A 116821-nucleotide genomic window follows, 5' to 3' on the forward strand; every position below is an offset into this window, starting at 1 on the left:
AGGAGATTTTGCCATTTTTGCTTCAACACAAATTTCACATTTTTGGTGTTGATTGAAAGACATCTTTGGCAATAAGTCTAAATTTACTAAACGACGTAGTGTGTTTAGATTTGCATGTCCTAATCTATCATGTCATAAATTAGGAGACTCAACCAAGTAAGTAACTTTTTCCTTTATTGCATTATCACGTACAAGTACAGGGATAGCATTAAGCTTGAAAAGGCCATTATCTAGGTAGCCTTTTCCTATATAGTGACCATTCTTGGTCATTACAACTTTGCCTGCTTCAAATACTAGTCTAAATCCAGCGTTGCACAAAGCGGATCCTGAGATCAAGTTCTTGCGAATGTCGGGAACATGCAACACCTTCTGTAGGGTTATCTTGAGTTCCGACGTCATCTTAAGCACAATGGTTCCAACTCCAATGATAGAGGATGCGGTAGAATTCCCCATATATAGTTTTCTATCGCCGGAGAGAGCTTCATACGAGGAGAACATTGTTTTGTCGGCGCAGATATGCCGGGTAGCACCGGTGTCGATCCACCATCCTTTTGGACTGCCGACCATGTTGACCTCGTCTACGACGGCACACAAGTCAAGTTCGCCTAAGTCGAGGGGCACAGACTTTGTCTCCGTCACGTGGGCTTGATGGTGACCATTGTGCTTGTCTTTCTTCGGTTTGCGACAATCTTTTGCCATGTGACCGGGTTTGCCGCAGTTGAAGCAATCTCCTTTGATCCTCTTCTGACCTTTTGAGTCTGGATTTTTGCCTTTGAACTTGCGTTTCTTCTTGTTGCTAGACTCGGCTAGATTTGCTTTTGCCTCCATGGAAGTTTTGTTCGTCTTGTTTTCGGAGATTCTATTGTCCTCTTCGATTCTCAAGCGAACGATCAAGTCTTCAAGTCCCATCTCCTTGCGTTTGTGCTTGAGATAGTTCTTGAAGTCCTTCCAATGTGGTGGTAATTTCTCTATCACCGCGGCCACCTGAAAAGATTCAGACAATTCCATACCTTCGGCAAGAATGTCGTGCAGGATCAGTTGAAATTCTTGCACTTGCTCCACAACGGTTTTGCTATCAACCATTTTGAAGTCTAGAAAACGACCGACTATGAACTTCTTCAAGCCAGCATCTTCTGCCTTGTACTTCGTCTCCAAGGAGTCCCATAGTTCCTTGGACGTCTTGGCGCTAGAGTAGACATTATAGAGAGTGTTGTCTAGCCCATTCAGAATATAGTTGCGACACAGAAAGTCGCTATGATGCCATGCATCATATGCTATCCGCAGTTGCGAATCAGTCTCGTCTTCCCCCACAGTTGGAGGAGATTCATTCACAAAACGAGCCATATTCAAGGTAGTAAGATAAAACAGCATCTTAGACTGCCAACGTTTAAATTCAGAACCTGCGAATTTTTCCGGCTTTTCGGCAGCAGCAGGTGCTGGAGCATGTGGAACGTTGGTCGGAACTGGTGGAGCATTGTTGTTGGGCGGTGGAACATTGTTGATTGGTGGTGTCGTCATCTTCTACACGAATTTTGTCTTACGATTGTTATTGACGGGTGTAGAAATGCGGACAGAGTAACGATGTGTATGTAGGAACCGAGGCAAGAGTTGGACTCTTTCTCCGTAAGACAAAATTGCCCCGCACAGTACACACGGTTCGATGGCAAATGTCCCCAAGATACAACGGTTTGAATGAGTACGAGACCTTGTACTAGGAACTCGAACTTCCGGCGAACTACAGAATACTCGGGACTTGAGTATGAACTAGAAGACAGAATGAACGAATTAATTATCTGAATTAATTGTTGGTGTGTTTTAATCTCATTCTGGAGGGCCCTATTTATAGTTTTCCAGGGATTTCCTTGAACGGACATGACTTTCCAATCCGAAGAGGTGCACCCTTTTTTGTTTGAAGAGATGTGTCTCTTCTGTCCGAAGGGGTGTATTGTTTGGCCAACATGTGGTCCAAACCATCGTGTCTCTTCGGTCCTTAACCGCTTCCAACCGCACTGTTTGGATAAATATGTCCGAACCATCGTGTCTCTTCGGTCTTAAACCGTCTCCATATTTTTGGCATTAATTACTCATTCAATTCTTTATAGATTTAAATAAGTAAATATACCAATTTAATCTACTCAACATGTAGATTCAAAAATATCATTTAATTCCATTAATTACCAAAGTAATTATGACATTAAATAAGATATTTATTCCAACAAATTGAACTATATAACATATATATTGATAATTAAAACTTTAAGGAAAAGTTTTAACATGTTATAGATGTGTAGCTTGCTCACATAGCCTCTTGGTTTTGATTGATTGATGTATGAACTTGGCATTCTGAGGTCGTTTGAAGCAATGAAATTTATTTACACATCAGAAAAAAGAAAAAGTTGGCATTGTTCACTATTTCTGCAAGTTTATGTTATTCTAATTAAGTCACTGAAGAAGAAGAAGATGTTCTATTAATTTTAACAATAAAACAATATAATTTCAGTTTTCAGATTGTCAAGAAAAATGTTAATTTTCATGATTAAGCTTTAGATATAAAATCATTTTTATTTATTTATATATATATAAATTAATTATGACGCATGGTTGTGTAGCTGGTTTTGGACATGAAGGAAAGTAGTTCCACTATGTCTGTTGTTAGCTGCAGATTACATCGTCAAACAGTTTCATACATGTTCGTTGCTTGCCTTCACACACTTTGCTTTCCAACTTGCAAGCAACGATTTCCACGTGTAATATTTATTGCATCATTTGTTGTCTTTTTCCCATAATATTAATAAATATGTAACACACGCCTGAATGTTAAATCATAAAATAGTTTTTTGGAATTACATATAGTTTATATTATGTGTATGACGATAATTAAGTTACTCCCTCTGTTCCATTAGTAGTGTCCATTTTTTTTTTGGGTTGTCTCATTATAGTGTCTCATTCTCTTTATGGCAATATTCTTTTTCTCTATACTTAATATTTAAATAATTTTTACCAACCTACTTTATCTACTTTCCACACACTCCTTAATCTCCGTGCTCAAAAGAAATGAGACACTACTAATGAGACGGAGGGAGTATTATATGCACGCCGCCGATATATAAAAAATTATTTTGAATAAGAGAGTTAGTATATATGCAAGGGTGAGGAATTGGACGAATAAAACATACATATAAATCAATCGTAAAAAAAATGAATATTATCAAGTCGAATTTCGGATAATTTGAAAGTTGTATATCATGTTATTGAAGCATCCTTTTTCATATATATATATATATATATATATATATAGGGGCCGCTCCAATGAGACCCCCTAATTTTAGTGAGATCTAGGACACGATTTGATGCGTTTATTTTATCAATCCTATGATTGATATTGTATCTGGAGGGTGATTTTTTTTCGCAGGGTTCGAATCCTGGAGGGAGCAGAATATTTTAAATTTTGTTACTCATTAGTATATACTGCATTGTTCATCAGTATATACGACACTGTTCATCAGTATATATGTCTTATTCATTACGAATTTTTAAAATTTTATTTTTCATCGTTATATTTTTTTTTTGATCAGGAAAGGGAATTAAATTAATGATAAGAAGTCAAACTTTGGTACCAGAGGTACCTTTTGCTCGAACAAGAAGTACAGCCCCTATATATATATATATATATATATATATAGGATGACTAAAATAAGTACACTTCTTAAGTTATAAAATAAGAATCATTTTCAGCCCTTAGATCATCAAGATCTACGGTTGATTCATCATCCTGTTGGATGAATTCATGGTCCTGAGTTCGAATCCCAAAGGTAGCAAAAATTTATTTTTCGCAATTCATACCCTTTATACAACGAATTCATATGTGTTCTACGTAAAATTCATACACTTTTCCTAATTCTTATTTCTTATTTTAAGAGGTGCTCTCACGGTAGCCCTCCCATATATATATATATATATATATATATATATATATATATATATATATGGTTGAGTTCAACAGAGAATTATCTTTTTATTCATCATGAACAAATATATATTTTACGAACAAATCAACATAACTAATGAACAGACGTATTTAGTAAAAATATAGAAAAACTCGCCATCAACAGGATTCAAACCCGGGTCAAATTATTGTTCATGCGGTACATTCATCTGTTCATTAAAATTAAGATTTGTTCGTTTTTATTTTACGAATTATCTATTCTCCACAATATATATATATATATATATATATATATATATATATATATATATATATAGGCCAAGGTTCAATGAAGAAGACCTAAATGTAAGAAAGAAGAGAAAAGTAATCTCATCCGTTGATCTTATCTAATCTAACGGACATGATTTATTCACGCCATGTTCAACGAATTTTTTCGTTGAACATATGGGGGTCGAAACCCAACCCCCAAAAAAATTGTATATGTTCACAAATGTTCAATGAAAAAACCGTTGAACATGGCGTGAATAAATCATGTCTGTTAGATTAGATAAGATCAACGGATGAGATTACTTCTCTCTTCTTTCTTATATTTAGGCCTTTTTTATTGAACTCCATATATATATATATATATATATATATATATATATATATATGGAGAGGTTCAAATAAGAACCACTAATAAAATAAGAGCGGAGAACCATTTTAAGTCATTCGATCATCAAGATCTACGGTGGATGCATCATCTTGGTGGATGGATGCAGGTGCTGGGTTCGAATCCTGAAGGGAGCAAAAAAATTATTTTTTTCGGATGCATTAAATATAATAGCGGATGCATTAATTTGTATAACAGATGCAGTAATTTTATTGGTTCTTATGTTCTCACGATAATTGTGGTTCTCACTATAACCGCACCATATATATATATATATATATATATATATGACATTTAATTTGGTTTGGAAATGAAGATAGGATGCCATGAAGTGAGTAGTGGAGTTTCCACGATTTCCATTATTACTTCACTGCAAAATGCATTATAATTTGTGGGGTAGTTTTGGATTTGACAATTTCATTATTACATTAATTTTCGTTGGTTGAATTCATAAAATTTACCTAATTGGGTGCTTGTGGCTGACAATGGTGGATGTTGACTCACTACCCCACGGACACGTGGTGCTACAGTTTAACCGACACGTGGTTGTCACACATTTCCACAATTGTCAATATACTTTATTGCCTTGGTTATCCTTCTGGGGTTCATGTGCTCTTGTCCTAATCAATTTCTATGGAAAATACATTGAATTAGTGGCTTCATGTGTTCATATATTAAATATACAAGTTTCTATATTTCAAAGTTTTTTGAGAGTTTATTAAAAGAGATTTCAAAGTTTTTTGTTGTAGAATTTTCATATCTACATGTTTTTGTTTTCCCTATATAGCTCGACACTATGATCTTCCCTTTCTGCTCGATATTTATATCAACATTTTTTTTATATCTTTGCAATTTTAATATCTTATTTTTGCATTTGTTTGACGAGCATTTTGATAAATTTGTTAAATCTGCAATTTGCTCTTCAAAAGTAAAAGACAAATTTTGGTACTTAATTGATGAAATTTGTGAAAAAGAAAAAAATAGAGGTGGAGGATGGGATGATCCTAGTGGGCACACCAAATTTAATAAATTCAAATATTAGTATTTTATTTAGTAAAATACAAAATCGCATATACATTCAAGATTTGTGTAATCTGATTCATCTTTTCCGGTTAAAAATGATCTTTAAATATTCCTTGAGATATATTTATGTCAAGAGGGAAAGAATTTTCTAACTTTGTAACTCAATTTTGATAAATTTGTTCTGTAATAATCGAAACTCAATAGAACATATATTACGAACCGCTGCAGTTTGATTCCACTACATATATGGTGTCATAATTAGGACAACATTGAGGTGCATCTCTTACATTCTAAGTCTCCTTCAAACTACAACAATATTAATATACAAAGGTTGAAAATGCAAGCTTAATTAAGACATGAATAAGCCAATGTCTTTTCCTCCATCAACTCTTTTGCAGTGATGTCCATCATCTTCCTCGAAAATTCATCGATTTTGAGACCTGCAAGTACTTAAAATCTCAGCTCTCGAAAATAAGAGTTCTCATTTAAACGTCCTCCGATTCTATATACACGTGAGTGACGTTCTGACCTTGTACGATAGACCATTGTCCGTTGTGACAAGTAACGGGAAAAGAATAGATGAGGCCAGGTGGCACTCCATATGATCCATCAGAACACACCCCCATGGACACCCAACTTCCCTACAAATTAAATCACACATGATATTGAGATTGAGAGTGATAAATTAAAGTAAGCATGAGATGAGAGTGGAAATTAAACCTTAGGAGTTCCAAGAAGCCAATCACGCATATGATCACAAGCAGAGCTCGCTGCAGAAAGCGCACTAGACATCTTCCGCGCTTTCATGATCGCCGCACCCCTCTGCTGCACCCTCTCCACCAACTCCCCTCTTAGCCTGCATCAAATCAAAATCCATTATGCTTAATTAATTACTAATTAATTGAATTAATGATAGCTTTTACCACAACCAGAATCTGGCCGAACACCGACGGAATATTCCGTCGGTAAGCATCAAATTTCCGTCGGTAAATGGAGATACTGACGGATTACCGACGGATTTCACCCGTCGTTGAAACGCTCGTCGGTAAATGATTTACCGACGGATTTTTTCTGTCCGTCGGTGGGTACCGACGGATTACCGACGGACATCGCCGTCGGTAAGTCTCCGACGCCGGCGTTGGCCGTGGTAGTGGCGCGTTTACCGACGGATTACCGACGGAATTTTCCGTCGGTAAATTAATTATTATTTTTAATTATTAATTTTCGTTTTTTTTTTTTTTAATCAACCTATCTTCGTATCCTACAAGTATTTCGTATTTCTAATGTATTTTGAATTTAATTGCATATGATTTGGCCAACTTCCCAGTGGGTCACCCATCTTACTAGTGCTCTGAGTCAAGCACGCTTAACCTTCAAGTTTCTTTCGAGTGGTCGCCAGTAGAGAACACGCGTATTATTGATATAACTAGCACCTATTAATTCATTTAAACTCTATTTCAATATACAATATCATTTATTCATAACCTTAGAATATGTCGAGATGATATCTAAGACTTGTGGTGCCGGCGAAAGAATAACGGTAAATATATGATCGAATTTAAGATAATAAAAAAAATTAATATTATCGTTTATTAAAAGGAGAAAATATTATTGCTAAAAATTAGTATCAATTTTAAAATATTTGCAATAATTTAAAAATAATAATAATATAGAAAATTAATTAAAAATAATTTAAAATAAAAAAAAATAAAAAATAAAAATAAAAAATAAATAATAAAAAGTAAAAATAATAAAATAATAAAAAAATAATTTACCGACGGACTTTATCCGTCGGTACTAATTTTAAAAATAATTTAAAATAAAAAAAATAAAAAAATAAAAAAAAATAAAAAAAAATAAAAATAATAATATTTATTGAAATTACCGACGGAATATTCCGTCGGTAATCCGTCGGTAAAATATAAAAATAATTATTAAATTCAAAATTACCCAATTTTCCGACGGAGTTTAATCCGTCGGTAGATTTTCCGTCGGTATTCCGTCGGTAAAAAATAAAAAAACTATGAAAACTACCTATTTTGAGTTTGAAATGCCTTATTCAAATCACAAACTTTGCTCAAATTGCAAACTTTATTCGATAGCTCGAGCAAATGGAGCATTAGTGGTGAATGCTCCACCACTGTGAGTCGAGCATTAGTGTATTTGTGGTAAAAACATTAATGTTCGACATGCTCAACCTCTGCGAGTCGAGCATTAGTGGTAAATACACCAATGTTCGACATGCTCGACCTCTACGAATCAAGCATTAGTGATAAATACACCAATGCTCGACCTATATGCAAGTCGAACAATCATGCATGCATTCTTAAAAAATGCACTGATGCTCGACATACTCGACCATTGCGAGTCGAGCATAAGTGCAAAAAAGAAAATCATAAATGGATATAATTTATATATCTTGTGAAAGACGAATATTTTTTAAGTTTTGTCTTTTAGAACGGGTATATCTTTATGCACTAATTTATATATACCATTTGTCATCAGCAACGAGTTCTCTCACAGATCTCTCTCCGGCGATGGTTTTGACGGCGGCGTGGGTGGCGTCAGGGTATTGGGAAGAGGAGTGATTCCCCCATACGATCACATTCTTCACGTCGCCCACCTCCACCTCCAGCCTCTCCGCAATCTGCGCCACCGCGCGGTTGTGATCCAGTCTCGTGAGGCAGCTGATGTTCTTCTCTGGGATCGAAGGAGCAAATTCTTTCAAGATGAGCGCGTTTGTGTTGGCCGGATTCGCCACCACCAACACCTGCACGCACCATCCATAACTATTTCACTAATCCCCAATTAACATTCGCTAATCACCAATCACAACATCTAATCACTTACTTTGCAATCGGGAGCCGCGTGTTGCTCGAGAGCGGAGGCGTGAGCCTTGTAGATGGAGACGTTTCTCGACATCACGTCCTTCCTCTCCATGCCTTCCTTCCGGGGGGAGCCGCCGACCAAAACGGCGACGTTCACACCGCTGCATGCCTCCGCGACGTTCGTCGTCGCCACCACACCTACACTTCAAATCGTTTTCTAAGAGAAACATTTTTTTTTAATTTTTTTTTAAATGTGTGACGATGGACTCGAATCTGAACCTCTGAGAAGGGGGAGAGCAGAGTCGATGAGTTCCATTTTGACGGCGTTGAGAGACTCGGCGTTGATGTCGAGCATGTGGATGATCACAGGTTGTTGAGGACCTAGCATTTCTCCTCTTGCTATCATCGGAACTAGAGCATAACCTATCTGACCTGTCATCGGGGGCGGACGCAGAAAAACAATTTGAAAAAATTCCGACGATTAAATAATAATAAAAAAAATCAAAAAATAAATTAAGACAAGAAACATATTTTCTTCATATGATCAAGAAAATGAATCAAGAATTTGAAATTGAAATTCTTAATTAAATTCACAAAATAACATGCCTGCAGCGCCAGTAACAAGAACAGTGAGAGGTTCTCTCCCAACATCCAAAAAACTCCAAATGTGTCTCACAATTTTCCAAGACAAGAGCACACAGCCCATAACAACAAGAGGGGTTTCTAATGACAAAATTTGTTCCATTTTTAATTTCCTCTCGAATTAGAAATAGGATAAATAAAAATACACTTTTTTCAATTTTGCAGCAATTCTCCAACAGTATATAAATAGGAAATTTAAGGACCCAAAAACTGGATGGTGGGCTTGGAATATATTTTTTTTGAGATGAATTAGGTTGTAGTTGCAAACAATGTAAAAGAAAGAAAGAAAGAGGAAGACGAAATCCAGAAGGCATGTAATAGTATAGCTTCTCTTCTTACCAAAGAAAAGAACATTATATCGTATTTTAGAGTAGAATGCATGTCAAAATTAATTAATCATAAAAACATGCAAAGGAATGCATACAAATAAATCAATCTTACTAGTATTTATTTATGTGCTAAAGATATAATCATAAAATTATATAGGTATTCAAAATTATGATACATAAAAAGATATTCAACAGAAAATTATACTCCCTCCGTCCCGCTAAAGTTGGCAACATTCGTTTCGGCACGGAGATTAAGAAATTGAGTGTTATATGTTTTAATAAAGTGTGGCCTACAATTGTTGACCAAATTAGTGAGTAATTGTTGACTTAATTAAAGTAATTTTGACATTTTTAGAAAGTGGCCTACAATTGTTGACCAAATTAGTGAGTAATTGTTGACTTAATTAAAGTAAACTTTTGCCATTTTTAGAAAGTGGCCAACTTTAGTGGGACACCCAAAATAGAAATGTTGCCAACTTTAATGGGACGGAGGGAGTATTATCTTAAATTATGATTTATTAATTCTTATTGAATATTGAATATTTATAATTATAATTTAATTAGGATGAATGATCGTGCATCCGAATGTATCGGAACGTGCCTCTCTTCACATAAAAAGGATATCACATGCTATAGCCTCATCGCATGAGTTGTTAACAACACTTCATCGATTAATATAGACAGGAATTGACAAATTAAATTTTGTTACAACGGTAAGAAATATCAAAACAAAATATATCATAATTTGATTTTACCTAAGATTCGATTTTTTTATAAAAATAAATAAATTAATGAATTAATAATTAAAATGTATATAATATATATATATATATATATATATATATATATATTAAATAAATTATTAAATAATCTCGAAATTTTTCTAAAAATGATAACTGAAACCGAACCGATAACCAAAAAATTCGGTTATTGGATACCCAAACCCGAAAATTTCGATTCGGTTAACGAAATATCCAAAACCCGATAACCAATTAGACAGTCCTATTAATAGGCATATTAGACAATGATTTTTGGTGTCCGTCTCGTCTAAATTCTCAATCACAGCTAGACAATGGCTACGCTAAAAACTGTTATCTATTAGCATACAGACAACCATTTTTGAAGCCTATTATCTATATTATGTTATCTATTTGCGAATTTCTTGTAGTGAGCTCATGATTCATCGCATAATTAACGGTTCGTGATAAACCACACTTTCCAATCTCATTCAATATACGGTGTAAATGAATCCAATTTAGTCGAGTATTGACAAGGTATCAAAATTGACTCGCTTGTTATTACTTTGAAATAACAATATTGAATAATGAAAAAAAAATGTTTGACAAACCTTAACAAGCTTAAAGATATTTATTTAATGAACATATATGTATGTATAATAAGTTTAATTGATAGCAATTATTTGAAGTAGAATAATTATATATGTAATGAGTATATACAATATAATAGGTGGAATATAATTCTAACAATTGTTTTATTTTTTTTAAATCATCAAGTTCGTAATCAAACTACAAGTAAAATGTCCATATGATCAATTAATGTCTCAATATATCTATCTATTAATATAATCTCTACAAATTAATTAGTTTCGTATCAAGTTAGCTCACAAAACTACAAGTCGGGTCCAGAGCTATCAAATGGGCCATATCAGTCAAGCCTGGTCTAATTTATATATATAGAGAGAGAGTGGTTCCGTTCAGAATGCTAAATGTATTGAGAATTGAGAATGCGCCTTAACTCTGTCGAATAAGTCAACAATTTTGATAAATAAGTCAATAATTTTTATGAACAAGTATTTTAGTATGGGTTTGAATCTTGGAAGAAGCGAGACTTTCACTATATTTTAATAGATACACATGTTCATCAGTTTAATTGATTTATTCAAAAAAATTATTGATTTGTTTCATTATTCTCAATTCTCAACACATTTAAAATTCTCAATAGAACCACATCTTATTGAGTTAGGTTTTATTAAAAATACTATTTTTCATAAGAAATAAGAATATTGTATAAGTCAGTATATAGTGTTGCATAAACTGTCTGTAATGACTGAATAACGTGATTCAATTAATTGATAATTTTTTTGATCCCTCTAGGATTCTAACCCATGTAATTTTTTGCCCCCCTCTTAGTAAATTAATATCAGTCATAGACTCGCAGGATTTGAAAATCTAACATTATAAATTCATTCTCATTTCTCACCACATTTTTTCATCTTCATTTGATCTCTCTCTCTCTCTCTCTCTCTCTCTATATATATATATATATATATATATATATATATATATATAGATTGGGGTGGGCTAAAATAAAAGCACCTCTTAAAATATAAAATAAAAACCATTTTTAGCCCTTAGATAATCAAGATCTACGATTGATTCATCACCTTGTTGAATGAATTCATGATTCGGAGTTTGAATCTCATACCTTTATACAGCGAATTCATACTTATTATACATAAAATTCATATATTGTCGGTTCTCATTTTTTATTTTAAGAGTTGTTTTTACCGTAGTCCCTCCCTATATTTACATTATATACATACATATATATATATATATAGAACTATACTTAGAAATTATAAAAACAAGTAAGATATTATAGGTAGTTCTTCAAAAAAAAAAATTATAGGTAGATTAATTTTTTTAAGAATACGTAATTTTAGTATTTAGTATTAACAATTGATATACAAGGGATATTATTTTATATTGCTATTATAAAATAGATCAAGGTATAGATATAGATATAGACATAGATGAGTAGTAGTACATGATTATGATTAAACAAGAAGCCAATTGTGATTAATTTAGGCGGCTGGCGCCGGTGAGGAGTTATGACTAATATCAACAAAGCCGCATGGTTATGTTTCACATGAGTTGACTAATAGAAAAGATGATTATGTATTTATGTTTCACATGTTTCCCAACTTCTCAAATAGAGCTTCATCACATAACATAATGCATTACTCTTTTCGTCTCTAAAATATGTACTTGTATTTTTTCTTATCTATTTTTAAAATAAGTACTCAGTTTTTTTTTATAAGTATATAGTTTTGTTCACACATTCAATCAATTTATTAAAATTTAGATCATTCTTAAATGAGTACTAATTTTAGAGACGAAGAGAGTAATATTTATAGAGCATCCGCATTGAGCTTACTTGATAGCCTACTTGATAACTTACTTGATAGGAGGGGACCACAATGAGTAAGGAGGCCACATTGAAATTACTTGATAGCTTACTTGATTTTTTTAGTTTTGATTTTTATGTTTTTTATTTAATTTTAATTGCTCAAATTTAAATAACACAATTTACTAATAATTAAAATTTCATTGATTTAAAGATCCTAAAAATTACATAAAAAAAACCTAAAGACATAAATTTAAAATTACTTAAATCCTAAAAAATGATGGCCACCAAGAATTAAAATATAATTAAAATCCCATAGATGAGCTCTGGTATCTATAATTAAAGAATTACACAAAATAGATGACACTGCCAATTAAAAAATCCCATAAATGAAAAGGAAGATACTAATATATATATTTTTAATTATGGCAAAAAAAGAGATCGGGGTTACCCGTTCTATCGGGTAACCCTCGAGTAGATGTTACCTGCATTGGGCTACTTGATCTTGGGGCAATTCAAGTAGGGGCGATCGAGTAGCCCCAATGCGGATGCTCTTAGTGGATGATAGTCTCACCCAACCATGCCACAAACATGCATGCAATTTTTGTACGAGAAAACAACATATTAAATATATTCTTTTGAGTTTAAATATGAGTTATTTGCTGGTTACAGTCAAATTTCTATACGATAATTACTATATATAAAAGGGGTTTTAATTCAGATTTTGTGGTTGGAGATGGCCTTAACTCTATATATAACAATTTCTAAAATGACTATTTACATACTACTACTTTGTAAATATTTTAATTTGGTGAAGTTATGACTGATATCAACACCAACAAACATTAAATGCCTATTTACACACTACTGTTATATTTATATATTTTTTATCATATAGTAAATTACTAGTGTGGCTGCCACTTGTGTCCAAAACTATTTATAGAGTTGCGTGGTTCAGATCATACAGCTTCAAGAAATCAATTAAACTTTCTAATATATGTTTACAAAAGATTGATATTCTAGAGAGAGAGAGAGAGAGAGAGATGGTAATTTGTAAGCCTGCATTGTTTGGTCATCGCTGTTGGTCTGTGAAGAAGCATAGAACTTATAGCTACCGATGCCTCAACAATCGATTTAATGATTTATTAGTTAGTCCAAAATCAAATCTTACCATCTCATATATATATAAATTACTATATATTATTATTATATATAACGATGTTTGGTGAAAGCTCAGGTTGTTGAAAAGAATGGTGGTTCAAGAACAGCACTCATCAACTCACCCTCTTCACTCAATGCAATTAACAACTCAATGGTTAGTTTTTTTTTTTTAACAACTTCATTTCCCAATGCAATTTCGTCTCAAGTTGTTTCTTTCTAATAATCCATGTTTCCTTCAATTGTATCAATATATTCATTTATGAAATTAAGCAGAGAGCTATTACGAAAATTGATTACCCAATTCATCCCCGCGCGGCTTTGTTGAGATATACTCCCTCCGTCCCACGAATTTTGACACGTTTGGTTTCGGCACGAGAATTAAGGAGTTGTAGATTAGTGTTTTAAGTGTATATATAGTTAATAAAGAAGGTAAGGTAATAATTACCTTATTTGGAAATGTGTCAAGATTCGTGGGACGGCCCAAAAAGGAAAACATGTCAAAATTCGTGGGACGGAGGGAGTAGTTTGATGAAGATTGAGGAACAATTAATAGTGTATATTTGGAGAAGATTTATTACATCCTTAATTATATTAATTACTTGAAAGTTGAAATGAAACGTAGGTTGTGAAGCTGCAAAAGATGTATAGAGAGTGGGAGGATGATCCCGACGTTGGGTTCGTAATCTTGAAGGTATTAATTAAGTAATATGTTTAACACATAAATCTCTTTAATTATCTCGAAAATTTTAAACATATTTATTAATGGATTTGGAAATCATGAAGGGGAGAGGCAGGGCATTTTCTGCTGGTGGAGATCTCCGTTCTATTTTTAATATGATGAAACAAGGTCTCTCTCTCTCTTTTAGGTTAAAAAAATGAATATATTTGTGCATGCGTTGGCCTAGTGGTAGTTAAGTAGTTAATGTCCAATTTAGAGTTATTGGATTTGAGTTCGTTATTGTGCGATCTTTAAATTTCTTTATTTATTTATTTGTTAATAAAAAAAAATTGACCATATTTAGAGATTTATTTATGGTTGAATCGACACAGGCAAGCTAGAGGAGTGCAAACAGTTTTTCAGGAATGCATATGGTCTTATACACATGATTGCTACGTATTCGAAGCCACATGTAAGAAATTACTATGCTTTCAATATGCAAACCAAGTGTAATACATAAACAAAAAATGAGAAGTATTTTCTCAATTAAAAGTGCTCGTTTGGTTCAAGTAGAGGAATGGAAAGGGAATGAAATCAAATAAAGGAGTGGAATGATAACAATAACCATTAATTACTTTTATTGAGTGTTTGGTTAAACAATGAAAATGAATCATTAGTAAGGGATTCCCTTTCTTTTGGTTCCCCTCTATTTTGAGGGGAAATAAATTGGGTAATTGGGTTACCCTCAAGTAAGGATAATGGTTAACCCATTACTCAAACCAAACAACAAGTAATGGATTCAATTAATTGAATCCCTTTCCAACCTCTAAAAACACCCAACCAAACGTGGGCTTAAGCTCGTATTAGTTGCAAAACTGAGCTAAACAACAACATCAACGTTACATAATGATTAGACAAGCATCCAAAGCAACACCTTATGATAAGATCATAAGCAAAAATGAAGATTGACAAGAGGATTTTTCTTTATTAAAATCTTGCGTTAGTCGGATCGGATAATTGAGCTCACGTCTTAAAAATTTTCGAATCTAATCCTCCTTTGTTTCGAGCTATTCTGTGAATCCCTCGATATTGACATCCAAAATAACTTATGTGAGACAATAAAAATCAAGATTCAAACTCATATCCAAGAGGTGTAATGGTTACTATTACAGGTTGCCATCTTAAATGGGATCACAATGGGTGGTGGGGCTGGAATTTCAGTCCTTGGAACATTTCGCGTTGCGACTCAACAAACTGTAACACTCTCTTATTTTTCATTATCTTTTCTCCTATATTTTTTCTCTATTTTTTTTAACCTTAGAAAATGGACATAATTAGATGTAAAAAAATTGCAGGTATTTGCTACTCCTGAGACATTGATCGGTTTCCATCCAGATGGCGCCGCATCCTTTTACCTCTCCCGTCTGCCTTACCATTTGGGTAACCATGATACTATTTGGACAAAATATATCCGAACACAAAAATGATTTAATATTTTTAAAAATTAATTTTATTTAATAATTGTTTTAATTTTTATTATTATTTTAAAAATTGCAATGTGAAAAAAATAATACTAGAAACTAACTAGATTCTTTTAAAATTTGAAGCAAAATTTTTAAATAAATCAAGATTTTAAAGTATTTATTCTTTTTTTGTGCGAACATATTTTGTCCAAATAACACTATTCTTTTAGTAAACTATGTTATATTTTGGAAATGTTAAATTTGAAAATGAACATCAATTTTAGTATATAATTAAAACTTTGATGATTTATATTGGTTTGCAGGCGAGTATCTAGGCCTCATAGGGGACACACTCAATGGGGCAGAGATGTTGTCGTGTGGACTAGCTACACACTACACACATTCCACAGTAACTTTTTTTTTTATATATGTTTGAGATTCTTCATTTTCAATTTTATAAATTATTAATAGTAATAATATTCACTTTGTTGGTGAGCAGAATCTTCCCTTGGTTGATAAAGTAGTAGCAAACTTGGTGACGGCTAGTGCTGATCCCTCTCCCATTGCAACTTGTTTACAAAAATTTCAAGATTCAGTTCTTCACCATCACACTAGCCTATTTCACAGGTGAAATCACCGCCTCCATATCTCACCTACTAAACTACATTCAGACCACACATGACTGGTTTCGACGTCGGTTTAGGCTGCAAATCATCGACACGTGTTTCAGGCACAACACGATCGAGGAAATCGTTCAGTCTCTGGTAACAACACACAGTCAATATTCACACATCACACAACCCTGCAACTAACCAACTCCTTTCAGGAGGATGAGGCTGCCAGAGAGAACGATGCATGGTGTAGATCGACTATCAAGAAGCTCAAAGGGATCGCTCCTCTGAGCTTGAAGGTCGCCTTAGCTTCTGTAAGTCTGTGCTAGTGTGTGCTCTACAATTATCTGCAAATTGTTGGTGTGTTTATATTGAGCTATTGATCAGACTAGTATCACTCTCGTGCGATGCACGACGATATCTACTTAATTAAAATAGTAAAAAAATTATAGTGTGTTTTAGAATACTATATTTTAAAAAATTATAGTATGTTTTAGAATATTATATAAAATAGCTGTAATAGAGATAGTATCGGTTAAAACGAAGATAACACTGTTTCATCTTATAATTGGAAGCGTATCAAATGAATGATCAAGATCTTGACAAAACTTTTTTATCTAATAATTATTATTATCTTTTTAAAATTTCCACCAAAATATCTAGATATATTTCTTTTAAATTTTCGATTACTCTTGAAAGAGATTTTGAAACTTATAATTACATTTTACTGATTTGCATTTCACAACATATTTTTTTAAGGCGTTAATTGACTGTAAATCCACAAACTATTAGTGAATTTTGGTATTTTTTTCAACTATATAAAGTTGTAATATAAATATATAAACTTTAGCTCATTCTAAAATTTGCCCAAAATTTTAATTTCGTTCAAATCTATATTAAAGATGATATATATTATATTAAAATAATATACAAAATTTCTACTGAAATATATACATATGTATACATAGGGTTAGGTTCAATTTAGATTTCTAAATATTTTGCGAAATTGCGAAACATTAAACTAATCAATAATTATGATGAACACGAGTTCGAATCCTGGAATGAACATATTAAATAAAATATGTCGCGTTCATCAAAATTATATACATGTTCATCAAAAGAATTCCGCGAAATTGATAGCAATTAGATTACATAAAATAGATGGATGACATCTAATCTCAATTCTACAAATATTTATGTTACACGAAAATTATGGGGTCTCATTGGAGCGGCCCCTATATATATATATATATATATATATATATATATAGGGTATGTGGAAGGCTAAAATAAGAACGCTTCTTAAAATATAAATTAGGAACCATTTTCAGCCCTTAGATCATCAAGATCTACGGTTGATTCATCACCTTGTTGGATAAATTCATGGTCCTGAGTTCGAATCCCAAAGGTAGCAAAAAATTATTTTTCGCAATTCATGCCTATATACAGTTTATTCATGCGTGTTATACATAAAATTCATGCATTGTTGCTGGTTCGTAATTCTTAAAATAAGGGTGATTTATTGAATAACCGCCCCCTATAGGGTATATATATATAGGGAGGTTTAGGAAAGAACCATAAATAAAAAAAGAACAGAGAACCATTTTCAGTCATTCGATCATCAAGATCTACGGTGGATGCATCATCTTGTTGGATGAATGCAGATCCTGGGTTCGAATCCTGAAGGGAGCAATTTTTTTTATTTTTTTTAGTGCATTAATTTTAACAGCGAATGCATTAGATTTGATGGTTCTCACGTTCTCACAAATAATGTAGTTCTCTCTAGAACCACACACACACACACACATATATATATATATATATATATATATATATATATGTGTGTGTGTGTGTGTGTGTGTTAATATATTATATCTATATATACTTTTTTTTACATTTAATGAATATATAGTTTAATTTTAAAATTTATATTTTGATAAAATAATAACAAATACAACCAAGCAACAATTATCCTAAAATAGATGATCAAGGATCATGACATTTTAAATATTTTTTTATGCATTAAATGAATAAATTAATTCGATCAAATTCGGCCAACAAACAATTAAACTTTTCAATCGAAATTATAAGTGATTTTGTAAAAAAAAATGGTGCGATTATAAGTCATATTATAGAAATAAAAAATTAAATAATACTATAAATTATAGTACCATGATTATATTATAATTAATTTGGTGCGATTATTATTTTGATACACAACTATAGTGACTTGATTAATCTTAAATGTTCATTTATTTTATACTTGCTAACTGAATGTTCATAAAAGAAAGAATAAATAAATAAATAAATATCGTATATACATTAACTGAGATGATGATTTTAGACAAAAATATGTGATTACATATTTTATTAAATAAACGTGTAACTGAATATTATATATACGCTCTGAAAATATTTTATGATCATTTTAGAAAAAATATGTGATTACATGTTTCATTAAATATACATGTAACTAAATATTGTATATACATTAACTGAATATTTTATGATCATTTTAGACAAAAATATGTTGCGACATATTTCATTAAATAAACATGCAATACTGGTCATATAAGATAGTGTTAAGCTACAATTCCCTTTTATATAAGAACCACACGGTAAAAGCTATGAAAATGTGATAAATTGTATCAATAGAAAAAATTAAAATAAAAAAAATACATGTATAATCTAGTGCAGACGAAATGAAAAAAATAATAGAAACAAAAAAATTATTTCTAATAATAGGACGGAGGGAGTATTTTTTAAAGTGATTGAGCTTTTATATATATATATATAGATACGGCTAGGAAGGTCCCAGACACTCGAGCAATGCCTCGTTCGAGAATACACAATGACTGTGCAAGCACTGTCCAAACAGATTTCAACTGACTTCTATGAGGTATATAAACACAGTGTTTTCTGGAAAAATGTTGTTTGCTCTCTTCATCCACTTATGCCCTTGCCCCGTTTCTCAGGGCATTCGAGCAAAACTAGTAGATAAAGACTATTCTCCCAAGGTAAAACTAGAATCAATTTCTTGAGAGATTTTTGTTTCACTTCTTTCTCATTCACTGCAATTCTATGCAGTGGGATCCTCCAAGACTGGAGCAGGTGTCTCAAGACATGGTTGATCGCTACTTTTCGCCTCTATCCCCATTCGAGCCCCAACTCGAGCTACCCAAACATGAAAATACGGTGTCCTAAACACAGGTTTATGAAATACAGAATCCTATGTATTATCAGAACACAAAAGAAGCTTGTCATAATGGTTGTTGTGCATCTGCATCAGATACAATTGACAAATTCAATGCAATTTGACATGCTATAGACAAGATCATTTTGTTTCAGTACTGTTCATCAACTTCCAACAAATTCTACCAGCATCTACTGATCACTCAAAAAATTCACTAACCAGTTCAAGATTATAGGCAAAACATCTCGTTGAGTAGCTTACTTGTCCAATGTACAGCCCGAGCAAAAGGAGATATCTAATCAGTTTCCAAGGATGTCGCATCTTTTTGCACCATCTGCCAAGAAAAATGCTAGTGTCTTGTCAGTAATGCAGCAGAGAAATCTTCACAAACATTAACTGGACCACAGTCGTTAAAAAAGGAAACTCATTTCTTATAAATTTCTGGTTATGGCAACAAATTGGACACAGGCCAGCAACACAGAACATGATTATTAACATGTCCAAAAACACACATAGATATAGAGACAATTACAGATAAAGCCATTGCATTAGCACACTCATACATAGCTTGTCACAAGCAGGTTATTCAGAATATTGTGCATCATAATTTCGTAGCTGCTTGAATCAAATTAATTATTTTCTCGTATGACCATAGAAATAACATATTTTCACTGTATCATAATTGAAACCAAATCATGCAATGCCCCAAAGAAGGATTGGAATTACCTTGCCAGAATAAAACAAACAATAAAAAACATGAAATATATGCACAACAAAATAAGGCAATAAATTTACTATACTTTACCTGAACTACATAGTCTTTGATTTTGTCGTAGATAGGCGCATCTAGAGCTCTCTCAGCAAGCTCATAATACACTGTGTTGCCTTCGGGACCAGTAACTTTTTCTTTCTGCAAATATCTGCAACATAATACCAAGATTAGATATTGAGGCCAACCAAAGTCTGTAAGAATGTACTAACAATCACCTTTGCTGGACAAGAGCTTCTAACGCCAGTTTGGTACTTGAAAAAAGAGGATGGTTTTCCTCATTTTCATGCAATCCCAAGCGCTTTAGATGATGCCAAAGATTTTCTTCAAGAGTTGCAAAGAAAACAAATCTTTGTATGTTAACCGAAAAATTATAAACAACAAATGAATGGAAAGTAAGTATAATTGTCACACAAATTGATCCAGGAAGCAGCCACACCTTCAGTAATTCTGCCTCCCGCTAGATGAATTATCCCAATTACAACAAAAGTTAAACCTGACATATGTGCTGAACTCTTATCTTCTACATGTTTTCCATAGACATCAGAAGGCAGCTTACTTATGATTATATACGATTTTGCGTCACCAACAGCTGCAACAAAGAAAAAATGAGCCATCAGAGTAGAAAGTGTACGAAACTCTACGAGTTAATTATAGAGCTCTTAATCGTAGCCCTTGATGACTAGCTCCTTATTGCAAACCAGGAACCGTATAAAGGGGAATGATATAACTCTACGCATTAGTGTATACATGTGTGTGTTGTTCGACTGGACTTCTCCAATAGTAACAGAAATATGACTACAGAGCACTGCAGAAGAAGAAAAACCACATCTTTGTCAACATAAGGCTATGGAAATCATACAAAGCCCCTCAATTTTCACGTGTTTCTTTCAACTCAGAGAGTTCAGCAGTGGAGAGTCATTAACCCTCTCTTCACCCGGAAAGACGTTGCGAGAAGGAAACTTACTTCTTTTAAAAAAAAATGTAATATTTTCAACCTAAAAGCTAGACTAATTCTTATACAGCTACTATTAAAGCACATTATTACTCATGTTTGATTCCTTTACTTTAAGTTCAAAAGTTAACATTTATAATCCTTCACAGATTCAAGACCTCCTAAACACATCTGCACAGCAAAATGACCAAGCAAACAATCAAACACGTGCCAGACATTTTTCATTGAATGAACCAAAATAAACAAATAAATTAACGAAACTCACACTGTTGTGATTGCGAAGCACGGCCTGGATTGGCTGCCGCCGAAGGCCGAGAACGCTGAAGTTCTCTCATTTCGTACCCGAAGATTGAAGAGAGTTTCACTTTGGCCTCATCGATTACAAAAGAAGGAAAATTTTTCATCTTATACCCTTTACCCGTAATCAACTGAGTCAGTTCCTCCCTTCTAATCGGGCAGCCTGAATTTTGCTCGGTTTTGAACAGGATGTAACGGATCACTTCCCCTACCAATTTATCCTTTTCCTGCGCCCAAAACAGAAGACACGCGCACATTATTAGCCACGACAGAGCTCGATTGTAACCTTCACCAATATCACTGAAGCAAACACAACAATGGCGGAAATAAAGGGAACCTACATGCTGTGATATGTCAAACTGAGGAGAGCTTTCAGGATTGGAAGACATTCTGCAGAAGCTGAGTGAATCAAAAACCCTAATTTCGAGCCTCCCAAGCAAAATTGAAATTCGCGCGTGCTGATACTGGGCGGATCATAGGGATAAGTCACCTTCACTCTCTCTCTCTCTCTTTTTGTGAGTAAAATATTAAAAAATTGAAGACACTCTGTAATTGGGCGGGCGCCAAAAATATTTTACTGCTAACCGTGGTAGGTTTTTTACTTCCAATTGGGGAAAATACAATTTAACCCTAATGATTACACACACTATTTCAATATTATTACTTATTAGTGTAAATATAGATTTAAATGATGCCCAGCCCTTCAATTATGCAGTTCTAAGGTGAGTATATCACTTAGATTCAAATTCATGAGGGAAAAAAATAACATTTTTTATTATCATTATTTATACGGTGAATGCAATGACTTCATATATTTAATGGAGCGTTTCAGGAAAAACATAATTTCACGATAACCGACACGTAAATGTGTCTAGAAATGCCAATTGGGTGGGATCGATCCAATCTAGCTCAACCCAAGCCTAATTATTTAATAGAGTAAGTAGGCTTTGGGCCAGCCCACTCAAAATGGGCTTCATATAGGCTACCGTGAAACCTAAGTTAAGGCCCATCTCAGATCCACTCGAGGCGTAACTATTTTGAAATTTGTACTGTGTTCTATGTTAATTACTGTTTTATGCTTTATAGTGAAAACACGTAAGCTTAAAAAGAATCTAAATTCTATGTGAAAATCATTTTAAAATTGAAGAATTGCAGTTTGTTTATATTTAAATACTGTTTGTTTTGGTTAGCATAATTAATAAATTAATTAATTTTAAACTTGTTTGATCATCTAATCTTTCATATTTTAAATCATATATTTTATCAATTTCATCTATCACACAAAGTAAACACAGCCCAAGAATATAAGCAAGACAATCAAATCTCATCTGCTATCTTAATATCACGATCAACCAACAAAGGAATTTGACAATAATAAGACATGCTTTCTGTTTGATTGTTCTAAAAGTTCACCAATATAAAATAACAAGAAAAAAAAAGTATTATCTTCCATATCCAGAATTCAGTATGTAAACGAACAACATAGTAAACGAACAACATAGTCTAATCTCTGCGGACAAAGTAGAGCTTGCCCACGACGTGAAGTATAGCAACAAAAGCTATGAAACCGATGCTCATCACAAGAACGACGTTGGGAGAAATTTTAAGCCCTGGGGCATCATCGGTATAGAATTGGAGCATGGTTCCACTAGTTCCACCAGCAGCTCCACCTCCACCTCCACCTGTTCTTCTCCTACGAAGATTAGCCGCAGCAGCTGCAGCAGTTCCTCGTTCAGGCGCAGCTCCACCTGCCATTTCTGCACCCAAAATCTCAACCTTCAGAACCAAACACGGGCAAAGTTCAAACAAGAACCGATAAGACCATTCAAGAATTGATGCCATGAAGAGGAGGAAATATAGAGTATGTAAATGAGATAAACGAAAAACAATGATGTGCCAAGGAATATTTAAAGTATCAAGCAAGCAGACGCATTAGATGCATTTTTGGGCACTGCCTAGAACATACGCCAATGAAGTGGAGCATACACAAAATTGTAAAAGTTACATCACTATACACAGAAGCAAATTGCATATCTTCGAAAACATTTTGAAAACCCAAGAACTGAACAAAGCATGACACCAAATGCATCATGAGAAATTCTGTCTATTGAGAGAGGTATGTCAAGAAGTACACACATATGATCATTGTTCGTTGCTTGGTTGTTGTAACTGCTTATAAATTCTCTTGTGACGAGAAGGATCGACCTAACGGATAAAAGAACCTAAATTAAAAACACCTAGATGTTTGATAAATCCCAGATCAAGCTTCATTAGTATTTAATAGGGACCCAAATGACTACACAAGGACACATATAAACAAGACAACATTAACATGCTTCAACACTGCCATTAAAGATTTTATTCACAGAAATTCATGGTTTCCTACAAAGAACAAAATCAATACAATTATCATGTTTGTGAAGCTGAATTGGGCTTCCTGTCTCATTCTCATGAATGGTGGCCTAAAAAACTACTTCTAAGGAATGTATATTATATAGATTCTGAGACGAATTGAAAGGAGGAAACCAGTGTTCAACTATTTGACATGAAAAAACTAAAAGATCAATCACATCACCAAATAATGGTGTAAAGTAAAGGCAACAAATTCAACACGGATTTACCATTAAATACCAGAATCCCAACTTCAGAGTTGAGAAACAAATTATATAGATCGATGCAGTTCAACAATCTTTAAATAAAAAAACAGATCTAACAAAAGTATATCATCAGAAAAACCAGATAGATGAATTGCTGAATTGTATCCAGTCAATAATTTAAAATCCACAGCACGGAACAATATTTCAACGAATATTGTTGTAAGATAAAACAAGATCTGCGCAAGGAATTCTTAAGAGCTGACCTTTTGCAAGTTGAAGACGAAGAAATAGTCGAATTGGGGGTTTTCTCTCTAGGGTTTGCGAATTTCAGATCGGAAATTGTAGGAGTGCATGTGAATATTCAACCGCTATATATAGGGCCCTTATTGTCGGAAATTATTCGAATCTGAAAAGAATGTAATAGAAAATATTTTCAATTAAATCGAGCGAAAGTGAAAACTATGAAATTTCAAAATTAAAGTGACTTAAATTCATGTAATTTTATTTAAATCATAAGAAGAGGGAAAAAAAAAGGGGGGAATAATTACCTGGCGATTTTGATGCTAAATTTTGGTTATTTGATAACAAGATGAAAAAGTTTTCAAGATTCAAGTAGTATTTATAAGGGAGTCTTGATTCTAAATCCTACTAGGAAACTTACATTGTTTTCGAAAAATATTAGGAAACTAATTATAATGGTTACTATTATGAAGGTGCAAAAACAAAAAGTATGAAACATCTTTAATACTCCCTCCGTCCCACTCCAATAGGCTCACTTCATTTGGGCACGGAGATTAAGAAAACTTACTTTTTAGTAGAAAAGTGGTAGTAAAGTGGTGTGGTCCACACCAATTAAGTACAATTTTTTTACCTAAAAAGGAAATTGAGCCTATTGGAGTGGGACAACCCAAAAAGAAAACTGAGCCTATTGGAGTGGGACGGAGGGAGTAACAATTAAAATATGTGAAAAAAGGGCTTAATTGACTACAATTTATGTAAAAAATCAAATCTTTATTATTATTATTATTATTATTATTATTATTATTATTATTATTATTATTATTATTATTATTATTATTATTATTATTATCTTTTGGGGGAAGGCTATTTTTAATCAAGAGTAGTTGAGAAGAACTTATTGATGGAATCAAATATAAGTATTTTTTTTACTTTTCCTTCATAAACAATTTCAACACTCCACATACCTTTTCTAAACTGATAATATTGTGACATCTTTATACTGAAAAACCACCAAAGTTTATCATCTACTGGCTATTATTTAAAATGAGACACCACAGAAATCAAGATTTGCAAGAGACACTGTCTAATAATTACACATGGGATCAAGAATCACATCTTGGCAACAACAAAACAATGACTATTATTCATCTATAGACTATAAGAAGACTTCATAATAATACAGCTTGAATAGCAAATTGCTGTGTAACAAATACAAGAAGCTCTGCCACCACAACTGTTTTCATGGACTATGCTTCTAAAGTTTGTGTCTGCATCTAAAGTCATCACTAAAACTGCAGCTTCTCCACACCTACACTATCAATGAGAAAATACATCATAAGGGGTAGAAGCTGTATAAGATTAAAGAGGCTAAACAAGTTTACAGAGAGAATGTTTGACAGCCCAAAATCGTCGACTCCACCTGAAAAAGCTGTATCCGATACACTCAAACAAAATGGGATACAAGCACATATGTGTGGAGTCATGGTTTGGATCAGCATCGCTTGTCGTCACTTCCATCTCAGAGATCTACTGCCTTTCTGCCCAATACCTGTACCAGCGAGGCTAGCAGACAGCATTGACCGGGAATCCGGCTGCCACTTCAACTCTTTGAGAATGGAAAATAAGGTTGCTAGTTCTGCAGTTATTTCGCTGTCTTTAATATTGTTACACGAAACTACTCTAAGCCTATCGAGCTCCTTCCAAGAAAGAACTACTGATTCTAGTCCTTGTGTTGTCAGTAACGAGCATCCTTCCAGCGAGAGAGATCTTATGCTCCTGCTGTTAGAAATTAGAATGAGAATGCATTAAACATTCACATTTCAGTCAATTACCAACTGTTTCAGTAAAAAGAGTATTTTTCCACAAAGTATCTTCTTCGAAGGTAACTCTATCATCACCGACACAATTTTGGGTTAGACCTTCCTCAATTTTGACTTGGTGAAATGCAATGTTTAACTCCTAACTTCATTACGGAAAAAATCAATTATGCAGTCACTGGCTCACTGCAAATGTTTTTCATTAGATGGCTAAGATAAATTCACAGTGTGTCTATATGCATAAGATGAGCACGCTCCGTAGAAGCTGTCATTAATTGCTAATTAGTATTAATCAGCAAGTGATGCTTTTAGTAGAAGAATGGTTAAGTTTTAGGAAGTTTTGCTAGACAATAAGTTTCTTACTATATCCTGACAAGCATATTATGATTTCAGAATAATGTAGGATATATCCTTATCCTGTTAAACTCAAAGGAATATCAATTGACAAAATTCAGTTCAAGCTGCATGTCGCGACAAATTGTCACCAAAAGCATGCATATTTCATAAGCAAATTCAATTTCGCCCAACTGGACATTCAGAAAAGGATGAGCAATAAAGTAAAATTCCATCACTTCTCTGTTTCTTCAATGCAGGCAGATATTGAATTCTAGTTATTTTGTCCATAGCAGTTTGCAAGCCAAAATGTCTGAAGATAGTAAATGCCATTACTAAATATATGAATAAAGCGCAATATAAAGCAATTCCCCAACATAACAATTGCAGGAACAAGCACATTCAACCTTAGGAAAGAAAAGCAAGAGTTAGTTTTATACCTAAAAGTAGTGGCAGCAGCAAAGATACTGTCGTCCAATCCCCAACAGTCCTCAAGAACCAGCTCTCTGATCCTTCGACACACTACAAACAACGCCTTTACACCCTTCTTGTCTCGCATTTGACACTTCCTCAAATGCAACTCCTCGAGCATCATACATGATCCTAAATGCTCATCTAGTCCAGGATGTTCGTCAATATTCTTACACGACTGGAAACTCAAACTCTTCAAGTTCCGACAGTATGACAAGGCCGACAACCACCCCCCTTCAATCCTATGATTACATATTGTTAACTCCTCTAACATCTGGCAACACTGCCCGATCGCCTTAATACCATCATAACTCCCCTCACATCCCACTAACTCGAGCTTCACTAGCCGGCTGCAACCCTGTGCCAGTATAGTCAGTCCAATATCAGAAACCACAGAATCATAAACACCATTTATGTTTCCATTCAATTTCAAAATCTGCAAATTCTTGCAATTATAGATCCCCCTCAACGCCAAATCACCACAATTGTGCAACTCCATCTCCTGCAACAACTCACACTCCTTGGCCAAGCAATTTAGCCCTTCTTCAGTGACATTCATCAACACTACTCTCCTCAAATTCTTGCAACCTTCAGCTAATATCGCCACCCCTCCATCGATTGCCTTGGACTCAAAAACATCCCCTTTCCTAATGAACAACCCTTCCCCATTTTCCAAAACCCCCGAACTCAAACGAACCTCAATTAACTTATTACTAAGCAAAATCCCGGAATTTCTCGCAGATTTGACGCATGCCGGAACTAAATTAACATCTTCTAAATTTGGAAACCGAAAGCTCAACCTACCTGACTCCAAGAACTCCCAATCAATTAACCTAATGCACTTAACCAGCTTCCCGCACAGCACGCACCACCTCCTGCAAACCAACGAATTCGTAATATGCTGCTTCCTGTCAAGAATCTTATCCAACACTTTCAGCAACAGCTCATCCGACAGCAAAGCGGTGCAGTCGGCGGCGGCGGGGAGTGGGTTAGGGTTTGACGCGTCGGAGTCGGGTTCGGACCCGGAGTAAGGCGAGGTGGACCCGGATTGCGAAACGGGGCGCGGGCGCAATTTGAGGAGGGCATGTTTCAATGCCTCGTCCGGGTCAACCCGAATGTTGGGATGCGGGTCGTGCATCTTGTTGCCGGGGCCGGAATTAGGGTTAAAGATTGGGTCTTTTCGAGGTGAGGATGACATTTTCAAGAGTTAGGGTTTCGGCGCCGCCAAAATTGAAGCGCATCGCCGGTAAATCAGCTGAAATTATGGTTACTCCGACGACGTCGTTGCTATGCAGCAGCCTATGCGGCCGGATTTACATACATATCCGTGTATGTATAGGCGAGTGTGCTTTGCGCTTGTGCTGGTGCGTGTGTGCGTGTGTGAAGCTGAGCTCTTGACTTCTCTTTCTTAGTTCTTTGTTGCTCTCTTCTGAGGAAATTGAAGAGTTAAATTTTTTGCGGTAATTAATGACTCATGGGTCTATTATTATTTAATACTACTACTTATTTTATATTTATTTTTTTATTTTTTAATTTTTTAGATGAGTTATGACTTTTGAGACTATTATTACACGTGAGTAGATTAGATTTGTGGGACGCAAAATGCTTTTGCTGCTTCGAGGAACCCTCTGTAATTATCTCGATTTTCGAGTCTAGTTTTATTTTATATTATTTTTATTTATTTTTCCAATATATGGATTATTGAACTTAAGTACATGATTTTTTACATATTTTTTTGTTTCACTTAAATTATAAATGCACTTTCAAATATACGAACTTTAATTTTATTTTATTTTTTGATTTTGCACGCAATAAGCACTTTCAAATGCACTTGTGAACTCACTGTTTTTTAAGATCTAAACTGTGAAAAAAAATGCCTTAAATGATCATCCAAAATTTTGGGACCTATTTATGATGAAACAACAATGTTTTATTACTAGTCCGATTATGTTGTTTAATTAGATTTCTATTGAACCCATGTACACAAAAATTCGTGTATTATATACTACTCTTTCCGTCCCAATAGTAATGTCTCACTTTGTTTTCTTGGACATCCCAATTAGGGCTGAGCATCGGTTCAAAACCGAACCGACCCGACCTATTTTGGAAAAACCGAAACCGAACCGACATAGGTAGTAGACGGACCGAACCGAACCGCCTGGAGCCTGAAAACCGACCATAACCGAACCGGCGGAAACCGATCGGTTTCGGTCGGTTACCGAACCGACCGATACTATTTTTCTTCAAAAAACACAGTAACTCTGCCAAATTCGTAGGAGGGGAGAAAAGTGGTGGGGGAGGTTTGCGTCAGGCTTCAGCGGCGGTCCAACGGAGGAGAAGCCGATCTGGAGTCCTGGACAGCGGATCTGGGCCGTCTGGCTCGTGCTGGAGACGTCAGACGCAGCCCGCGGGAGGCTGCCGGCGGGTCTGCTCGCGCTGCCGTGCTGGTCTGCTCCGCTGCTCGCGCTGCCGTGCTGGTCTGCTCCGCTGCTCGTGCTGCCGTGCGCGAAGAATGGAGGCGACGCGGGTGGTCGCCGGTCAGAGAATGGAGGAGCGGCTGCCGGCTGGGAGGGAGGGAGGGAGGGAGGAGATAGTAGGGTTTCAAAATGGAGAAGAGGGCGCAGGCTGCGCCGCAGAGCATGTTTTGAAATTGGGGGGGATTTGATACTCTAGGGTTTTAGTTTTACATTTAGTAAATGCAATATAAAAATATAGAATAAATAATATATATCATGTATCGGTTCGGTTCGGTTCATAACCGAACCAAAATCCCAAAACCGAAACCGAACCGATACATGGTCGGTTTTTCACTCTAAAAACCGAACCGAAAACCGAACCGAACCAAAAATGATCGGTTCGGTCGGTTTTTTCGGTCCGGTTCGGTTTATGCTCAGCCCTAATCCCAATAGCAATGTCACGTTTCATTTTTGGCAATATATTCTCTCAGCTCTCTATACCTAATATTTAAATAATTTCTATCAATTCACTTTATCTATTTTTTTACACATTTCTTAATCTCCGTGCCCAAAAGTTATAAGACACTATTGTTGGGACGGAGAGAGTATTAATATATTTTTTTATATTTCTTAAAAATCACATTAGGTCATGTTGCAACTACAACATCAACATATGCCCACATTTTTATAGCGAATTCATTTATCCACGACCATTTTTTTTTAGTATGACAACGTTGTTTATTTATCATTCTCCTATAAAGGAATTGTACGGATTTTATTAAAAATGATTAATTGTATTGTGAATGGAGATGAAATGTTATTTTATTAATTAATTTTATTGTCAGTGGATAAAGAGGCTCATATATAATAAAATAGGTAAATAAATTGATATATTAAGGATAATAAGTTGATATATTAAGGATTTAATACAAATAGACTAGTTTTTATGGCAATATCAAAATGATAAATAGTGATCATTTATAGATTGATAAATAGTGACTATTTTTTATAAACAGATTAAGTATTCAATTCATTTTTTATAAAGTTTATCGGGGAAAAAAAAAATCAACACATTGTGATCACAAAATCGTTAAAGATCACATTGTAATTAATACTATTCACCGTGAATTAATTTGAGAATAAACAAATCCAAAAGTCCTCGTCTAAAATGAAATCCATCCTCCAATTCCAATCTAAGGGGGAAAAAATCAATAATTTTTTGTATATGAACTTTTAGATTTAGTTCCATTAATCAAACAAACTTTTTTGGACACGATAAAATAGTTATCGCGAATTCTCATAAATTCAAAGAAAAGATTAATACAATAAAACATATCTTCAAATACTTGATATTACATAATCTAATAATCCCATTTCCCAAAAAAGCAAAAAGTTACTTATAAAACGAAATCTATTCTTCGAAATTCGCATTTATAACATGAAAGACAAAGTCCACTAATAAAATACAAAAAGAGTTTACGTGAAAGTAATTGACAACTTATCATGTTTTTGGGCAAAGCATTATTCTCGGCAAGAAAAAAAGGTACTCAAATTTTGTAACTATCTTTATGTCTCTTGTTGCCTTGCACAAACTTGATAGTTGTATTATTTATTCGTACCGTTTTAATTGGCCCACTTATATCATAATGTTTGTTATTAAAGTTTACAATCTGAAAAATCGATTCAAATTGAATTGCACAGACTAAAACTTTCAATTCATTTAATTACAATAAATTTACATAAATAGATACATAAATGTTAATATCTAATAAAAAAATAAATGAATTACAATGTGAAGCCAAAAAATAGTTCAACGCGATGTTGGGTTGGGCCCCATTATTCTTGTAAATGCTGATTTATGCGTATCCACGAATGTAGGTTCTTTTTTTTCAATAAAATTTGTTTTTTTTAAATAATAAAAACATATTATTGGTTAACCAAATAAATAGCATAATAGTATACCAACAATAAGTTGTTGCTTTGTTTTTCTTTTGTGAAAGAGAAGTCGTTAACCAAATAAATAGCATAATATACCAACAAGAAGTTGTTGCTTTGTTTTTCTTTTGTGAAAGAGAAGTCGTTACTTTTGATAGGGAAGAAGACCTTTTTATTTTTCTTATAGAATAAATACTACTTCATTCGTTCCATAAGAGTGTATCACATATGGGACGATGCGGATTTTTAAGAAAAAGTTGGTAATTAATACTCCCTCCATCCCCAAAATAAGTTCCTCTTTGAGGACGACACGTGTTTTAAGAAAAAATGGTAAAGTGTATTGATAGTGGAGAAAAATATGTTATAATTAGTATTGAGAGTGGTGAAAAGGTGAAAAAGTGTTATACTAGTTAGTATTGAGAATAGTGAAAAAGTGAAAAGTAAGAATAAATAAATTATTATTAGTGGTGGGGTAGTTGTCCAAAAAATGAAAAGAAAGAAAGATAAACACTACAACAAAAAATGGCTTTCCAGACACCAAAAAGTGCCCCAATATGTGCTCTATTGGGGCACTTCTTATTTTCGGGGCACTTAGTACATGTGCCTCCAAGTATCGTGTCCCAATAGGGTTGGGGGCACTTTTTATGTGCCCCGATATCAATAGCTTACCCGACAATTTAATATGCCCCGAGATTGATTTGTAGAGGCACATAAAAGTGTCCTTTAAAATATTTCGAATCCTATTGTTAAGTTTATAGGGATATTTATTTGTGCCTTCAAAAGAAATATTGGGGCACTTATTTGTATATTGGGGCACTTAATTGTGTCCTTTGCTTAAGTATCGGGACACAAAATGTGTATCTTAAAGTTCATTTTATGTCCCCAAATTAATGTTATGGGACACTTATTTGTGTCTTTTGCTTAAGTATCGGGACACAAAATGTGCACCGTCAAAATTAATTTTATGTCCCTAGATTAATATTATAGGGCACTTATATGTGTCTTTTGATCAAGTATCGTGACAAAAAATGTGTAGGCTCAAAATTTATTTTATGTCCCCAAAAAATGTTACGGGGCACTTATTTGTGTCTTTTGCTTAAATATTGGGACACAAGATATAGCCTTATAATTTATTTTATGCCTCGAGATTAATATTATAGGACACTTATATGTGTCTTAAGATGAACACATCAGATACTTATTTTGACAATCAAAATAAATTAGAGACACTATTATCTATAATTTAAAATATAAAAGCACTTACTGTACAAATACAATCATAATATATTCTTTTGATATATCAATAAATAGTATCATCCACATTTCAATAACTAAACAATCCAAATGACAACTCGATATAACTAAAAAATCCTATTATTCATGTCCAACATCAACAAGAAAAATTAAATAGTCACAAAGTTTACTATCTTCTATAAGAAAACAAAATGCAAAAATAACACCTCCATGAAGGTCCTCCGATCTTGTTCCTGCATCAATTTTCATCTTCATCCAAAGCTATCTGAATAGAGAAAATAGTATAATAAGTTATAGTCAGAATTTTACTCGTTGAAACAAATATATATAGCAGTCTCCACAACTATCGCCATAATGTATTCATTCATCAATCCAACACAGGCATAAACATAGCAAAATTACAAAAGAAGACTAAATCAGTGACTAAGAGCGAAATAAAGCTTATAATAAATTTTCTACTAACAACTAAGAAAGTAGTAGATTACATATCAAAACCTCAATAAAATGGAAAGTGAGCAAAAGCAAAGAATAAAAATTTAGCCACTTGAAAAGGAAAAGGATATATGAAGTTAAGCCATGTAATAAAGAATACTACTCTATTTTAATTTGCAAACTTCAAGAAACTTAAAAGTATCTGAAAAAGATTAGACATAACATAATATATAATCCTGAAGCAGAGATCTTTTTTGCAAAACAAACAAATTTGATACTAGAAAGATCCCCTGATCCCCATGTATCAGAACCCCAATGAAAAGGTTAATGGTTTCTCCTAGCTGTTAATGCATTATTAGAGCCCATCATATTGGTTGGTTAGCATTCATCAGAAAATCTTGTTTAAGAAAAAAAGACCTATTTAAAAATCACTTGACAAGAAAGTCACCAAACTCCACTTCTAATGTAAAACCAGCAAGAGTTGGGTCAGGTAGAATGTGGCTTCTGACCATAAATGATGCAGCTAAGTGCTAACTACATTTCAACATTTCCACGATGGACTCAATTTCATACTCATCAACCAATCAAAGCTCACAATTTATAGGATTAGAACAAAGTATAAATAAATCTATTGAAAAATAATTGAAAAGAACCATGCATTGATGTTTTCATAAAACCCACACAATAGATAGGTGGTGCAAGTACCACAAATATTGCAACATTGCTCGTCAAATACCAACAAAATATAATATGAATCAAATAACAACACATAAATCACCAATTAGATTCACAAGAAACGAACAATTCATAATTTAGAGATTAGAATGTACCAATGATAAAGGCCAAGCGATCGGTGCTCCAATAGTATCTCCAATTGTTTCATGAAGGTCTGTTGGATAAATCAACATTTCTTCATTCTTCAAAATTGTTTGAACTATTACCTCACAAATTCCGGGCCCAAGGTCCCTACCATTTAGCCACACATTTCCTATTTCTTTCACAATGCCAATTGCAACAATTTCATTCAAATTAACAAGGCTTTTTAATTTCACGCAGGCTCCAACCTGAAATTTGGAGCATATGAATTACATAATTGAAAATATGTAATATTAAACTTGATGTAATAAACAATACTATTTATTGTAATTACCCTTATACGAGTTGGACGGCCACTTGAATTAGATGAAGTACGATTGTTGTGGGTTGAAACTGGAGCTCTTTGTGTCTCAATTCGTGTATCCGAGTGTGATTTGCTATACACCAAAGCTGTCAACTCTTCAACTTTTTGTTTAAGTGCTCTCACTTCTTCTTTGTCTTCCATAGATTTTCTATGAAGTGCATCACGACTTGGTCTCCCACCATAGATATCACTCGGCTTCACTCCCATGCCATACATGCGCAATCGTCCATCTTTATCTTTGCCCAATATCTTTGCAAAAGCATCATCAGCATCATGCACAACATCACAATCACTTAAATTTCCATCGTTTTGTTTAGATTGCTCTTTCATCTTTTCCTATAAAACATGAATTAGAAAATATTATTGGCAATTACTTAAGATATGAGATTACATTAAAAGAAACTTAGATTATAAAGGCGCACGTTAACTTACAATAGCTTCTCGAACTGTCTCACTCGTAGCAGAACCATTAGAAGGATAACAACACTTTTCAAATAACTCTGCTCTTGTGGGATGTCTTCCCAATTCTTCATACTACAATATTTTAAGCTATTAGAATTCGAAAGTAACATTTCTAAAGACAAAAAGGCATGACAGCAAGAAACATGTTGCAAAAAGAATTGAAATAAAAAATTTACATAAAGTATCAGTAAGTAAAGTTTGAAACAAAAGGGTTGTTCAAGCCAAGCTCTGATGGAATTATTAGCGAGTTGGGTCTAGTAAATATACATGCCCCAACTTGAGAATGGTGTCAGTTTATATACAATAGAATAAGTGAATTTTCTGAAATTAGAGAGTTAATATAGATGTAGAGTAGAAATTAGTTTCTTGATTTCTAGTGATTATGCTTCGTCTAAATAGGAAACATGTTACATGTGTACTTAAACAACCTAGCCTCATTTTTATATTCATACTACAATTATAATGCATCGCAAAGTATAGAACAATTCCAATTTCCACAGTACAAATGGAAAAAACATAGATACACACGCCCAAAGACTAAAATATTGAACTGATCTCGAAGTAATATAGTTATATATTAACAGAAACATTGTGGAATTTTATTCATTGATTCATCTTTTGTTTTTCTTATGCCCAGCCACTATTACCAACAGTTTTATGATACATACATATACACATTACTAAATAGTTTAAAGATTCAATATTACCATTACTTCTGCCATAACTGCATAACTTCTTTTTCCCATTCGATGAGGAATCTCCAACTTAGCACGAGCTTCTTTGTTCTTTTCACTATGTTCCTGAATTAGTCGATAAAAAAAATGTCATGAAAAAATTAATGAAAACAAGATTTAAAATAAAAAATAAATATGATATATAAATTAAGTGTCATTTTACCTGTGCTTTGTCGGTATTCCAATGATCAAGTAGTTTCTTATATTGATGTGCATTTACCCTCTCTGGTACTGTCAGCAATTGTTCTTCAATAGATACACTTGGGTCAAAGTTCAAACTCTTCAATTGACACTTCCAATTCCTCCACTTATGGTTAATTGATTGTAGTATAAAACTGTCACTGCCAGCTCGCATAGTAAACCTCGACTTCAAAAAAGAAAAGGAAAATTGAGTTATACTTTAATAAATATAATATACAAACTATTAAAAAATAAATAAGAAACCTTAAATTCAACAACCTTCACTTCTCTAAGCATGTCTTCCTTATATGAGTTTGGCATCAATCTCCAATCAGTATAATGCAGTGGGCAGAATGATCCATTTCTTGCAATAGTACCTAAAAAATGAGCTAGCGTGCTTGTTTGCTTCCGATCATTAGGTTGCCCGAGCTCATTGAAAGAAACATTAAAATTTTTATTTAGGCCCCAAACTTTTGGCATGCACGTTGGTCCTCTTGCCCTCTTTTTCTTATTGCCGCCATCTACTATAAAAATATGCCATGTTCATCGATCATTAAACCTTAAAATAACTTAGTAATATGAATTGATCACTAATATAAATTAATAAAGACTGACCCAACTCAGTTGTGACATTCTCAGAGTTATTTTTGCTTGTTCTGCAACCAACTTCTTGGACATTTTCAGATGTGTTTTGGACTGCACTTAATAAAACCACATAAATGTGATTATTTTCAAAAAAATGTCAGAGATTTATAATGCTAAAATGTGATGGCAATAACATTTAATGAATAAAGTATTAATTCAACCTATCTCACGCTCAGATGAGTCATTCAATGAACCAATGATGTCATTATTTTGCCCAGTCCTTTGACGCCTACCTCTATTGGTACGAGGTTTTCTTACTTGAATGTCCGCACTCCTTTCAATATGATCTAAGCCTACACAACATCAATTAGATAATTATTATTATTATAATAATAAGACTAAATAAAAGTATTAATTCAACCTATTTCACGCTCGGATGAGTCATTCAATGAACCAATGATGTAATTTTCTTGCCCAGTCCTTTGATGCCAACCTCTATTGGTACGAGGTTTTCTTACTTGAATGTCCGCGCTCCTTTCAATATGATCTAAGCCTACACAACATCAATTAGATAATAATAATAATAATAATAATAATAATAATAATAATAATAATAATAATAATAATAATAATAATAATAATAATAATAATAATAATAATAAGACATGTTAAATAAAATAAGACTAACTAAACGTATTAATTCAACCTATCTCACGCTCGGATGAGTCATTCAATGAATCAAGGATGTCATTGTTTTGCTCACTCCTTTGATGCCAACCTCTATTAGTACGAGGTTTTCTTAGTTGCATATTAGCGGGTCTTTCAATATGATCTAGGCCTACAGACGTCAATGAGATCGTATTTCAAACTAGTAATCAAATACGTTAAATAAAATAAGAAAACATTAATAAATAAAGAAATAAGTTTACCTAATTGGGTATCAGTTAAATCATCAACGGAATCAGGGCTGTCATTTTGTGCACGCCTTGAATGTCTTCCACGATTTCCATGAGATTTCGTGTTTGGCGCCATAATCTTCATGTATCAACATATATTGCAAAAAAAAAAAACAAAAAACAAACAAACAAATGTAATATGACTAGACAAATAATAACAAAAACAAGGAATAGAAAATCATAGCATATCCAAATACAATGAAAAAAGCTCATATCATAACTCAAACTATAAGCATTTTATCAAAAGATTTAAGAGCCAACAAATATATAGAAAACTCACAATGAAGTTTGGATTGAAGGAAGCTCGAAACTGCATGAATTAAAAAATAATGCATCAGCTAAAAAATAAAGAAAAAACAGCTTAATAAGAATAACTATTCCAAGGTTTAGAACCCCAAGTGATAGGCCTGCAAATATGATTATTGTTTAGAACAAATGAATTGGAGAAAAATAATTGATAAGAATATATTTTTTCATTATTCACCTCCAACATCAAGATTCCAAGTGAAGGCACAAATATAAAAACACAGATTATAATTTCAAGTTGTAATGAATTCCATGGCATACTACAGACTGTTATTTTTTATAGTTACAAACTTTCAATAAAAACTCGCATATGGAGAAAAGAGCATTGCCCTAGCAATATGAGAGAGAGAGTAAAAAGTGATGGAATTAACAACAATTATGTGATGCATCACAGTTTGAGATTTAGTGGTCAAATGGTCTTGGAAATACACCATTGACACAAAACTTCACTCCTCAGCCTCAGGCAGAGGGGTGTCGAATATATTAGAGGTGAGAGCACTCTGAGTATGCCGAACCTATTCCCACTCCAGCACCAAAAGCTATAGATGCCCAACGTGTTGCTGGACTCCGGAAGATAAGGAAGCCGAAGACGGCGCCGGCGAGCGAAGAGTAGAAGAAACGACGAAGGCCGAAATCGAGGCACGCATCCCATGTCGCAGGTATCTCCGCTTTGCTTTCGTCCGCCATTTCAGATTACCGATCAGAAATTTTCCACTAGATTCTTCTCTAAATTCTCTTGTTCAATTTCCATAATGAAGTTAACACTAATATAATCTAATGTGGGGAAAAAACTAAGATGAATGCAAGCGATACCTTTTCAAGTAATTAAATTAGAGAGTTTCCAATATAAAGCCAATGTATGCAACGCACTCTATCAATGATAAATTCCAGCAATTATAAGCAGTAATTAGAATTTCTTTCGCATATTGGTTGAGGCAACCTTCGAATCCACACATACCTCAACTACTTCAATAAAAACCTAGGCTTCTTAAATTGGGGGGGGGGGAGAACAGAGGTTGCAGCGCTAGCTACAAGACGAGGGTGTGAGCAGAAGGCGCAGCGGCGATAGGATGTCGACGGCGCAGCAGTGGCTCGGCGATGATGACGGCGCAGCAGTGGCTCGGCGATGATGACGGCGCAGCGGCGGCTCGGCGATGACGACGCTGCAGCGGTGGCAATATGGATTTCAGATTTTTGAGTATTTTGATGATATGAAATTGGAGATTGATGAATGTTTCACGGGAGAGAAGAATGAGTGATATGAAAATTGGAAGAGTTTGAGTGAAATTGGATTGAGGAAGAAAGTCCGCCAAAATGTGAAAAATAGAAGAAACGCGCGTCCTCCAAAAATTTTCAATTAATTAGTGAAACTTAAATATTATCCGTCTCTACATGTAATTAGTATTTATCAATTGTCTCAAAAAATAATTTAGAGACACTTAAAAAAAAATGCCTCCAAATAAGTGTCTCAATATATCATTTTTGTTGTAGTGAAACTTATTTAGGGGACGTCCCAAAAATGAAAAAGATGAACTTATTTGACGGAGGGAGTACGTTGAGTGGAAATAAGTGGTTGTGGTTGAATTGATTGTGAAATTATGTAAAAATGAGTGGTTGTGGTTAAAAGGAGAAAGTGAGGCCACGTCCCAAAATGAAAGTGATACATTTTTCTGGGACAGACGAAAATAAAAAATGTGATGCACACTTACGAGACAGAGGGAGTATTATATTAAAATATAGGGCTCACGAATCGTGCGGGTCGAATTGTTATTGAGTCAATTTCACAACGATACAATCTATTAAAATTAAACCTAAATCGACATGTTAGGAAATGTTCAATTCAAACATGAATTGTTCAAACTCGAACACAACACAATATCGTTCTGTTGATACGATGCGATTAAAACTTAAACTTGAACGCACGATAACAACACGAAAATCATAAAATTTATAACGAAAACAATAAGAATGCATAATTTGTAATTTTACACAACAAACTCATTTTCAAATCTAAAGAAAATACACAAAATTCAACAATGCAACAATACAATTCGAAATAAATACTCAAGTGAAGATTAGCTCGAGGGAACAAAATATAAAATAATTATATATTATATACATTTTTGGCGATTAATATTATACTAATTAGATTGAAAATTCCATTGACCGAAACTTCATTTTTATTTATAGAATTGATTGATGTGGTCTTTTACATGCCTCATGGCCCAAATCTGCGTTAATTTTGCGATTTCTATAATTTATAATATTATACTAACAAGCAACAAATTTCTAATGGGCCTGGGCCACTATATTCAAAACTTGCAACTTGCAAGTAATCCTTTTTTTTTTTTTTTTGAGATATTATTTGGTGGGTGAGATGAGAAGATATGATTGACAAATTAATTTATTTGATTAAATTTTAAATATTTATTTTATATAATTGAATTTGTAATGAATAATTTGTATCGCACTTTAATCATTTGAAATTGAATTGGCTCTTGATTGTGATTACTTTTATCATTGGGATAGTTCAAAACTCATATGCCACGACTAAACCTACCTATGACACTTTCTCAAAATTAAATGTAGAATCGTGTCGATTCAATCCAACAACCTATTATAAAACTAATCATATGTAATTTTATTAATGGATCACTACCTTCAATGATTATATATCACTCTAAAATAGTAAATTAGTTATTTAAACCAGGGGGCTTAGCTCACCTGGCCACCGGGTCCTCACTTAAGTGATGAGACCCGGGTTCGATCCCATTTGAGAGCGAATTTGGTGATTGGAGAGATAAGGTGGACTTGGTGAATTCTTGGAGTGTTTGGTGAACTATTGTTAACATCTAACATAACTTTATCCGATTAAAAAAAAAAGTAAATTAGTTATTTAATCACATTCTATTATTATGAATTTTATGTATCAAATCCATTAAATTGAACTATCCCTTTTATTAATTAGCATATTGAATAAATCTACTAAACGTATGAAACAAGGCAAAAACGTGCGATGTGGCCGTCTTGTGCATGACGACCTATTAAGAGCATCAAAAACCGTGGGCTTTGTTTGGTGGCTGATGCAATAGAAATGGTCCCCACTTCTATTGCACTCATTCCAGCAATGGTATTGCACCCACTTGGGTACAATGGATTTAATTTTGTTTTTTTTTTTGCTTGAAAAGGGGCGCGTGTTGCCACCGCCCCTCCTTCGCACCCGGTGTGCCCGCTTGCTCCCTCTCCATCACTCCCGGGTTCGGCAACGCTGGCGGGTGCGATAGGCCGGGCTCGATCCCGCCATTGCACCCGCCGTTGTTGATGCTCTAATGATTTACGAAAAAGAAATGCATTTTAAAAAATATTATTGCTAGTAGAGTCGTCATTCGAACAAAAATCTTCTAATATAAATTTATACTTCTTCTGTTCCATAAGAATATCACTTTTTTTAATTTTCGTTTGTTCTATATTTTGATTTTAAAACATGACCTTACATAGTATCTACCAAATATGTGTCACCCATCAAGTGATACTCTCTTATGAAACGAAAAAAGTAAATTCTGTATACCAACTCTTAAGCAGTATATAAATTATAATTATTACAAATATTAGTTATATATACACCCTATCAAATAATGAATCACATACTACAAATATTTCAACACATATTTTATCACACATAATATTTATATATTATATAATAAAATACATATCAATCAAACATATTACTAGTCTCATCTCATGCTCCATACTAGTCTAATTAACTCCTACATTAACAATATAACTTTACCAAAGTCGATGTAAAACAAACCCGATTTAAACATGAAACAAACCTCACAAAATAGTTTGATCAGCTATCTAGCTATTAATTATTTTCCATAATTCAACATTTTCCAAATCATTTCTTTGAGCCACTCCCTGCAGACGTTTGTTGAAATTGCTGATACAAAGCTGCCAGTCTAGTGTAACCGTCGACCGTCATTGGCTGCAATAACAATTAATTAATCTTTTTTATTTAAAAAATAGATAAATATATATATATATATATATATATATATATATCTTTTTTAATTTTCTTTTGTGGTGACTTAATCGCGTATATAAATGAGAATGAGATTCAGTGTACCACACTTTATGTCTCACTTTGTATTCCACTTTCAATTTTGTTTATTTTTTTATATATATTTTTTCTTCAATTTCAACTTTGTATGCTTTAGTTTAATTTTGTGATTATTAGCTAGGGTTTATTCCATCAATCTAGGGTACATATTTATTTTTTATCATTTAATTTCAATTTTATTAGCTAATAATAGGTTGATAAATTCAAAGTCATGGTATATATTTTTAATTTTTTTTTTAAAATAAAAATTAAATATAATTTATAGGTATTATAATAAATTTCATTTTTATAAAAAATATTTTTAAAATAATGGATATAAGCACGGGATACACTGGCACACATAAAATTATAGAACACTGGATATCATCTCATATAAATGGCTTACTTGCGACTGCGTGGCAAAGAAGTTGGATAAGAAGTCGGGCGTGAGCGGTGGAGGCTGGACGTCCCACGAGGGCATCGGCATGAATGCGGCGGCGGCTGCGGGCTGCGGCATCATGGGCGGCATTCCGGTGGCACGGCCGATGGCATTGATGTCCATGACTCCCATTCCATGCATGGGCATCGGCATAGGCATGGCCATACCCATGCCCATAGCCGGATTCATCATCGACATTTGAAATTGTTGTTGCATGGCTAATGGCATCATCATGGATGGTAAGTTCATCCTACTAATCATATGAACTTGTGCTTGCAATTGTTTCATGTAATCTATCACTTCATCCAACATGGATGCTTTGTCCGTCTGCGATAAGTAACAATCAATATAAAAAAATTAATTAGTATACCTAATTTGGATATTTTAAATTACAGCATAATGTCTAATAAAAAAAATTCATTTAATGTAAAAATTATGAATTGTTTATATTCAATATATAAATATCTACATATTTTAATCAAGATTCAAATCCTATAAAATACGCAGTTACAGTGTATTTCAGAATCACAAAAGTCTAATTATCAAGGGAGTGCCAAAAAAAACACATTTATTTACATGTAATTAAGAACGTAATGATCAAGTTTTATTAAATAAAAATATTCGTAAATGGTGGGGAAAGAATTTAGCCACTCAGTTTCAGTTCAATAAAAAAACGTGGTAGGAACTAATCATTCATTTTTAAAAAAATAATAATAATTGTAGTTTCAGTTCAAAGAAGCTAAGAAGTAGGAACACAATCTGAACTAAATTTTTGTCGTGTACAAATTATTTGTGATGCCAAATTGCCAACTAAGACTCTCTCTCTCGCGCGCCAAATAATAATTGTATTATAGTACTTAATTAAAGAGTCAAAATTGAATAATATTTTCAATTCGTTTGGAAATTTAATCTAATCTATACTCCAATTTAATAATTAAGTTGATTTATTAATATAATATACAATTTTATTCCCAAAAACAATTTAATTACTTATTACGTAAAAAAATTATGTCTGAACCTATCACTATTTGTTGTTCCGATTCTCACAACTTTGTTGTCTGTAGCGTTGTACTTTCAGGCGGCTTAGGTGGCGTTTGGTTTGAATGATAAAATAATCCATCCTAATAAATTGTTTGGTTTGCATGATTGAATCGTTGATTGATAATTTGATCCGCATCTAATCATTTATATGAGTGATAATTATTTATCACTTTAAAATTAGGTGAATTATTTAATTAGACCTCAAATCCTATCAATCTTATATATCTCATTCACCAAATCAAACGCCTCCTTATCCATTCAATGTTTAAATTTTTGCCCCAAACGGATAATTATATACTTATTGAGTTTGATAGTCCAAGCTTTCATACCTTGCTGGAATTGGGGACCAACTTCTGCAATGTCTTCATTCTTTCATTAATTTTGTCCCTTCTTCTCTGGAATAAATTAATGAACACCATAAGTCCACGCATATATATACATATACATATATATTATTTTTATTTTATTAGCAGGTAACCTAAATAAAGGAAAATTTATAGCACTACATTTTTAAAAATTGAGACAGTACGTGTACTTTTTTTATACATTAAAATTGGATCTATATGTTGAATATGGATACACGAGAGCACGAATCAAAATCTTCCAAATACACGCACACAATTTAATTCCAACTAAAACTAATATATAAAAATTTAAATACGGAAAGAAATAGAAATCTCAAATTTGTAAATATAACTAGGGGTGGGAGATAGGGTTCGGGTATAGGGTACCCGATTACTCGACCCGAAAAAATCGAGTATCGGGTACCATATACCCGAAAAATTCGGGGTTGGGTTTGGGATCGGGTAGTTTAGGGTGCAAAAACTCGGGTATCGGGTATACCCGAATACCCGAAATTTTAATATATATATTTTAAAATTATTTAATTAATTTAATTAAAAATAAAAGCTGAAATTAAGTTTGAATCACAACTTTCAATCTTTCAGACCCTAGTCCAGTAGTCCTTTTAATATATACTCCCTCCGTCCCGGCCAAGACGCTACATTTGCTTTTCGGCACGGTATTTAAGGAGTTGTAGATTAATGTTTTAAGTGTGTAATAATAAAGTGATAAAGTAGGAGAGGGAAAGTAATAACGTGATAAAGTAAGAAAGAGAATGTAATAAAGTGATAAAGTAGGAGAGAGAATGTAATAAAGAAATATTTAATTTGTGTTAATTAAATGTTTAAAATTCCTTATTTTTGCCAAATATAGAAATGTAGCATCTTCGTTGGGACGGCCCAAAAAGGAATATGTAGCATCTTGGGCGGGACGGAGGGAGTATATTTTAAAATTATTTTCGATTAAAAAAAGAGAGGGTATTTTCGGGTATTAGGGTACCCTATTACCCGATTAAGCTAAATCGGGTAATTCGGGTACCCTAATACCCGAAATACCCAATTTTCACAGTTTGACTTGAAAGATGCAATTTTTACCGGATAATTTAGAGTACCCGAATACCTGACTCGGGTACCCAAGTCGGGTATTAGTGTATCCGATTTTTTTTCGAGTTCGGGATCGAGTATAGGGTTTTGGCCTTATCCAGGATCGGGTACCCGATTTTTTCGGGTAGGGTACCCGATTCCGACCCAATTCCCAGTCCTAAATATAACAAGATGAAGGGGAAAAAGATACTACCTCCGTCCCACCAAGCTTGAGCAACCTCTTTTCGGCACGAATTTTAAGAAGTTGGTATTTTATGTATTAAGTGTGGTAGATAAAAAGGTGAAAAAGTGAATAAAGGTAAATTTTTTGTCGTATAAGAAAGCTTGTTCAAAATTCGCTGGACAATCCGAAATGGAAAACTGCTCAAGCTTCGTGGGACGAAGGGGCAGTAAAACTTACTCTCTCAGACTGGTTATGAATAGCAGCTGCCCTAACTTTAGCTGAAATTGAGGATTTCCCTATTCCCAATTTTCTGTTGCCTTTTTTTCCTGCCTGCCTCTGCAATGAAATAAAATTACATTAATATTGTATTTGTTTATTTATTTTTTAAATAAATCGCACGCATATTTTAAATTTTTAACTATACAACTGCAAAGCTACATGTATATTTTATAAAACAAACAGGAAAAAAAATCAAACATTTTTTTGTTTTTCAAAAAATGCACAATTTTTTTTTTCATGATTCAAGATTCAATATTTTAAAAATGCACTATTTTTTAACGAATATACTATATACCCCAACGACAAACATCTTTAAATTAAAGTTGAGCAACTTTAATATGGATAAAATTGCTAGTGCTTTTAACGTGGATGCTTTTTACTTTTCATCCACGTATATTTCTTTTTTTAACGATGAATTGTAAAATAAATAGGAAATTGCAAGAAAATAAAAGTAGAGCAATTACAATGGATAAAATATATAGCTCGCGCTTTTAATATGGGTAAAAAATAAAAAAAATTATAAATCACGAGAAAATAATTTTTGAAAAAATTAAGTACATGCCTGTGATCTACTGTGAAAAACGGTGTCGTGGTCCTCGCCGGAGGTCTTGGTGTAATCATCGCCGGAGCTGGTGTTTTCCGGCGACCAGAGGGAGGTAGGCGTGACGCCGCCGCCGCCGAAGTCTCTCTCGCAAGAATCGAGCGTCAGCTGCTGGCTGTCCCTCCCGCCGCCGCACGTGTCGCTCGGGCTCCCGCTCGTGTAGCTCGTGCAGAAACCTCTCCCCGCACGAGCCAAGCAGCCGTCCGTGCCGGCGGCGCCGCTGCACGACCCCACCGTGCACGCGCCGATGCCCGGGACCTGCGTGGAGTTCTCCTGGTTGTCGTTCCGGCAGCTGTTGCTGCACGGCACGAGGGCGTCCATGCTGGCGGCGGCGGCGGAGGCGGCTTTGTTGACGGAGCCGCCGCCGTGGTCGAGCCAAGGCACCAGCTTCCCCGCCGCGGATTTGGCGTGGGGGAGGCAGGTGGCTTGGTCGACTATGGACTCCAGCGTGTCGGCGGCGCATGGATCTTCCCACGCGCCGCCGACGGCGTGCTTGCTCGCCGCGCGCGGCGCGCCGAGGCCGTACGCGGCGAGATGCCCGTTTTCCCATGTTAGCTCCGCCACTTCGTAGTCCAATCTGTAGTTCAAAAAAATATATATAAAAAAAATTGTGTCACAAAATATTGAAATTTTTAATCATTGAATTCGTGAAAAACAAGAGAGATTGAGAGAAATAAAATGGTGTGGGAATTACGAGGGCGCATCTGTAGCGAAAGAATTGGATGATTTAGGTCGGGCGCATTGATTCATTTCGACGTCTCTCTACAAACTTTTTTTTTTAATTTTATTTTTATTTTTATTTCTAGATTTGGTATGTAACATAATAATACATATATATCCAGTTTAGATTATTGAGTTTGAATATATGTGGATGTGGGTGTGGAGTGAGAAAGGATTCGACGGCATTTATGATTCATATAAGATAAGAAACAGCATAATTTGAAAGTGATATTTATCGATGCTCAATTGCTCATTGGACACCAAAATATGGAGTTCAAATGAAGCCTAGTTAATTATAATTTATTAATTTATAAATTAAATTAATTACGTTTCGACAATGTGCGTCATCTCATAATTTCCTTCGTATATTTGTTAATGTTATGTACAATGTCAAAAGATCGTACTGATTATGATAATGAAGTGTAACTTAGTTGGTAAGATGTTTTTTTCTACGACCATTAAATTGGAAAATTTGAATCACCATATATAGGAGTATTGTAGTATTAACTATAACAACAAATTTATTATATATGCTAATCAATTTCTTCGAAAGGTAGTATGTACATGCTTAAATTTTTCGATTCGAGATTAATAGATTACAATATAAACAAAGAAAATTACCTTATAGTCTCTCTGATCCGTCTTTTAAATGCATTTTCATTTTAGAATGATACAAGTTTTAAAAAAATTGGTTAAATACGTGTGAACAGAATTAGAGTCTTATACTTTTATCGCCCAAAACATCACACATTTTTTTTTTTGATCGGAAAAGAAGATTTTATTCAGAACCAAAAAGAAGGCACCAGGAGTGCCGAAAATTACAGGACATCAGCAATCAGCCTACTCGACATCCAAGAATCGAAACTAGCAACAACGTTACAAAACTTGAAGATTTTAATCCAACACCAAAGTTTAACCTTAACTTCACGGCACAAACTCTGGATATCCCATTGCTTCCCGTCAAACCGACTTTCATTTCGGTTCTTCCAAAGTAGCCACACGGTGCACATCCACACTGCCGTGAGAATCTTCTTGTGCTTCTTCTGTCCCAGATTTGCAAAGGTCTCGAGGTGTCCGACGATGTCCTTCGGTCTAGGTCCGCAGGCACCCACCCATTGTTGAATTCCGGACCACACCGCATCAGCTTTCGGACATTCAATGAAGAGGTGATTACTGGATTCGAGATTGGAACAGCACGCGTTGCACCATGCCTCAACTCCATCGATCTGGATGTTTCTTCTTCTCAGATTATCACAAGTTGGTAATCTGTTCCTCACCAATCTCCAAGTCGTGATTTTAACTTTGTGTGTTGCTGGGGTCTCCCAAACATTCTTGAGCATCTCAGTAGAGGTGTTGATGTTGTTGTTCTGCGGCTTTGCTGCTTTGGCGGTAGCATACGCTGACTTTGTGGAGAACTCGCCGTTCTTTGAAGGTTTCCAGATCCAAGCGTCTTCCTTACCTGCAACAGGAAGCAAAGTAGAAATAGCCTCCAAGAGATCTTTGGCCGCCTCCTTTTCTCTTTCAAGGAGTTCTCGCCTCCATTTCACCCTCCAGACCCACGTTCCTCCATCCCATTCCCCTTGCTCACTCACCAGCGCCTCTTTTCCGTCGCACAGCCTAAACAACCTCGGGAAAGTCTCACATAAAGGTCTAACCCCAGCCCACCGATGTTCCCAAAACTTGGTGTTACGCTCGTTGCCAAGCACTCTTTCAATATTCTTGGTAAACCAATTCCCACTCTTTTCCCCGACAACTGATACCACGCTCGGCCACCATCCCCCCCTAGCTCTCCCTTGCTTTGCCACTCTGCAACCTCCGCTGTCCCATTCTAACTCTCCGTAGATTGACCTAACAATCTTAACCCAAAGCTTCCCTTCCCCTCCTGAAAGATACCTCCACATCCATTTTGCCACAAGTGCATGGTTGAAACACTCCAAGTCTCTAAAACCCAGCCCGCCCTGTTTGAAATCGTCACACAAGTCTCCCCATTTTACCCAAGAAATCGACCCCGAATCAGCCTTTCCCCCCCCCAGAGAAACTTACCGAAAAGAGAGATGAGAGCTTTGATAGTGGTCTTGGGAATACAGGTGTATGAGAGCTGATAGACCGGTATTGCCGCAAGGACTGATTTGATCAAAGTAACACGCCCAGCGAGGGACAAGCTTCTCGTCTTCCATCCTTGAATCTTTTTCTTAACCTTCTCCACTAAATGATTCCAGTTCACCACTTTGTTTAATCCACTTCCAATCTTCAGCCCGAGGTAGTTAAAAGGATTTGAGCCCACCTTGCACCTTAGTTCAGCCGCCATTCTCTCCACTTTCTCGTTGTCAACACCAATCCCAATAAGGCTGCTCTTTTCGAAGTTAACTGCAAGTCCAGAGAGCAACTTGAAAAATACCCAACAAGTACCTCATTGCCTTTGCATTGCTTTCGCTATCGTCCAGAATGAAGACCATGTCGTCCGCGTATTGCAGGTGCGAGATTCTAATCTCGTCTTGCCCAATGAAGGCCAGGTGAATCAAACTTTTCTCAATTGCCTTTTCCATGAGCGAGTGAAGACCTTCGGCAGCCACGAGAAAAAAAAAAGGGGGAGAGCGGGTCTCCCTGTCTGAGTCCCTTCTCAAGGCGAAACTCCCCTGATGGTGAACCATTCACCAAGACATTCGCCGAGGCCGAATGAAGGCATCCAGAAATCCAGTTCCTCCACTTCGGATCGAAGTTAAAACGATTCATCATAGTGTCAAGATAGTCCCATTCGACAGAGTCGTACGCCTTCGCGAAGTCAATTTTGAACACAATTCTTCCCTTTCTTTTCCTCTTTGCTTCACCAACCACTTCATTGAGGATCACCGCACTGTCCATGATATATCTGTCTGATAAAAAAGCACTTTGATTCTCGGAGATGATGGAATTCATGACCTTCCTCATTCTTCCCGCGAGAATTTTAGCGATGTTCTTATAGATACTTCCGATATGTGAAATAGGGCGGTAATCTTCAAGCGCTCCTATAAAATAGTAAATCTCTTTCTTCACTCAACGTATTTCTTTAAACATGTGTCGCCCACCAAGTGATACGCGTGGGAGAGTATAAAGTAAACATTTGATTGTCTTGTAAGTCTTGTTAATTATTATATTATCTAAAATAGTGTGAAATTTGGTAGATGCATGTGTTATGATAGAAGCTTGGTCCATGCAAGTGGTTGTGGGAAGGGACAAACTTAGATCATGTAATAAATAGAAGGGGTCAAGGAGATAAGATTCGTGTGGCCAACCCCCAAATTCTTTGACACGATCGCCATCCATCACTATAGATACTAAATAGGTGGCTTCAAAAATTCTTTCGTCAAATCGATTGGTTTATTTTATTAAGAACATTATTTTTACATTTTTTACGTAACTTATATATTATCGATCTCGCCTAATATCGTCATTTATTTTTCCATATATGAAGAATAGATATATATATATATATATATATGCACGTTTTACGAGACATTTTCATGTTGTAGTTTATTCATGATTTGACTTTTACCACATATGTCTAAATCATATCACCATTGATTTTTTATTTTTTTTGCAATGACAAGTTTTGTGAGACAATCCTAACTTCACCTATTTAATATTAAAATAATATTTAATACTACTTAATTACGAATGATTCGATTTGTGATTTATAATTAATATGGAGTATTTGTTCATAATCAATAAAAAAATTACCGAATGATACGAATTTTAATAATATGTGAGTGAAGTAAGATTTTACTTTAAACGTGAGTTGTATAGATCCCATAAATATTAATAGAATTGACAAAGTTTTTATGTATAAATCGAAAAAAAATTATATCAAATTATATTTTTTTGTGGAGGGGAGAATATACATTATTCGATGGTGAAATTGAAGGTGAGGGGTTAATTTAAAGAGCTGCAGGGGCTGCACGTGGAGTTGCAACCCTACTTCGCATCTAATCTTCAATCATATTTAAATAAAAAAATGGGATCTCAAATGATTGATGAATAAAGAGAACGCTTGTTCGCTTAGCCAACCACACTTTTTTTGCCCAAAATATCTTCTATACTCCTATATTTTTCCAGATTTTTTTTTATATCATTTTTTGTTTTTCAATTCAAAATATTGATTTAGCCCGGGCGGACACATGATCTAGTCACTCATCGATCATATGTACTCTTGACTGATAGATGTCAAATTATTGACTTTTATGACTTATAGCTGTCAAATCGGTCAAATGTGTAAGACTTTCATAAAAACCCAAGTAAACTCGTCAACATCAAAGGGTAAAATAGGTACTTGATATAATTAGGGCATAAAATTCTTAAGTTTATAAAGTAAGACATTTTTCATATACAACAAAAGGAATATGACATTTTTGCCTATTAATCCAAACAAAAATACCAAACCCAATCAAAAACCGATAAACCGAAATTTATTTTTAAAGAAATAGAACTAGTACCGAATTAAATTTTGTCGTCTAATTAATCATTACATTCTAGATTAACAAGCAATCATTAGGTTAACATTAAGTTTTGTGGCGGTGCCATGCACGGGACATTATTAAAAAAAATATTTTTTATATTTAAAATTTAATTATTTAATAAAAGTATATGAGTATAAAAAAAATTAAATTGTAGCCAACTAACTTGACCTAAATCTTTTTGACACGATTATTAAGGAAAGTAAGATTATAGTATAAAGTAGTGTACAAATATGTGGGTTCATATCTATTGTACTGAAAATTTATTACTTAAAAACGAAATATGTCAAGTCGAATGAGACGACTCAAAAAGAAAAATAGGTCTAGTAAAGTGGGACAGAGGGAGTACAATATATGAATTGTAGCAACTATTGTTCGTCCTTTGAAATAAAAATTATCAAAGATATTGTTGAAGTATGATGATTGATGAGTAAGTACTTAAAACGACACATTTTATTTGATTTTAAAATAATTTTTGAGGAATGTATCTTCAAATAGATCGATAGATGCATAACCATTGTTATCTCACAATTCAATATGAATATTCCTTCAACTCATTGTACTCATATTTTGAAGTCTCATATTTTTAATTAATCACCACATTGTGCAATTGAGCCATATGTTAACTAAATGTTCAAGAAAGCATGTATAAAAAATAAATAAATATGTTAAAAGTCCATGTGTATAATCACAAATTTTATAAACATTAATATTGTAATAATTTGTTTACGTTTATTGAATATTTTATATACATTTACTGAATATTTGTGATCATTTTGTATATTTGTATAACTGACACCTCTAATATATTTAAGAGATAAAAATTAATTAAACTAATATGTATTATCTCTGTCTAATTAATAATGACACTTTTTATGGGCACGTTAAGAAGGAAGTGTTTAAGGTGTGTAAAGTAAATGTGGACAACTTGTAAGAGTTGTAAGATAAGTTTGTGGTGTAAAATAAGTGAAAACCACTAATTTAGACTTTAAAATAAGTTGGATATGAAATTAAGGAATAATGTGGACCTTAATTATTTGTATTTTTAAAATGTGTAATTATCAGTGAGACAAACAAAAATGAAAAGTGAGTCAATATTATTGTATTAAGAGGACTGAGGGAGTACTTTAATTGGATAAGAGAAAAAATTACAAAAGAAAAAATATACGCATGATCCAATGTAGATGATATATATAAAAAATAAACAAAGATATTAAAATAAAATATTTTTCAGAAATAATAAGGTATTTTAAGTGAAAAAATTATAATTTACTATTTTTAAAAATGAATCACCTTTTATATATGTGTGTGTATTTATATATTAAAGAATATGGTCGTTTGATTAATATCCTTCAAAGTTCAATGGAGATTAGTCTGTAAAAAACGGAATTAACCTTAGGTTTTCTATAATTGCCTTTTCCTAAACATAAATATATGATATTTCATATATATTTTTTTTTAATTTTGCAATGATTTTTCTTCAAATAGAAGCTGAGTTGACAATAAAAAATTTCATTGTAGCTAAATTGACGATAAGAAAAAACGACACAGTATTGAAACACATCAAAATGTCGTCGTTTATAACTAAATATGAGTTTTAAATCCAAAAAGTGGCCCCAGGTGCCATCGACAAGCTCAACGATGATTTTGAAAAATTCTCCATCCATCCCATAAATACGTTGTCACAATATGAATTATTTCTCGACCATGCATGCATGGTCTTTGTACTTCAATTTGGCCGTGAATCCATTTTTTGAACTTATCGTGAATTCTACTCGATCTACCCTAATTTATTTTTCAATTGAAGGATTTGTGGATTTGGAACCCATATTTAGGTATAAACGATGATGTTTTGGTGTGTTTCAATACTTTGTTGCTTTTTCTCATCGTCAATTCGACTATATTGGAATTTTCAACTACCAACTCAACTTCAGAATTTAAAATCATATATATATATATATATATATATATATATAATAGAAAACCACTTATTTCTATTATAAAAAAATTCATATATAATTTTTAAAAATCTCCAAAATTCGTATATTTGCCAGCAAATGTTCCAAACATCAAATTATGGAGATTGCATTAGAAAAGCTGAAGTAAAGACCCATCAAAATGAATGCATATATATCAAATATGGTTAGGGGAGAGAGAGCCCAACTAATATTAAGCTAATGGGCTGAGAGTCCTCATTTGAATGGATGTGCAGTCCAACATCTGCCCAAATGCAAAATTTATCAAGCTAATGACTTTTGTTATATTTGAGGTTTTCCCAATTCTTTAACAATTCATATTAATTAGGCCCATAACCACTCATCAACACCATCACAAGTATTTTTTTGACGAAGATCACGATGAGAAATATTATTAAAAGTAAGGGTTAATTATTTATAATTTTTTTTTTCAAATTTTAATTTTACATATAAATTTTTAAATATAGCATGATAATTAGTGAACTATTGATTTAATTTGATTTTATAAAATTTCAACCAAATTTACTGTTGATATGACTATTCCAAATAATTGACTTGGCATAATCTACAAGGAAATAAAATGACGTTTGTGGTGGCATATTAAAGCCACTATTCAAAGTATGCAAAATCAGTAGTATTATTCTGTTAGTCATGTCAGTAGTAAATTTGACCGAAATCTTGATTAGTAGTAAAATCATATTAAATCAATAGTTCAATAATTACCATACTACTCCATATTTTACAGTTTATATACAAAATCAGAATTTCATAAAAGTTCAATAGGTAACCCTAAAAGTAAAGGATAATTGCTTGCTTATTTAATCAAGACTTTTGCTATATTTTTAAAATTAGACATAATTTTTATATTATTTCAATATTGACTCCATATTTTGATTTATAAATTTTCCATTTTTTTGGGGAGAACTTTACCAACTAATTGTTACTTGATACTCTCTTCAAAAAATCTAGCACTATTTAGCGTTACAACAAATCTAGCGTTTTTGACAATTGTCCAAAAACATAATCACGTTTTTTAATTACCATACTAACCTCTCTATGTGAAACTATCAATATTATTCAAACTTTCTCTATTAAGTATGAATAATATTTGACCAATTTTTATAGAAGGAAAGGCAGGGGCAGTTTAGGAAATTGGGATGAATTGAATGCAAATCTTGCATGTTACATACAAGGTAGCTCCAATTAAATTTTAACTAATAACTTCTGCTTGCCGTTTTACACAAAAATATAACTTCAAATATAATTCAGAATCTTGGATGCATATATAGTTCTTTACAAACACACACACACACACACCCCACACCGTTTCACATTTATAAAGAAAATACAATACACATATAAATTAAATTAAATATATATATGCAGTGGGTGAAGGAATGCTTGTCACCTACTCATAGCTTTCCCCTCTGCAGACACACTTTTACTGCGTGCTTCAATATGGAGAGGCACAGATGCAAAGTTTGCTTCAGAAATTTCGGTGATGGAAGAGCTCTAGGTGGCCACATGAGATCTCACTCCATGAATTCCTCCAAACAAGTCGAGGAAACGCACTCGTGTTCCTCGTCGCGAGGCGAAGTCGTCGAGAATCGAGAAGACGGCGAGACGGCGCCGTCGTCGAAAATTAGGGCAAGAGAAATTACTAATTACGAGGAGCGATCGCCGTTGAGTTCGGTTTCGGACACGGCTACCGAAGAAGATGTCGCTCGTTGTTTGATGATGCTGTCGAGAGACAGATGGGAGAGACGAAATGAGAATGACGACGACGACGACGACGACGAAGAAGATTCGGGTCATCTTCGTAAAGCAAAAGGGCTAAGGTGGTAATTAGAGGGAAATACAAATGTGAAAAGTGTAACAAGTTGTTTAAGTCTTATCAAGCTCTCGGTGGCCATAGGGCTAGTTATAACAAGAAGATTAAAACTGACGTGGCGGCTCGGTTTTCGAGTGGCCCGGCGGCGGCGGCGGCGGCGGCGGCGGCGGTGGAGGAGAAAGTGCATGAGTGCCCTTTTTGTGATAGGGTTTTTGCATCAGGGCAGGCGTTGGGAGGGCACAAGAGGTCACATTTTAGGGGTGCATCGAGTGTGAGAATAATTTCAAGAATTGGTGAAAATTTAGACATTGATTTAAATCTCCCTGCTCCTGTTGATGATGGTGAGCAATGATCGATGTTGAAATGTTTTTAATGAAATCAAATTTTTTTTTTTTTGGATGGTTAATGAGATTATTATTGATTATTACGAATGGGAATTTGGTTCTAAGTTGGTCAAATGTGTTTCCACATCTTTCGAGAGTTGAATTTGACTGTGGTTAGATTTTTAATGATAGTGTTAATTTAACACTCCCTCCGTCTAATTAGTAGTGTTTCATTTCTTTTGAGCACAGAAATTAAGTGTGTAGAAAGTAGATAAAGTGGGTTGATGAAAATTATTTAAATATTAGGTATATTGAGAGAGAATATTGCCATAAAAGGAATGAGACACTAGGACACTATTAATGGGACGAAGGGAATAATAATTCTTGGAATTTTTTTGACATGACTTTATTACAGTTCAGTTACTTAATTGATTTTACTAGTCTAACTTAATTTTGATTTGTAACTGAATTTATGTAAAAAAAAAAGGAGTCGCTTTTAAAGAAAGAATGGTAAACATCATTAAAACCCCTGAATTACACCCAATTTATCAAAAATGCCCTGAAACTTTCGAAATGTTTTCTAAATCCTCAAACTATCAGGTTTTTATCAAATATATCCTGCATTTATTTTTTGGTTAGCAGAAACGTGATGTGGCTCGTCGGATGCCACAAAGTAATTTATATTCTATTTTTTTTAAAATGACATGGAAAAAATAACTTCGTTTCGTACCATATTCTACCGTGTTTATCCCTAATTATAGGTTACTAGCGTGAATTTCAAACACGATGGGAGTGAATTTTGAATTTCAGAGTGGATTTTTTAAAAATGATATGATACGAAACGACGTCGTTTTTGCCATTGCATTTAAAAAAAAGAATATAAATTATATTGTGGCATCCGACGAGCCACATCACGTATTTGGTGATCGGAAAATAGATGCGGGATATATTTGATAAAAATCTGATAATTTGAGGGTTTAAAGAATATTTTAAAATTTTTAGGGTATTTTTGATAAAGCGGGTATAGTTCAGGGGTTTTCATGATATTTACCCAAGAAAGAAAATTGCATCTTAAAGGAAGTTAGAGCAAAAAAACAGAATATTCAGTGGAAAGAAAAAAGGTAAAGTTCCCACTTCGCCATTGGTGTCATCGTCAATGTTAATGGGAATAAAATTACTCTCTATTTTGATTTATTATTATTAAATTCGAGTTCAAGATTTAAATAATGAAATAGTAAAATTAGCTCGTCAAATATGAAGCAAAAGTGATATTCTTGATTATATTTGGTGAGGAGAGACTCTTTTGGTGCCTTAACTTTATCGTTTGGATTAGGCCATTCGATAAAGGTGGAATATTCAGGCTTATATATGAGGAAACATCTATCAATTACCCCTGCTCTGAGAGTATTTTGACCAATTCGTCGGGGACACATTTTCATATCATTGTTAAGTTGGAAACGCTCGTCTCACATTTTCCACAAGTTTGTTAGGATATTCGAATGCTAATCAAAGAGAAAGAGACATATAAAGTGGTCCTCCACAAGGCTTTTATATGCGGAACATATATGCATACGTTTATGAGTTCTGACTCAAGAATGTTCTACGACATATCTATCTTAGTGAACACGAGACGTGTGTATCTATCTGACTTAGGTACGCTCGTAGCCATGATCTATCTCTCGAATTTACTCTTTAGAATTATACTCTTGAAATATCATCCATTGATATATGACTTTCTAGCACCTAAAATAGTCTTTATTGTGCCCTATTATGGACTATGCTGTTCTTCAAATCAAATAGTTATTTGGGCTAAATACTAGCATGCTGTATTATTCCTCATTTATTTTTCCTCTTTTTATATTGTGTTACGTCAAATATATTAGTTAAAATTAATTTTTATTATATTTATAAATATAGTACTATCAATTTTATATAAATATAGAATTATAAAGGATATTTTCCTGTGCATTGCACGAGATGCAAATATTAGTATTTTCTAATCGGAAAAGAAACATTTTATTAATTGAATTATATTTAGAGTTATAAATTAATGTTTCGAAGCTTTAGTTGCAATTATGAATATTGAATGCATAGCTATTTTTTTTTGACAAAACTCAACACTAAAGCACAATTAATTTAATTTATTTATCCAAACCAAAAAAGTACAATTGATTTAATTTTGCATTTAACCTTATCGCCGAACTCGGGAAAACGGCTGATAAAAGTAGCCAAATAGGGATGGCTATTGCCTATTGGTGGGATATCTCAATCGGCTCATCCAATTAATCGAAAAATAACTATAATTGTTAGTAGTATAGTAATAAGTACTATGATAAAATGAATAATTTTATTATTTCTAATAACTATTGATATGCTTCTTTTCAAATGATATTTATTTTCGTGTTATTTTTTTTAATCGATATAATTTATGTAATAACGCATATTTATTTTTGTATTTCTTTTTTATCCATATAATTTATGTACCAACGCTATGTGAGGTGTAAGCAAATAATCAAAATTGGATAATTGAATCGATCCAAACTGAAATATTAAAATATTATTCAATTTTTTGATCACTTGGATTTTATTTTTCAAAGGAAGTTCCGTTCGATTTGGTTCTGTAAAAATCGAAAATCGAATTATATTTATATAATAATATATTAATATATATATATAATTTATATTTATATATATACATATTGATATATAATTTTGATATTAAATCTAATTTAATTTTACTTTTTTCTTAATTTTTAATTCTTTTTGATTTTTTTTTAATTATTTTTTTCAAATTATTTTAATTTTTTAATTCGATCCGATTTTTTTTTTTAAATTAAATACTCCCTCCATCTTGTAAGAGTGCATCACATAATATTTTTTATTTTCGTCTGTCCCATAAGAGTGTATCACTTCTATTTTGGGACATGACTCAACAATCTCTTTTTAATCACAATCACTCATTTCAACATAACCCACAATCAATTAAACCACAATCACTTATTTTCACTGAACACTTTATCTACCAATTTTTTATTAAAACCCGCACCATCCCTTATATGATACACTATAAATTTGATAATGATTTGATTTTATTAAAAAGATCGACCAAAAAATCGTATGGCCATCCCTATACGTGATGATGCCCGTCGAATCAGATTAGACCGTTGATGGAATCCCCTCTTTTTTTTTTTTTTTTTTTTTTGCTTTTAAATAAAACCATCTTACACGATAAAAAGGGTATATAAAATACTAAAATATTTTCATTGCTTCCGTTGCCAATGCCATGAACTGAACGAAAATTGTATTTGCACGATCACAATAAACCATGAATTACTTTGTGCCTCACGAATTCGATCCCTCTTCTCAAAACCATGGATCTTATGATCAATTCACGTATAATTCGAATTCTTATTCATATTCCTACCCAAACCCCCAATTCAGCAGTAGCATTCATCCATATTCTTACCAGAATCCCTATGTACAACCATCACAGCACGAAGAACAAGAGCCTAACCCACCTGGGGTGACGCCACCGCCGCCGCCGCGGCCGATGCCAGAAATGTGCCGGAATTCGTATTATCAATACCAAGCTCAGGCCGCCGCCGCTGGTGTTCCGACTGCGGGTCCACAGCCGGCGCCGGTGGATGCCGGCGTCCAGACGGTGATTCATCAGCCGGTGTGGATTTTTTTCCCATTAATATCTTATTTTTTGAATTTTCTTTCTGTTTATTAAAAAATTAAAAGAAAATTGTGTGCTGTAGTTGCTCATCGTATTATTTGTTGTTTTGTGAAGTTATGACCTAGCTTGTTTTTAATGCTGTTGTTCCTTTAGATATATGAGTGTAGATACAATGAAAAATTTATGGATGAATTCTTATTGAGATTTAAGTCTGCTGAAATTCGAGATATGCTTAAAAACCTGTCTTATCAATGTCTTACGCACGAATTGTTAGGATGAACAGTCAGCAGCAGGGAATATTGAGCCTCAAAGAATTGTAGCAGAGAGCATGCTATGCATAAGAGTATAAGACGATGATAATTGAGAAGTTGTTTAAGATGCATTATGCAAATTGGATGCCATCTGCGTGGTTTTGGAATTTCGTCTCTGTAGTTTATCTTCTTGTGACATGTCGTTTGTGTATAAGTTTGATCTGTCCCTTACAGTTGGATAAGTAATAGAAACGATAGGATTTTGACATGTCCTAGTTGTGAAATTGTGAAGGGGGTTGAAATGGTTGATTTCGTATGTTGGATTTCATTCTGGATTGATGTCTAACAATGTGCTAGTCTTTTAGCTAGTTATTTGAATTTGACTACAAGCTTGTTTTCTGGCTAATCAATCGAGGCTGTGCAACTCCAAGTTGACAGTGTTCTGCTAAGCTGATCATGCTTCGTAACCGTCTTTTCTACATAACATTAACTTCAATTAGGATCTCGGAAGTTGGTGCTTTATGCGAGAAACTATTGGTTCATGATAGTTATAATTAGCTGAGTAGAAAAGCTTTCATTAAGCTGGACAAGTTGATAGTTATGCCTGAGCTTAAAGTACTGCCTAAATTGAAAGCTGCTCAAGCTCATGGCGAACCAAATCACTCATTGTCCGTTGTCAACATGAAACCTCAAAGAAACAGCCCCCGTTGTACAGCTCAATTTTTTATACGTTGGTTCATCTGTCCTGAAGTTGTTTTTGTCCTTTGCAGAAGAAGTAGTCACAAGCGCTGGGAAGATTTCACAATTCAGTAAATGTGTATTCGTCTTTCCTTTAGATAGTTCTTGTTCCTCTATGGTCAGGTTGGTCGATGATGTCCTGCTGTTGAGCATCATTCATTATTTGAGCTTTTTCTTAATGGAAAATTGAAGACTTAAACTTTTGAAGCACTCAATATTTTTTTTATTACATATCTGCAAAATATTAGGTGTTGTCTGTTGCTGAAGACATAAAGTAGACAGGTTGGACAATGTGGCTGCAACTCTTATACTTTTCTTATTATGCAAGCACAAGGTTATAGAAAACTTTACTTTTCTTCTCCTTTATTTCATTTTTGAGCTTATAATTGGTGTTACCGGACCAATTTATTTGTGACTCAATTCTTTTTCTGTCTGTCAGTTAACTGCATGGTTGTCACTTCTTAGTTGATATTATTCTTGTCATATGCTTGAAGGGTATGTAAAACTAAATTCTCATTTATGATCTCAATGAAATGTTTAGCTAGAGCCTATGACTTCTTGCAGTTCAGGGTATTCACCACCACTTTTCAATAAGCGCTGAGCGTTTGATAATTCTGAGTTCCTGTCATGCGCTACAATATTAAGGATCTCATTATGCTTCTATGAGAGTCGATTAAAATGTTTCAGCATATTTTTCTACCTAATCTGCATCTGATCTTGGCAGCTTGTTCCTTTTGATAAATTGGTTTTGTTGATTTATGTATACGAACTAGCAATATACATTGAATGCAATGTTCGTGCTTTAACAACGGTTAAGATGCTGAATTCCAAGTTCAATATGTCCTACTGCCTTCCAACTTAAAAACTTTCTACCATTTGTATTTTTCGTATTGCATCTTCATGAAACTGACTGTGTTTGAATATCAAATATGTAGTACCATATCATACTATTCTGTAGACAAGAGTTAAATTTCACGGAACTTCATTAAATAACTAAACAAAGAGGCAAGAGCTTTCTCCATCTCAGTCTATTTGTAAGTTTATTTTTATCATTTTCATGCTTGTTTATTATTAACATTATCTATCTCATTGTGACCAAGAAAAGAAACCCTTAATTGAAGAGAATAATGTTTTAAGCATTTCTTTACACTAGCAGATAGTATTCTTGGATTCTGCCATTTATATATTTCCTTGTGTTGTGCACTTGAAAATCTGAAGTGATATGATTCTACAGATTGTACAACCCTTATACGGAGGTGTTGGCGTTATGGATGGAATAGTCCCTAGAGGAGATCCCCATACATATCTTGGTCCAAAACTCAATATCTCAAGCTCTGCATTTCGTGTTGATGGATTTGACATAGGTCATTCTCTGCCTATGAATGCAGCAACACCTTTTCAGGACCATTCAGCAACTGCCTATGGCGGAATACACATCCAAGGTGGGCCTTGTCAACCCCTGTCACAGTCAATTGGTGAACCCCATCATGGTCCCCGACCAAAGGTCTCAGGCCGGACATATCGTGTTCGTGGACGTGGCAAAGGCTGTGTACAGCGGAAGCATGCAGTGGCACCTGCTCAGGACCAAAAATTATTATTTCAAGGCAAATCAGAAATCCAAGGAGCGGCTACACTTCCTATGGTACAGTCCGGTGCATCAAGTATTGGCCAAACACTTCTGCCTTTGCAGGCTCCAGCTCATTCGGCATCTGTTTCGCCATCTCCAAAAGTAGTGTCCTGTGAACTCTGCAAGGTTGAATGCAATACCCTTGAAGTTCTTCAACAACACGTGAATGGGAAAAAGCATAAAAAGAAACTGAAAGTGTTCGAAGAATTACAAAATCTCAACAAAAAGGTGATTAGTGGACAAGCTGATCAGACGCCTACTATTGAATTGAAGTCAGAAGTCGTCTCACAGCCTGACCGGGCTGAGGGGTCTGGGAACCAACAACTTGAACAAGAAGTTTTACCTTCTCAAGAAATTAATGAAGAAAGTAAAGTTGCAGGAGAAAAACATAAGGTGGAGGAGGTGGAACATCCCGAAGAATCAGCCAAAAAGATGAGGGTGGATCATTGTGAACGCATAGGACGTGGGTTCAAGCATAAAATGAGAGGTGGTAAGAGCAACAGAAAAATGAGGCCTTCTGATCGGCCAAAAATTTTGGTTCAGCCCCCTAAACCAAAAGAGGTTACACCTTTAGTTTGTGAATTATGTAACGTAAAGTGTGAATCTCTCGCCGTCTTTCAAAGTCATTTGGCAGGAAAGAAGCACAAATCAAAAGCCAAGCGCTTCCTAAGCCAAGAAAGATTTGGACAAGAACTTCCCCAAGCGCAAAGACCAGCAACAATGCAAGGATTCAGCGCCTACCATGTTGCTTCTGCTCAGAATGTGGATACTATGACTAGTGGTGTGGTGGATCCAGAACCACTTGTAACAAACGCTGGAGCTTCATTTCTGTTGACTACCGCTACAGGAGGAACATGGAACAAGGGACGTTCAGAAACTGGAGCAGAAATGGTAGGCGTCGCTGCTGGTTCTGAGCAGGCAGTTACATGTGGAACAGCCTTGGATGGAGGTTCTTCGTCAGAGCAGAATGTGGTAAGCATAATCCAGCCGCCTCCCAACTGACCTCTCGTTTCGAACATTGTGGAAGCAGATTTTGAGGTTCTCGCTTGAATGAGGAATGCAGCTACAACTGTTGCATCTTTTGCTATCTGCATATTTTCTTGTCTTTGAATTCTAATGACCTCATAGGTTCCATCATTTTGTATTTGGGAAAATGGTTCATCCTAATGTTGAAGTTTCAGAAATTCAAAAAGATGAGTTATAAACGTATCTGTTCTTTTTAAATAGCAATAATCTATATATTTGTATAAAAACATTATGAAATAATGATACCTGCACTTTTCTGCCTAAAACTTATTGCTATGTTTGGCAACAAGTGGAAATGAAAATGAATTACTCGGATAAAAACTTCATCCGAGTTCTAGTTAGTGAAGTTTGTCGAGCTAAGCTTGAGCTTGATATAATTCGGCTCGTTAGTTTGTACTCCCTCCGTCCCGGCTTTTGGTATCCAGTTGAGAACGACACGGATTTTAATAAAGTGATTGGTGTGTTGTAAGTGGAATAAGGGTCTCACCTTTTATGTGAGAGTTAAAATAATTATAGTGGAGTAAGGGCCCCACCTACTTTTACTAAAAATATAAATGAATACCAAAATGTGGAACGACCAAAAAAGGAAAGTTGGATACTAAAAAGTGGGACGGAGGGAGTATTTTGTAAGCAAGATTGTGATTTGGTGAGCTTGAAAAAACAAATGTTTATTTTGATAAAATTTATCATGGTTGAAGATAATAATAAATTTTAGTATATGGATGAAGACGATCTTTATAATTGCCACCTAAGAGATAAACTCTATTTGAATAATCTGTTGTATTGATAATCTATCGCGCTCTTAATTTTATTTGTCGCCGTTTTGACATAATCCATACTATAAAATAAAACAATCAATTATGATAACTTTATACATTAAACATGAAGTGATTTTCATTGGCATGAGTCTCATGACTACTTTTCAAAATCAGAATACGAAACACAACGAAGTATTATTTGTAATGCTGAAAAAGTTAATTGTAAAATCCGATCATAATATTAATATATTATTTTGATTTTGATGAAATGATGATACGACTTTTTATGTAAAGGCAAAAGTCAAATACGGTCGTAATCAGTAGGTGTCCTCTTACATGAGCGATTTTCTAACTTTAATAATTACTGAAATTTGAAAATTAATTTTCATTAATATATTTAATACAAACCCCCAAAGTTTTCGGTTTCCAATTTCCACCGTAACAATAGTAGTAATTGATGATCGCCGCTTCACTCGGCCACCAACACTCGCCGCATCGGAGAAATCCCCGCCGCCGAATATTCCGATGAGTTCGCGAGAGCAGCTCCTCGACTCTCTCACCGCCCACATCTCTCTCTACCACTCCAAAACCGCTGGCGACAGCCCCAACCCGAGTCCGAGCACCCGGCCAGCCGTACTCCGATGGTTCTCCTCGCTGTCGGTGCACCAGCGCCGCGCGCACCTGACGATTCTAGACGCGAACTTCGTCGCGATCCTCGTCCAGATGGAGGAGAAGCTCCAGTCCAGCGGCTGCGGCCGATTCATCATCCTCCCCGACCTCCCGCAAAATGACGGTTCTGCCCTCCCCACGCTGTGTTACCGGAAATCCGAGGGTTTGCTGTTGCGATCCTCGGAGTCCAACGGCGCGGAGGGCGCGATTCGCGGCTCGCTGGAGCTGTTCAGCTCGGCCGAGGGCGAGAGGGGTGGGGAGGGGGGTGGATTTGGCCGTCTCGATGCGGCGTGTTTGAATGAGGGTTTGGTGGAGGATGTGAGTAGATTCGTGGATGTTGCGGATGAGATTACGAATGGGGAGTTTCTACGGGGGGGAGAGGAGGCTGAGATGGCGGCGGATTGGTTGGAGCTCGGGTGGCTGAAGGCAAAGGGGTATTATAGTTTGGAGGAGTTTGTTGTGAATAGAATGGAGGTGTCGTTGAGGTTGGCGTGGTTGAATAGTAATAGTGGGAAGAAAAGAGGGGTGAAGTTGAAGGAGAGGTTGAGTGCTGCTGGTGTTGCAGCGAATGTGTTCTGGAGGAAGAAAGGCTGCGTGGATTGGTGGGAGAAGTTGGATGATTCTGTGAAGAAGAAGGTGTACTCTACGTACTTGGGGAAAGCTGCACGCTCGCTGGTACTTCGTTATGTGCTTGGATTTATGCATGTTCCTGTCTGTTTTAAAATTCTGTATTGTGTGTATTCTGCGCAATTTGCTTTGATTCGTGCGTTGAAAATCTAAATCGCAAGCAGCATATTGTTCTTTAGGAAATTAACAATGGTTTGCCGGATTGTTTACCATATATTCTTGAAAAGCTTTATCTGCATTTCCGAGCAAATTGATGGATAGGTTCTGATAGTTTCATTTTATGTTTTAGCTTGTTTTTTGCGTTAAATTTTGGTCTGATATATCGTTATTGTGAATCTCAGACAGCTGATATAGTGAACGGAAAAGTTAACTTCTCAGATGATAAAATGTGGTTTTATGATGGTAGCAATAAACAATTGCTGAGATGTGATTCTGATTCATTGAGTAAACGAGATATTGCAACAAGCGGAAGGAAATCTTCAAAAGTTAGATCTAAAGCCAAGCCTGCAGAAGATTCTGGGGATCTCTCTGCACTGTATCAGATTTTCAATAGTTTGTACATTCTTCAGGTTATTTCTACTTTGTTATCTGCAGCTCAGTTTGGTGGTTACCAGAAAGAGAAACTTTTTTTCAGTTCTCTGGACTGTATAAATAGTATTTCTGACATCATAATTAGGAAATTGCGGGAGTTACTCATGGTTATTTCACTTGATTGCACAAAATTTGAGTTACTGGTAGAGGAAAATACGGACTCCCGAACAAAGAAAGTAAATGAGAAACATGTTATCAACAATCGTAAGAAGAAAGGGAAGAACCACAGTAAAAAGTTGAATCCTGTTCCAAGACCTTGTCAAGATAATCCAAAACCAATAATGCCGGCTAAGGTTTGTATGTGTTACTTATTTATTGACAATCAATTGAAATATGCCATTTAATGCAAAGTCTCAATCCATATGTCAATGATATTTCAGGGTAGAGGAGCTGGGAAGTTATGTATCAGTCATGAAGATGCTAGACAGTCCGACAAGTATGATGGTGAAGTTCCAGAAAAGGATCCAGCACATGGGAATCACTTATCAGTGCATACAATGGTTGTGCTTGTTTTTCCTTCATTATAAAGTTAATAGATGATGGATAGTTTTTAACTGGTTGATCATCACCAGGAACCTGTAAAAGGAGTAAATAATGGAAAAGTCCGAAATGCTTCCAGAAAGAGTAGGAAAGAAAGAAAAAAGCTTAAAAGCTCGGGCTCCAGTGGTCCAGAGGTTGGTAGTTGTCAATCAAGATCCATTAAAGTTTCCTCTGCCCGGGTTAGTCCTCAAGATGGAACTCTGATGTCTGACTGGACTTCTGGAAGTTTAACTTTTGATGTTGTATCTAATGATACTGTGATTCAGATTGACAGGCCTGATGCAAACTCAAGTCTTTCTAGTAGTATAGGTACTGATAACGTTGGACAACATGTGGGCAGTTGTTATTCTACTAAAACTGATACTCATCTCTCCTTGAGGAACAATATAAAAGTGGGTGTAGTGGAAAATGCTGCCACAAGGCCCATAACTACTAAAACTGACTCCATGAATGATAATCTGTATTCGGGTGAGGCTGTGGTTGAGTGTAATGACAATATGTCCTCAAAAGCGATTGACCATGGAAATTATGCAGTGGGTGATTCGGGGAGACAAATGAAAGGTAGTGAACCAGAGAGAAAATCATCTCAGGTAAAGGAGCAAGGAAGTCTTGGTCTCCTTAGAGTTGGGGCCATAAATTCGCCAGCGTACATTTCTTATGAGTGGCCAAGCACAGCTCCAATTCATCCTTCGACGAACGCACATCACCCTGCTGCCACTGATAGATTACATCTTGATGTTGGTTGCAATTTACAAAATCATTTCCACCATTCTTTTGTACAAACTTTACAAGTAAGAAATTCTCCTATTGACAGTGCGTATAATGGAATTATGCCTAGACCTTTGCCAATGAGTTTTGATTGGCCCCCCACGGTGCGCGGTGTTAATAGGCTAGTCCCATCAAGTACTTGCAGTTATGATTCTGAGTTCATTTCAAGAAGACAGTCTTCGTTTCGGCAAAGCATTGCAGCCCACAGTGCGCAGTCTGGTGCAGCTATGTCTGAGGATGAAAGGACCATTTCTAGTGACCTGATGGAATTACCTGATGTCCCGAATCCACTGGAACTGACGGATGAGCATGATAAGAACTGGATGTCCGAGGAAGAGTTAGAGTCTCATGCAATTGGAGGGATGGATTACAATCAGTACTTTGGTGGTGGTGTGATGTATTGGAACCCGACTGATCACCCAGGGACCAGTTTCTCTCGCCCTCCTTCTCTCTGTTCAGATGATAGCTCCTGGGCTTGGAGAGAAGCAGATATGAACAGGGATGTTGATGATATGGTTGCTTTCTCCTCCTCTTACAGTACAAATGGGTTGACCTCTCCATCTGCTGGTTCCTTTTGCTCCCCATTTGATCCTTTGGGACCAGGGCCTCTTAATTACATTATGCCTGGAAGTGAAATTAGCAGCAAGGTTCTTCATTCTTCCTCAACCATGACTGATATTGGTGCAGAAGAGAGTGTATCTGGATCTGTCTCCAATATTTCAGGTGATGGAGATGTAACGACTGTGGACTCACTCCCATACCCCATTTTGAGGCCTATAATCATCCCTAGTATGTCGAGGGAAAGATCAAGATCAGAGTTTAAGCGTGGTTATGATCACAAAAGTCCCTGTGTTCCTCCAAACAGACGGGATCAGCCTCGGATTAAGAGGCCCCCTTCTCCTGTAGTCCTCTGTGTACCACGTGCTCCTCATCCACCTCCACCGCCTCCTGTTGGTGACTCTAGAAAACATAGGGGATTCCCTACTGTTAGATCTGGTAGCTCAAGCCCAAGGCACTGGGGTGTTAAAGGTTGGTTCCACGATGGACTCAATTTTGAGGAAACTTGCATGCCCATGGAAGGGAGTGAAGTAACTTGGCCTTCTTGGAGGAACAAGGGCCTTCCATCCCGTCAGATTACGCAGCCTTTAGCAGGAACGTTGCTTCAAGATCGACTTGTTGCAATTTCCCAATTAGCTCGTGATCAAGAACACGTAAGTTTGTATTTAATGTACCTATTTCTGCTGGCATTGTGGGATCAAAAGTATCTCACTTTCTAACTTGTCTTGTTTCCTCAGCCAGATGTTACATTTCCTCTGCAACCTCCTGAATCGCAGAACAATTCCCCTCACAAGGCTTCTCTGCCACTGGTCCATGATATTCTGCATGATGAAATCAACTCTTTCTGCAAGCAGGTAATTATTGCTGGATCAATAACATGTATTGCATTAGAAGTTTCACTGGGCGATATTTCAGATCACATCCTGAGATTGGTATAAAATAGTTACTTTTCTCAATAGTAAATTAGTAATTAATGCCGATCGTTCGCGAACTTAGGTTGCTGCAGAGAATCTCATCCGGAAGCCTTATATTAATTGGGCTGTTAAGCGTGTTGCACGGTCCCTTCAAGTCTTATGGCCTCGTTCCAGAACAAGCGTTTATGGCTCAAACGCAACAGGTTTATCTCTGCCATCTAGCGATGTGGATCTTGTGGTTTCTCTCCCTCCTGTGAGGAACTTGGTGAGAATATGCCCGGAGTCGGTGAAATTTTTCCGAAAGAAAAACTTTAGCCAGCAGACTAATTTTCTGTAAAATTTCAGGAACCTATCAAAGAAGCTGGTATTTTAGAGGGACGCAATGGCATCAAAGAAACATGCCTTCAGGTAGGCAGGATTACACAAACTACTGTTTTGTAGACTTAATTGTTTAATAATTTTGTCACGTTATTCAAAAGTGATCTCCTGTCTGTCCTGATGCTTTCTGCACAATTTGCAACTCCAAGTCAACTTTGAGGTTACCAACAGTGGTCAATGAGTTTAATCTTTTTAACTATCTAGCGGGTAGAGTGGTGCATGTTGAACAAGAATCCTAAATACTGTTTTTTTTTTTTTTTTTTGGGGGGGGGGAAGGTCCTCAAGTGTCATACCATGGTTGATCTTATGTTTGGTATCCTTCAAGGTTGATTACTGTATGTGAGTGAGAGGACAAGAAGATTTAACTGGAAGAAACTCTCTTTCAAAATAATATTTTACTCTCCTTTTCTCTATTGTAGATGCATAATACTTCTTATCCTTTTTTGGCCTTTCGTTGTTGGCCAGGATGTGGGGATGATGTTGTTGGCCTGGGGTAGCAGATTGTTGTACTGTATTATTTCTAGCATTTTCCTATCTTTAGCTGTCTTATCATCTATGTAGTACAGGAATTAGCACTCTTTCCTTCCTAAGATGCTTATAATCTTCCACATATAAATGCAATTTCCTTGGTAGTTAATGTGTTAATATGATCAACATCTGCAATTGCACTGACTCACTGACTTTTCTGGTTGCAGCATGCTGCCAGGTATCTTGCAAACCAGGAGTGGGTCAAAAGTGATTCTCTCAAGATTGTTGAAAATACAGCTGTAATGTCTCTAAGATTATTCTTTTTCTTTTTTATTTACTTGTCTTTTTATTTCCAAACTCATTTTTTGTCACTTTTAGATACCTATCATCATGCTTGTGGTGGAAGTTCCTTGTGATCTTTTCTCTACTCCTTCAAATGTACAAACCCCAAAGGAAGAAGCAGTTCTGGTAGCTTCTGACAAAGGCATTCAGAATGATGCAGGAAGCACAGAGTCTATTGCTTCTCTTAATTGGAGTAAGACAGGAAATTGTAGTAATGATGAATCCAAATCTGTTCGTCTTGACATTAGTTTCAAGTCTTCTACGCACACTGGACTTCAGACAACTGGACTGGTAATTTTCTATAGAGACATTTGATGCATCAGCAAGAAATTCAGTGCATTCCGAGCGGATCATGTTTGAAATGGTCCTATTTGTTTGCACTAGTTTCAAATGGACATGTTTACATATTTCTTAGTTTCTTAGTTTTGATATCATGTGTTTGTACAGGTTAAAGATCTTACAGAGCGGTTTCCTGCTGTAACACCTCTTGCATTGGTGCTAAAACAGTTCCTCGCTGATCGTAGCCTGGATCAGTCTTATTCAGGTGGATTAAGCTCATACTGCCTGGTAGGTTCCTGTTGCCTGAATGTCTTAGCATAAAACCACATGCAACTTTGCCCTTCTGATTCTTGGCCCCCCTGGATACTACTCTTTTGTTTTTAAGACTATTAGTGTAACAGTGATGAACTTTGGAGCTGTTCGTTTTCTTTTTTAGTTTTATTGCGTGTGTATCCAGATTTTGTTGTGTTTGTTTTATTTCATTGCATCAAAGCTTCTAGTTGAACATGGCTTGCATATGCCCTTACATATGCAGTAGGCTCTTTATTCTTTACTACACCGAAACCACTTTTCATGGTACTATGCTAAACTTTTTTTGTACTGTGCATTTGACAGATATTATTGATCACACGGTTGTTGCAGCACGAGCATCATCATGGCCGACCAATTAATCAAGTATGACTAATTGTTCCTTACGCAGATAGTTTAATCCGTAAGAATTGTGATTTCATACTCATAAACTACAACGGCGAGTGCATCTCTGTCTGTGTTTGAATATTTGGAAACTCTGGGTTGGTATTATGACATCCATAATTTGGCATTACTCATTAAGGAAAGGATATAGATCATATCTTCTTCAGGAAACTTGCTGTATAATAGTAAATCCTATATTCATATCCTTTAGCTTTAACCTCAAGGCCATCTTTTGCAAGAGTTCCTTCATCTTCTGCAGAACATGCCTGCACTTTAAACTTACTGAAATATGAGATCTAGAAAAAGGAATAGTATGTTAAAAGTAAAATTAGAGTCGAAACTAAGTTTCTTGATTTCTTTGAAGCATCATTGTGTACTCTCCATGAACCTAGCCCTCAAACTTAGGCAAAGGTAGTTAGGAAAGGAGGAGTGGACGTTGAAGCCCTCTTATCTGCACTAAAAGTTAGTTTGTGTACTATGTTTTACTTCTTTCTCCATCAGTGTTGAATCTGCCGGTGCAACTTTGTTAATATTGGTTCCCTATGGGTAAAGCCTTTCTTTTAATAGAAAATTGACTACAACTTAACATTTTCTTCTTGCGATTAGAGCAATTAGTCTATCTGTCTATGTATATATAAAATTATAAATATATATATATATATATATATATATATATTATATTGTAGAAAACTAGAGCTGGCATAATAAATTGCATATAAATTTCCCATTCTTCTTTTTTGTGCAGTAAGGTGCACAAGCATGTTGCATATATTTTCATGTAACAAATGTATCTTCTCTTCCTAATATTATCATGCACGCATATTCCGAAGCCACTATTTAAATTTTCGGGGAACTATCATTTTAATTTGGATAAATACTTAGTTTATCTGAAAATATATATGTATACCTATGATTTTGAATGATGTTCGTTAACATTATTTTTGTAGAATTATGGGAGCCTCCTGATGGATTTCCTATATTTCTTCGGGTACGTAAAATGTTCTTGGAAAACTGTTTTTATGTTTTTTTTATTTATTTTGGAGGAGTTTTTTTTTTTATTTCTAGCAGGGTGGGTTGGTCCGTAGATGGCGCGCTCCGAAACTTTAACCCACCCACCCCACCTTGGATCAGGATGGGTGGGCCAGCCTGCCCAAAACTTCTGCAGACAACTGAACATATTGGTCATACTTCAAATACTTTCTTCATCTCATAACATGAATCAAACTACACAATTCACAATGCAAAATGAGCAAATGTATGAGTGTTTCTGTAAACTAATTCCAAAATCACCCATCTCAAAGAGAGAGAGAAGTGTTGGGTGTGGCGATGGCAGAGAAACCAACTCAAAGAAAAGGGCAGAAAGATAAAAATATGAGATATACTGTGTGCGGTGGCAGTTCATTGAATGGCAATAGAGGGGGGGGGGGGGGATAATAGAGAGATGTGATGGATGACGGTCAACAGACCTGCAAGGGTATGGTTTCGGTGGAATTGATAAGAGTGTAAGATGGCTGTTGCGGAACTGACAAGGAGAGAGGTTGAGAGTGAGAGAGGCTGACAGTTCTGGTCTTTAAGTTTTAAATTGTGATTTTGTAAAATTTAATACAATTTGACAACTATGAAGGGAAAAGAAAGCCGATAGACCAACCCACCCTGCCTGTGGGCTTGAATGGGTTGGTTGGGTCTTAAACAAGCCTGCAATTTCCTTTTCTTATTATCTGCAAGCCTAACCCAACTTCATGGTTCTAGTTCAACTCTTTATCTTATTTCCTTTTCTTATTATCTCCATATGTATGATTTGAATTGTGTAACCTTCATTTTGGTGTGAACAATCTTTTCGTAGGAATGTCTTTGACCCTCGACAAATGCGAATCTCAGTACAAGGAAGTGGGGTTTATTTGAACAGAGAACGTGGATGCAAGTAGGAGTCTCTCTCATTCAGTATATCATTCAGCTCACAGTTTTGATTTGTTTCTTTGTTTCGTTTTTATCTTTTTATCTTTACAAACCTTGTCGTTTTGCTGCAGCATCGACCCACTTTGCATCGACGATCCTCTGTTTTTGGCAAATAATGTTGGCAGAAATTGTTTTCGCATTCATCAGTGTATCAAGGTCTTGTGCCATTCTTACTTGGGAATTCGTTCTTATTGGCAATTATGAGTTGATGATCATGAAACTACTTGACACTTGATATCTTTTTTTCCTGAACGTATTGCTTTGAAGTGATAACTTCACCTCTTGATATTATCAATTGATGCAGGCATTTGCTGATGCATATGCAATGCTCAAGAATGAACTAACATGCATTGACAACGATGGCATCGATGCCAAGCCTACCTGTAAATTGCTTCCAAAGTTGATTCCCAGCATCGGTCATTTGGTAGGCACCTAGTATTTGCAAGAGGGATTATACCAGTTTCCAAGGTACTTTTAGAAGCATCCACATATTCTGTACCATCAGCCATCAGTCTTTCTGCATCTTTAGTTACAACCCCACTTCTAGTTATGCTTACATAATCATCAGAAACTTGACCAAGAAAAGAGAAGCTGAAAACTGAAGTTGATAATAGTGATACAGTTTTTATTTGAGAAAATGATTATCTGTATATGCCACTTCATGTTGATCTAATGATCCACTGTGCAATAAATTTTAAGATTCATGCTTATCAGGCTTGAGAATGCAGCCTCGCATTCGAGCAATGTGCTGATTAAGGGTGCAAATGATTTGTTTGCCCCGTTGGCTCACTCGTCTCTGTCCAGGCTAGCTCGAGGATGCAACAAATTTCGTACGTCTCCTATACCTCTGCTGTTAAGAGTTTCCACAATTATTTTGCCTTATCAGTATAATTGATATTGCAGCAGCATCATCAGATTGGCTTAGCGAACAGCTCGTGCTGGCTCCATACCGTGGTCTCACCCTCCTGAAGACATCGAGAATGACTAGTGATCATGGTAGAGGAAGCAACCGGTTAAGTACGCCAGATTGATGTGCATTTGGAGATCTAAAATCGACCCTTCCATATATCTGCCGAATTTTCGTGTTGCTCCCCTTTTCGCGCGCAACAGGCGGCACTTGCTTGTTCTTTGCTGCTGCTCTGCTCGAAGAAGAAGAAGAAGAAGAAGAAGAAGAAGGGCATGGTGAATCACTGCAACTCTTATGGGAGATTGGGGTTTGATACGCCTGGATGTTACAAGCCTATCAAAGTGGCTATCAACAAGGCATGAAAGTGTTCATGTTTCATTTTGTTTTGTAATAATTTTATATAAACATCTACGAATTGCCGTGATTAGTCATTTTTATTTTCAGTAATTTGTTACATACAGAAATGATATGTAAAGATGGGGTATATCATATCATATAATGATAATTTTGAATCAATAATTAATGTACCTCAAACCTTCTTGCCACAAGAAGCACCACAAATTGATAGCATAAAATTTGATACCACAAATAAAGTAAAGTGAAAGTTCATATTCTTCTCTACTTTAGATGGACAAGAAGAACTCTTGAGCATTCATGGCACCACAAAAGTTGACAATTGACAGCTTATTTTCATTTCACCAATTTCAGTAACCACCCAATCAATGACAAATATCGTAAAATACTATCCACTTAAATTAAATAAAAGAATTCCAAATCAATTAGAGTTAGTCCAATTTTGAAAATCTTGTCCAGAAAAAAGAATTTCTAGAACTCCCCAAAAATTCCGAAAGCCGACTACTTCTGGCCGCTCAGAGTAGCTGATGATTCTTCATAGTTTGTCTCAAATTCGGATTTTGATTGCACTCTGCCTTTCTTCGGTGTGTGATGAGGTACTACTCTATCATCTTTCCCTGAATTAACTGATTTTTTTTGGGGGGTGTGCTTAATCGGTTAATCCTGGAGTAAAGATACAAATTAGGGTTTAGACATTCCGATTCGTTTCATTCTTGTTAACCGATCATCGGCTCGTGTTTATCGAATTGAAAAATAATGGAATCTGTGCTGAGTTTTTCGCTCTTTTGGAATTGTAGTTTTGTGCTGTTACTGCTTTATTGATGCTTAATCCAGGTTTCTGGTGGGGTTAAGAAAAGAAAGCTATCGGTTTCTTGTGGCTTGAAAAATGCATGTTGTGTGTGTGTGTGTGTGTTCATGGTGAACAAGTTATGTTCTGGTGATTTTGGTGTGCAACAGTAGTAGATTCTATCGAAGTGATTAGTGAAACATTACACGAGAGCTACAAAAGGTTTAGTCTTGTTTTAGTAAGGCTTTGTTAGCATGAGGTGTGATCGTTGCTATTCATTGAAAGTGCTTACTCAAGATCAGGGAAGGGCTTGGACGAAAGCGATTGTGACTAAATAGTTTCTTCTTAGTAGTATATGAGCTACCGCTAGATTCTGGCATATGCATATGAGATGGTTATGGGTGTTGAGGGGTTGCTTCACCAATGGTCTTCTAAATAAGAATAGGTTTAGTTTCAGTTTGTACGAAACGTCCTGTCGTTTGGAATGTGTAGGTCTTAGTTCATTGGATACCATTGGCATACTATCGTATGCATGTGAGCTTGAAGAAATTTTTAGTTATCCAAGTTGTAGTAAAAGAGCTTCTGTGCTACAATTACAGCTTTTGAAGATTCACATCAATGATTCTTGAATCATGTCGTCCATGTCTGTTAGTAGTTTGTTTTGAAGATCTCGTTTATTTTCTAAAAGTGCTTCTTGTTCTTTTATTAGGTAACTGGAAGCTGAATATCAAGCTTTTGCCCTAAAGCTTCATTTCGTGAACCTCATCATGGCATTGTTTACCCAGTCTCCATCCAGTAATCCAGTACTTACCGTTTCCCGATTACATCATAGACGCCTTAAGTTGTTTAAATCTCAGAGTCTGTTTGGCAGATGCAACTTGCCATATGTTAACAGTGGTCTTCAGATCATATGTTGTGCTAACACATCTCGATGGGAACCGGCTCCAGTAACATATGTTCCCGAGAAAGAAGGTGCGTTGCTCAAAGAGAGTAGCAATATCTTTGAAACCATCACTTCTTCGAGTGAGGCGGCTGAAGCTTCAATAACTAAGACAGAACATCGTGATGTGGATGCAAATGAGCAGCCTATCATGCAGTTCCACTACCTTCGGCAGCCTCTATGGCTTCTAGGCCCCGTGCTTCTCTTGGTGACCGGCGTTGTGCCCACCTTGTGGCTGCCAATATCATCTATTTTCCTTGGTCCCAACATAGCCAGCCTTCTCTCCCTTACGGGGCTAGACTGCATTTTCAATCTTGGCGCAACCCTGTTCCTCCTTATGGCGGACTCCACTGCTCGTCCAAACAACGACACTGAAGCCTGCAGCAGCAAGCCTCCATCAAGTTACAGATTCTGGAACATCATTGCAAATGTAGCTGGATTCATCATTCCCTTGGCGATGCTCGTTGCTTCTCAGAAAGGGTTGCTTCAGCCTCAGCTACCTTTGATCTCATATGCAGTCCTCTTAGGTCCTTACTTCCTGCTTTTGTTGGTGCAACTGGTGACGGAGATGCTGACGTGGCACTGGCAGTCACCGGTGTGGTTGGTGACTCCGGTTGTTTACGAAGCGTATCGACTGCTGCAGCTGATGAGAGGGCTGAAGCTCGGGGCGGAGGTCGGGGCGCCACCGTGGATGTTGCATACAGTTAGGGGATTGGTGTGCTGTTGGGTGCTGGTTCTTGGGGTGCAACTTATGAGAGTTGCTTGGTATGCTGGTTTTACCTGCTCGTGCTTACCAACAGCAGTCTGCTGGAAGGATCATAAACTGAATCGAATCGAGTCGAGTCGAATAGGAAGTTTATACCTTGTCCTGATCTCTATTAAGTGCAGTTGTGTAGTTTGCAGCAGTTGGATGTAAGTAACTGAATATAAAGTTTGAAATATTTAGAAATCACTTAGATTTGTCAGTTTATAGATGAATGGGTTTAGTTGAACTGATTTTTTTCTTTTTTTTTCAATTGATAAAACGTACTTTTTAGACTTTGATTTTCAGCTTTAAGTGTTTTAGTGACTGCGTAAGTACGCTTTTCTCTCCCTAAATTGATTGAAAGAATGGCAAATTAACCATGTCTTCCTATCTTTCTCCATTAACAAAAAGACAAAAAATTTTGTGACACGGCCTTTTAAATTTCTTTATTGAACACTTGTTAATTCATCCAAAAAAAAAGAGACAAAAATCTAATAATAAATATATATAGTTTTTAATTTGAAAACATTCATATGATGTAGTTTTTGCCATGTTATTTTTTAATTATCATGCCATTACGTTCCATGTGGATTTCCAGTGTGTCAAGTTGGCTCCCGATTGTAAGAAATTTGCAGAGAGTTCATTTAAAAAAAAAAATGATATTATGGAAATTGAGTTGTAATTATTTAATATGTTGAGGTATTTATGTGATGACGGCGAAAGATTATACTAGGAAAAAAATTGTCAAAAATTATCTAAATTAGTTTTCGAAACCTTAAATCAATATTCCATTGTCAAAAATTGTTGCCGTATGAAAATATTTCCAAAAATTCCCCTTAAGTGACCTAGGAAAAGAAATAGAACTGTCCTATTTGATTCAATTCTTTCAATTTCATTTTCAATTTTTGACATATTATTTCCTTAACAAATATTGACATATTATTTAGTTTGAAACCTTGAGAGTTTCTCTATTTCTTTGTTGTGGTTGAGTGTTGAGTGTCGGTGTTCACGTCCAAGCAGTGTGTGGTGCATGCATTGCTAGCTTTCACCATTTAGTTTGAAAATGATTCTTATTTTATATCTTAAGAAATGCTCTTATTTTAGCCCTTCCCTATATATGAAAAACACACCATGAAAATTATAAGAACATAAAAAATATAGTACTATTTAAAACTAATTATGCCTAACTCAAGTGGCAAAGGTGAGGCACTCACAGACTCTCTTTTATGAGAGGTCTCAAGTCCAATTCCGCATGCATGCGAGTAAGTTTTTCCACCGTTATATGGTGTAGAGGTATATAATATACCTTTGTAATTCTAAAAAAAGAAAAATATACAGTATAATACTAGTTTAGAGAAGAGAAAATTAGTGGAATATTTAATGAAATAAAGGATGACGTGGAACCCATTTTTAACACAAAAATAAACCAATCAGCAAAGAGAAGATTAGTGTTATTATCTTTAAACGCGTTTATAGTTAGTGATAAATTAACAATATCTTTATGAAACTTTAAAAAAAAATGGGGTAGAAAAGTACATTTAACGATATGGTTAATAATTTTATAAAAAAAACAATATGGTTAATAATAAATTTAAAAAATCAAGAAAAGTCTATAGCAGCTTTAGCATTGCCAAATCGAACGTTCTACTTCGAAAATTTGCTCCAATTTTATTCTTTTGAATTATTAACACCACCTATTTACATTCTAGATTCTACTCAATAAAATTATCAACATTGATTTATCTTTTCCCTCATTGACCAACTGAAACTTTTTTTTTTTTTTAAGTTACAAGGTGTAAATCTATATAATTGATATATTCATTATATAATACCTATACAACTAGTAAGTCTATAGCAGCCTTAGCATTGCCAGATTGAAAGTTATACTTCGAAAATCTACTCAATTTTTCATTCTTTTGAATTATTAACACCACCTATCTACATTATAGATTCTACTCAACAAAATTCTCAACATTGATTTGTCTTTTCTTTCATTGACCAAAATATCTAAATTAATAAGCTTTTTTTTTAAGAGTTACAAGATACAAATCATATCATGAAAATAGGTATCAAAACACAATTCAATTAAATTAGGAGTTCGAATAACAAACAAATGAGAATAGAGAACTATTATTAATCATCGTTTAATTAAAAAATAACAAAAATAGATCACATCATCAAAAGACTTAATATTACAAACATTTAAAAGATTAAAAATGAATAGGATATTTGAAGACAAATTTATCTAAATTCTTGTTGTAACCATTTTGAGTACATGTCGTGTACGTGAGCATTTAGAAGGACGAATTTGCCCTTATAATATAAAATAGTATAAATAAGAAATCATGGCTCATTGTAATTAAGTGCACTTTTATTCTTCAATGAATTCTTAAGTTTCAAGAGCATTATTCACTTCATTTTTTTTTTTTTTTTTTTTGATCGGTCAAAGTCATGTTAGATGTTAGTAATTAGTTCCCCATCCACTCCAAGAACCACCTTATCTCTCCATTCACCAAATCCACCTTATATCTCCAATCTCCAATTCGCTCCCAAGAGGGATCGAACCCGGGTCACTTCACTTAAGTGAGGACCCGGTGGCCAGTGGGCTAAGCCCTCTGGTTAGCATTATTCACTTCATATCGCATACATTTCAATGTTCTTCTCATAAATTATCAATTGATTATCTTTGTTGCCAATTGTTTTCATCGATTCACCAAAGAAGATCAAAGTGATTCTCCTCTTATCTTGACACCAGGTTCTAACATTTACTATTCACATGAAATTTAAAGTAATTACATTTGTTTATTTGAGGGAAGGAATTACATTTTATGGACTCACCATATGTTCGTTACTCGTCGTTATTATATATTCCCCTCGTTCCACGAATCTTGATGCATATTCCTTTCTAGACCGTCCCATGAATCTTGATACATTTTTAAATATAGTAACAATTAGCTAAAAAATAAGGGTTATTAAATATCACTTTTCTACTTTATTACCTACACACTTCTACTTTATCACTTTTCTATTTTATTACTCACACACTTAAAACATTAATCTACAACTCCTTAATTCTCGTGCCGAAAACAAATGCATGAAGATTTGTGGGACGGAAGGAGTACAACAGTTACATGTTTATTTAAAGAAACTAGCTAAATATATCGAATAAGTAGGTTAATATAAGCTAGAGATACTCGAAATATGATATGATATGATATGACGTAATTTTTAAATTTATTTATTTAATAAAAAATAAATAAATAGTACTAACTTGTGGAAATCATATACATAAACCAAACTTTCTTATATTTCTTTTTTTCTTGAATCATTTTATTTTTTACTCTTGTTCAACTCATTGTTTTTAAATTTTTTTTATTTACTTATTTAATTTATAAAAAAAAATACAGTTAAATTAACTGAAGGGCCAAACTGTAATTTACACAACTGCAGGGCCAAAGTGTAATGGGCCAAAGTGTAATTAGCCTTAAATTAATATCGCCTTCCGCCGTGAAATGGGGGGGAGGGGAATTGGATTCAAGCTCCGCCGCGGCTATCCGGAACCTTTAACACCGACAGTTATCCGGCGGCCAGCAGCGATCCGCTTAGAGACGAGTAACTGCGAGCTCCTTCAAATTGAACCTCGCCAACTTCAATTCCCATGTAAGTGAGATGCCTCTTGTATTGCTGTTTCAAATACAGGTCTGCCTTAGTGTGATGCAAGGTTTTTTTTTTTTTGTTTTATTGAGTTCTAGAAGATTCCGTGATTTAGGGAAAATGGTGACTGAGGCTGATTTAATTTTTTTTTCTTTTAGATCCACACTTTAGATTCTTCCTGGTTCTGATGTTCTTGGGTTAATGTGTTTTGCATTTTGTGGTGTGTGCTAGTCGAATTGAAGAAGCAGATCTCATGCTCGATGCAATTGACGAACAAGTCTGGGAATCATGTTGCATTCAAGGTAGCTGTTTTGTGTCCTTAATAGCCTTCATTTGGATTAGGATTGTGTTTTTTGTGAATTTGATAGAAAACATAAATAAGAAATGCCCTTGATGTTGAGTAGGACTGTAAATGAACAGAGCTACTCACAAACTATTCGAGATTCGGCTATGAAAAAGCTCGTTCGAAGCTCGATTCGATAGTAAACGAGCCGAGCTCGAGCCTGACAGCACTCGGCTCGCGAACATATTCGGTTTTGATTGTTCGTGAACATGTTTGCGAGCTTGTGCACGAACCTTTAATCGAGCTAGTACACGAGCCTTAAACGACACTAACTCGAACTCGAGTAACATATTAATTAAGAAATTTTTTCTAAATTCTTAACGAATTCGAGCTCAAAAATCATCTATACGAACATCTAACGAGCCGAGCTCGAGCTCAAGCTCGAATTCGACATTATCGAGTATCACACGAGCTGAGCTCGAATCGAGCTCGAGCTCGGTAAGTGGGTCACACGAGCCAAGCTCAAACAGCAAGATAAAAGCTCGAGCCGAGCTAGAACACCCAAATATTTAAACGAGCCGAGCTCGAGCCCGCTGGTATAATGTATATATATAATGTTGAGTCGAAGTATCTAAATTACCTTCTTTCTGGGTTTCTGCTTCTATGTTCAGGTGAAGACAACAAATCCGAAGAAGTACTGTGTGAGGCCAAACACTGGAGTCGTGATGCCATACTCTAGTTGTGATGTCACAGGTCTCCCTCTCCGTCCCACCTCTCTCTCTCTCTCTAAATGTTTGTGCATGCGGCCACAAATAGATTTACATTTCAACTACGGTTTATGTAAATTTAGTTACTTTTTGGTGGTGGAAATGTTTTTGAGAGGATATTTTGTTATTGCGTCCTTACATAATAGTGAGTCTGGAATTCTTTGGTCATTCATTCAGTTACCATGCAAGCCCAAAAAGAGGCTCCACCGGATATGCAATGCAGGGATAAGTTTCTCCTCCACAGTGTAGTGGTGAACCCTGGGATATCTGCAAAGGATATTACTCCAAAAATGGTAATTTTATGATTCTTGCTGCAGCATGCTGTACATGTTTTTGAACAAAGATTGTTAGGGCTGTGAATGTTTTGTCAAAGATGGTAAATGTATTTACCTGATTCTGCATTTAGTTCAACAAAGAGTTGGGGAACCAAGTAGATGAATGCAAATTGAAAGTAGCCTACGTTCCACCCCCTCAACCACCTTCACCAGTGCGAGAGGGTTCAGAGGAAGGCTCCTTCCCAAGGGCATCGTTGTCAGAGAATTGGAATGTAAATCAGATGGTAATCATTTCCTAAATTTTGAGACCCTAGATCTCTCTCCTCCCGCACCTCTTAATTAATATTGCCTTCCGCCGTGAAATGGTGATTGGATTTAATCTCCGCCGCCGCTAGCTGGAATCTTTAACACGGTCAATTATCTGGCGCACAGCAGCAATCCGCTTAGAGATGAGTAACTACGATCTCCTTCAAATTGATCCTCTCGAACTTCAATTCCCATGTAAGTGAGAAGCCTCTTGTATTTCTGTTTCAAATTTAGGTCTGTCTTGGTGTGATGGAAGTTTTTTTTAATTGAGTTCTAGAAGATTCCGTGATTTAGGGAAAATGGTGACTGAGGCTGATTTAATTTTTATTCTTTTAGATCCACACTTCTTCCTGGTTCTGATGTTCTTGGGTTAATATATTTTGCATTTTGTGGTGTGTGATAGTCGAATTGAAGAAGCAGATCTCATGTTCGATGCAATTGACAAACAAGTCTGAGAAACATGTTGCATTCAAGGTATCTGTTTTGTGTCCTTAATATCCTTCATTTGGATTGACTCAAAATAAATAAATAAATATCCTTCATTTGGATTAGCATTATGTTTTACTTAATGATTTATTTGTTTTGTGAATTTGAAGAAAACACGAGTAAGAAATGCCATTGATGTTGAGTTGAAGTATCTGAATTACCTTCTTTTTGGGTTTCTGCTTCTATATTCAGGTGAAGACAACAAATCCAAAGAAGTTCTGTGTGAGGCCAAACACTGGAGTCGTGATGCCACACTCTACTTGTGATGTTACAGGTCTCTCTCTCTCTCGCTCTCTCTCTCTATATATATATGTGTGTGTGTGTGCGCGTGTGTGGGCACAAATTGATTTACATTTCAACTACGGTTCATGTAAATTTAGTTACTTTCAGATGGTGGAAATGTTTTTAAGAGGATATTTTGTTATTGCATCCTTACGTAATAGTGAGTCTGGAATTCTTTGGTCAATCATTTAGTTACCATGCAAGCCCAAAAAGCGGCTCCACCGGATTTGCAATGCAGGGATAAGTTTCTCCTCCAGAGTGTAGTCATTACTCCAGAAATGGTAATTTTATGATTCTTGCTGCAGCATGCAGTATATGTTGTTACAAAGATTGTTAGGACTGCGGATGTTTTGTCAAAGATGGTAAATATGTTTACCTTATCCGCATTTAGTTCGACAAAGAGTCGGGGAACCAAGTAGGTGAATGCAAATTGAGAGTAGTCTACGTTCCACCCCCTCAGCCACTTCACTGGTGCGAAGATGGTTCAGAGGAAGGCTCCTTACCAAGGGCATCGGTGACAGAGAATGGGACTGTGGTAAGTATTGGGTGCTGTAGCATATTTCTGTCTAGCCAAGATGATATATAAGATTAAAGAACAATGATCTTTCATTCTCTTTATGACTTTGCAGATGTCAAAAGAATTCCCTGAATCAAATGAAGTCACATTCTGAGGTTATATTAGAAAGATATTGTACAGGTTGGGCAAACTCAAGACTGATTAGTTTATGTTGACAAATCTCTCTAGACAAAAAATTTAAAAATTGAACTTCAAGTAGCTTATGAGTATATTAGCATCTATATGGCTCTAGTTTGATTGTATACCATAACAAAAGTTTGGTTCTTCAGTTTTTGAAATTGAATCGAAAATTTTGATTCTGCTAAGTTTGATTTTTAAATTGCATTCGTTCAGTTCGGCGCGTGAGAATTGATTTATTATGTTATCTCATTGTACATTTCACAAGTTTCTTTAAATATTTTTTCTCAAAAGTTGTGTGGGTAAACTTCTGAGATGGTATTTCCCAAATTTATTTGGGAATTAGGTTCAAGTGTAATCAAATATAATTGGGACTTGATTCCTATGCTGTGTGTGTGTTTTCTCTAAGCAAAAGTTTACATGCTTGTTTTCATTTCACTGATTTCAGTAATCACCCAGGCAGTTATAAATACTATCCACTTAAATTAAATGAAAGAATTCCAAATCAATTTGAGTTAATCCAATTTTAAAAATCTTGTCCAGAAAAAAGAAAAGAATAAATAAACCTCCCCAAAAAATGATAGTATTGCCCATGTATTGCGGTATATATGTGATCACGTTTGCAGAGTATATTTGAAAAATAAATAATTATCCACGTTAGTTGTCAGAAATTGTTGCCATATGAAAATGAGTCCAATAATTCTACTTAACCATTGACCCACCCCAAAATAAATATATAAAAAATAAAAGTGTCTTATTTGGTTCGATTCTTTCGATTTCGGTTTTTGACATATTATCTCCCTGAAAAGAAATTGGCATATTGAAGTTTCGATTTGTTTGAATTCAGTTTTAGCAAGTGGAGTTACGAAGTTCTTTTGAGATAGTTCACTTTTTCTCAAGATAATTGCACAACATATAAATAATTAAATATATTATGCTATACTATATTTTCAAATTGATGGTACAAGCCACTAATTGCCACCTCTAAAGTCTAGTCAAAAAGCGGCCCATAAATCTTTTGGCTAGACTTTGGAGAGATATCATTATCACATACAAAAGATAAATTGAAAAAAGTTACTAATTTATAGTGATAGCATACACATCTGTCACATTATTAGTCCAAACAAGTAGCTATAATTTTATGAATTTTTGGCCTAAATTTATTGTCAAGTACAAGAAGAAGTCGCCCATCATAATTTCGGTCGGCATAGGGTGTTTAATTTAGTGTTTCACTCCCTATATAATTTTTTAAGTTAATTATATAAATTTTTTAAGTTAATTTTCTGTTTGTCACACTCAAAACTGTAACAACAATAAAATATTCGATTTTTTTTGTCTTATTGCTTCATGGCCGCATAATCTGGGGTTCGGTCATCGGCGAACCCACCACCTACTTGCCTTTTCTCTTGTTGATTTCTCTTCGTCAACTTCAAGTCTTTCGCTTTTTCTGGATTTTATGCTCTGATTCTTTATTAATGCCCTAGTTTAGTTAGATGTTAATTTTAAATACAAATGATATTGTTTTGATATGCCTAAATCAATGTCATTTTAGTAATCAACGGGCGTAAGATTTTATACGATTATTTTAGCACAAAGTTTGACCGAAAAATGGAAGAGTATGCAACAACATAAAAAAAATTTAAAATTGGTGTGTGAAATAATTTTTCTTATATGGATATTCAGTAATTTATATGCTACCGTAATCATATTCAAAATGCTAAAGAATGATAATGTACAATATACTAAGATTACTATTCACTAATAATTAAAATAAATATAGATTCTTAAAAAATCATATATTAAAATCTACCACTTTCTTACTAAAGATGTTTAATTATATATATCATAATTAAGAAGAAACTTTTATATGTTAAATGGTAAGTTTAATACATCTATATTTTATGAATTAGTTCACTAACTCAATTGTAGGTTCTCTAACGAGTTGAATATTACAAAACCCAAGTATTCATTTGCTTTGTGATCGAACTTTGTCAATTCAGTTCAAACAAACTCTTATCTAATAGACTAATATATTGAATTCAAACAATTTGCAAATAAATCGATACATACATTAATTCCTGCAACTTGTGGGGGTCAGTCAGCTTCAACCAAAATCAATTGAAAAAAGACTAAACACTACTCAAATTAATGCTATCTTATAATCATCGTAACAACTAGTAATTAACAACACTAATCAAATTAAATATCAAGACTATGACCAGCCGTAACAAAAAGGGCCAAATCTATAAATATGCTCCACTTACATTTAAAAAACATAAAAATCGAATCAAATCATCACAATATTATATTGAAAATTTACGTTAAATTATAATAGTATCAAACAGAAAGGTCAAGGGTCAATTGGTATAACTTTTTACCAAAAAAAAAAAGTATTTACCAAGAAAATACAAAAAAAAAAAAGTTCTTTCTTTTTTCTGCAAAATATTTCATAAAAAATAAAAAAGATGCTTAATTCGCCGGGTGACTTTATTCTTATTGACCCACATTTAAAAAAAATGGTATCTGTAAATGCAAAATTTTAAAAACTGGTGAAAATTTAGGTCTATATAAGTAGGAATTATGTATATGTATATGATAGTGAAAGGGCAATGTTGAGTAATAATGGTGGCATTATTCTTTTGCCTTTATATTCACTTTTACGTGAAAGGAATCACCCTATCGTGATAATTGCAAGACAATGCCTATATTTAGAATATCTATGAAAATGCACATATTTGTCTTTCTTTGTAAGCAAATAATATTTTATTTAAAATTCTTGCTTTTATCAGTTGTAACTTATACTATGAGTTTAATTCATTTATCGTGTATCAAATGGTGGTGGTGTGTATTTTTCATTCTAATATTATAAATACAAATTTTATTATATTTACATTAAAAAACTATTTATATTTTGAACATATATGCATTTATAGTGCTAGAATATATGAAAAGATACTACTAACAATAAAAAATATTATTTGAGAATCTTGCTATGCTATGCCTATGCGGCTATGCCAACCAATGAAATAAAGATAACAAAAAATACAAAACAAAGAAAAGAATATCTACATAGAAACGATAATATTGCTATATATTCATTTGATTGTCTTATTAAATAGTGATTGCAACGTAAAATCAAATTGAATGATTTAATAAGTTCCTTCTTTATGCTACTATTGTTCTATTCTTTGTTTCATTAACTTAAATAACAATTTTTATAGAATATTCACTAAAAATAGGATGCCATGCTATGTAAGCATGTACTATCGTTTTGTTTTGGTTTTTTTTTTTTTTTTTTTTTTTCATTTTTTGATTGGGAAGGTAACTAAGGATCAAATACCATTACTCTCCATAAAAAATGATGATCACATAAAAACACACTCACACTCTAATATTTAGATGGCTTGAACTTTGATTTATTGATTGGAGGAAAAACATCTTACCAACATATTGTGCTTCATCATCTGATGATCATTAAAATTATTAATAATAAAATAAATTGAGAAATGCTAACTTTAAACTCTCCCCTCACTCTGGTTTTGATCGTTATAATAAACCCAATAAACGTATAACAAATAAATACAAAATTAAAGGTGAAGATTCACATTTAATTTACACAAAAATTGACTTAAAAGTATAACAAATTCCTATTCTATCTACTCGATCCTTTATTGCTACAATATTACTACTACCTAACACATTGATAGGAAGTTGTATGTCGTAAATTACAAGACAATAAAGGGTGTTGGTCAAGAGAATCTGATAAATCTCGCATTGCCAACTCCAACTATGTATAATATAATATTATCTTTATCACAATTTTTAATATTCATATTTTTCTTTTTGACAGTCCCATTTTTTAATGAGTAATGCTAAACAGCCACATTGTGGCTGCCCATAATTTACTTAAGTAAAAAATAATTTAATTTATTTAACTTATTTTTTAAAATAAAAATAAGATTTAGTCATTTTATCATATTCTCTACATTAATTTTTTTGCAATTTTTTGGTAACTTTTTTATTTTTATTAAAAAATAAATTAAAAATAAAAAATGCAAAAAAAATTTAAAAAAATAAGTACAATATAGAGAATATAATAAAATAACTAAATCCTATTTTTATTTAAAAAAATAAATTAAATAAATCAAGATTATCCTTATTATATTAGTGTGTGGGTGGCCACAATGTGGTTGCATAGATTTATTGTTTTTTAATATTTATTTCTATTTTTAGTAATAGTAGATGAAATCATTACTTTATTTTAATTATTTTAACACTCACATAAATGATTAGACCTTTATTTCACTCACAACACACTCAAACACTTTATTAAAATTCGTGTCACTCTCAAATAGATATTACAAATTGAAACGTAGAGAGTAATATATATTTAAAGCTCGTGAGGTAAATTAAAAGCTGAATCAGTAATATAAAATAAGTTTCTCGGTTGAACTCGTTATTAAATAAATTTACATGTTTATTTATAGTCATAAGAAATTAGTTATAGACAGTCTAATGAAAAGAAACTAGCCAAATATATTGAATACGTAGTTAATACTCCATTCGTCCACAAAAATTAGTTTTAGTAAGGGACGAAACAAAATTTAAGAAAATTGATTATTGTATTATAAATGGAGAAATAGTCTCATTTAAAGTAGTGTTTATAATGATAATTAATTTAATATTTTTATGATAAATTTAGTTTAAATTAATTGTTCCACAAAAATAATAAGGTCACACATTCATAAATGATTTTCCAAATATTGCACTAATAATATCAAATTTTAAAAATACACTATGGCGTTTATGTTGGTTCAGTGATAGAATAATTAAGGTTTAATCTTAAAAATCTTATATTTAATGGCTGTAGGTTTGACTTTATTACCACATTTTTTTTAATTAGAATTAAAAGAAGTATCTAAATATAATTAAATAACCAATCAGTACGCAAACGAAACCTAATCACAAAACAAACATGGGAAAATGACCGCAGGTAGGTGGAACCATTACCTACACAAAGGTGAAAACATTATCCACATAAAAGTAGAAAAACTACACCACACTGTTCACACAAAAACGGAAAAAATACACCGCACGCAGACAGAACCCCTACACCATATAAATGTGGAAAAATAGTCACACGTATGCGGGACTACTATCCACACAAAGATGGACACACTATCCACATAAAAGTGATACAATTACACCACACGTTACACACGTAGATAGAATTAAACTCAAAACCTCGAGCTTTGAAAGCCTCAATTTTATTACTTGAACTAGGCCTCACAGATCACATGCTTTTTGAATTATTTGTTCAATAATGATAAAATACAATTTGTAGAAATTATATACTCCTACATAAACCAAACCTTCTTTATTTTCTTTTTTTATTATATCATTTTGTTTTTTACCTGTTGCCTGTTGGAACCAAACTCTCTCTTAGAATAGTCTAGAGCAATATATATGCAGTTTAATTGAAGGGCCAAAGTGGAATTAATCTTAAATTATTCATATTTTAATAGACGCATTGCACTTTCCACGTTTGCGTAATTTATTTCTCTTCCACTCTCTCTCTCTCTCTCTCTAAACCGGAAGAAAAGCCAGCACAAAATTTCCTAAATTTCGAAAACCCCAGATCTCTCTCCTCCTTCGCCTCCTAATTAATATCGCTTTCCGCCGTGAAACGGTGATTGGATTCAATCTCCGCCGCCGACAGCCGGAATCTTTAACGCGATCAGTTATCCGGCGGACTGCAGCGATCCGCTTAGAGATGAGTACCTGCGAGCTCCTTGAAATTGAACCTCTCGAACTTCAATTCGCATGTAAGTGAGATGCCTCTTGTGTTTCTGTTTCGAATTTAGGTCTGTCTTAGTGTGATGGAAGTTTTTTTTTTTTTTTTGTTCAATTGAGTTATAGAAGATTCCGTGATTTAGGGAAAATGGTGACTGGGGCTGATTTAAATTTTATTCTTTTAGATCTACACTTTAGATTATTCCTGGTTCTGATGTTCTTGGGTTAATATGTTTTGCATTTTGTGGCGTGTGATAGTCGAATTGAAGAAGCAGATCTCATGTTCGATGCAATTGACGAACAAGTCTGAGAATCATGTTGCATTCAAGGTAGCTGTTTTGTATCCTTAATGGCCTTCATTTGGATTAGGATTACGTTTTACTTGATGTTTTATTCGTTTTGTGAATTTGAAGAAAACACAAGTAAGAAATGCCCTTGATGTTGAGTCGGAAGTATCTGAATTACCTTCTTTTTGGGTTTCTGCTTCTATATTCAGGTGAAGACAACAAATCCGAAGAAGTACTGTGTGAGGCCAAACACTGGAGTCGTGATGCCACACTCTAGTTGTGATGTCACAGGTCTCCCTCTCCGTCCCACCTCTCTCTCTCTCTCTCTAAATGTTTGTGCATGCGGCCACAAATAGATTTACATTTCAACTACGGTTTCTGTAAATTTAGTTACTTTTTGGTGGTGGAAATGTTTTTGAGAGGATATTTTGTTATTGCGTCCTTACATAAGAGTGAGTCTGGAATTCTTTGGTCATTCATTCAGTTACCATGCAAGCCCAAAAAGAGGCTCCACCGGATATGCAATGCAGGGATAAGTTTCTCCTCCAGAGTGTAGTGGTGAACCCTGGGGTATCTGCAAAGGATATTACTCCAGAAATGGTAATTTTATGATTCTTTCTGCAGCATGCAGTATATGTTTTATAACAAAGATTGTTAAGGCTGTGAATGTTTTGTCAAAGATGTTAAATATATTTACCTGATCTGCATTTAGTTCAACAAAGACTCGGGGAACCAAGTAGATGAATGCAAATTGAGAGTAGCCTATGTTCCACCCCCTCAACCACCTTCACCAGTGCGAGAGGGTTCAGAGGAAGGTTCCTCCCCAAGGGCATCGGTGTCAGAGAATGGGACTGTAAATCAGTCTTCTGATTTGAACGTGGTCAGTATATTTTTATCTAGCCAAGATGATATATAAGATTAAAGAACAATAATCTTTCATTTCTTTGTGACTTTGCAGATGTCAAAAGGATTCCCTGAAACAAATGAAGTCACATCAGAGGTTATATTATTCATTTTCTGTTTCTCTATATGTCTTGTTACTAGTTATGTAATTTGGGTTCGTGGTTCTTGTGTCTATCACTTCTTTTAGAATTGTGTTAGGTGGGTCTAGCTGGAGTGACCCTTTTATGATATTTTGTTTTACCTGTCATCTTCCTGTTTTTAGGAGTTCAGGAGTTTACTGAATTTGATTTAGATGATATCTTTGTCCTGACACTAGTTAAGGTCGTAAGGGTATTCTGTTTGCTGATCGTTGGTCTTTTACTTGTTTGTAGGTGAAGGCCCTCATTTTGAAGCTGACTGAGGAGAAACAATCTGCTATTCAGCAAAATAACAGGCTTCAGCAAGAACTGGTAATCATTTAAATGTCTGATTTCTAAGACTTTTTTTGAAGGTCAACGATGAAGTATTAAGAATATAATATGATTTATTTTCTTATCTGGTTGTGTACTTTGGACTACTGGAGATAGAAGACCTTGAAAAATTCAGAAACATGTTTATATTGTTCGACTATGGCAGTGTGGATTTGTGCTTTATTTGATCACCACGCTCCAATTGGTTTCTGCTCTGAATTGAATTGTTTTTAAATGAACTTGGCCTCCACTTTGTGATCCCATGATTATGATTTGGCGAACCTGAATGTTAGAACCAGCAATCTATTAGGCTGTATGCTAAGCATTATTTACTGGCCAATATCGTCAAGAAGTCCCTACCATTAATCTAATCAAATTCACAGAAATATCTATTTGATCGTGAGAATCACTGAACGCATGAAAACTCAACTCAATTTTTAAATAAGACAAAAAAGAAGATTCTTATGAACATATGGATAAGTTGGCTGAAAATGGATTGAACAAATTCCGACTTCTTTCAGTTATGTGTTTTGTGAAAAATCGGATTTCTTGTAGTTGCTTGTTATATATCCTCCTTATAGCCAAACAGCGTTTCTTTTAGTAAAGAATTCGATTTGTGGAACGTCAGCTTCAATTCATCCTTTTACTGTAAGTTTCAAGTTCAGCGTGACATTACTTTCTAATTGAGATTTAGCGGAATTGTAATGTAATGTTTCACGATGATCCTAGGATTCGGATCAGCTTTGGATAGATTAGCTTTTTCTATTACGCTTCACATGAGGGATTGAAATTCTACCTTGAATCATTTTAGTTAATCATCTGCTTATGGCATGCAGGAGCTGGTGAGACGTCAAGGTCAAGGTCAAAAAAGCGCTGGCGGTGTCCCCATCATGTATGTCATCATCGTTAGCTTGATCGGGATCTTGTTGGGGTATCTTTTGAAGAGATGATGTGTTTGTGTTTCTACATTCAGTTATCAAATCAGTTGCCTGCATGTTCAAATTTTAGGACATTGAAGGGATGTCACTTATAAGAGCTTAATATTTTTGGTTAGTTGTTTGCTTGACTGTAGAAAACATTCATGCCTAGATGGTTTGGTTGGTTTCTGTAATTGCTCAAGTGCATTTGTTGTGTGACTAGTTTTTGCCTTCTTTTTCAGTTATTTTTTTTACAAGGATACATATATATTTTTTCACATTATTTCAACTCGGTTTAGTACTCTAGGAAAAACTCAATAGGAGTATAAATATATGATAAATTATTACTTTTATCAATATATTAAACGTAAAATGCATTAGCAAGTTATTGTACATTTAAATCTTGTTTTATACTACTCCTTTTGCCCAATTATAAATGTATTGTTTCTTTTTTGACAATATATTTTTTTTATATACTTAATATTTAAATTATTTTTATCAATCCATTTTATCTATTAATTACATATTTTTTAATTTTTGTGCCTAAAAGTAACGGTAGGGAGTATATATTTTTTGTTTTGTTTTAGTAGGTCCTCGTATTCGTGTATTTGATTTTTATGTAGCCCTTTCAATAAATTTGTTAATTTGTTCGTTGTAAATAATATCATCCATCATTTTAAAAGTAAATTATATGTCATATATATCCTAATTAAATACTAGTACTCCTGGTATTTGCGTTTAGAAAACCTAGATCTTAATCAAGAATTCTTCTTCCTTTTCTTATTCAGTTTCTTGTGTGCCCATGATTCAATTTAAAGGCTCTAATCTTAATGTGAAATGTGAATGGAGAATATGGTCCACAATGTAATAGATAGTTTTTAAAAATAGAAAGAAATTAGTAATTTTTATGGACATCTCAAAATGACAAAAATATTTTTTTTTGGACGGAGGGAGTATTAAAAAGTTAATATTCAATTTGAAATCAATTTTAAATTGAATTAGTGGCATTTTTGAAAATAAAATAAAATTAAAGGATTAATAGTATTTTGTAATATAACTATAACTATAAATATTGTATAAAATTCAAAATTATAAAATTTATACCATTTTGATGTCATATTTAGACTTTTTTCTAATTTAATTTTATATATACTTATTTTAACTATAATTGTTATTGTGCATCAATAAAGGGCAACTCTAGTATCATATTAAGAAGAAATTTTAAACAATATGTTAAATGGTAAGTTAAATATATCTATTACTTTATGAATTAGTTCACAAACTCAATTGTAGTTGATGAGGACAAAAATATGCCTCCTTTGAAGACCGAGAGATTAAGACAGCGCTGTCCACGGTCTAGCAATCCTGATTTTTCGGGATTTGAAGCTATCTCAAAGACTATCAAATATTTCAGGATTTGAAGCTATCTCAAAGACTATCAAATATTCGATAAAGAAGGAGATTATCACGAAGATATGGATAAATATGAAGAATCATAGTCCTATTATAAGTCTTACTAGAATTCTTAGTTCTCTGCCTATAAATACATGTAAAACTGTAATGTAAATAAATTATCTACTATCATCGTCTATACTTTACACTGAAATCAATTCTGTGTTTATTTTAATTTTATGTTATAACAGTTATTTTTTGGGCACAACACTGGGTTCTCTAACAAGTTGAATTTTACAAAACCAAACCCTCTTGTTTTTCTCTTTTAAATTTTACTTCCTCCGTCCCAGCTTCAAATGACCCTATTTTTATTTTGGATGGTTCACCATCACTTTACACATTTATTACACATTCCTTAATCAAATTTAGAAATATTTAATATTATTTTTTGGATGGTCCCACTACCACTTTATACTTTTATCACACATTTCTTACTCGTCGTGTCGAAAAATTTAGGATCATTTCAAGCGGGACGGAGAGAGTATCATTTTGTTTTTTTACCTATGTTCGAACCAAAAGTCTAGAGGCAATATATATCGAGTTTAATTGAAGGGCTAAAGTGGAATTAACAATAAATTATTCATATTTTAATAGACGCTCTGCAGTTTCCACATTTTGCGTAATTTATTTCTCTCCCACTCTCTCTCTCTCTCTCTCTAAACTGGAAGAAAAGCCTAGCGCAAAATTTCCTAAATTTCGAAAACCCCAGATCTCTCTCCTCCTTCACCTCCTAATTAATATCGCCTTCCGCCGTCAAACGGTGATTGGATTCAATCTCCGCTGCCGATAGCCGGAATTTTTGACACGATCAATTTGCCGGCGGACAGCAGCGATCCGCGTAGAGATGAGTAACTGCGAGCTCCTTCAGATTGAACCTCTCGAACTTCAATTCCCATGTAAGTGAGATGCCTCTTGTATATCTGTTTCGAATTTAGGTCTGTCTTAGTGTGATGGAAGGTTTTTTTTTTTTTTTTTTTTTTTGAGTTCTAGAAGATTCCGTAATTTAGGGAAAATGGTGACTGAGGCTGATTTTTTTTTTTTTTTAGATCCACACTTTAGATTCTTCCTGGTTCTGATGTTCTTGGGTTAATATGTTTTGCATTTTGTGGTGTGTGCTAGTCGAATTGAAGAAGCAGATCTCATGTTCGATGCAATTGACGAACAAGTCTGAGAATCATGTTGCATTCAAGGTAGCTGTTTTGTGTCCTTAATAGCCTTCATTTGGATTAAGATTACGTTTTACTTAATGTTTTATTCATTTTGTGAATTTGAAGAAAACATGAATAAGAAATGCCCTTGATTTTGAGTCGAAGTATCTGAAATACCTTCTTTTTGGGTTTCTGCTTCTATATTTAGGTGAAGACAACAAATCCGAAGAAGTACTGTGTGAGGCCAAACACTGGAGTCGTGATGCCACACTCTAGTTGTGATGTTACAGGTCTCCCTCTCCATACTACCTCTCTTTCTAAATGTTTGTGCATGCGGCCGCTAATAGATTTACATTTCAACTACGTTTTATGTGAAGTTAGTTACTTTTAGATGGTGGAAATGTTTATTTAAGAGGATATTTTGTTATTGCGTCCTTACATAATAGTGAATCTGGAATTCTTTGGTCATTCATTCAGTTACCATGCAAGCCCAAAAAGAGGCTCCACCGGATATGCAATGCAGGGATAAGTTTCTCCTCCAGAGTGTAGTGGTGAACCCTGGGGTATCTGCAAAGGATATTACTCCAGAAATGGTAATTTTATGATTCTTTCTGCAGCATGCAGTATATGTTTTTAAACCAAGATTGTTAGGGCTGTGAATGTTTTGTCAAAGATGTTAAATATATTTACGGATTTACCTGATCTGCATTTAGTTCAACAAAGAGTCGGGGAACCAAGTAGATGAATGCAAATTGAGAGTAGCCTACGTTCCACCCCCTCAACCACCTTCACCAGTGCGAGAGGGTTCAGAGGAAGGTTCCTCACCAAGGGCATCGGTGTCGGATAATGGGACTGTAAATCAGGCTTCTGATTTGAACGTGGTAAGTATATTTCTATCTAGCCAATCTGATATATAAGGTTAAAGAACAATAATCTATCATTCTCTTTATGACTTTGCAGATGTCGAAAGGATTCCTTGAAACAAATGAAGTCACATCAGAGGTTATATTATTCATTTTCTGTTTCTCTCTATGTCTTGTCACTAGTTATGTAATTTGGGTTCTTGGTTCTTGTGTCTATCATCTTCATGTTTTATGAGTTCAGGAATTTACTGAATATGATTGAGATGATATCTTTGTCCTGACACTGGTTAAGTTCATAACGGTATTCTGTTTGCTGATCGTTGGTCTTTTGCTTGTTTGTAGGTGAAAGCCCTCATCTCGAAGCTGACCGAGGAAAAACAATCTGCTATTCAGCAAAATAACAGGCTTCAGCAAGAACTGGTAATCATTTAATGTCTGATTTCTTAGACTTTTTTTTAAGGTCAATGATGAAGTATTAAGAATAAATATAATACTATGATTTATTTTTTATCATGTTTTGTACTTTGGACTACTGGAGATAGAACACCTTGAAAAGGTTTTCAAATGAACCTGGCCCCCACTTTGTGATCCCATGATTATGATTTGGCAAACCTGAATGCTAGAACCAGCAATGTACCGAGGCTGTATGCTAAGCATTATTTACTTGCCAATATCATCAAGAAGCCCCTACCATTCATCTAATCAAATTCACAGAAAATATTTATTTGATTCTGAGAATCACTGAACGCGTGAAAACTCAACTCACTTTTTAAATAAGACAAAAGAACATTCTTATGAACATATGGATAAGCTGGCCGAAAATGGATTGAACAAATTCTGACTTCTGTCAGTTATGTGTCTACATGTAGTTGCTTGTTGATATCCTCTTTATAGCCAAATAGTGTTTCTTTTAGTGAAGAATTGGAAGAATTGGATTTGTAGAAAGCCAGCTTCAAAACATCCTTTTATTTGTAATAAGTTTCAAGTTCAGTGTGACATTACACTCTAATTGAGATTTGGCAGAATTGTAAGGTAATGTTTCACGATGGTCCTAGGATTCGGATCAGCTTTGGATAGATTAGCTTTTTCTATTACGCTTCACATGAGGGATTGAAATTCTACCTTGAATCATTTTAGTTAATCATCTGCTTATGGCATGCAGGAGCTGCTGAGACGTCAAGGTCAAAGAAGCGCTGGCGGTGTCCCCATCATGTACGTCATCATCGTTTGCTTGATCGGGATCCTGTTGGGGTATCTTTTGAAGAGAACATAATCACCCGATGCGTTTGTGTTACTACATTCAGTTATCAAAATCAGTAATTGCTCAAGTGCATTTGTTGTGTGACTAGCTTTAGCCTTCTTTTTCAGTTATTTTTTACAAGGATACATATATTTTTTCACATTATTACAACTGGGTTTAGTACTTTTAGGTTTTACTTGTTTATCGTGATTGATTGCGTCTCAATCACTAGAATGCCTGATTGTTTGCAGATGAGGTTGGAACTTGTATAATGGTTAGCTCAGATTATCAAGCCTTTGCTACTAAGTTTCATTACATGTTTAAAACACCCTGCTGTGGCCAAGTATAAATATAAATTATAAACTCTTATAAATATAATAAATGCAAAATGGATTTTCAGGTTTTTGTACATTTAATTTATTTTGGTAGGTCCTCGTACTTTTGTATTTGATACTTTATTCGTTATTTATATAATATCATCCATCATTTTCAAACTAAATTCAATGTATTACCGTTAGAAAACCTAAAGCTTAATCAAGAAATCTTCTTTTTCTTCTTCAGTTTCTTGTGTGCCCATGAATCAATTTGAAGGCTCTAATCCTATTGAGTTAAAAGCATGTAAAAAGTAAGAAAAGTAATAAAAACCAATCAACTTCTGATGCCTAAAAGGTGTTGAAAAAACTCTTAAAAAGATGTCATGTTCGCCAAAACGAGATGGAAGAAATAATTTCTTATTTGATTTTGATATTAGATTTTTTTTTGGCATAAATCTTGTATCAAATTTTCAATTAGGATATGATGTGGAATATATGTACACAAAAATGGCAACTTGTTATAACTAATGGAAAAGTTACATCAAATATAAAAAGTAATGATTGAATAACATCAAATATAAAAAGTAAGGGGACTTACTAAAACAAAAAAGTAATAGGATCCAATGAAGCAAAAGGTAAAGGTAAAAGAACCTAAGGATGAGAAGTATTTACATATATACATATGATACCACTATTCCAAATTGAAGATGAATTTCCATGGAAGGCTCTTGGTGAACCTTAACTAGTGAAAAAGTAGGTCTTGTCCAGCTGAAATGTCATATTTCAGGTTCAACAGTATATCATTTACTTAAAGATTCATCAACCTAACAAAAACGAGATCGAGTGGAATCAAGTTAAGTCAGTGCCTAAACACTGAATTTCCAAAAGAACAATGCAAAGACGATGATGATGAGGATCTCCCAACTTACCAGTTACATATCCTTTTAAGAAGCTTTCAACATGTTGCATCTAACAACGATCTTTCGGAAATCATCAAAACTTATCTGAAAGGGCGTGTAGAGGGTCAATGATGAACAGAAGTAGTAATCTCATACATATATATATTCAGAATAAAAAAAAAGTACGGTGCAAAAGGTTTGAAAATGAGGTTGAAATTGCAAAATGGATATAAGTTCGTGATTTATTTTGCAATTACCCCTTTCTTTACACCACTTAAGCTCTCTAGCCACATCAAATTCATGAAGATCCTACTCACCTTTCGGCGGGTGCCAAAAAATTTATCCAGTAGATTTGCCTAGTTTGGGTATTAATTGGTCAAAGTCGAGAGTTAGGAGAGAACCAAAAAACAGTAATAGTCCGGGACATATTTGACAATTTAGCCTTTTCAATTTACATTCTCTTGATTAATTTTATTTACTCCACAATTTATCCCATGTCTAAACATAGTAACTAAATAACATTTGTTCAGGAATTATCAATCCATAAGACAGCGGAAAGATGTACTGACCTTTCCATCTCCATCACTATCAAAGCAATATATCATATCAGCTATCTCCTTTTCAGACCATGTAAAATCATGGGTGGCTGCTAGTCTCTGTACATCTCTGAGGGTGAGGGTCCCTTTCCCAGATTCTGTCGACATTTCAAGAAATCACACGTAAGCAATGATAGAGGAACCGAGAAGTTGGTAAAAATGAAACATTGTATTTTTTCCGAAATGCAAATCACTAGTTGATTTGTTGGATGATGTTTCTGCATATATCAATTGTAAAATTCTATGAATTTATAGCTCTTCCTATGACAGATGCTTTGATCGAGTTTTAGTAGAATCTGTTCTGTACTACACAAAGGACAAAAAAAATTCTTTACACACATATAAACTGAATAATCAAAGAATGAGTTTTTCATTACCATCAAACTGAAAGAAGTGTATAAGCATTTCATCTTCGTTCATTTGGACTCGGCTGGTTTTCTTCTGACAGAAGATGGCGTGTATAAGAATATGAGATTACATAAAATATAGTGAGAAGTGATACTATTCTTATCTTATTCAAATCACTAGCAACGAATAATACTAACCGGATTTCTTCCCTTCTTTCCTGAACCATCCTGAACAGACGGATTTTCTTTTCTTTTGTCATTTGCTGAAGGTGCAGGGTTCATAACATGAGCATCAAAAGTCTCAGTATCCTGTAGAGATAGTGCAATCGCCTGCAACACAAGATATATGTTGAAAATGCACACTGCGGTTACTCAGAAACCTCGAACATCCTATAAGCTTAGCACCTTATAACCAACACAAATTGAAGGAATGTAGGCTATATAAGAGGGGGGGGGGGGGAATCTTACCTGCATCAAGGCATCTTCATCGTCCACAAAATCTGTGTCAGGATTAATGGGGCCTCGCTTCTTAGGAGTAGTACTATTTTTCTTAATCTGGATCAAGACAAGACAAGTAGTAAATAAATGTCTAAATCACATCCAACATGCATTCTCAGTCATGATGCTACTAGCAGTACAGCCAGGCTTATAGATCGAACGGAGGGCAAATATATGGACTTGAGGGCGTATGCCAAAACAATCTTAGCCGAATAATATGATACTTGACACAGTAGGACAACTACATAATGCAAATTGCAATGGCATAACTTATTAGCTATTCAATACGATCTATTATGAATTAGATGTCCTAATCCTATCACAAAATAAAATCCATAATGCATCACATATTAAGTACATCCTCATTAATCTTTGGCATTTACATGGTCCAATTAAAATAAGCTGTAGTTAATGGTCTTCTACACACCACAAATGTAGACAAGAACAGGACCATTTTACTTTAAGTTCTTGCCCGGCGATATAGCAGAAACACCTTACTTTTCTAGACAAATATGACAAGTCTAATCTCACTGCTTACCATAGCCATAGAGATTAAACCCCCAACCAATGGCAGATCCGGGATTCTGGTTTAAGGGTGGGCATACATACAAATTCACTATTATTGCACATTTGAATTTTAATATAGCTTCTAAGCTTCAATGTACTTAATATTTTCCTATCAATACACATGTACACACATACGTTACAGAAATGTAAAAATACATACTAACTATTTCTTATATCAATATACTCGTACACACACGTTGCATAAATGTAAAAAATCATCTAAATCTACTGATATAGTAAAGTGTTTCTTCTGTAGAAGTTTGCCCACACTAGCCCTCCTTGGTTCTAACAACGTCTCCAACCGCAAGTAATAAAAAGGTAACCTAATCCTAACCAGCCCTGCTCTGCTCTCTCCAATAGCACCCAACCAAATCAATCCGCCCAACAACTTCAAAGCCAGATATCCTTCGACAAGCAAAAGATGATAAAGGACAAGAAGAATTAAACTATTACCATAAAAATGGGAAAAAGAGGTCTCCTCACCCTAAACTAGTTATGAACGCGACGACCAGGGTACACTTCTGCAAGTTCATTTTTCCTCATTCATCCCTACTTTCAACCAAAGCAAGCCACTGAAAGTTTTGGGACAAAAAGAAGTCTCACTTTCAACCTTGTTAGATAAGCAAGAACTCAGCTATACAACTGCATTTCAGCACTACACAGCACATTATCCCTCTAAACCAAGCATGACACATTCTCTAATTATAAATTAACCAACAATAAATCAACATGATACGGGAACATAAAAAAGCCACAAAGATTAAAATTTAAAAAAAAAAAAAAAAATACCGAAGCATAGGAGATCACTGAAGTTATATTCTGGAATATGAAATCATTCAAATCTTGTAAAATTATAAATACCTTGGTCTTCTTCGACGGTGAAAACTCCTCATCATCTTCATCCTCATCTTCTGAACAGCTCATTTCATCGTCTTCTTGAGTTGGATTATACTCCTCGTCTTCATCGACAATTTTCTTACTACCCTTTTTATCGTTATTCTTCTTCTGGGTTTTTAGAACAGATCCCGTGAAATTACTTGCCATTTTACGCAGCCCCAGAGCCTCCATTCTTCTATTATTCTCTTCAATTCTCTGCAATCTCTGCTTTTCATAGTTTGACATTTTCTCCTGACCTAAAGGTGTGCCTTTTTCGTCCGCCGTTTCATCATCGGTTTCCTCCTCCGTCGAAACTTTATCTTCGGATTCCGACTCTGGTAATTTGGATTTTGGCATTTTCCTGAATTGGAATTTGGATTATTGTGTGATGGGATTGCAATTTGCAATTGTTAGTGATTTAGGGTTTTGTTTACTGGAATGAAGAAACAGAAAGGCGGGAGTTTTGTATAAGTGTTTTTTGTTCATCATAAATTTTCTAACCATTTTGGATAAGTTATTGTTTGTTTGTTTTTTTACTGGTTCTGCAAAAACATTTTCGCTCTCTCTTTTTTTTTTGTTTTTTTTTTCGAGGGGAAACGAGAAGAAATATTATTGATCGCACGAACACATTTTCTCTTTAATGACTTTGAATTGCACCAATATGCACAAACAATTTAAATCATTAATTTTTTGCATTAATTTATTATTCATCAACAATGATTTTAAGAAAACAATATATTGGAAACAATATTCCACACACCATAGTGTATCTTTTATTTTTATTTTGATAATGAAAATAATCTACAATTTCTATCACCGTTCTTATATAGTAACACCCTGCAAATCATACATCAAAGGAACATCATATTTTAAATTAAATACGACAGACTTAACTAACAAAACGTAAGTGGAATTCAAATTTCAAACTTTTAATATGAAAAATGTTAAACTATATCTCTTTTTAAATTATTCGGGTTGAGCAAATGTATATCTTTCTTATTCTTTAATCAAATCCAACGTGTTATGCATACAATTTCTACTTTTACATATATACTGGGAGAAAGGATTCGTCCCTAAGGGACGTTAGATGATGTGAACTCCCGTATGTGAATCATGAGATCAAGAGTTTAAATTCATAATTTTTCTTTTTAAAATAAAGAAAGGGAGTGGGAGAGAGATCGAGAGAAAGATGAAAATGGTCCAATGAAAAATGTTATCTTTCGTGAGAATGAGAACTGATAATAAATAAATTAATAAAATTTATGAATTATGGACTCTACTGATATAAATAGAAGTATATTATAAATAAATCGAAACAATAAAAATAACAATGATCTTATAGACAGATGAAATATTAATTTCTTCATTATTCTCCTTTTTTTTCACAAAAAATAACACAATAAATATATTGTGGTATATAGATATGAAAACATGTGAAAAATAACCAAACATTGGGCGAATAAAATGTTGATGGAGCAGCTAACAAAACTACAAAGATGAGACCAAGTTTTCCGGCAGCCTAACTGGGACTATGTCCACGTGTCGGCTTCATTTTAGACAATCCACGCCCACGTGTCACGCTCGGCCGTTACCGGTCGTTACATCAATGTAACTAATGTCATTTTCAACATCTTATAAATTAAGGTTTTAGACTGAATTAATTTCTCTTTATTGCCTTTTCCCACTAAACCAAGGTTTTGTTTGGGTATCACATCGCCGGTTATATTTTCGTGTTAAATTTTGTATTCATAATAACCGAACCGATCACCTACCCACCGTGAGCAAGCATAACGTGTCCATCATTGATGTGACAATTTTAATTAGGAAAGATAATTAATAAATACCATAATATTGTACAAGTATTTTACTAACATAATTTTTATTGCACACAATGGGATTGTGTTACTATGTGAAAATAATGTCTGGATAAAAGAGTAAAAGAGGTTTGTGATAATAAACTTATATGCGGTAATTGATTTTACACAATAACAATTTTAATTTGCTCAAGGACCTCATCTAATTAATTAATTCCCCCGAAGATTTTCATTCAATATATATATATATATATATATATATATATATATATATATATATATATTTTTTTTTAATTTATATGGAAATCTAAATATATAAATCATGTCCTTGTCTAGTACTATTAAATTGTAAATTGTATTGCGTACCTTGCTTTAATTTTTTTTATTGAGTTGTACGTACATATATACATTGTTATTAATTGTTCATTAATTAAGCTAACAAGATGCACACTATAGTTAGTCGATGCATTTTGGCCATACATCATAAAAAATAAATACAATCTCTAATTGCAGTAAGATACATTTTGTTTTAAATTTTATGAATAAATTTGTACTTTTCATCAGTCAAAACAAATATTTGTGTATATATATATATTCAGGATAGTTTTATTTAAAAAAAATTAATTTCAAGGATAATTCACTATACTGACCTTTTTTGAGAGACACAACTAATTAATTAATTGCATAGAAATAACAAATAAAAACACACACACAAATCAAAATAGGGGTATATTAGATTTGCTTCCTAGCTAGATTAGCTTTATATATTAACTCCTCAAATACATTGAAATCAGCATACCCTTCCACCACTTGAAAGGATATATATACATCAAAAGCATAAACGAACATTTGACTTGTTTATTCAATTCATCATACATTCTAGCTTGTCTCTTATATATATGTATATATACATCAAATCAATTTCTTATTTCATTACACTAACATATCATTCATTAAAAAGGTTAATTAAAAAAAAAATATATAGTGTTTCATAGATACTACAATATAATCTAACTCTAATGTACTAAACATAAAATCTCACATGTAACAATAAAATAATAGATTATTACATTTGATGTATTTCCTCCGGCCACGATATCGTTTTCACTACTTTTGTCATTTTAGTTCGTCCACAACATCATTTTCACTTCCATTTATAATAATACGGTCCACAAACTCCACTCACAACAAAAGTGAAATTCGAACTCCACTCACAATAATATTCACTATTATCCGCCACTTTTTTAAAACCCGTATCGTCCGATATCGTGGACGGGGAGAGTATAATTTACTGCAATTAGACAGCTAGCATGCACCATTGACAATGAGTCAAGTTTCACAATCCCAGAGAGGTTCTCACTTTTTAATTAAATATTTTTTCAAAAAAAAAATGAAGGAATTTACCACATATCAAGAACTAGAAATCAGGAAACACAACACAATTTGCCACAAAACTTCACGCACAAAGACAAGCGAAATAAGGGAGAATTAATTCCTCGGTGCAAACAAATCCGACAGGCTCTTATTTTCTAGTTGTTCATGTTCTTTTTTTACACTTTTTTAGTTTTTTTACTATGAAAATATATTTTCGATCTTTTCGAGGGGAAAATATGGGAAAAATCTCTATTTTGGACTCTTTCAGCTGTCGAGATCATATATTAAGCAGAAGGGTTTGTGGTTTTTGCTGATCTTTCTCCATCACTTTGGGGTCCCAAAATTTTCCCATCTTCTTTTTTTTCCCTTTCTTTCTGCATGATCTAAAAGATTAATTAGACCAAATCTCCCACTTTTAGTGCTCCCTTTTCCCCCATTTTTTTCGGCTTTCACATTACTGGAAATTAAAATTGTTGGTTTTTATATATATCTGAGAAGTTTTTATCTGATTTTTATATTGCATCAAATTAAATGTCGACCATTATTGCTCTACTTTTTCTATTTCTTTCTCTTCACTCATGCAATGCTACAGTTATTGCTGTGGCTAACAATGATCCTACTGAGGAGTTTCTGCACTACTCCATCACCAAGGTATCTCTCTCTCATGAGGGGAGGGGGCTTCAGCCCCCACCAATTAATCACTTTTTCTATTATTATAAAATTGTCAAATTAATTATCGATTTTTGTGTGATTTTTTATTTTTTTTCTGCAAATGAAAGTGTAACTCATATGTATTATGTGCAGGTGAATGGCGGCGAGGGGCGTCGTGTTTTGAGAGAAAAATCAGAGAGTTTGAATCATGTTGGAAAAGATTCAATTTCCAAGAGGACTTTTAGGGTTCCTCAAAATAAAAGAGGAGAAGATGAAGAAGTTGCAGGTTTCAACCTCGATTATTTGCCTCCCAAGACTCATCCCCCCTCTCATAATTAAATCTTCTTTTTCTTTTTCTTTTTTGTATATTGGAGAATGCTAATATATTTTTGAAGAAATCAATGAGAATTTTTTTCATTTCCGAAATCCGAGCTAGCTTTGATCATGTTTTACTACTTCAATTCGGAGATTAATTTTATGAAGAAATAATTAATTGCATGTATATATATATACCAATGCATGCAATTTGATGTCTTTCTTCATAATTCACTATAACCATTTCATGCTTCATTTTACATTCTACCCAACTACTCTCTACCAACATCTAACTAGTGGTAGTGGGTCCAATCCCCTCCAAAAGGAAAAAAAGTGGGTTCATATATGTTTTTTTTTTTCACCAACAAAAAATCCTATATATTATAAAAAACTGTAATAAATATCAATAATAGTACCAAATATCAAATTAACAATATTCCTCAAATCCAACAGCAATACAATATTCAATAAATCCATATACTAATATACAAAACCGATCACCTACCCACCGTGGGCAAGAATAACGTGACCACCACTGATGTGGCAATGTTAATTAGGAAAGAGAATCAATAAATCTTACTCTAATTAAAATTATCTTACTCTAATTACAATTGCCACATCAGTGGTGGGCACGTTATTCTTGCCCACGGTGGGTAGGTGATCGGTTCTGTACTAATATATCCATCAAATCAATCGCTACCTGCAGATATATGGAAATATTTTTGGTCTAATAAAGAATAATATGTTCAAAGATATGATATTTTATAATTGTGTGCCGGTCACCTAGAACTTAATATAATCAGCTCATTTTGCTCAAAATTTATAAGACGCAAACATGATTACTTACCAAGATACATACCTGCACATGGAATAATATTAGAATAACACATTTAATAAGGCGTCAAAATAAATAATTTCTCTTAGTTACTTAAGTTTGGCTCAGATCCAGTGTGTGCATGTGTTGTGTTCTTGGGTCAGTGCTTTTTATGTGACATTTATTTTTATAATTAAAATATAATTATATATTTTTATATTTATTATTTAATAAAATATAAATTAAATAAAATTAATTTAAATAATAAAAATTATCTAAAACCTAAAAATATTTTAAAATTTCAATCTACTTTAATAAAAATAATATTAAAGGTTTCCCAAGTGATAGTGAGCTTCCCACATCAAGAGTTAGGGAGCATTTTTATTTTTATTTTGATAAATTATATAATTAAATAAATCGCACGACGATGCACTCGAACTCAGGACCTTAGGCCTTGGATCTTAATCATCTATCGTTAGGCCAATACAACTTGAATTGAGCATTTTAGTATACAATATATATAATTGTATAAATACGTGATTAATTAATTAATAAGATTTCATACGAAGCAATGTGCAGGGACACGATCCTAGACATGTCAATTAATTATATATAATTAATCTCTAGAAATTTAATTGTATAATCTCTAGAAATTTGATGAGAATCATTTGCGTCTAGATTTAATTTTTTTTATTGAAATAGAAGTAAGAGTATCATTCAAACCATGTCGTCAATTACAAAAGGCCCTAACCATCTAGGGAAACTCTCCGTCCAACAGCACGAACTATCAAGAGTTCTTGCAAATTGTGCAAGACAATGTGCGGCTCTATTGGCCGAGCGATACATGTGGCAAACCCGGAGGAGGAAATTCTTGCGAGCCACCCCAAGGATGTCACAAACGTCATCAGGCAGGTACGTCTTGTCTTCCTCGGGCGTCGCCATAGCACGAGCCGCGAGTAAAGAATCAGTGAAAAGCCTACCCCAGCTCGAGTTCAAAGCATGCCAAAATCCCATGCACAATGGCCATAATCTCTGCCATCATCACACTTGAGGAGGCTTTCGTTTTCTTTGAGTTGGCATTGCAAACACGCCCCTCGTGGTCTCTCACAATGATCCCAACACCAAAACACCCCTTCTCTTCGTCAAAAATCGCATCCACGTAAGAAAGAGCTCTCAGTAGTAGGAGTTGAGATTTTCTCTCACTAGAGAGAAGGCTCTGCCTTCTCTCTAGACTCCTCACTCTCGCTCTCTCTCTAACTTCCGCCGGAGGATACCTCCTCCATCACTTGCGGTTGTTACCTCCCTTCACTCTTAGGGATGGAGTTTATCTTTGGAATCGATTTATGGCATAACAGTTCTCTCCCTCTTCGATGGAAGCTATTCTGCCTGCTTGGTCTCCGTCCGGGTGGATGCTCCTTGCCGTTGGAAGTGCGATTTTGGATATCTGGCCGACCCTCATTCTTTCACACTTCAGCGTTGATTCTTATTCCCTGGAGGTATGCTTATCCGCTGGGTTTGCTGTCTCCTTCCTCACCTTCCTCCGGCCGGTCAGCTCCTTCCAGATGGGTTCCTCTCGGTGGATGTGCTTCAGAGTTCCGGCAGACCCTTATTCCTCCATCTTTCCGCGGTAAACCTTACGCGGAGATGGCTGCTTCACTTGCGGGTCTGCCCTCTCCCTCATCGTTGATTGTTTGAGGTAATTGCTCTTTGCCGGAAATCATTTGAATTTGCAGAAGATTGAAAAAGCTGGAGTTCACTTATCCAGCAGTTTGTTCGAAAGTTCAGTGAATGTAAGGTTGAAACTTTTTTCGGTGGTGGTTTCTCCCACCTGTTTGGTTCTCTTCCGGCTGGTTGTTTCGTGCTTATGATGGTGTTTGTGGGAGCGCCGGCAGACCCTCCATTCTTCATCCTCTAGCGGTTCTCGCCGGAGGTAAGCTTATTATTTGGGTCTGCCCCCTCCTTCATCACCCTTCATCCGCCTGTTTTGCTACTTGCCAAGGGTTCCTTTCGGTGGGAGTGTTCCTCCTCCACCCATCGATTCATGTGGTCTTCACGTTTAAGGCATATCACGTGTTCTCTCTTTCCGATGGAGGCTCTCCCGCCTGTTTAGTTTTCATCCGGCTGTTAGCTTCTTGCAGATGGTAGTGTGTTTTGGGTTCGCAGGTACACCTTCCATCCTTCATCCTCTCGCTGTGTAACGTCACCACGGAGGTATGCTTATTTTGGGTCTTCCCTCTCCCTCTTCGCCGTCATCTACTTGGTTGCTTCTCGTCGATGGTTTCTACTCGGTGGTAGAGCATATGAGTTCAGGCTGTGCTCCCCACTTTTTCATCCCTCCCGTGGTAATAATTCACGCCGGAGGGACCAAGCTTAGCTTTCGGGGCTGCCGTCTCGCTTCATCTATATTGTAGAGTTTAATTGCTCTTTGCCGATTATCCACAAAGGGTTTGCAGAAGACTGAAAAATGGTAAAATTCTGGCAGTTCGTTCGAAAGTTCCGGTTGCATTTTCACCGGATAAGTCATGTTCTACATACTAGCCTGGGCCTTCCTTCTTTCCGACGTAATTCCCACCGGCAATGGGTGGTCGGAACTCTCTCCAACAGCAGCAGACAACGAAATCAATGCATTGATTTCAAAATTCAAAAAGGGACGGCTGTGGGCCAGCAGATTTGAATTTCTTTACCTTCATTAGTCAAAAAGGGGCCGACAAAGTGAACAATAGCAGACAAGAAATTCATGCTTTTTTCAAAAGTGGGCGGCTATGGGTGCTAGCACACTTAGCACTCAATTTGTCCGAAATTGTGGGCTAATGTTGGACGGCAACAATCAAAATTTCAAAGAATTGGCAGCTTGTACATCAATGTGCCTTATGGTACACGTGGGCAACTTTTGTTCGGCTGAAAATCTTATGGAAACTACCCCAGCAATGTACATGATCGAAATCCACACAGTGCGCGCGATACTCACTCGCTCGGCCGTCGGGCCATATCCCATGCGGCACTTTTGTTACGTGTGTTTGGAAGAAAGAGCTCTCAGTGCCTTTGCGACAATACTTTGCACCACCACCACGTGGACTGCCTTTGCGACAATACTTGGCAACCACATCGACAGATGGCACCTTTGAGACCCACACAGTGCGCGCGTACTACCCTTGCTCGGCCATCGGGCCATATTTTGTGCGGCACGTTTGATACTCATGTTTTATTTTGTAAACTTCATGTATCTTGTAATGGCACCGCCCAAATGCAAAGGGTGTGTCAAGTATGTACTTTGCTATCTTTCTTAGGATTAGCATTCACGTTTTCTTGGTCCCTTGTTCTCACTTGAGACTTGGCGACTTGTACCACCTTGGGTATGCCCAAGTTTACTTTGTAACTTTTTTTCCTTTATTTATATATATGAGAAAATTTCATCAAAAAAAAAAAATCGCATCCACGTCAACCCGAAAGATGCCTGGCCTGGGCGGAAACCATTTGTTCTTCCCAAGCTCAACCCCAAGGAGAGCCTCAGCCCTGAAAGTCGGCTGTGCTATTTTATAGTATTATTTTGATAGTATATATATTTGAAGTGATATTGAACTCAATTAATTATTATTTTTTTATTGCAATAATATATATACTAGTATTCCATAATTTTTTATTTGATCTAAGTCTTATAAAATGTCATGGGATCGAAGATTTTAGAAAAGTAAAATACCAAATTAACAGTAAAATTTCGTAGCTCTGGTCAATAATGTATGGAAAAAAAACAAATCGCTAGTTGAGTGTCAAATACGGAACATCTTTTTTGACTTATCTGTCACAAGACATTGAAATCGATCCTTATCAAAATAGATTTGGCACAATTAATTTAATTTGTGCTATCATTGAACAAACCAGAATTCTTCAATGCCTCCTACCGATCTCACCGCCGGCCCCACGGCCGTCGACCACCTCACCGCGCCGCCACACAACGTGGCGGTGATTGGCGCCGGCGTGGCGGGGCTCGCGGCGGCGCGGGCCCTCAAAGCAGAAGGCCACCGCGTCGTTGTTTACGAGAAATCGGACAGACTCGGCGGCACCTGGGCTTACGACCCGCGAGTCGAGTCCGACCCGTTGAGCCTCGACCCGAATAGGGAGATCGTACACGGCAGCCTCTACCAATCGCTGCGCTCCAATCTCCCCCGGCAGATCTTGGGCTTCTCGGACTATCCGTTTTCCACCAAGACAAATCGGGACCCGAGAACCTTTCCGGGTCACCAAGAGGTGCTCCAGTTCTTGAATGAGTTCGCCGCCGAGTTCGGACTCGTTGAGTCGATACGGTTCGGCACCGAGGTCGTCCGAGTGGAGCGAGACGATCTGGAGAACGACCGTTGGGTCGTCGAGTCGAGACATCAAGAAACGAACTTGAACGAGCTTTTTACCGCCGTTGTAATTTGCAACGGACATCATACGGTACCAAAAGTAGCAGATTTTCGAGGTACTACTATAAATTTAGTTACCACTTACGGATTTGTATTTTTATCTATTAGAATAATGTTATTGTTATTTAAATTATCAAGGGAATCAATTAGTAATCGGATAAAATTTTATCTGACTTAAATTGTTCTAGGCAGAGAAAAGTGGCCCGGTAAGCAGATCCACAGTCACAATTATAGGGTACCCGACCCATTTGAAGATCTGGTAAATCATTGGATTTTATTTAATCGTTTTTCTTATTCCAATTAAAGAAAAATAAATAATTCATTTTCTAATTTCTTATGATTTAGATTGTGGTGGTGATTGGCGACGGGCCGAGCGGGACGGAAATTTCACTTGAAATTGCGGCCGTCGCCAAGCAAGTTCATCTCTCCTCAAGATCGTCCGAAGTTCGAGTCTCAAAGATGGATTATGGGGATAATATGTGGCAACATTCAAAAGTAAATTAAAATTAATGAACTTATTTTTCAGCGAGCTTATAAGTTGGTAGAACTTATTTTTGTCAAATATTTTGCAACAGTTTATAAGCTGTTTTAAAAAGCTATACGCTCATCCAAACACCATCTTAGTATACCCATCTCTCATATTTCACTAATCTAAATTGAATTATTAAAATATTTGAATTTTGACATCGGAACGATAATTTTTTCAACAAATAGATTCGTTTTAGTGGAATGAATTATATTTTTCATATCAAGATTAACTATGCAGATTGATCATGCAAATGAAAACGGAGAAGTAGTTTTCGAAGATGGTGATGTCGTTCATGCAGATATCATCCTCCATTGCACCGGGTACGCTTTTAAATACAAAATATTATCTAAGTAAATTAAATTGAGATTAAGAGATCGAATTATAATGATTTGAATTAGATCTAGATCTCCTTATTTTGCAAAAAATAATCCGTGAATATTTTCCCATTAAAAAAAAAATTGCTAGGTTTTTGTATAGTTTTCCATTCTTGAAAACCGAAGGCATAAGTGTGGAAGAAGGCCGTGTTGGCTACCTCTACAAGCATATATTTCCTCCAAAGCTTGGCCCAAATCTTTCTTTTCTTGGACTCCCATATATGGTAATTAGTCTTCTCCTCCTTCCCATCACTTTTCACACACAACACACATTACTACTACTTCAAACAAATTAATGAATGAACTATATATATATATATATATATATATATATATATATATCATTTGTCACATATATATGCAGACTCTTGTATTTCAAATGATAGACTTCCAAGCAAAGTGGGTGGCGCACGTTTTATCCGGTAAGGCGCGCCTTCCATCGGAGGAGGAGATGGAGGCGGACGTGCGGCAACACTACCAAAGCATGGAGGAGAAAGGGATCCCTAAGTACCACACTCATTCACTCCACTTTGAGGTAAATTTTGCCACAATGTTTTAAGTTTTTTACTTTGTACATATCTGAGAAGAGAAATGATCCGGCGGAAATGTTATCTTTCGTGTGAATGCGAATTGATATGAATAAATCAGTAAAATTAATGAATATAAGCTTCTTGTACTGCACGAAAATTATTCAAATCTGGGTTAAATTTGAACCTTCGAGGGAGCGAAAACTTCACTATGTTATCTGAATAAATTATTCATGCATGGATTACATAAACAACTTATTCATAGATTTATATTAAGTATTCACATTTGTCACGAAAAATAGCATTTCACTATAACCTACCTCTATTCGTAATTTTTTTTTTTGTCAATAGTTGGATTACTTGGATTGGCTAGCTAATCAAGTTGGAGCAAAAGGAGTTGATGAAAGCGCACGGTTGGTATTGAAAAGTTATTTGAAATTCTTTATTGGAAGGGACAAATGGAGGCAAAAAGATTGGGAACCTACCAATTTGATGTAGTTAAATAATGTGATAATGAGATCCAACAGTGGATGGGTATATACACGGCACGACCAGCTCGCATTCAAGAATTCTTCAGTATATTTTCTTCATTTTGGAATGATAAAAAAACCAGATCTTTGCTGTTGTCGACTTGGGTTTGTACTATTTGGATTTTATGGAAGAAGAGAAACGAGAAACGTTTTGAAAAGAAAGAGCGGGCTGCAAACTCCATTGTTTTGGAGATCAAAATTAGGCTATGGTGCTGGAATAAGGTGTTTAGAATTGTGGACAAAGAGCTTGATGTTCAAGCTTGGTGCGCCTCTGACCTCATTAACTTCTTGTTGTAAGAGCATCAACAACGGCGGGTGCAATGGCGGGATCGAACCCGGTCTATCGCACCCACCACCGTTGCCGCACCCGGGTGCAATGGAGGTGGAGCAAGCGGCCGCACCGAGTGCAAAGGAGGGGCGGTGGCAACACGCGCCCCTTTTCAAGCAAAAAAAATAGCAAAATTGAAAAAACAAATTTTAAAATTGAAAAAATCGGCAGAAGCCGTTTTTTTCTTCCCGTTGAGCAACATACGCTAGATTTTTAGGATTTTTTATTTTATGTTTGTTTTAATTTAAGTAATTTAGGATTTTAATTTTTTGTATTGCAACTTTAATTCAATCAATGTAGGATTTAAATTTGAATTCAGTGAAATTTTAATTTATCAAGTATTGTAAATTTAAAATTAAAACTAGAATAAAACTATATCAAAAATAAAATTAAATCAATTGCACCTAAGTGGGTGTAATACCATTGCTGGAATGAGTGCACGGTTGTTGATGCTCTAAGCTTGCAATCATGGTATCTCTGGTACCATTGATCTCTTTTTCTATATTATTACTTTTTCTGATAAAGAAAAAATAGGCAAAAGTGCCCATTTTTTATGGTGAAAATTTAAAAAAACATTAGTTTTATTGCATACATAAAAAAATAATTTCGGTTCATTTTTCAACCGAAACTGACTGAATGCTCACACCATAGTGAAAATAATGACTTATTTAATTAGATGTTCCACTTTCATACTCCTCAAATAGACTCTTATCTATCTATTTTCCATATTATACCCAAATTATGCAATTAAAGTTACACACGGTTCTCTCATTGCAAAAAAAAAAAAAACTAAAAAAAAAGTTTCATATGTTAAAACGAGTCAGAACCCAAAGAAGACATATTTTTTGCAACAACAATTATATGAATAAGATTCCACATACATGTTTGTTACACACAAAATTTAATTTTTACCCAAGGTAAATTCTACTCAAAATTCCCCCTGCCAGCATCAGTATTTGTATCAACTACAAAAATTTGAAGGTCAAGTTTTCACCTTAAGTTGGGTAAAAAAAACAGAAGTCAAATACCTATTCTGCCCCCAAAATCCACACGCTCAAGAGAGTGGAGAACGGTGAGGCGTGCCCTTCCTCCGGTTCATAACGAAAACCGGAGCGCAAGCCGGTCTGAACATGGACCGGACTCCGGGCAGATGATTACTCCTTTTCTTCCTCGTTATATCAGTAGTAATAAGAAGGCCACGGTGTTCACCCAACCCGGACTCCGCCCTCACTGAACCGGAAAGTTCCAAAACCGAGTCAGGTGTCAACTGGCCATCGTCCAAACCCGGTTCACGAAAGCGAGGAAAGTTGCAGCTGCGAAGAACCAGTGAAAGCTTCCTCTCATTTCTCCGCAGATGTTGAAGCTGTCGATAAAATAACCAAAACCCATCAAAAATAAAATACAATAAAACCTCTCTCTCTCTCTCTCTCTCTCTCTCTCTACCTTGCAATAGAGACAGCAGAAGATATATGAGTCTTGCAAATTTTTGTCGCAGTTTACGCAAAAGCTGCTGCAAGCTTTACTCGGCCTCGTCGGCGGCCTCCGATTCAAGAACACTACTTTTGCATTGTTAGTTATATAATGCTGCACAAAAAATTTTAAAAAAAAAACTAAGATAATTAATATCTTGAAATTAAATCAGAAATGATGGTTGAATTTGAGATGCTTACTTGCACTTGAGCACAGTCCATCAATTTCTCTGCTTCTCTAATCCTTATCACATCATGATACATGTATCTCCTTATCTGATCACAAATCAACCAAATATTGAATCATTTTCTTGAAATGCAGAGAGAGATAGAGGGAGAGAGAGGGGACCTGCAGGAGGCGGTGAGAGCGGTGACGAGCGAAGCAGAAGGGGCAAATGCCGGCGCAGCAATCAAAGCAAAAAACATTCTTTTCGTTTTTCTTGTGATCCTCGTGAATTATGCAGGCGTTGAAGAATTTCTCGGTGAGAAGAGCAGACAGCCACTCTGGGATCTCTGGATCATCCAACTGCATGCCACAAATCAAACTCAATCATTTCAAATCAAGAAAAAACATAACTGCTAGAGAGAGAGAGAGAGAATACCATGGCTTGCAGTAGTTGATGAAAATGGAGAGGGAAGAGCAACATATAGAGAGAAGCAAGAAAAGAGGAAGGGAGGCCTGCAAATGGTGTGGGATCTGATACTGGGTGTTGGTGCTGCCACCAATGGAGCAGCAGCAGCAGCTCATTTAATGTTTCTAACGCAGCTTTTTATCTCTCCTGATTTTGTTGCACACAACAGGACATTACCTGCGCATATTTTTGCTTCCGTCCAACGTTGTTTGTTTCTTTCTTTCTGGATAATTCAATTATTTATTTATTTATTTAAATCCACCCTTTTTAATTGTTTTAGCCATCTCAAGCGCCGTTACACTCAGTTTTATTCATAGACTACGCTCTAGACTGATTGCTAACTTTTTCAATTTTCAATAAGATTGTATTACTCCTCTCAGGAAAAAAAATAAAATTGTAGTATTAATTATTACTACAAAGTAGTATTTATTTACGTGATACGTCGGAATTGGATGATACCAGAACTAATTTATGTATGTCTACATCTACAGAATAGATATTGAAATTTTATACTCTTTTTTATGTGTTAGAAATTAAAATAAGTATTTATTTCTTTTATCTATGCGTTATATATATATATACAATCATTGTTCTAGCCGAAGATGCAATTTAAATTCTCTAAGGATAATTGATATGTGGAAATACTAAAGGAGCATTTATTTTGCATTATTGATAAACATAAACTAATTATTTATCTCTAGTCACTAGCTCATCTACTTTATCACTGGTCCAATTTTCAATGTATAATTATGTATATATATAAATCGTGTATCAACATTGTCAAAAACTAAAATCCAACAGACAAATACTCGAGATACAAAAAATATTTATTTATTTTCTAAAAACACATTGTTAAAAAGAATATGAAAAAATTGGGTAAAATCCTCAAATCAATTATAGCTTCTTTTTTTTCCCCCTAAATATATTATATAATTCAAAATGCCTTATTTTGCATAATCTATTTTAAAATGTTTGAATAGAATCATTATCTATTTTGAGATAGGTTGACATTTTCTAGGACCATCTCATCACTGGTAGATTTGTCTTTGTAATTTTTTGGGAACAAACGAAATTTGAGTTTTTTCACGGAAAAATGCAAGAAAACCAAATGAAAGGAGAAGATGATTTTACTTCAAAAAGGAAAGTGTGTATATATGTATGTGTGTAAAATTAAATGTGCTTTTCTCAAATACAGACAAACTGCAGGTTTACAATATGGCCATCACTCACACTTACTCTCTAGTTTCGATAAACACATATACATATACTTGAATAAATACTTAATTTGTAAATTAATTCCTCACCGTTTATGGAATATTGTAATTATACACTACTTTTTAAATATTTCATAATAATATTAATACAATTTTTTCACCAAATATTTATTCATGCAAGTCTTGGGCCCAAGCCCACTGTCAAATCTCTCTCTCCTTTTTTTTTGAAGTGCATAGCCCCTATCATATTTGATAATTAAATAAAAAACATCTCTCAAAAAAAAAAAAAAATTACCCATCTAGAATCTGAAGAGAAATTGCACCATCATGGTTGTTTTCATTATTGCCTGCTTCAAAGTAAAATGACCCTTAAATAAGGCCGAAATTTCCCTATTTGAATACATATTGGCATAATCTGTTGTTTGTGTTCTATTCCTACCTATCTATATATTGATTTTGGTTGTGTTACATAATTCTTAAATTGAAGTACTATTATCGAGAAACAAAAATTACTTATTTTACTAATCGAGGAAAATAAGAAAAGAAGAAACATGGGCTACGAATAGAATTACCTTGGATTGGTGTTCATGATTAAGCCTGAGGCCCATATACACTAAATGGGCTAGTTTGACCCAAGAGCCTAATTTCCATGCATTATGAATTTATGATTCTATTTCATACTGTATCTTTCAGCCTAGATTTATTTTAGGGTTGCATTTTATTTGATGGAAAATTAGGAGTGAAAAATATATATTTTTATCTTTTTTTTCGCTCATTTCACATGTTTTCTAAAGTGGATAATTTTTCTTGAGCGTGGTAACATGGATAAAAATTCGTGCAACTCTTTTGTCTTTATTTTTACCCCAATTCATGATAATATTGTCATGCCTTATTGAGTGCTATGTGATCCTTATAGAACATGGAACATAAAAAGTAGGAATATGTAAAAAAATCTTAATTTTTTTTATCTCTCATTTTTTCATAATAAAATGCTACCTAATTATAAAAAGTCCTACTTTCAAGTGTCATTAATTAGGAATGTGCACAGGCTGACGAGCCCCCGTTACGAATGCTCTAAAGAAAATGTCATAATCTTAATTCAATACTATATCCCATCAACACTTTCTTAATCGATACTTTGTACAATCTATAATTAATAAGAAATATCTAAAAGAAATTCAATATATCCACCTTTTCAAAAAAAAGAAAATGAAAAAAGATACTCAATCGAAATTCACTTTCTAGTTTCTCCCATACAAAACAACAAACAAAAAACATTTTACTACCATCCCATATCCTCCATTTAGTAATAGTTTATTTTGTGTTTCCTTCATTTTATTTATTCCTCCCTCTTTTCGGGGAAATAGTCTAGTTTCGTAAGAGAAGGTTTGATCTCTAATAGTGATTTTCTCTTATTGGTGGCGCATATCCATAAAGAAATAGTAATTGATTTTTTTTTATTTTTTTTGAAGGGGAAATAGTAATTGATTGAAACGCCAATAAATACAAGTTTATTTCTTACCATTAATTTATACGAAACTTGAGGAGGGAATTTTATTTGATGAACGAGATAGATAAAATTGATAAGATTAATATGATTGCAGGACGATTAAATAATTTATCTAATTTTGGGATGATAAATAATCACCTGATTGGGAGATTAGGAATGTGGGCCGAATTATCTATCACGAGCTGAATTATGAAAACTAAATATTTTTTATTAAGTTGAATTGTTTTATTAATATATAGTGTCTTATCGCTCAAACCAAACCCATATATATGCAGGTTATCTATCAATCATGACTAAAAAGAAAAATACTTGAATCTGAACAATTGAAATTAGCTATAAGAAAGTCTAAAAAAAACAATAGCTATAAGAATGTAAAACCAGCTCACACGTACAAGTTATCAATTTACAAAATAATTATAGCTAATTTCATAAATCGCATTTATCAACCCAATCTTATGATCTTATACGTACAAGTTATCAATTTACAATTCATATGATTTGTTATTTTCAATATATATAATCTTTCAATTTTCTCTCTCTTTTAGATTTATAATCTCAATTATTCAAATACATTGACAACATATAAGCTTTTAAAATATTATTGAAACTTATTAATTATCTAAAATAGCTCTACCTAATTCAGTACCCTCTTAATTAACTCTAGGAGCTCTGCATACTAAAATACCCATTGTTTGGATGGATTCAAGGATTTCCAGCATGTATATATTATCAAAAACACACTATCCCTTATCAAACTAAATAACTAATTAAGATCATATGCTCCAACATATGAAACATCTTGTGTGAACAATTAGACAGGTGCAAAA

At 34.7% G+C, this 116821-nt stretch overlaps 16 protein-coding genes across 28 annotated transcripts; 9 read left to right on the plus strand and 7 right to left on the minus strand.

The window, feature by feature from the left end:
• Positions 1-5786: 5786 nt before the first annotated feature.
• LOC131020616 (malate dehydrogenase, cytoplasmic-like) lies at positions 5787-9337 on the minus strand. Its single transcript, XM_057949540.1, has 7 exons — positions 9056-9337; positions 8729-8881; positions 8472-8647; positions 8114-8391; positions 6342-6477; positions 6151-6262; positions 5787-6061 (listed from the first exon to the last, which is right to left on the minus strand). The coding sequence occupies exons 1-7, from the start codon at positions 9192-9194 to the stop codon at positions 5967-5969; spliced, it is 1089 nt and encodes a 362-aa protein (XP_057805523.1). The 5' UTR covers positions 9195-9337; the 3' UTR covers positions 5787-5966.
• A 4190-nt stretch (positions 9338-13527) lies between these two features.
• LOC131020617 (3-hydroxyisobutyryl-CoA hydrolase-like protein 1, mitochondrial) lies at positions 13528-19807 on the plus strand. Its single transcript, XM_057949541.1, has 14 exons — positions 13528-13715; positions 13805-13882; positions 14351-14419; positions 14512-14575; positions 14779-14858; positions 15559-15642; positions 15742-15826; positions 16173-16258; positions 16349-16476; positions 16553-16613; positions 16676-16774; positions 19258-19359; positions 19436-19477; positions 19548-19807. Exons 1-14 carry the CDS (start codon positions 13611-13613, stop codon positions 19662-19664), a joined length of 1200 nt encoding a protein of 399 aa, XP_057805524.1. The 5' UTR covers positions 13528-13610; the 3' UTR covers positions 19665-19807.
• On the minus strand, positions 19082-22200 carry LOC131020618 (uncharacterized). 3 transcript variants are annotated; one of them, XM_057949543.1, is made up of 7 exons: positions 22016-22192; positions 21643-21901; positions 20862-21014; positions 20641-20746; positions 20459-20573; positions 19915-19987; positions 19082-19634 (listed from the first exon to the last, which is right to left on the minus strand). In XM_057949543.1, the coding sequence occupies exons 1-6, from the start codon at positions 22061-22063 to the stop codon at positions 19949-19951; spliced, it is 720 nt and encodes a 239-aa protein (XP_057805526.1). In that variant the 5' UTR covers positions 22064-22192; the 3' UTR covers positions 19082-19634; positions 19915-19948. The 3 variants fall into 3 exon arrangements, with proteins under 3 accessions (XP_057805526.1, XP_057805525.1, XP_057805527.1); XM_057949542.1 differs by lacking the exon at positions 19082-19634 and adding an exon at positions 19672-19740; XM_057949544.1 differs by lacking the exon at positions 19082-19634 and having other exon boundaries at positions 19672-19987; positions 22016-22200.
• A 779-nt stretch (positions 22201-22979) lies between these two features.
• On the minus strand, positions 22980-24973 carry LOC131020620 (protein transport protein Sec61 subunit beta-like). 2 transcript variants are annotated; one of them, XM_057949546.1, is made up of 3 exons: positions 24820-24973; positions 24535-24677; positions 22980-23450 (listed from the first exon to the last, which is right to left on the minus strand). In XM_057949546.1, the coding sequence occupies exon 3, from the start codon at positions 23427-23429 to the stop codon at positions 23178-23180; it is 252 nt and encodes an 83-aa protein (XP_057805529.1). In that variant the 5' UTR covers positions 23430-23450; positions 24535-24677; positions 24820-24973; the 3' UTR covers positions 22980-23177. The 2 variants fall into 2 exon arrangements, with proteins under 2 accessions (XP_057805529.1, XP_057805528.1); XM_057949545.1 differs by having other exon boundaries at positions 22980-23431; positions 24820-24970.
• A 655-nt stretch (positions 24974-25628) lies between these two features.
• LOC131020621 (F-box protein At5g51370-like) lies at positions 25629-28588 on the minus strand. Of its 2 annotated transcripts, none has more exons than XM_057949549.1 (2): positions 27102-28588; positions 25629-26287 (listed from the first exon to the last, which is right to left on the minus strand). In XM_057949549.1, the coding sequence occupies exons 1-2, from the start codon at positions 28328-28330 to the stop codon at positions 26020-26022; spliced, it is 1497 nt and encodes a 498-aa protein (XP_057805532.1). In that variant the 5' UTR covers positions 28331-28588; the 3' UTR covers positions 25629-26019. The 2 variants fall into 2 exon arrangements, with proteins under 2 accessions (XP_057805532.1, XP_057805530.1); XM_057949547.1 differs by having other exon boundaries at positions 25629-26290.
• Positions 28589-32795: 4207 nt separating this feature from the next.
• LOC131020622 (uncharacterized) lies at positions 32796-37637 on the minus strand. 3 transcript variants are annotated; one of them, XM_057949551.1, is made up of 13 exons: positions 37587-37637; positions 37280-37385; positions 37057-37188; positions 36772-36903; positions 36572-36703; positions 36381-36461; positions 36045-36286; positions 35749-35952; positions 35559-35651; positions 34822-34923; positions 34360-34725; positions 34040-34273; positions 32796-33042 (listed from the first exon to the last, which is right to left on the minus strand). In XM_057949551.1, exons 1-13 carry the CDS (start codon positions 37620-37622, stop codon positions 33016-33018), a joined length of 1887 nt encoding a protein of 628 aa, XP_057805534.1. In that variant the 5' UTR covers positions 37623-37637; the 3' UTR covers positions 32796-33015. The 3 variants fall into 3 exon arrangements, with proteins under 3 accessions (XP_057805534.1, XP_057805533.1, XP_057805535.1); XM_057949550.1 differs by having other exon boundaries at positions 36045-36289; XM_057949552.1 differs by lacking the exon at positions 37587-37637 and having other exon boundaries at positions 36045-36289; positions 37280-37551.
• A 3643-nt stretch (positions 37638-41280) lies between these two features.
• On the minus strand, positions 41281-46631 carry LOC131020623 (transcription factor UNE10-like). The gene is made up of 6 exons (XM_057949553.1): positions 46374-46631; positions 45641-46256; positions 45037-45135; positions 43521-43586; positions 42118-42477; positions 41281-41597 (listed from the first exon to the last, which is right to left on the minus strand). Exons 1-6 carry the CDS (start codon positions 46427-46429, stop codon positions 41511-41513), a joined length of 1284 nt encoding a protein of 427 aa, XP_057805536.1. The 5' UTR covers positions 46430-46631; the 3' UTR covers positions 41281-41510.
• A 7692-nt stretch (positions 46632-54323) lies between these two features.
• On the plus strand, positions 54324-55122 carry LOC131023619 (zinc finger protein ZAT9-like). The gene is given in 2 exon segments (XM_057953161.1): positions 54324-54707; positions 54710-55122. Coding segments are annotated over 2 exon segments (723 nt in total). The 3' UTR covers positions 55049-55122.
• Positions 55123-58182: 3060 nt separating this feature from the next.
• Positions 58183-62519, plus strand: LOC131020627 (uncharacterized). The gene is made up of 2 exons (XM_057949560.1): positions 58183-58695; positions 60922-62519. The coding sequence occupies exons 1-2, from the start codon at positions 58345-58347 to the stop codon at positions 62314-62316; spliced, it is 1746 nt and encodes a 581-aa protein (XP_057805543.1). The 5' UTR covers positions 58183-58344; the 3' UTR covers positions 62317-62519.
• Positions 62520-63484: 965 nt separating this feature from the next.
• Positions 63485-73336, plus strand: LOC131020624 (uncharacterized). Of its 4 annotated transcripts, XM_057949555.1 has the most exons (16): positions 63488-64442; positions 64736-65278; positions 65366-65485; positions 65558-65704; positions 65792-67504; positions 67589-67705; positions 67848-68030; positions 68111-68173; positions 68839-68910; positions 68990-69244; positions 69401-69520; positions 69848-69907; positions 70873-70913; positions 71769-71846; positions 71953-72037; positions 72186-73336. In XM_057949555.1, exons 1-16 carry the CDS (start codon positions 63624-63626, stop codon positions 72315-72317), a joined length of 4548 nt encoding a protein of 1515 aa, XP_057805538.1. In that variant the 5' UTR covers positions 63488-63623; the 3' UTR covers positions 72318-73336. The 4 variants fall into 4 exon arrangements, 3 of the variants coding, with proteins under 3 accessions (XP_057805539.1, XP_057805538.1, XP_057805537.1); XM_057949554.1 differs by having other exon boundaries at positions 65558-67504; XM_057949556.1 differs by lacking the exons at positions 71769-71846; positions 71953-72037; positions 72186-73336 and adding an exon at positions 70994-71758 and having other exon boundaries at positions 63486-64442; positions 65558-67504.
• Positions 73337-73445: 109 nt separating this feature from the next.
• LOC131020631 (uncharacterized) lies at positions 73446-75903 on the plus strand. Of its 2 annotated transcripts, none has more exons than XM_057949564.1 (2): positions 73446-73738; positions 74639-75903. In XM_057949564.1, the coding sequence occupies exon 2, from the start codon at positions 74697-74699 to the stop codon at positions 75783-75785; it is 1089 nt and encodes a 362-aa protein (XP_057805547.1). In that variant the 5' UTR covers positions 73446-73738; positions 74639-74696; the 3' UTR covers positions 75786-75903. The 2 variants fall into 2 exon arrangements, with proteins under 2 accessions (XP_057805547.1, XP_057805548.1); XM_057949565.1 differs by having other exon boundaries at positions 73493-73726.
• Positions 75904-78258: 2355 nt separating this feature from the next.
• On the plus strand, positions 78259-82549 carry LOC131020630 (vesicle-associated protein 1-2-like). Its single transcript, XM_057949563.1, has 12 exons — positions 78259-78369; positions 79022-79274; positions 79500-79570; positions 80223-80304; positions 80496-80611; positions 80725-80877; positions 80989-81094; positions 81303-81373; positions 81578-81659; positions 81860-81948; positions 82059-82202; positions 82297-82549. Exons 2-12 carry the CDS (start codon positions 79127-79129, stop codon positions 82336-82338), a joined length of 1104 nt encoding a protein of 367 aa, XP_057805546.1. The 5' UTR covers positions 78259-78369; positions 79022-79126; the 3' UTR covers positions 82339-82549.
• Positions 82550-87858: 5309 nt separating this feature from the next.
• LOC131023620 (uncharacterized) lies at positions 87859-95705 on the plus strand. Its single transcript, XM_057953162.1, has 16 exons — positions 87859-88186; positions 88413-88483; positions 88651-88732; positions 88926-89041; positions 89154-89321; positions 89400-89441; positions 89716-89793; positions 90630-90740; positions 92953-93058; positions 93282-93352; positions 93519-93600; positions 93788-93903; positions 94024-94191; positions 94271-94312; positions 94516-94593; positions 95336-95705. The coding sequence occupies exons 1-16, from the start codon at positions 88135-88137 to the stop codon at positions 95444-95446; spliced, it is 1494 nt and encodes a 497-aa protein (XP_057809145.1). The 5' UTR covers positions 87859-88134; the 3' UTR covers positions 95447-95705.
• Positions 95706-96225: 520 nt separating this feature from the next.
• On the minus strand, positions 96226-100032 carry LOC131020633 (uncharacterized). Of its 3 annotated transcripts, none has more exons than XM_057949575.1 (7): positions 99496-100032; positions 98038-98124; positions 97768-97899; positions 97600-97660; positions 97196-97320; positions 96657-96731; positions 96226-96551 (listed from the first exon to the last, which is right to left on the minus strand). In XM_057949575.1, the coding sequence occupies exons 1-6, from the start codon at positions 99865-99867 to the stop codon at positions 96672-96674; spliced, it is 837 nt and encodes a 278-aa protein (XP_057805558.1). In that variant the 5' UTR covers positions 99868-100032; the 3' UTR covers positions 96226-96551; positions 96657-96671. The 3 variants fall into 3 exon arrangements, with proteins under 3 accessions (XP_057805558.1, XP_057805557.1, XP_057805556.1); XM_057949574.1 differs by having other exon boundaries at positions 96226-96495; positions 97600-97663; positions 99496-100031; XM_057949573.1 differs by having other exon boundaries at positions 97600-97663; positions 99496-100031.
• A 2709-nt stretch (positions 100033-102741) lies between these two features.
• LOC131020637 (root meristem growth factor 10-like) lies at positions 102742-103751 on the plus strand. The gene is made up of 2 exons (XM_057949580.1): positions 102742-103349; positions 103503-103751. The coding sequence occupies exons 1-2, from the start codon at positions 103230-103232 to the stop codon at positions 103686-103688; spliced, it is 306 nt and encodes a 101-aa protein (XP_057805563.1). The 5' UTR covers positions 102742-103229; the 3' UTR covers positions 103689-103751.
• A 4530-nt stretch (positions 103752-108281) lies between these two features.
• Positions 108282-111507, plus strand: LOC131020628 (flavin-containing monooxygenase FMO GS-OX5-like). Its single transcript, XM_057949561.1, has 7 exons — positions 108282-108937; positions 109070-109140; positions 109227-109376; positions 109648-109730; positions 109876-110008; positions 110149-110319; positions 110663-111507. The coding sequence occupies exons 1-7, from the start codon at positions 108367-108369 to the stop codon at positions 110807-110809; spliced, it is 1326 nt and encodes a 441-aa protein (XP_057805544.1). The 5' UTR covers positions 108282-108366; the 3' UTR covers positions 110810-111507.
• Positions 111508-116821: the final 5314 nt, after the last annotated feature.

The sequence above is a fragment of the Salvia miltiorrhiza genome, chromosome 4 (genome assembly GCF_028751815.1).
Source record: "Salvia miltiorrhiza cultivar Shanhuang (shh) chromosome 4, IMPLAD_Smil_shh, whole genome shotgun sequence".
NCBI classification, from domain to species: Eukaryota; Viridiplantae; Streptophyta; class Magnoliopsida; order Lamiales; family Lamiaceae; genus Salvia; species Salvia miltiorrhiza.

Coding starts and splice junctions, on each gene's coding strand:
- LOC131020616 (XM_057949540.1), bottom strand. CDS start 9,194: ATGGAACAAATTTTGTCATTAGAAACCCCTCTTGTTGTTATGGGCTGT. Junction 8,648..8,728: donor TGCTCTCCCCCTTCTCAGAG/GTTCAGATTCGA, acceptor TTTGAAGTGTAG/GTGTGGTGGCGACGACGAAC. Junction 6,263..6,341: donor GGCTTCTTGGAACTCCTAAG/GTTTAATTTCCA, acceptor TTTAATTTGTAG/GGAAGTTGGGTGTCCATGGG.
- LOC131020617 (XM_057949541.1), top strand. CDS start 13,611: ATGGTAATTTGTAAGCCTGCATTGTTTGGTCATCGCTGTTGGTCTGTG. Junction 16,259..16,348: donor CACACTACACACATTCCACA/GTAACTTTTTTT, acceptor GTTGGTGAGCAG/AATCTTCCCTTGGTTGATAA. Junction 19,478..19,547: donor ATAAAGACTATTCTCCCAAG/GTAAAACTAGAA, acceptor AATTCTATGCAG/TGGGATCCTCCAAGACTGGA.
- LOC131020618 (XM_057949543.1), bottom strand. CDS start 22,063: ATGTCTTCCAATCCTGAAAGCTCTCCTCAGTTTGACATATCACAGCAT. Junction 21,015..21,642: donor TGCTTCGCAATCACAACAGT/GTGAGTTTCGTT, acceptor TCTTTGTTGCAG/CTGTTGGTGACGCAAAATCG. Junction 19,988..20,458: donor TCAAAGACTATGTAGTTCAG/GTAAAGTATAGT, acceptor TTTTCTTGGCAG/ATGGTGCAAAAAGATGCGAC.
- LOC131020620 (XM_057949546.1), bottom strand. CDS start 23,429: ATGGCAGGTGGAGCTGCGCCTGAACGAGGAACTGCTGCAGCTGCTGCG.
- LOC131020621 (XM_057949547.1), bottom strand. CDS start 28,330: ATGTCATCCTCACCTCGAAAAGACCCAATCTTTAACCCTAATTCCGGC. Junction 26,291..27,101: donor GCTGCTGCCACTACTTTTAG/GTATAAAACTAA, acceptor AATTTCTAACAG/CAGGAGCATAAGATCTCTCT.
- LOC131020622 (XM_057949550.1), bottom strand. CDS start 37,622: ATGCAGTTTCGAGCTTCCTTCAATCCAAACTTCATT. Junction 36,462..36,571: donor CTCATCTGAGCGTGAGATAG/GTTGAATTAATA, acceptor TATTAAGTGCAG/TCCAAAACACATCTGAAAAT. Junction 35,652..35,748: donor GGAATACCGACAAAGCACAG/GTAAAATGACAC, acceptor CGACTAATTCAG/GAACATAGTGAAAAGAACAA.
- LOC131020623 (XM_057949553.1), bottom strand. CDS start 46,429: ATGAATCAATGCGCCCGACCTAAATCATCCAATTCTTTCGCTACAGAT. Junction 45,136..45,640: donor TTTTTCACAGTAGATCACAG/GCATGTACTTAA, acceptor ATTTCATTGCAG/AGGCAGGCAGGAAAAAAAGG. Junction 41,598..42,117: donor TCTTTGCCACGCAGTCGCAA/GTAAGCCATTTA, acceptor TTGTTATTGCAG/CCAATGACGGTCGACGGTTA.
- LOC131020627 (XM_057949560.1), top strand. CDS start 58,345: ATGAATTACTTTGTGCCTCACGAATTCGATCCCTCTTCTCAAAACCAT. Junction 58,696..60,921: donor AGACGGTGATTCATCAGCCG/GTGTGGATTTTT, acceptor ATGATTCTACAG/ATTGTACAACCCTTATACGG.
- LOC131020624 (XM_057949554.1), top strand. CDS start 63,624: ATGAGTTCGCGAGAGCAGCTCCTCGACTCTCTCACCGCCCACATCTCT. Junction 65,279..65,365: donor AACCAATAATGCCGGCTAAG/GTTTGTATGTGT, acceptor ATGATATTTCAG/GGTAGAGGAGCTGGGAAGTT. Junction 65,486..65,557: donor ACTTATCAGTGCATACAATG/GTTGTGCTTGTT, acceptor GATCATCACCAG/GAACCTGTAAAAGGAGTAAA.
- LOC131020631 (XM_057949564.1), top strand. CDS start 74,697: ATGGCATTGTTTACCCAGTCTCCATCCAGTAATCCAGTACTTACCGTT.
- LOC131020630 (XM_057949563.1), top strand. CDS start 79,127: ATGGGGGGGAGGGGAATTGGATTCAAGCTCCGCCGCGGCTATCCGGAA. Junction 80,878..80,988: donor ATTGGAATGTAAATCAGATG/GTAATCATTTCC, acceptor CGCCGCCGCTAG/CTGGAATCTTTAACACGGTC. Junction 82,203..82,296: donor TGACAGAGAATGGGACTGTG/GTAAGTATTGGG, acceptor ATGACTTTGCAG/ATGTCAAAAGAATTCCCTGA.
- LOC131023620 (XM_057953162.1), top strand. CDS start 88,135: ATGAGTACCTGCGAGCTCCTTGAAATTGAACCTCTCGAACTTCAATTC. Junction 88,484..88,650: donor AGAATCATGTTGCATTCAAG/GTAGCTGTTTTG, acceptor TTCTATATTCAG/GTGAAGACAACAAATCCGAA. Junction 89,322..89,399: donor AGTCTTCTGATTTGAACGTG/GTCAGTATATTT, acceptor GTGACTTTGCAG/ATGTCAAAAGGATTCCCTGA.
- LOC131020633 (XM_057949574.1), bottom strand. CDS start 99,867: ATGCCAAAATCCAAATTACCAGAGTCGGAATCCGAAGATAAAGTTTCG. Junction 97,900..98,037: donor ATGAAGATGCCTTGATGCAG/GTAAGATTCCCC, acceptor CTTGTGTTGCAG/GCGATTGCACTATCTCTACA. Junction 97,321..97,599: donor ACACTTCTTTCAGTTTGATG/GTAATGAAAAAC, acceptor AAATGTCGACAG/AATCTGGGAAAGGGACCCTC.
- LOC131020637 (XM_057949580.1), top strand. CDS start 103,230: ATGTCGACCATTATTGCTCTACTTTTTCTATTTCTTTCTCTTCACTCA. Junction 103,350..103,502: donor TGCACTACTCCATCACCAAG/GTATCTCTCTCT, acceptor TATTATGTGCAG/GTGAATGGCGGCGAGGGGCG.
- LOC131020628 (XM_057949561.1), top strand. CDS start 108,367: ATGCCTCCTACCGATCTCACCGCCGGCCCCACGGCCGTCGACCACCTC. Junction 108,938..109,069: donor AAAAGTAGCAGATTTTCGAG/GTACTACTATAA, acceptor AAATTGTTCTAG/GCAGAGAAAAGTGGCCCGGT. Junction 109,731..109,875: donor ATCATCCTCCATTGCACCGG/GTACGCTTTTAA, acceptor AAAAATTGCTAG/GTTTTTGTATAGTTTTCCAT.